This window comes from Phyllostomus hastatus, unplaced genomic scaffold, assembly GCF_019186645.2.
Source record: "Phyllostomus hastatus isolate PE091 unplaced genomic scaffold, TTU_PhHast_1.1 phas_contig_58, whole genome shotgun sequence".
Lineage (NCBI taxonomy): Eukaryota > Metazoa > Chordata > Mammalia > Chiroptera > Phyllostomidae > Phyllostomus > Phyllostomus hastatus.
Genome location: NW_025333916.1, coordinates 11,265,998 through 11,410,176, shown reverse-complemented (window position 1 = coordinate 11,410,176; position 144,179 = coordinate 11,265,998). Strand labels below are relative to the sequence as shown.

Genomic DNA, 144,179 nt, shown 5'->3' with positions numbered 1-144,179 from the left:
TGCACTAGGGTCCCCTTTTCTCCACAATCTCTCCAACACTTGTTTGTTGCTTTGTTTATGATGGCCATTCTGACTGGTGTGAAGTGGCATCTCATTGTGGTTTTAATTTGCATCTCTCTGATAGCTAGCGATATTGAACATCGTTTCATGTGTCTTTGGATTTTCTGTATGTCCTCCTTGGAGAAGTGTCTGTTCAAGTCCTTTGCCCATTTTTTAATTGGGTTGCTTGTCTTCTTAGAGTAGAGTCATGTAAGTTCTTTATATATTTTGGAGATTAAACCCTTGTCTGAGGTTTAATTGGCAAATATGTTTTCCCATACAGTTGGTTCTCTTTTTATTGGACACAGTTTTAAGTTAGAAAAGTAGCCAGTTTTAACCACAGACCTAGGATGAGAAACAGCACTCCTTTAAACACAGCACTGGTGTCACTCTTCATAGCTAGGAAAGGCCCTTTTCCCTACCCTAAACCACAGGCAGAAAGTAGTCGATCTATGAACACTTGCTTACTTCTCTCCTTCCCATCTTACATCTTAATGCTATAGTCCCCACTTAAAGTTGAGTGATAAGTTCCAAGACCCTCCAGTGGGTGACTGAAACCAATAGTAGCATTGAACCCTAAATATACTATGATTTTTCCTGTATACACTATGATAAAGTTTAATTTATAAATATGGCACAGTAAAAGATGAACAAAAACTAATAATAAAATAGAACAACTATGACATTATACTGTAATAAAAGTTTTGTGAGTATATTTGCTCTGTGTCAAAATACTGTGTGGTACTCACCTTTTCACCTGAAGGGAACACTTTAAGGCCTCTTTTCAGCAAATTCAAATTTCCAGCATCACTACTTTCGTGCTTTGGGCCATTATGAACTAAAATAAGAGTTCCTTTAACACAAGCACTTTGACACCTCCACCGTCCATCTGATAACCCAGATGGCTACTAAGTGACCAACGATGGGGTTGAAGCCTGGAGGTGCCCGGCATGGAGATGTTGCACAGACAGATGATGCACGTTCTGGGCAATGCAGAGCTGGATGCCCTGAGATTTCATTGCCCTACTCAGAATGGCATGCAATTTAAAACTTATAAATTGTTTATTTCTTGAATTTTCCATTTAATATTTTTGGACCACAGTTTAATATTTTTGCCACTGATATGGCAGAAAGCAAAATCACAGATAATGAGGGACTATTATACTGGACAGCTGCCCAAATAGCCATGAAAGGGCTAGAGATTTTTTAAATAAATAAATGAGGCTCTAAGAAATACGTAATTCACAAAGAATTGATATTTGTCTCTGGAACCTGGAGGCATAGTTTAAGAAATGCTTTTCTACCAAAAGGCTTATGCTGTTCCTGAATTCAACACCTACTCTGTACAGCTCAGCGGCCAGCTTCTTGGGGTCCCAGCTCCCAAACCAGAAGGAACTGGATCCTTAAGGGTTGACTCTATAGACCAGGATCTGTAATTACTCTGAAATCTTACAGGTGCTTAGAAATCCTAGCCTGGTGATGTAAGTTGTCAGCAGCTGTGAGGGAACTCAGCCTGACAGTAAAGGCTGGACTTCAAAGTGAAAAGGTAAATCTTTCAACAAGAACTCAGAAAATACGTAGAAACAAACCATGGTACACACTTGGATGTATACAGATGCTCAGTTAGAAATCTAGGTCATCAGCCCTGACCGGTGTGGCTCAGTGAGTTGGATGTTGTTCTGCAAACTGGTTGGGTTTCCATTCAGGGTACGCCTGGGTTGCAGGTCAGGTCCCCTGTAGGGGACATGCTAGAGGCAACTGGTTGATGTTTCTCTTCCATATCCATGTTTCTCTCCCTCCTTTTCTCCCTCCCTTCCCCTCTCTCTAAAAATAAGTAAATAAAATCTTTAAAGAAAAAAGAAATCTAGGTCATCAGGCACAAACATATAAATTCATACATGCTGATCATGAGCATCTCCAATTAGTCTCTCCTTATTATGCTCAGTACAAGTAGTTGAAGGGCAATTTCCAAATGACTGTGAACATGTGTGTAAAAGTTTCTTTACTTCTTTTTCTCATATATTTAGAAAGAGAATTTATTTTGAATATTTCTATTAAATTCTTACTTATTATTCAAGAACTTAGCATCAATGTCACTTCTTTTATAAAACCTTCCCATACTTCTCTGATCCTGCATCTTTCTAAAATATTTTAAAAGACATAAACATTGCACATAGAACTAAAACCCATGTGGTTAAGGAATCTTGCTGCCCTAGAGTTACCTCCATGGTGAAGTTGGCATGTACCCTTCCTAACATGTTTTTATACTTTTCCTACATAGTTATGTACCAACAACTTTTGTATTTTGGGAGCTTTTTAAAATTTTACATTAATAGATCATTAATATTACATTAATATTGCATGTATTTTTTGCAACTTGCTCTTTTCATCCAACATTACTTTTGAAACAGTCCTTTCATTTTTAACTGCTGCAGAGTATTTCACTGTAGGAATATGCTAATATATTCATTTACTGTACTCCTCACAGATATTTAGGCTGATTCCATGCTCCGTGTTACACTGTACCACATTTATGTTATGTCTCTTTTTCCTGCAAGATGATGAACAACTCCATGGCAAAAAACTGTCCAGAATTCCTGTTCCTCTCCCTAATTTCCAGTACACCTGACAATCATGGGACATATAATGTGCTTTGCATGGAAGATGATGCTATGTACCTTGCATGCATAAGCACTCCATAAAAATATGTTGAATGACTAAATGCTGACAAGGTATTATTTCAAATCTTGTGCTCTCTACTCACTTCTCCATGATTTAAGATTGTGGGGTGGGTGCTGACACAGTTCTCAGGAGAAAGTTCTTTAATATTCCTAGGTGGAAGTAGACATCTATGAAACAAAGTAATTTCACAATTTTCCTGCTTCCTCATTACAGGATCTCAAAGCACTATATAAACCTCGATTTTCTCCAGTGACATTTTTCACCTCAGTGTGCCTCAAGGTCAGTTCAGAGCAGTATTCAAAGCTCAAATACCCTTTACAGGTGACTGTAAAAAGCTGGGAAACCAGAGTCTGGATGTAAATAACAATAACAACCTACTATATCCCAGGTCTTGTTTTTTTTTCTTCAAGGATTTGGATTTTCTTTTCATGGGTCTCCATCTGTATTCCAAGTCTGCTAACCTGGTCGAAGCGCTGGCATTAAACTACACACCTTTAGCAGGTCTTGAGCCACCACTCGCCCTCTCCCTCCCCATCGCAACTTCTCTGTTTCCCTGATATTAAGTAGATCTAATGCTGTCTGATCTCATCTTCCATTCTTTGCAGTTTAAGGAGGTGTGTAGCCTTGATGTACAAGACAAATACACACTGTAGCTCTGGGCTTACAAAACCATCTATCATCATCCTGCCTTTGGACGTGACCAGTACAATGTATGTTTCAGAGAAATTAATCTGGTGTTTAGAAGGAGAAAGGCATTTCAAAATCTGCCTGCGTGCAGAACCTTCTTGCAGACCCTGCAGAGGCATTTTCGACGTCTTTTGCCCCTGCTCAGCAAGCCTCAAACTTGACCTTCGAGAAGATTTCAAGGGTAGTGCCTTTCCGTCTTTCCCTCGCCTGTTCCAAGAGCGCGCCTAGGCCTCCTTCTGGGAAACAGCTGCCCCCGGACCAAAGCTCGAAGAACTGCACCGCAGACGCGGCGGGGAAACGGGAGAAGAAGCTGGTGGTAGACGAGGGTGGAGAGGGGGCGGTGGTGGGGGGAAAGGGGGCGGGGAAGGGGAGAGGAGAGGACTCAGGGAGGAGGAAGTTTATCTGCATATGCATAAGGCACCCAGCACTGCCCTCATCCCCCCCGCAGCTGCTCAAGCGGGAGCTGAGGAGGCAGGGAATGGGGAGGGGAAGAATGCGCGAGGGCGGGGCAGCAAGAGCTGCCACTAAGGCAGAGAACCGAAGAGGTGATTTGCATGGCGCGTGGTGATTGGCTGGTGACCAGGGGTATGACACCCGGCACCTGAATGGTTAACCGGAGGCAATTACCGGACTTATTTGGCTAAAGAAAACCGTGGAGGGCCAGGTCTGCGCAATATGAATCCTGGCCGCGAGGGGGCGCAATGTCCCATCTTTGTTCTTCTCAATGGTTCCTTTTCCCTCCTCCCCTCCACCCCACCCCACCCCCCCCGTCTCTGCCCCCCCCACACACAGACACCCGCAGAAAGTGCCTAGAAACCCTGTGATCCAGTCAACTGGCTCTGCCCCGTCTATTAAGAAAGATGAACACTCCTTTCTTTTCCATCTCCTTCATGGGAGAACACTTTTCATTTCAGATTATCGCATCAATAAATATTCTTCGAGGAATAAAAAAGGCACTTTGCCAAAAGATAAGAGAATATATATGAAATGTGTGGATTATAGAGAAAGACAATACAGTAGGCAAGGGAATAGGCACACATATGTAAATACGCACATAATCACCCTGAGAACACAAAACATGGAGGGAGGGGGTGCACAGACAGGATACTCCGAGAGAACACACTCACACGGTGCTCACAGGCTGTACACACTCTCCCACATACAGAAGCACACGCCTACTGACCAGCACACCACCAGCAGCACCACTACACACACACACACACACACACACACACACACACCTCAGAAAGGGCATTCAAGTGAATTCACTCGATGTGGAAAGACTGCTGAGAAAATATGTGAGAATTTAAATGGTGTACCGCACTCCCTCCAAAAAATTCTCAAGCTTAATGATGGTATTTGCATAATACTAATATATGCAGGACGCCGACACGGACAAAAAAAATGGCTCCATTTGAGGCACACACCAGAGAATGCATGTATACACACGCACGCGCGACTGTGGGCGAGACACACCCACAGCCTGTGTCCTCCACCCACGGGCACAAGCAGAGAACAGATGCCATCAGCAGCGCTCAGTACAGTTTTCCAGAAAACACTGACGTGAAAAAAATGTGAAGAAACCAACCCAACTCAGCCACATAAGCATCGTTTTGAACCTGGATTTTCTAAACACACACACAAACATGCACGCGCACTCATGCACACATGCTTGTCAGAAAAGAGTTGGGTCCAAAGAGTAATAGATGCACAATAGATAACTGAGAGATAGAGCATGTCATCAGCTTAAACAGTACTTTGAAATTACTTCAGCCTGAAGGTTTCTAGGATGCTTCTGAAAAAATTATACCTAAAAAAATAAAATAAAACATTTTCTTCTATTCTACCTTCTCTTTATTTTCTTTTTCTTCTTTCACTAATATTATTGTTGTTGTTGTTGTTGTTGTTGTGAAAGGATAGAGGGAGAATCCCCCTTTCCCAAAGGACTGTAGCCCCTGTTTTTGTTTTGAGAGCTCATGAGATTTCCAGTTGATTTCCCATGAGGAAGGTGCTAGGGAGCGTCTCCCAGCCAGACGGCACCACAAAAGGCATTATTACACATTCCAAATAACAAGGGCTGTCTATATATTTACAAATCTGTTCAAATATTTAACCTCTTAACTTGCTAAATACCTCCCTTTCTTTTTCTCTTGCACTCTCCCCTCTCCACCCTTTTCCCCTTCTCTCTTCCTTTTCCTTTTTTTGAAAGGGGTGCGGTTGGAAAGTGCCCTTCTGGGGTCCAAAATGTGGCCAAGGTCTCTGGGCTTTACCTGACCCTATTTGAATGCCAATTTCGTTTCCAAGCAATTGCTTATTTGCCAGCCAAAAGATCAGGTTTGACTCACCAGGGCTACTTTTTCTAAAAGAGAAGTTTTGGTGTTGCCTCTCAGTTTCTAAACTGCCACCAAAAGGCATCTCCTAAACAGGAGGGTTTTCCTGGCCCTTTAGAGCTACCAGGGCCCCTGATCTGTGGTGTTTTCCTCCCTCTTGCACCTCCTGCCTGTCAAAGAACTAGCAGAGGGGCAACTTCGTAAGTGAGGACCTTCTAAAGACATCCAGGGAGTTTCTGCAGTTATTTGGAGACCCAGCCAAGGTCAGGGATGAGGCACACGCCTATTGCAGGAAATAATTTGGAATGCCACCTTTGAAAATTTCTTACCTCCCAAATCTTTCTTCTTGGGATTGAAGGTCAATGTAAGATGTAAAGATATATAGCAGTGGGCCTGTAGTACAGCAAAAGCATTAGATTAATTCAAAATTGAAGTGTTCTCACTTTAATGCATAAAGAGAAAAGTTGTTCACGGGCACAGCGGGAAAGATGAAGGCGACCGGCTACCGCTTGGACGCTGCCCACACCCTGCCCTCCAGGCAGCTGCTCTAGGTGGGTTTCCCTTCGAAGGACCTTACCCCAGGGAGTTCCAGCCTCGCCCAAAACTGCTGTGACTCAATTTAAAGTGCCCTGGAGGGGGATCCCCCACGCCATTCTGGGGGCTTCTTTTCATAAAGAATGGCAAGGAAAATCCGGTGCCCCTGGAGTTGCCACAGAAAAGGACATTTCCTCGTGGCACTTGTCTTCTGGCTTCAATAATAACTTTATTTATGTATTTGTTTGGTGTTAGCATAAAAAGTGAAGCTGCAGTTTGGCGAGATGAGGTGGGTGTCCCCGTGTCAGATTTGTTCAGTTGACCATAATATTTCAGCTTCTACATCTGTTCTCCTGAGCCGCCCTCTTCACCAGTGTCGGCAGAGCCTGTTAGAGAAACCAGCCCCCTCCTCGGACCCTAGCCTTCAGCACACCCAAGTTGGAGTTACTCCTCTCAGTGGCCCAAGAACTCCTCACCCCGGGTATCCCCCAGTCGCTGACTCTCCGGAGGTAATGAGATTCGCGAGTCTACGTGGTAATGACCTTTGCTCGCTGCTGTCTGGGCTGGCACGCAGCACCGGGAGCGCTCCCGGACGCCCAAGCCTTGGACAAGGCGATGAAGGGGGAAGAGAGTGGCTAACGTATATGTTTTAAAGAAGTTTGCTGAAAACTTTTTCAAGTGCCAAATAAGAGAAGAAAGGCTAAGTGATTTTTTTAAAAAAAAATGTTTACTCTTTGTCCCACGCCAGACCCAAGAGGAAAAACGTTGGCAGTGAGTTATTATGCAGTGTTTTCTGTAAAATGCCATCTATTTGCATGACTGTGCGGTGGTCAGGACATTTCTCCCTTATTGCACAAATCCCTTAGGAAAGCTGCGAGCAGTTAAAAAGTTTTTTAGTTTTTTCTGATCGGAAAGATATTCATCCAGAGACATTATCTAAATCTGCGGAAGAATGAAGGCTGCTTGTCATGCGTCCTTCGTCTCCAGTAATGTGTGCCGCCCAATTAGAAGCAATTTAAGCAATCAAAGCCGTTATGAGAGAAGGGGGTGTTAAAAATAGGTTTTCTATAGCCTCAGAACTCTAATATGAAAGAAAGTCTAAAATTACATATATACCATTTCCTTATGTAAAATAAATATATAATCTGAGTGTTTTCTGGTTGTTCTTATTTTCCTGGATAGTCCCTCCCCCATGGTCTGCCTGCCTTTTGAAAATTCGTAACAGAAGTGTAAAGCTCCAGTATAGAAAAGGGACCAGGTCCCTAAGAAGTTTTTCTGAGACCAAGTGAGGATTTGGGGTGGGGCTTGGCCAAGCCTTTCCAGGCTTCTCGCTGTTGTAGCGCCCTCGATAGTGGCTATTTGACTTCCATCCTCGGTGGCAGGAAAAACACCATTAAAGTTCCCAGGAATAAAGGGGCCCCATTCCTAGAATCAAGTCGTTTGACCCAGGGGCTCCCCGGGTCGGGGGTGAGCGGTGTCGAACTGAGGAAGTGGACCCTGGTCCCTGGAGGCTCGTCAGGATAGCTGCTAACCCATGCGTTCCTCTCGGGAATTAGGGATGCAGGAAAAGAGCAAAAGGGGATGCGCTGGGGGGAAAGGGAGCACATAAAATTGGGTACATTTTTCCAACAGAACGAGGAAAGTAAAAAATTTTAAAAGTAAAATAAAATAAAATTTAAAAAACCTCAAGCTGTGTTCTTTAGCAGAAACAAGAATGCTTAACTCAGGATGCCACTTCTCACCCATTTCCCTTGTTCCCACCCGACGAGACAAGCGCGCCGGGGAAGGCCTGGACCAGCGGCTCAGGGCAGGAGTGGCTGACTCACGCCTCTCTTCTCCTTCCCATCCAGCCTGCCCCTCCTAGCATTGCGACTTGGGAGGCAATTTTATCCTCCCTAGCTCTCAGGAGAGACCTTAATAGAGCCAGTCCGGAAACCTACAAAAGCAAAGTTGGCAGAACTTCCAGGAATTTCCCTCAGGCACTGAGCCCTGAGCCTTCGATCCCTACGGCCAAGCGGATCCAAGCTCTCTGCAAAGGAGTGGTGCTCCATGCCGAACTCCCAGAACTTGAACTCCGAAAGCCCTGCAGGGCATTAAGGACGGAGAGGAGTCTCACCCTGAGCGAGCTCTGGGCCCAGAGTGGCAGGGTGCACAGAGAGAGGCAGGAGGTCGCCCCCCGTGCTCCACTGAACCTACGCCAGGTGTCTCCCAGGACGCTATCTCCACTGGGGGAAGTAATCACCTGGCCATAACTCCCTTTAGAACCCAGTGTACTGGAAGGAGCTTAAGGTCATAACAACGTTCCCTGACCAGGCCTGGCTGGTGTAGCTCAGTGAATTGAACCCGGGCCTGCAAACCGATAGGTCACCAGATCGATTCCCAGTGGGCTGGGGGCCAGGTTCACCAGAGCTGCTAAAGGTAGGGGAGGAGGGCGGAAGTAGGGAGGGTTCTATCTCAGACTTGCCACTGGTGTTTCAAAACAATAGCACTTCCAGAGGCAATAACTCAACAGGACAAGCTGAGGATCAACGTCTGGGTTTCTCAGGGTGAGTCACAGACCAAGTGCCATGCAAGCCGAGGCAGATGCCAGGGCCCATCTCCATCCCCAGGCGATTCTTCACTGAAGGTTCTTGTATAGAGCTACGACTGCAGTGTTAAAATCTTTCCTAATAGCACCTAATTTATTTCCTATTTGTTCTGCTTGTTTGTATCTGACTCATGAACTGAAACCATTTGATTTTTAACAAATTGAGCAATTTAACAATTCAAAGTATTTCTATTTTCAAATAATCTTCCCTGAAAAGTAATGTTGAAATTTTTTCTTGAATTTAAACTTCATGAAAATTAATTGCCTCCAAAATCCTTTGAAAAAATACTATATATTTTTATACAATTGAGTTAGAAATAGGTGACATTTAAAAATGTATAGATATTAAAAATATTTACACTGAAGTTTCCTGATTTAATAAATATATAGATATAAGTACTTTAAATTCAACTGTTCCTTTTGCTTCATATTAATGATCTAATAATTTTGTTAGACATCAGAATAGATGTTATTGACAAGTAATATTACCCTTGTAAAGGTTAAATTTGTCCTTTAAACCTACACTTTTTGTACAGCAGTCTAAAGTTTAGTACATATATGTATATGCACAGAACATAACAGTCTTTTTCTGCTATAAACTGACTGGGTGAACTTAAGTTTTTTCTCCATCTGGGTGTCAGCTTTGTTAATTTTGAAAACTGGTCTAAATAATCTACAGTTGAAAATTAATAGTGTTATAAAATATTTTACTTCAATGTATTTTGCAGTTACATAAAATAGACAGTATTAATTTCAAAATTAACACCTCTCTCACTATTTTATACAATTAGTCCATACTGCATTTCAGCTGTCTATGTAAGACTCTGTTTTAACTGTCTAGGAGGACTTCCTAACCTGAACCATCACTCCTGACAACCTAAATAAGAGTCTGTGAATATACAGGAAAGACACAAAGAATTGTGTATCTCTATGCATATATCAACTTCTCTGTAAATGAGGTCTTATCTTTCACTAGATTCACAGTGAAATTCATAACTTTAAAAAGTTTAAGAACCATTGACCTATACTGGATGCATTATAAGCAAAAACACAATCACCCCAGCATTCCCTTTTTTACATTCCTTTGCATGGATAAAATAGTTGCTTCTTAAAGTAATTTAAGGGCATGGAATGCTATCTGAACTTCTTCAGTAAATCTCAGGAATGGTGTTGTTTATAATTTTATGCCCCTAAAAAGAGTTTAAAATTTTCCTTCAGCTGTTAATTTTATAACTTTCTCTGGAAGACAGTTTATTTCTGCTATTATAAGAATCAAGAACTATGCAGAGAATATGTTCTCTGAAAGTGTCCTTGAAGTTGTCTTTCTCTAGTAATAATCTTTTCTTAGTTTTCTCCCTACTTTACCCACAATTCCACCTCTAGTCTCAATCCCAGTCTCCACCTAGGCAGGTTCTTCCAGGCTGACACTGAGTTTATTTAGTCTGAGCGACATTTTCAACAATCAGCAGTGGATTACAACAATGAACTTTTTTCAGTTCAGCCCCAAGTCAGTGAAATTAATTTCCATTTTGACAATCACGAGACTTCCCTTGGAAATATCAGTGACTGCACAAGCCATACACAGATCAAGTGTAGGTGCTCCATCATCTGAATGGGGTTGGGTTACATTTTCAATTGGAACAAGGTATTAAGTGATTAAATTGTGCCAGCAGACATAGCACTTTTATCAAGCTTTTTCCTATACACACAGACACAAGGAGAGTCAATCCCTGGCCCTGAAAGTCTCCAAGGAAAGCTTGGAATGCTTCAGCAAATCATGTTTGCAATTAAAGAACTGGCACTTTTCTTCTCATCACTGAATGGAGGCTGAATACTATTTTTGAAACTTTACCTTTTTTGTTGTTATTTCAATAAGCTGCTTAAGATCCTCTTGCATTCATTGACAGAATTTTTGGCACCATTTTGCTGCACTGTCTACAACTGTTTAATTGTTCAATGTTAACAGATTGCAAGTGACTTAACAGAGGCACATGCAGAATTTCAGACGCCATTAATTCCTATCATAGCCAGCATTCACACAAGACAGAACATCAAATACCAATTTGATTATCATATTTGCCTCTTTTTTTTTGTACATAGAGTTAGAACCCTGGGATGTTTTCATCTTATCCCTATCAGCATACCTGCAGTATGGCTGAGAATGAGTGAATTAATAAATGAATGAATAAATATGCAGAGTACTCAATGTCTGTTTGACTACTTGGAACCATGGGGGAAGTGGCAGATTTTTAGTGACTCCTATCATGCTTCCCAAATTATAAGTGCTCTTTGATGAAAAATACAAAATTAACACAATAAAATATGAAGTACATATTGTAAATCTGAAATAAACTTGTTAAGCAGTCCATTTTCACAAAAATTATTTCCATTTTCACATCCAGTTGATGGAAATGGGAGAAATAAAAACCAAACTTTCTTGAAAACTCCAGAAGATTTCAGTGTCAGGCACTGTTCTTAGTACTTTGTGTGGATCAGCTCATCTAATATCCCAGGAAAATCCTGAGGCATGGACTATCAACACCATTTTACCAGGGTAGGACACCACGGCCCAGAGATGTTAACTCACTGCTCAGCATCATGCTGATGACTGGTACATGGCAGAGCCAGGATTCAAATGGAGGCAGTCTGATTCCAGAGAGAGAGTTCTTAGCCAGTTAGGCAGTGCTTCATGCAAAGTGTTAAATTGATGCTTATATAATTTACTCTTTCTTTTTCTGTTTATTATGTTTTTCTCATCTAATTTATTGAAATAAGTATAAGAACATGGGCATTAAAGAAATATTCAAAAAATGAAGGTGCTCCCAAGAATCCAAACACTACAAATATTGTTAATGGCGAATGAATGAATGAGTGAATGAATGAAACGATAGCACAGCATAGCACGGACCATAGAGTCAGTGAGGAGAGATCTCATCCTTAACTCTCCAGTTTTTGACTGTGAGACCTTGGGCAGGTTACTAATTCCTCTGAGCCTCAGTTCTTTAATTGTGAGTTGGCAATAAAAACTAACTAACCCCATGGGGTTGTGATAATTATACATAATGAATACAAAACACTTGGTATAAAATAAGTCTATAAAATATCAGTTATTTGGTGAGAGATATATTAGAGGGTTGAGTTGTATCCTAATTACAGCATTCACTCTATTTTGAAAATCGAAATGCCAACACTCAGTCAGGTTAGGCTCCCTTAGCTACTTCCACAACACCACCACTTCTGCTTTCACCATCCTAATATTTTCAGAGAATGTTTTGATTACACTTATTGTGAAACCAAACCGTTATGTTCTTTGTATTTCAGAGATAAACTTGCAAGCCATCTTCCTCCCCACACCACAAGTACTGTTTTAGACGTATTAAGAATACCTCAATTGGAAGAGGCCTGGGATGTTGAGAAGGACTTGTGCAGGGGAACAAGGGAGATTAAAATGAGACTAGACAGTCTTTTTAATCTGGTCATTAATTTTCCTGTAAATGACCTCTGTCAGCTATCTATCTATCTGTTGAATTTGTTATAGTCATTTTGTGACATATTTATGTAATATTTTAAATTTTTATCAAAGTAAAGCATATGCATGGTTTAAAAAGTAGGACAGAATGCCTTACAATGAAAAGCCGGTCTCCTGTCCTAACTTTCCCCACCTCCATTATAGCCTTTCCTTAAGAGTCACTTCAAATGCTCTGACCTGCTGCTGATTTTCCTTTGTGGGGAGATTACCACCACATTGTCAAATAATATATTTGTGCATTTAGTTTTTATTTATTGATTTTGGACAGTGTCAAAACTTCCCACCATGGGAAATGCAGATATAGTTTACCTGTATCATTTCCCACACCTTTACCCAATACAGGCTTACCATTACTTTCAGTTTTCATATTGCCTTTTTAATTTTAAATAATGCATTTTACATGTATTTATTGATGCTTCAGCCACAGATGATATCTTTTGATTTTACACTTTAACTCTCTTCATATCTTTTACCACCCAAATAGTACTCTTTGTCTTTCTCTTCCCAAAATTGGTAAATTGCTTTTTTTAATTCATAAAATTAAGTTTATATACTTTAAGTAAGCTGAATATAAAATTTAAGATCAACAAAGTTTTAAAATTGTTGTAACACTGCCTATATTATTTATTGCACACCTATAATTATATTTCATCTTGCACAGCTTTTAGTTTTTCCTCCAGTTTCCCGTGGTCTTTCTTTTCTTTGAATTACCTTTGTTGTCTCTAAGTTTTGCACATTCTCAAGGATGGTATCAAATATTTGAAAGCTACTATTTGTGTAAAACCTGCTTCCATGAACCTTCACATTTTTTTGCTCTAACATTAACAAATTTACCTCCAAGTTGTCTGTACAACACATAGGCTGAGACATCCCTTTGTTATTTTTTGAATTGCAGCCCATGTTTTCTGCATCAGAGCTCATGTCCTTCTTTCACGGGTCATTCCTCCCTCCTCACCCCATTTTGCCCAAATAATCTCCTCAGGCTGAGCATATGGAAGACAGTTTTTCTGAGTCCCTTCTTGTCTAAAAATGTTCTTTACTTAATTTTCACACTTTATTGATAATTTTGCTGGTTGTAAAATTCATAGTTTAAGACATTTTCCCTCAGAACTTTAAAGATAATTATTCTCTATCTCTCACTATGGCTGATTAGAAGACTAAAGAAATTGGATACTCATTCCTTTGTAAAAGTTCAGGGATTTTCCCCATTATGTAAAACTTCCTGTAGTTGAGAGGCCAGAGACCATAGACGGAGGCTGACAACTCCTTTATTACATTAAGAACTTATTCAGGGAACTTACATACTAGGCATGTCTCAGAGGGTGGTGAGATGACACAGACACACTGTGCGCAATGTGGCAGGTGCTCAGGCTCACCTAGGATGGGACAGGATGGATGGGGTACTAAGGAATGACTCACCCCAGGTAAGGGGAAGGATGCCTTGCATGCTTGTCCAGGGCAGGGCAATGGCCTATTCCAGGAGCCAGAACGAACCAGCTCCCTGTGGGGCACAGGGCAGGGGGCTGACCCATCAGACAGTCTCCTGAGGCATTTGGAGACACAGTCACTCTTCTGCCCCCATCTAACTGGATCCAGTGCAAGGGTTCGGCAACTGTTAGATCATGGAACAGTCACTCCTCCACACTTGCTCTGGAGGCTTGTAGAGTCTTCTCTTTATCCTCAGTGTTCTGTAATTTTAAATAAGATCTCTAATGTGGGTCTGCATTTATTCATTGTTCTGAACATTCACTGGATACTTCTAATCACTCATGTCCTTCTACTCTGGTTCCTCTCTTCACTTGCCTTTTTTTGTTTCTGAAATTCTTGTTAGTTGGGATTTGGCCTCCAAGATTAAACCTTTCTTCCTTGCATTTCTATTGTATTTCCATTTTTTCCTATTTGTTTTACTTTCTTTGAAATTCAGTTACTTTATTGTTCAACCACTCAATAGATTTTGTAGCCTGACAATCACATTTTTTAAATTCTAAGAATGCTTACTTATCTATAATTTTTTTCATAACATCACATTTGTTTTTAGAGCAGCTTGCTCTTATTTTACAGATACATAGCTTTCTAATCTTTCTGTGGTATGAATTAGAATTTTTAAGGATTTTGGTGGTGTTGTTCCCGAATTACGTTTCCTTCAGGGTGTTGATGTCTCTTCATCCATTGCTCTTTATGACAAGCTTTCTTGGCTTTTCTCACGCATGCTGTTGGCTTTTGTCAAATGATTTGAGATACTTGGCTTCTGCTTATAACTAGGAAACAGTAAAATGGCTGACTGATTGCTCTCTGAATATAGGTAAGGTCTTATTTATTGACAATTCAATTAATAAAATGTGCTTGGGAAGCTGGTCATTTTATTGAAAATTATACACTTCCCATAACTTAGAGATCTTTGTTCTGGGGTGCCAATGCCAGCACCAGTTTCCCTGATCCAATTTTGGCAATTTCTCTAGAGAAAGTCCTTCATTATATGGACCTCATTGTCTGGGAAATAGTAAAGTGTCTATACTCTATGCATTGGAGTGGGGGCATTGATCATTTCTTGCACAATTAAATACTTGTTTTTATCACACATCTCTCTTGCATCCTCTCTCACACCTGCTATTTCTGATTTCTGAGACTCACAGGGCTCCACAAGCTTGGCTGGCTCCCTTTGCCTGTAACCACCTCTGCACATCTTCTAGGAACTGGCCGCTTTCTCTTCATTCATCTGTCGCCAGTTCTCCATCCATTTTTCAACTTCCAGAACTGTTACAAAATCTCTTTTGTGGTTGAACTCTTTTTATGTTCTTTGTTCTATATTTATAAAGATGGTTTTTTAAAATTATTGTTTTAGGAAGATCAAACTGTCATATTGAACAGAAAGCTTTGTTTTAAAAAAATTTTAAACCTGTTTGTGTTGTTCATACTTTATTTCATACTACACCTGATTTATTCTCTTTATTGGTAATTTCTTCCTGATCATGAATCTGAGTTTAATTTACAGTACAAATTGAAAAGAAAGTTAGTCTGAAGACACAGTCTTTCATGATTTGAATAACCAAACATAATTCTTTCTTTTTCATGCTTATGCTTTGTAATGTGAAATGGATATAAAATGTTTATATTTAGGGGGTCTTATATTAGCGTTAAGAGTGCAGAAAGACAATGTTGGATTTACTGAAACTTATTTATACTATACATTTTTCAAAAGCTGTTTGAAGAAACTAGAAAATCTTACTTGTAGCAAAACCATACACGCCAATAGCTGGCATTCCATTACTAGCTTTAATTTGGTTACCAACAAACACAGAATCTGAGATTCTTCCTCGAAAGTATCTTCAGTACCATCACAATAGTCTCAGCATTATACTCCATACTGCAAATGATGTACAGCCTTTGACCCTAATTCATCTATTCACCTTACTGATCAGCTCTGTGGGGATTGTGGTCACGTCTATTTTTCACCACTGCATCTTCAGTGCCTAGCACAACTCCTGCACATTGTGGCCAATGGATACATATGTCAAGTAGATGCTGAATGTACTGTGTGTCCAAACAAGGTTCTGAAACTGACACTCGGGTTTGGGAAATTAGATGTATTAAGAATAAGACTCTGCAGCATGTGATAAATGTCATAGGAGGTCACCTGAGCAAGTGCAATAATAGGCATTCAAAGGAGGGAAAGATTGCTTTAAGCTAGGATGATTACAATATCCAGTAGAAAATGAGGAATAGGATCTTGGTGGATAGAAAGGAGAAGGGAAAAGCTTTACAAGGCATAAAGGTGTAATTCAAAATAATATCCACTTATAAAATGTTTGCATTCATTCAATATATTTAACTTTAAAACAAATGTCTAACTTACAGAATTCAAAAGTAATAATTTCATCAAAAGCACTGAAGGCAGATCAGATTTTCTTTCTTCAATCAAGTCTATAGTTCCTAAAGACATTTGGACATAATCATTTTCATCTAAAAAAACACATTCTTTTTTTAAAAAGAGATTTTATTTATTTATTTATTTATTTAGAGAAGGAAAGGGAAGGAGAAAAACAGGGAGAGAAATATCATTGTGTGGTTACTTCTCAAGTGTCCCCTACTGGGCACTTGGCCCACAACCCAGGCATGTGCCCTGATTGGGAATCAAACCAGCAACTCTATGGTTTGCAGGCCGGCACTCAGTCCACTGAGCCACACCAGTGGGGGTTAAAACCAAATTCTTGAGGCAAAGTTTAAGAGCTTCATATCATATTTGCTTGGCCTTGGAGCTGAATTAAAATAACAACTAATTCAATACATAAGTGCCCCTTACTTATATTGATTGTCTCCTTTGGAAATAAGGACAGACATCCTTCATTCCTGACTGTTTTGACAATATCAGCTTGTAGCTCTTAGATTTTCTTAATGAAAATAGAGTGCTTGGATATTTTAACATTCTGTTTACCAATATCCAGGTACTTGCTCTCTAATCAAATAAACCACAAAGTGGATCAGGCAGAACTAAATGAATCTGGCTGAAATTCCCAAATGGAGCACTGCTGGAGACAGACTGGGACACTCTGGGTGGGTGGGTCACACACCTGAAGCAGTATTATCTGGGGCACCCTTCAGAGTGAGTCTAATGTGCCTGATAAGAGAAAGCAGCTCTCCAAAAAGAAGGGGACACACATGACCATTTGGAGGAAGAGTGTAAGCAAGGAAAGAAGGGGAGAAAACAGATGATAAAATAATAAAACAGACAGGCACTCTAAGTCCTTTACTTGGATTAGTTCATTTAAGGAGAAAAGAGAAAGTGGGAGGGGGGCAGTTAGATATATTTTCCTAGATATTTCTGATGTTAAAATGACATATGATCTTTCCACTGTTGTGATGAACTGGACCCTGTCTTATCATACGGTGGCCTGACCTTTTGGATCTTGTCAGAAATGTCTTACTTCATATTTTATGATAAAAGAGGCACTTACAGGTGTTCCCTGGTAACTCCACCAAGACAGCCAGATGGGGAGAAATACTAAGTGCCTTTAAATTTGGGGGGCTACTCATAAGTTTCAATGCAAATTCCGTATTTCTTACAAATGAAAACTGGAAAAACATGTTGCTTTAAAATTATTTATGAGCTACACTTTAACACGCTAAGTCCTCTTCTAAAAGGGTGCATCGTGCTCTTAAATAGAATGAATGATTAACAGTCTTGTGGTAAAAAGTGCTCTGGTGAGGTAAGAGTCTCGGTAATGTAGACTCACCTCAGCTCTGGTGAGAATCGCCTGTGAAGTAACCACACAGATCCAAGCTTTGCAGCCTCTCTTAATGTTGCCAGATACTCACAAATCAGAGATCTGCTAAATGCCCTGCCCCCACCGAGGACTGGTTATGCCTTTGAACTGACTTATATGAATTTAACTTTATTTTGATTTAAGATTGCTTTCTCCTTAATAAACTAGCTGAGGTCAATGACTCTAGTTCTAAAGAAATAAGGTATTGTGCCATTTAGAGCATCACAGAAAGGAGTCATATGCAATTCAGAGTGCACCTTGGCTGTGTAAATTCATTTTAAAAGGCAAAAGTATACATGTGCTTTAGTGGAATCCCACATTAGAAGTCAATGTCTAAACCACCTGGTTAAACGTCAGAGTTCATGTCATATTTTTCCTATTTTACATAGCAAAGCTTACTGTTGCTCTAAAGTATGCAAATCAAAGTCCGGCAAATTAATTCAAGCTAATGGCAAAGCAGAAAGAAAACATTAAATCTGCTTTTACTAAGTTTCAGCCTCTCTCAAAAGCACCAACATTTTAAATGTTAGTGTCTTGTGTGTCTCAAAGGGACTTTAAGGTCGTTTTCTCCTTTAAAAGTGTCTAAGCCACCTTGAAAACCCTTCCCCCACTTAATTTCTACTTCCCATAAGCCTATGACCATCCATACAGAAATTAAGAAACCAATTGTCAGTAGTTATTTTAGACCAATAGTTTTTAATTCCAGCAAAGCTAAGTAACAATGGAAGTCTGCTTTGAAGTTTGCAGCATTGCTAAAATTACACCCATGTGTGAGTACTGTTTTGTGGCATATAGGTAGGTGCCACTGTTAGCGAAAGGGTGTCTCTGGGCGGGAACATGCCGAACCCCCACGTGTGAAGGAGCAATACCTGGGAAGATTATGAGCGCATTTGCAGGCTGTGCGTACTACTAAAAGCTCTGTTGAATCTTCCACTGCTGCTTTAGTCAGTAACAAATTGAAGCACTTTATAATATTTGTAGCTCTTCAATAATTTTGAATCACTTTTAAAGTGCTCATGCTCCAAAGCATAAAGTCTTTCTTAACCACCGCAAATGTATAAAAGGCACATCATCAAAATGACAGTAATCAACATCTTCAATTTTAGGTGTGAAATTGTTCCATTTTTTTCTCTTTGTTTTTGTTGTTCATCAAATGCAAAAAATAATAATAATGGTCATAAGGACACAATGTACAAAATCTTGTTTTCAACAGCACCAAGTAATTAAAATTATAAAAAAATTCTCAGGTAAAAAAATATTTCGTTTGGGATGATACCTTACAGGGTGTGTGTGTGTGTGTGTGTGTGTGTGTGTGTGTGAGAGAGACATCTGTCCAGGACCCCAAATGAACTGAAAGAAGCCATTCCATAGGTGCAGAGAAGACTCTGCTCTCTGCTGATGCAAGTCTTCCAGAACACCCTTGAAATAACATGAATCATATGGTCAGGGAAAGTAAGGGAAGGGATGGCAAAGGAAATTGATTATGTACTTTATAGCATTTGAGTTTCTCTGTGAGTTAAAATAACTTTTCTATGGTTTAAACCACTAAGTGACGAGAACTAAAACATTGTCATTTTGACACAACTTTCTAGCTTGTTTTTCTTTTTTGTTTTTTTAAAGATTTTATTTACTTATTTTTAGAGAGAGGGGAAGGAAGAGAGAGAAACATCAATGTGTGGTTGCCTCTCATGCAACCCTAGTGGGGAATCTGGCCCGCAACCCAAGCGTGTGACCTGACTGGGAATCAAACCTGCAGCCTTTTGGCTTGCAGGCCTGTGCTCAATCCACTGAGCTACACCAGCCAGGGCTGCTTTTCTTTAAATAATTCAACTGATCTCATTTAGATTAGGTTCTCCTAGTTAATGGATCATATCACCCCCCAGTTTAAACTTATTCACAACCAAACCAAATAAAGTCACACTTTAGTTTCTAAATGAAGGGGTCACACCAGACTAGTGCAACAATGTCTTCTATTTCCTGGGACAGTTGCTTAGTTTTATCACATTCTATGCCTAGTTTTATCACAACTCAAGTTTAGTACACTTGAACACCTGCATTAAAAATGAACATATCCACCTGGCTGGTGTGGCTCAGTTGGTTGGGGCATAGATCTGTAAACCAAAAGGTCACAGGTTCAATTCCCAGTGTGGGCACATCACTGGGTTGTGGGTTTGGTCCCAGCAGGGACATGCATGAGAGGCTACTGATCGATGGGTCTCTCTCACATCGATGTTTGCCTCTCTGTGTTCCACTCCCTCTCTGTCCATCCCTTCCCCACTCTCTAAAATCAATAAACATGTCCTCTGGTGAGGATAAAAAAAAGAACATATTCTTACAGGTTTGAGGCTACAGTGACACGCATCATTTCTGCTCAGCTCTAGTTCGAATTAGCTGATAAAACTAGTCACACAGCCCCACCTAACTCCAAGAGACCTGGGAAATGTGGGCAAGCACCTACATACATGGTAAGCAGTAAGTTATCCATGCCGCTGGTTCTACCCAAAACAGCAGGTGAGTCCCACTGTTCATGCAGGTTACCCTCAGGTGGTAATTCTTTATCAAACATAGAAATAAAGCTAAACTTTATTTCTCCCTCCTACATTTGTGTAGTTGATATATTTTTTCTCCTCTAAACAAGAACTTAAATCATAAGGACAAAACACAAGGAAGCTCTTATTGAGGGTAGTGTGCAACAGACTGAAGGTTTGCATCCCTCACACCCCCATCAATTCATATTGAAATCCTAACCCTCAAAGCAATGGTATTAGTGGGCAGGGCCTTTGGGAGGTGATTGGGTGACAAAAGGGGAGGCTTCGTGAATGGGATTAGTGCCCTTATAAAAGGGACTCAAGAGAGCTCTAATTCCCTCTCTCTGCCATGTAAAGATAGCAGAGGAGGGCCATCTGCAACCCAAGAAGGGCTTTGCTTTTGTTTTTAACTTATTCCAAGGTTTTTTGTTGGTTTGTTTGTTTTGTGGGTGGGGGGCTCTGATGACAGTAGGTAGAAAAACATCTTACATCATGTGTGACAATTGTACGATAAAGAACTTCCTGCCACACTGACCAGTGTGGCTCAGCTGGTTGGGTGTCATTCCAAAAAGCGGAGGGTTCACTGGTTGGGTTCGGTCAGGACCCATCCCTGGGTTGCTGGTTCTGTTCATGGGTTGGGATGCTTCTCTTTCACATCGATGTTTCCCTCCCATTCTTCCTCCCTGCCCTCCCCTCTCTCTAAAAATATTTAAAATTTTTAAAAATAATCTCCTGCAAGAAAATTGTCAACAGTGCTCCAGTTGAGAAATACTAAGCTAAACAAATACAAATCTTATGACAAAATTAAGAAAACTTTGACTTTTAAAATATTCTTTTTCTGATGAAGCAGAACTCTTCCTATCATATACCCAGAGAAATGCAGATTAGTCTATAAGAAGAGATGGAACACATCAAGAAATTGGAGGAACTTGAGACACGAGTTGATAACATCTGAAGTTAGTTTTTATTGAAACAATGAAAAAGTAATGTTTGATACCTTCCCCTTTCTGGGCCATGCAGTCCGTAAAAGCATTAGCTGGGCTGAGAAAAGAATCCATTTTTTTGGGGGGGGGCACCCCCATGGTTGGCAATATGGATTGCTGGACATAAAAACCAACATAATTGTACATGTATACAGATGTCTTTTATTTCATTTTTTATTTTTGTTTAAGGACAGTTGTCTCCATTCCCCCCCCCCCCCCACCACAGCTATCCCCACTTCCCACCCTTGATCCTACACCTCTTTGGTTTTATAAGTGTGTCCTCTATACATGTTCCTGAAAACCCTTCCCCCTCTCTCCCCCATTATCCCCTCTCACCTCCCCTCTGGTTACTGTCAATTTGTTCTTAATTTCAATGTCTCTGGTTATATTTTGCTTGCTTGTTTTGTTGATTAGGTTTCACTTATAGGTGGGATCATATGGTATTTGTTTCATGTAGTTGTGTGTGTGCACTTCTATATTTTATAGCCATGTCCACTGAGAGGATTGTCCAATGACAATCCAAATGCAATAAACATACTTAAATGCTCAGCTCGTGGTACTTTACTTTTTTTTTAATGTTCACCCAAGGAGATGTTTATTGATGTTTTAGAGAAAGAAGGGAGAGAGGGAGGGAGAGAAGGAGAGGGACATAGATGTAAGAAACATTGATTGGTTGCCTAGAGAGAGAGAGAGAGACAGCTATTGATGTGAGGAACATCCACTGGTTGTCTCCCATATCCGCCTTGACTGGGGATCGAACCTGAAACCTTTTGGTGTACAGGATGACACTCCAACCAACCAAGCCATCCAGCCAGAGTTCATGGTTCTTAAATAACATTGTCCACTAAAAAAATCCCAGAGTTTCCTAGATAAATGATTGATTCCAGATTAGGTGAAGTGCAAGATGAGTTTGGAATGTCTTACTGTGCCAGAAAATAAAGTGGTGCTCAAAGAATGATGGGGATGTGTCAAAAGTCATTGAAAGAACGCCCAATGACAAAATGTGGGACAATTTCTTTTTTTTCTTTCTTTTTTTTATTATTAATCATTGATCATATACAGTTTTCTCCTTTTTACTCCCAATCAAGTCCCCCCTCCCACCCTCCCCACTTCCCTCCCATTACCACCCTCCCCTTAGTCTATGACCATGTGTCCTTTAAGTTTGTTCCTGTGAACCCTTCCCACTGTCCCCTTAAATTCCCTCTTCTCTCCCCTCCGGTCACCATCAGCCTGTCCTCTATTTCAGTGTCTTTGGTTACATTTTGCTTGTTTCTTTGTTTTGTTATTTAGGTTCCTGTTAAAGGTGAGATCATATGGTATTTGTCTTTCACTGCCTGGCTTGTTTCGCTTAGCATAATGTTTTCCAGCTCCATCCACGCTGTTGCAAAGGGTAGGAGCTCCTTCTTTCTTTCTGCTGCATAGAATTCCATCGTGTAAATGTACCATAGTTTTTTGATCCATTCATTTACTGATGGGCATCTTGGATGCTTCCAGCATCTAGCTATTGTAAATTGTGCTGCTATGAACATTGGGATGCATAGGTTCTTTTGAATTGGTGTTTTAGTATTCTTAGGATAGAGTCCCAGCAGTGGAATTGCAGGGTCAAAAGGCAGATCCATTTTTAGTTTTCTGAGGAAGTTCCATACTGCTTTCCATAGTGGTTGTACCAGTCTGCAGTCCCACCAACAGTGCACTAGGGTCCCCTTTTCTCCACAACCTCTCCAACACTTGTTGTTTGTTGCTTTGTTTATGATGGCCATTCTGTCTGGTGTGAAGTGGTATCTCATTGTGGTTTTAATTTGCATCTCTCTGATAGCTAGCGATATTGAACATCGTTTCATGTGTCTTTGGATTTTCTGTATGTCCTCCTTGGAGAAGTGTCTGTTCAAGTCCTTTGCCCACTTTTTAATTGGATTCCTTGTCTTCTTAGAGTACAGTCGTGTAAGTTCTCTATATATTTTGGAGATTAGACCCTTGTCTGAGGTTTAATTGGCAAATATGTTTTCCCATACAGTTGGTTCTCTTTTAATTTTCATACTGTTTTCTTTAGCTGTGCAGAAGCTTTTAATTTTGATGAGGTCCCATTTGTTTATTCTTTCCTTTATGTCCCTTGCTCTAGGGGACACGTCATTAAAAAGTCTCTTCGTGAAATATCTGAGATTTTCCTACCTACGTTCTCCTCTAGGACTTTAGTGGTGTCATGTTTTATATTTAAGTCTTTTATCCACCTTGAATTTATTTTTTGTATATGGTGTAAGTTGGTGCTCAAGTTTCATTTTTTTTGCACGTGGCTGTCCAGTTCTCCCAACACCATTTGTTGAAGAGGCTATTTTTATTCCATTTTATGTTGCTGCCTCCTTTGTCAAATATTAATTGACCATAGAGACTTGGGCTTATTTCTGGGCTCTCTGTTCTGTTCCATGGGTCTATGTGCCTGTTTTTATGCCAGTACCAGGCTGTTTTGATTACAGTAGCCTTGTAATATAGTTTAGTGTCGGGTATTGTGATCCTTCCTACTTTACTCTTCTTTCTCAATATTGCAGCAGCTATTCGGGGGTCGTTTATAATTCCATATAAATTTTTTGAAGTGTTTGTTCTATGTCTGTGAAATATGCCATTGGTACTTTAATAGGAATTGCATTGAATGTGTAAATTGCTTTGGGTAGTATGGACATTTTGATGATATTAATTCTTCCAATCCATGAACACGGTATATGTTTCCATTTGTTTGTGTCTTCCTTGATTTCTTTCTTCAGTGTTGTGTAGTTTTCTGAATACAGGTCTTTTACCTCTTTGGTTAGGTTTATTCCTAGATATTTTATTTTTTCTTTTTGCTATTTCAAATGGGATTTTTTTCCTTGATCTCTGCTTCTGCTGTTTCATTGTTGGTGTACAGAAATGCCTTTGATTTCTGGATATTGACTTTGTATCCTGCTGTTTTGCCAAATTCATTTATTAGGTCAAGAAGTTTTTTGGTAGAGTCAATAGGATTTTCTATGTATACTATCATGTCGTCTGCAAACAGTGATAGTTTTGTTTCCTCCTTTCCAATTTGGATGCCTTTTATTTCTTTTTCTTGTCTGATTGCTGTGGCTAAAACTTCCAGTACTATATTGAATAGAAGTGGTGAAAGTGGACAGCCTTGTCTTGTTCCTGATCTTAATGGAAAAGGTTTTAATTTTTGCCCATTGAGAATGATGTTGGCTGAAGGTCTCTCATATATGGCCTTTATTATGTTGAGGAATGCTCCCTCTATTCCCACTTTGCCAAGTGTTTTTATCATGAAAATGTGGGACAATTTCAGCATCAAAGTAAATAACAGTAACTGACAGTGACCCCTTTAGTAAACATGATTCCATATGACTTAAATTAATAAATGGTAAGTTTGGTGAGAACCAAGATATTTACAATTTCAAGGCACCTCTCCACAAAATATTTACTACAAAAGGATAAAGAACACTTTCTTTTTTTTTTTTAAAGATTTTATTTATTTATTTTTAGAGAGGGAAGGGAGGGAGATAGAGAGAGAAACATCAATGTGCAGTTGCTGGGGGTTATGGCCTGCAACCCAAGCATGTACCCTGGCTGGGAATCGAACCTGCGACACTTTGGTTCGCAGCCCGTGCTCAATCCAATGAGCTATACCAGCCAGGGCTATATAAAGAACACTTTCATAGTGGCACACACCACCTTATTCAAGGGATTAAAGTGAACACCATCAGTAATTATGTGTCGGCTGATAGGATGTAATGAGAAAAGCAAAGTGTCACTTCTGTGGTAATCTTGCCAAAGCTAAATAACTTCAACTTACTCATAAGGAAACATCAGACAGATCCAAACTGAGGGCAGTTCTATAAAATAAAGAGCCTAAAGTCTTCAAAATGGTTAAGGCCATTAAAGCCAAGAACAAATTAAGGAGCTATTTCAGACTGAAGGGCTGAAACAGAGACAACTTAGTTCAATGAATGATTCTGCACTGGATTACAATAAAGGCCATTATTGGTACAACTGGCAAAACTTGCCTCTGGTTTAAGTTCAGATGGAAGTCATGTATCCGTATCAAATTCTGGAATTTGATGGTTATACTGTGATTACATAGGAGAATATCCTCGTTTGGTAAGAAAACACACTAAAGTATTAGGGATTTAAAGGGTACTTTGCAAGCAATTTACTATGCTCAGCTAGTTCAGCTAAGATTTTTTTTCAAAGTCCTTTGTTCTGCACTTGAAAATTGGCTGTAAATTTAAGATAGCTTCAAAATAACTAATGATATTATTTTTTAAGGGTTTCCTGTAAAACAGGCTACTTGTTAAGTTCAAGGGACATAGTAGGAAAAACTCAGTTCTTGCCACATGGTGCTTATAGTCTGACAGGGAAAACAAGAGTTGAACAAGTAAGTGCAACAGAGGAAGCTCTTCACCTGGAGAGTGAATGAAGGCCACCCCTGAGAAGGTGGTCTTTAAGCCAAGGGTGTGATGATGCATAGGATTAGCTGGATGATGGGTGAATGAGTGTGTGTGGCGGGGGAGTGGGGATTTTGAGCTTTGGCAATAGTATACTCTCAAGTATGATACAGCTGCCCAAAAACTATAGACGTGCAAAGAAACTGATTATTGATCATGCCCACCATTAATACCTAAGGACTTTACAATATATATACCAATAGTTTAAAATGTGTAAAGAGTAGATTATATTTTGGGGGGAAAATGCCGTAACATCTTGATTTTAAAGTCCTCTTCCTCAAATTCAACATATTTGCACTTAGTAAATTTTTGAAACATTGCTGTTAAGAAGTGGTTTAACATTATTTCACCCTTCAGGAAATGAAGGCAAATGACTTAACAAATTCACATAATTTCTAAGGTATAGGGCCAGGACTATGTTCTTATTTTGTTAATTGGTTTACTTTCAATATGATTTTGTATTGGTTTCAGCTGTATAGCATAGGTCTAAGACAACCCTATACTTTACAGTGTTCCCCTTGCTACTTTCAGTACCCACCTGGCACCAATATTACTGGCCATATTTCCTATGCTGTACTTTACATCCTTATGACCATTTTAACTGCCAATTTGTACCTAGTCCTTAATTTTTAAACTCCTACTCCAATGCTTTTTAAAGTTACTTGTATTAAAACTATCGGCCATATTCTTATGGCATGCAAAATAAAATATTCTATATTATTTTCACTGCAGAAACAAACATACTTACAACTCATGAATAATACTGAGCATTCGGTACAAGTACAGAATTACTTTGTCTCATCAGTGTCAACTTGATTACTTTTTCTCACCATAAACTTGCTGTCTTCCAACCCAGATCTTTGACTTTGTGACTACTCTGTTTCCAGAGGATTTCAGACCTTTCCCTTTGTAATTCTCTCTCAGAGGTAAATGAGCTCCAAATTCTATCTTTCTTAACCTAGTTCTAGCTACAGATGTCTGAGAATTATGAACCACTTCCTCAGAATATTCACACAAAAACATTTGCACGAAGTCTTGAGTTTGCTGAGCACTCTCCCTTCTCAAGGTCATTCATGTACCCCAGATTAAGAACCCGATCTTGTGTGTCAATCACTGATTATCACAATTTTATTTTCATGACAACCCATCATGGAAGGTTCTGTTATCCTCATCACACAGCAAAGAAAAATGGGCCATATGGAGTCGTACAGCTCAGATTTGAATCAATCCCTAGATCCTTTCACTTACATATTCTTACTTATGAAGAACCCTTAACCCCCTAGATCCAGCCTCATAATCCATCCAGTCAGGTTCCTCCATGTGTCAAATCTTTTAACCATTTTCCCACTCACCTAAGAAAAATCAAGTCTAGGCAAGCTGCAAACTCCTCAGGAGACTTACAGAATTATTTTTTAGTGATCTTCTTGCTATGTGTTTCTGGAGGCAGCTTCCTGAAAAACAATCTAGCTTCTAGGGTCACTGGAAGCTATATTTAAACATTGACTAGTAGGAACAGTTCCTTTATCCACAGCTTCTCTGTCAGGCTGATGGTAAATAGGAATGTGGTTGGACAAGGCTTTCTGTTTTCAGCCTCCTCTGTCCTACTTACCTCCTGGGTGACAATGAATTCTCATCTCTAGAACTATTCCTGGGCCTCTCTTCCTCTCTCAACACCAAACAAAAATTGAACTATATGGTAGTCAGACAGAATTTTGGAATAACTGGTTATACATAACTGAAACTCAGATGGGTGAAAACATCACTTCACCAGGCAGTTACTTTTTGAAGATATGCATGTCTAAACATGAAATAAAAACTTTACCTCCGTGTACTTCTCTGCACCAGCAGCCAGATGGATAAATTTATTATCTGTCTGTTTAACTAACTGATTATTGGAACAGACAGGAGAATGTGTTAAAGTCCCAACAGATGAATTAAACATGGACACATTCGGGTTTTGTGGATTGTGAAACAAACAACTGGATGACTCCTTTCAAGAAAAATATGCAATTATGTATATAAAATTGTTAAAAATAAATAGCAACTTAAGAGCTACATCAAATAACAATCACTACAACATTGAAAATATACAGACATCACAAAATAAAAAAAACATTTACTAGGTGATGTATCTCTGGCCTAGCATCTCATGACATGATGCTGGATGAGTCCACACTGTGGGAGTTAGGTATATCCTAGAAGTCGGTTCTATACATGAGTGACAGAAAAATACATAAACATACCTCACAAAACCTGAATAACATGTACCTGTAATTTGACTTCCCTTGGCTGGATTTCCCAGCCCCCCAATGCCATCCAACCTCAGGAGCAGTGCAACCAAGGGAAGTCTGAGTTTGAGTCAGCCATCTCAACTGCAAATTTTGCAGAGAATATTAAAATTGGAAGAGATCCAAGAAAACAGCTGCTACGCTTTCTTCATTTTGCCAAGTAGCAAATAATTATCTTCTGAAATCATCCCATAGCATTTGCCTGGGGGCTGACTGTGGTCTCTGCTGTTAAGATTGCCTGTCTCTGCAGGACAGAACTCATCCCTCCCTCCACTGCCTGTGATCTGAACCCCTCCTAGGCTCCTCCAGCTTTGTCTCTAGCTAGATGAATGCTCTATACTTTGCGTTTTCTGCTTTGTGTTTCATTAGCAACTACAGAGATAAAGAGTTTCAGGAGAGACTCTGAGACAGACCCTCTATTTTTTTCCCCTTTCATCTTATGAATTAGGAACCCTGTTTTAAGAAAGTTTATAATCAAGACCACCAGGCTTCTAAAATAGTGGTTCAAATAGTGTTTCATACTGCTATCCCCATATCTGACTCCAGAATATTGCAATTGCTAAGTTTGAAGTCTCTCCCTTATTACTCTTAATATTAAGAGTATTGGTAACCTCTAGCATCTTGATTTCTTAACATTGAGCCACTCAACTACACAAACTCCAACTTTCAAGGCAGCTTTTGTCCTTCATAAAGTTCTCTCTAGAAATAAAATGTGCATTAATCCTTAACAAAGCACACTGTATGGCAACCGTGTCTCTGAACTAGTTGAGCCACTTTAGGGCAAAGACTCTCTTGCTCACATTTAAATGCACAGCACACGTTAGAGTGGCAAATAGTAACCACTAAATGTTTTCTGGGAAAACTAATGCACATTTCAATGAAGGATACACATCACTGAAACATACACTTATTTTATAGAGCTATGACTATCAATGAGAACAGTTGGAACTTTACCTTGCTTTTTTAATGTAACTGTTACCACACAGGGAAATAGCTGCTATAGAAGCTGATGGAGGTTTAAATTACTTCCCATAACCTCAGATGTGGAACTCCCAACTCTTGTAATCTAGAAGAAAACAACCCAGCTCACTCTACCCTAAAACAAAAACCCAAGATGAACCTTTTTGGGTTCTGTTATGAACAGATTTTTACCACTCATCTTGTGAATCCATTTTTCTGACTTTTTTTTTTTACCTCAATGGAAGGAAAAAATTGATGAGTTCTTTTCTTGGATTCCAAACTTTGGAAAATCCTAGCATTTCCTTTTAACACTGGATGCCAGATGAGACTGGGAAACCTTAGCTTTTATTTTACCAGATTGTTCTTTCATTTCCTTTGCTCAAGGGTGCCAGAAAGTATCAGGAACCCATCTAGACTTTTAAAAATATGTAGAGGTATTTTAAGAGAAACACCATAAAGTGATACTATTTTGGCTCTACCCAGCAGGAGGAGCAAATTTCTGAGAGTTTTCGGGAACTGAATTGGTAAAGGCTGTGTTGGTTCTCTGACTTTTTGATTTCAAGGCTCAATAATCAACATTTTATTGTAATGCAGCAGTACCCCAAATCTATTAGTATAACTGCAAAGCAAAAGATATTTTAACATCACAAACTCCAGAAACTACTTTAGAATAAAGAAAAATCCTTTCAATTATACCAATTTAGCTTCAGGAAAACATAGCCTATTCTCCTTATCTTGCTACAGAAGAGCAAATACTCCATTACATTCAGAACCTGTGAGCTCTGTTCTAACTCCCTGAGTGTTCCTGGAGACTAACATTTACTTAATTTTAATAACCTGTAGATAAACTTCACATGTATTAAAAAAAACTTCTTTTAGAGTAGCTTCAGAGGTACAGAAAAACTGCATAGCCCAGAGAGCTTTCCCTACCCATACCCGTCTTACTTTAGTTTGGCACCTTTATCACAACTAATAAACCAATATTTTGCTCACATTTTCTTAGTTTTTATCTAATGCCCTTTTCTTCTTTCAGGATCCCATACAGGATAACACATTACATTTAGTCATTATGTCTCCTTAGTCTTCTCTAGGCTGTTTCTCAGAATTCCCTTAAAAATTTTTTTTTGATAAATTTTAAAAGTTTTAAGAAGTACTGGTCAGGTATTTTGTAAAATGTCTCTCAACTGCCATTTTTCTGACCTTTCCCTCATGATTAGACTGGTGTTCAGGGTTTGGGGAGGAAACCCACTGAAGTGGCACTCTCATCACATTGTATTAACATTACTTACTGCTGATGGTAATCCTGGTCACTTGCCAGGTTTCTCCACTGTAGGGTTATTTTTCCCTCCTTTCCATACTGTATTCTTTGTAAGGAAGTCACTATGCATGTATTACTGAGTGTGAATCCATTGTACACATACACTAGTGTGTTTGTCTATTATTTTTGGGTGCTTGGGCTATTTCCAGTCTGGGGCTATTATGCATAAAGTTTCTATAAATATTCTTAACAAGTCTTTTTGTGAATGTGTTTGTATTTCACTTGGGTAAACATGTATAGAATTGCTGGGGTTTCAGCTAATTGTATTTTTAGTTTTTTAAGAAACCACTAGAACTTTTTACAAAGCGATTTTATCATTTCCAATGTGGCTGTACCACAAAGTAGAACTCACCAAGTGTGAAAGTTCCAGTTGCCTCAGATTTTTGTCAACATCTTGGGGTCACAGTTTTTCATTTTAGCCATTCCAGTGGACATGCAGCGGTATCTCACTGTGATTTTAATTAGCATTTGCCTGATAAATGCTGTTCAGTGACAAATCCTTTCAAATAATAAGTGAATGGAAATCTGTCTCTGAAAAGACTTGCTGGGGAACAAAGTCTCTAGTAAGAAGTTAAAACCTGAAGCTGGGACCTTGCCCTTCTAGCCAAGGTGAAGTTATAGGGATTGGATGTTGTCTTCTGTCTTACAGAACTAAAAAACTGGACAAAATCCACAAATAAGTTTTCAGATATTGACCAGGCAGCGCAGAACAGTGACCCCTGAAAGAAGGAAAACTATGAGGTGAACACTTTATTGCTCCAGCTTTCTGACTGAAGTACTAAAGCCACAGCAGAAACTGAAACTGAGCCCAGTGGTCTTGGAGTTGAGAATCTGGTGGAAAGAAGAGTATGATAGAGGAAAGATGTAGACAACAAGCTCTGGAGATTAGCAGAATTCTCATCAGTAGATGCATCCTGAGGAGATTACCCAATGTTGGCGAAGGAACCACTAGAAAGAAACAGCCAGAACAATCCTCAGGACTCAAACAGTGGTGGGAAGAGACACCAGACAAAATGAGAAAACTTTCCAATAAGTGGGGCATTGCTCAAGTACACAGAAGGGTATTTCCTCAGTAGTGGGTAAAAACTAGCTCTCATCTTCAAGGCAAGCCTCAAAAGAATCAAAACTGTCTCCCTAGGTCTCCTATCCAAAATGAAACAGATAGGAGAAAAAAAAAAACTGGAAAGAAAATGAATTGACTGTCAATGAATTGGGGGACAAATTCAATTTAATGACAAAAATCTTTTTAAATTGCTTTACAAGTCAGCAACAAATACAGTTGAGTAACTATAAATATGGTACTTCTAAACTCTCAAGTGGAATGACAAGACCAGAAAGTGTTCTACTTAAAACGCTCAAACTGAAATCCACTACGATTCTGCCAAGAACTTTAATATTCTCAAGCATAATCAGTAGAGGCACCCCCCAAAAAAAACCTATTATATAATTTACTGCATATGTCTGATTCTGTAATTAGAAAGCTTTTTTGCTTAATACAGTTAGTACTATTACTTAATATTTTATTTTTAAAAAATATCTTATTTCTTTTTAGAGAAAGGGGATATGGGGGAGAATGAGAGGGGAAAAAAACATCAATGTGAGAGAGAAACATGGATCAGTTGCCTTTTGTACACGCCCTGATTAGGGACCCAACCTGAAACCCAGGCGTGGAACTGGGGACCCTTAGCTTTGTGGGATGACACCCAGCCAACAGCTGCACAGGTCAGGGCTATTACTTAATATTTTATGTAACCATTCTAACTTTGAAGAATCTACCACCCTTTTCTTTCAACACATTATTCTGCAGACAGAGCTGTCAAAAAATTATTGTAAAATCCAGGAATGTACTGCAACTGCATTTCTACTCCTTTCCTCAGGATGGAAAAATTAGTCAGTTTTAAAGTCAATCTGGGATAGAAACCCAAACCCAGTGATCTAAGGACCTCGATAAACTAGTATAAGAATAAAAGAAAACTGTAACAAGAAGCATCACCGTATCAAAATTGCTGGAGGTTGAGCACCTTTTATTGTGCCTTTTTTTGTCAGCTCTGAAGTATCTCTCATTCTTCAATCTTTTTGTTTTGGTAGTTTTTATATATCCAGAACAAGTCTTTTGTCTCATGTTTTACAAATATTCTATCTCAAGCTGTGACATTTTATTTTGTTAACAGATGTTTTAGATGAGCAGAAGCTATTAATTTCTATGAAATCTGTTATTAATAAAGTAAACTTTATTATTACTTGTACCATAAACCTTTACGGATTTAGCTTTTACAATGAGGCATATATTCACCTTTGAATTAATTTTTGTGTATAGTATGACGTAGGGACTGAGGCTTATTTTTAAACATGTGGATATCTAATTAATCTAGTGCAAAGTGTTGAAATGACTGTTTTCCCTAGTGTAAGCAATCTTGTTTTTAATATTTTACTACTAAATTTTAAAAAATTTAATGATTAAAAAATTTAAATAAAATTTTTTGGTTTGTTTCTATAACTTAGTTCTTTGTCTGATGTTGATATTTGGTTTCAACAGACTAATCAGTTGACTATCAACTTGAGACATTAGCCACTTATCCAAAATAGGTATGTGGATCACTTACGCTAATAGTAAAAATTTAAATATGTGGAAAAAATTACATTTTATGCTTTAAGAAACTGTTAAAAATAGAGATAAAAAAACAAGTAAATATACACATAAACACAACTATAGTAATTCCCATATCTTATCATTGCTATTTTTTTGGAGTAATTCTAAAATGGTTACATTTGTTTAAGTCTTCTAGAATTTTCTGTTCACATGTATAAATTGTTTTACTGTGGAATAACATTAAAAATGCATTCCAAATAAAATAATGCTAAAGCTAATTTTTGTAGAACACTACTTTAAAAAACACATTTCAGTCATTTGTAATACTTCAGCAATGGGTATTTAATATACTCAAATTGTATCATACATTTAAAATGCTAATGTTGTCATAATTTGTCCCCAGCCACATTACCCTGTGTAATTTCCTTGGTTTAACAGATTATCTGACAGATTAAGGAATGGTGGGTAAATTTTGTCTGCCAAATGGACACATTGTATTGCTCTAGGGTCTTACAACTCTTTTGAAATCCTTTGAGTCTTTAAAGGGTCTACTGAAATAAAACATGATATAAAAAAAGTCCAAATTAATTTAAAAAGTACTTGACAGAGAAAATATAAAACTGGACTTGTGAGATTATATTTGTGGCATGTATACTATTTATTAGCAAACAAAGCACTTAATTCAATGACTATAATCCTTCCTGTAGAATAAACCAACAAATATAGGAATATGTAATATTGAACACTTTTTAAAAAATTCCTTTAGTGACCTCAAAACTAGCAGATTCTCAGCAATCAGGGTACTCTGTTGACCAATGAACTACAGTAATATAAGAAAAAAAACAGTGTGATGATCCCCATTTCCTTTAAAAATCACCTTTTCAGTGAGGCTTTCTTGCAATTAAGTATTGAAAATTTTAACTTTATCCCTATCATCCAACTTCATATTCTGCCTTTGCTGGCTGCCCCCACCTTACATTCATGAGATCTTATCACTAGCTCATATGTCCTATATTTGACTCATATTTGTCTTTATTTAGTGTCTCCATTCCCCCACTAGATTTTAAGTTCCTGGAGGGCAGAGATTTCGATATTTTGTTCATTGTTGAACGTAGGGCAGTCTTTGGAACATTATAGGCAGGCAAATATTTTTTAAACAATAAAATGAGTACAAAATTGTTTCTAGAGAAAGCACTCTTTGTGACATAATTTTAACCCTAAAGCCAAAAATTAACTATTCCATTTTTCTCATGTTAACACCAACAGAAATTGATAGCTGATTTAGAAATACATAGAGCCCTACATGTAATATAACCTGTTTATTTAACATGATAAAACTGAGGTAACAGTGATAATTCAGTTCCATTATTAGTATGGGTTGAATCCTAATAAGTACAAAAAGTAGCTTATTATAGGCAGAAATGGGATGAGATGTTTCTTCAGTCTTAACATTCTATTAAATTATGCTGCTACTTCATTTTTGAAAATGAAATATTTTGCTAAATGAGAGACAGGAGGGGAATAGCCATGTGTAGTTAGAAAACAACAAAAGAATGGTATAGAAAAATAGAACTGTCTGACCTATTAGAGATAGGCCCATCCAACATAAACGGTTTATAGCTCAAAGGAGTCCCTTAGTAAGAGAAGACAAGCACATGGACAAGTGTATCTGGTTTTTCTTTTTTCTTACAAAGCAAACAAAAAATACGTGAAAACATTTACCATTTAAAAAAAGAGAAAGGTTAACATTAGCCTTTTGACCACCCTTAGTGTTCATGTCAGAGTATTCACGGCATAGAACCAGCTCAGCCATAAACCAAGGTACAAGATGAGTGGAAGTTAAAGGATGATGCTGTATGACTATTTGAGACACTGAGTTCAAGCTCTAGGATCACAAGTATGTTTAAGTCTGATTCTTTAAGCCATCTAAAGCTCTGTGAAGACACAAGATGATCCACATTAAAAAATCACTTAGTTTTATTTTGCTGAATAGAGGAGTCATATACCATGATAGAACATCTTCAATTATGAGATGGCTTAGAAAGTATATATGAATTCAGAGAACACTGAGACCTATACTTTACAGTACTGAGAATTTAATTTTTCATTTGAAAGAATAAAATCTATCCAGTGAAGTTCCAATTATAGATTTCATAATGAATTCTACTTATTGCTTCCTGGACCTATCAATTCCATTAATGGATGAATATCTTTTCTGAATCATAATTTAAGAAGAAATGCCAGTATTTTATCAATGATATTTAGATCAGAAACAATAAGACAATAAGCCCATTGTACTTTAATGCACTGGACATTTATATAGAACGACAGGAATTCTAGAGAAAATACCAAAAATAACTAATATGCATATGGCTGGTAGGATAAAATTTTATACTCTTCATTTCAGACAAACCAATGGGGGTAGGAGGGAGAATAGAACTCTGATTTTTATAGTGCAGTGGGCAAAGAGGGAGAGGGGAAATGAACAAATTATCAAATAAATTTCCACACATCATACAAAGTATGAGTATAAAGGTTTTTAGTTAATTTAGAAAAAAAATACATAAAAGTAACTCTCCATTGAAGCATTGAATACAACTAAATACAAAATTACAAATAAAATACAGAATGACTGTAACTTAGAACCAACAGAAACCAAATTGAATGTAAGTCTAACAACTACAAAATCGAGTTAAATGGAAGTCTGACAACTACAGAATTAAAGAGACCACATCCATTCAGAAGGTAGGAGGGGTGCAGATGTGTAATGGACTGGTCCCATGCCAGCATGTGGTGGATAAAAATTTGGGAGGGATGTCTCCAGAGCGAGGAGTCCCAGCCCCACACCAGGTACCTCCGCCTATGGTTCCAGTGCTTGGAATATAAGTCCCCACAACTTCTGGCTGTAAAAACCAGTGGAACTTCAGTCAGTGGAAGAAATTTCTGGATCCTCAAACAGTTCATTTCAAAGAACCCAGAGACACACCTCTTCAGACTCATTCCCTCTGAGCTCCAGCACTGGGGTAGCAGCTTCAAAGGCACCAGTGGCATACAGAAACAAGTACACAGCAACAAGGTGAGCAGAGGCCACTGTCCCTTTCCTAAACCTTCCCCTCAACAGAGCCACAGAGGTGGCAAGTGGTGCTATATCTGAGAGTCCATCAACCTGGATAACACTGTTTGACTTGCTTGGGAGATCCCCTGAGACTCCGTCCCACCCAGCTGGCCTCAGTGAGCCCCAAGGTCAGGCACTAGCAGCAGCCAGCTAGATTCAGAACTTGGCTTCAACTGGGAATCTCTAAGCTCAGCACAAGCAGCGGCCATCTCAGATTGCTTTACAGCTCAGGTAGGGTGGCCCTGCGCAGAACACAGGTGATGGCTGACCCAGGCCTCCACCACCTGGGAAACCCCAGGGCCTGTGCACCCAGTGGACAGCTACAGATCAGTACAGAGCACCACCACCCTACCCCTGCGCAGCTGATCCTCCATGGAGGAAGAAAGTTGACAGTCAGTGGTCACAGCCAGTCCTTGAGGCTGCCTGGCCTGGGTAAATCCCTCCCACTGATCTGCCAACAGCAATCAAGTCTCAACTACAAGAGGAGGGTGTACACAGCCCACACAAAGGGGGTACCTCTAGTACCCAGCTTGGGTGATAGGGGAGGCTGTGCCACTGGACCCTAGAGGACACCTACTACATTAGGCCACAGAACATAGACACAGAGTCAAAGCAGCTCTATCTAACAAAGAGAAACAAACATAGGGAGGCATCAAAAATGAGGAGACAAAGAAACACAGCTCAAAAGAAAGAGATGAAAACTCCAGAAAAAGAGCTAAATGGAATGGAGATAAGCAATCTATCAGATGCAGAGTTCAAAACACTGGTGATAAGAATGCTCAAGGAACTTAGTGAGGACCTCAACAGCATAAAAAGATGCAGTCAGAAACAAAGGATACACTAACTGAAATGAAGCAAAAAACAACTGATCAGAACAAGAATAAAAAAGAATCCAATAAAATGAAGACAATATAAGCAGCCTCTGGGACAAGTTCAAGAGGTCCAACATTTGCATCATAGGGTTGCCAGAAGGAGAAGAGGAAGAGCAAGAAATTGGAAATCTATTTGAAAGAATAGTGAAAGAAACTTCCCTGATTTGGTGAGGGAAACAGACATACAAGTCCAAAACATAGGGAGTTGCAAACAAGATGGATACAAAGAGGCCCACTCCAAGACATGTCATAATTAAAATGCCAAATGTTAAAGGTAAAGAGAGAATCTTAAAAGCAGCAAGAGTAAAGAAGTTAGTTACCTACAGGGGAGTTCCTGTAAGACTGTCAGATTGTTTCTCAAAATGAACTTTGCAGGTTAGAAGGGATTGACAAGGAATATTCAAAGTAATGAAGAGCACGGACCTACAACCAAGATTGCTCTATTCAGCAAAGCTATCATTTAGAATCGAAGGACAGATAAAGAGCTTCCCAGACAAGAAAAAAGTAAAGGAGTTTATCATCACCAAATCATTATTATATGAAATGTTAAAGGGACTTATTGAAGAAAAAGATCAAAATTATGAACAATTAAATGGCAAAAAATATGTACCTATCAACAACTGAATCTAAAAAACAATCTAAGCAAACAAGAACAGAGACAGAATAATGGATAAAGAGAGCATTTTGATATTCAGCCAGATGGGAGGAGGATGAGGGAGAATGGGCAAAAAGGTGAGGGGATCAAGAGGTACAAATAGGCAGTTACAGAATGGCCATGGTATGTAAAGTACAACATAGGAAATAGAGTAGCCGAAGAACTTATATGCATGACCCATGGACACGAACAATGGTGGGGGATTTGCCTGAGGGAGTGGAGTATGCTGGGTAGAGAGGCACAAAGGGGGAAAAATCAGGACAACTCTAATAGCATAATCAATATAATATAATTTTTTAAAAAAAGAATTCTACTAAATTCTAATTACTATTTGGAACCATTTTCTAATATATACATATATCAAATAACTATGCTGTACACCTTAAACTAACATAATGTTATGTCAATTGTATCTCAATTAAAAATATTATTTGGTTTACATGAAGTACAAACCCTTTTACACTTAAAGAACATAATTCTTGTTATAAAGACAAAATGCATAAATAAACTAGTTAGTAGTTATAATCACCTTTGTCTTCTAATTTGCTTTGAAAGATGGAAATAAAAAAAAAGAAACTAAACCAAACCCATTACTTAATGTTCAGCTTGTGTAAAACCAGTATACCAAGGGAGATTTCAAATTTAAAAAGCGTGAAACAATAGTATTTTAAAATTCTGTCTTTTCCCCCACAAAAATCCATTGTACAATCTTTGAAACTCAAAAACAATAACTTTAATAATAAGTTTTCAAATATATACTAGTTTTTTAATAAGAATGGTTATACCAGGTGAGAGTCTTTTCAAGTCCAACATGTGAGAACTTTCATATACAAAATAAATGTTATGCTTTGCTGTAATCTTATTATAAGCTATTTATTTTACTGATGCTAATATATTTCAAGATATATATGGAATGCTCTTTTGAAAATACACATGGAGTATCTTTAGGCTATATCTACAATTCATTTCAACCCAAGAGTTTTACCCAACTTAGGCACTTATTATTCAGTCTTTTAAAACATTAGCTATTTCTAAAATATTTAATCTACACCAAAATACAGAATTTGCTGTATTGAGATTATTAAAATAAAAGTGAACCACATGCCTTGAAAGTAATTCCAAAAGAAGTTTCACCATTGCTTTCAATAGTAATAATATCACTAAAACATAATATATAGCCTCTAAAGACAGTTATATGGAAGGATATTTATTTATAAATTCTAGTACTTGTTAGAAAAAACAAACCTGTTTATCTAAATTCATTCCTTTTATAACTGTAACCCTTCACCTTGGGTTTTAGATGTAAAAAGCATTACAAAGAATTTTACTATTTTTTAAATCAAGTTTTTATTAATTTTATTTTTATTTTACATTTTCCAATCAACTTACCTCAATTTCTGAACTATAAAATACAAATTTAACATTTCTAATTCTGGGCACTACAAATGTAAAACCAGTCCTATTTAGCACAAATTTAAATGATACCCGCAGATTAGTTCAGAGTGGAAAGATTCTGACTTTTGAAACCGACAGAAAAAAATTTTCATTTGGGAGAAATCACCTAAGTATTTATAAACTATAACCACTCTCACACAGGCAACACAAATAAGTTGCATGCTCAAATAAACTTTCAAAATGTATTTTAATTTCATTCCAAAAAGAAAACTTTCTAGATACAAATACATCCCATTCAATAATGTTTTAACATACATTCAGCAACTTAAAACATTACAAGGATCCAATATTTTCATCTTTTATAATCTCAATATATTATATATTTAATATATAATATATACAATACATACAGGTCATCAGCAGGATTACAAAGTAATTTTTAAAAAGTCTGATCAATATTGATAAATATTTTTAATTATTAAAAAGAATTATTTAGGATCATAAAATAAAATAAAATAAAATATGGGAGGCCCACACCTAACAGCAAGATTACAAATGTTCATATAGCCAGTCATTTTATGAGATCCCTCAAGTTGTACAGAGTCCACTGTTAAACAATATTCTCGCTACTCTCAAGCAGTAGTACTTATAGATATTAAGCATGTACATCTCCATTAAAATTTAAAATTACTATGCAGCTTTCTTTACTGTAATATACAGTAGCTATTTTCTTCCCTTCTGTTGGGTTTTCTGTTACTGTTGTTGGAAGATTGAGTAATGTATTACCAACAGAAGCAACTTTTAGCTCCTTTACCTCCTATGGAACATGGCTCAGTTTAAAGAGTGTTCTACAGGCAGCCACATGAGTATTAACAGTACCTTAATACCATTAAGAGCAATTAATAACTGGAGTCATATGAAAAGCTTCAAAGACTGTTTCAGAGGTTTCTGTAAACCAAGGTAATCAGATATATTACCCTTCTAGATAGCCCTCTTACATCAGTTAATACAAGGAGTTAAAATTTCCAATGCCACAGTATAACACTTAACAATCTATTCTGTAATTTTACATATCATCCCATTAATTCACCCTGAGAACACAGAGGAAGCATTTCAAACAAGTTATTCTGATATGTTTCTTTTTTCCTTTGTATTTGCTTTCTTCTGGTTTTTGTCAGCCCTTCAAGGGCACAAATATTTGAATCCAAAGTGTGACTTGGATATTCTTTTTTGTTAACTGAGATTCATGCCACGGTGAGATACTGGTGATAAAAAAGCCCAAAAAGGCTTGTAGAAAAGAGACAAGCAGCAATCCACCAGGTAAGGAAAGACAGAAGTCCTCGAAAGAGCAGAGGGGTGAAAATGTTTTTCAAGCTGCTCAGTGCCACTGTTATTTGTGTAACAGTTACCTTCATCTTCCCATCAGCGGGTGGTAATTCAGAATGAACAGAGCTGGAGGGTAGACTATTATCCACTCGCAAGGTAGAGACAGATTCTGGATAAATGCCCCAGGAATGATTACCTAGAAAATTCAAAACAAGTAAAACTTGAAAAGCAACTGATTCCAAAACCTATTTAAAATAAAAATTCTTTAACTTACATATGAAATTAAGAACAAGAATTTTAGTGGCACAACAAATTATTTTATGTTAAAAATAAAGTAAAATAATAATCTTTTGACATCTTGGAAAAAATTCATTTAACTTGACCAGACTACATCTGGCCTCATCAGTAAAAGTACAAGGAAGAGCTATAAGTCCAATTTACTTTTAATAACTGCACTAAAATCTTATAAAATAATAAAAACATTTTTCCTTATATAATACATGAATCAACTACCTCTACTGAAGTGAAAGGGACAGACTCAGTAACTTCTTAGAAATCTTTTCTTCCTCTAGAATATCAGAATAAATTTCTTTCTCAGAAACTATCTATGATTTCAACATGAGAGACTATTAATAGCTTCTAGAAATTTTTTCATCACATACTTTCCAATGCTGGATAGGATATGAATCACATAATTTACAATTGAGCTATTCTTTTGTTTGAGAGATTCCTAAAATTTCCATCTATCATCAGCTCTGTGGTCTACTAAGCCAACCCAAATAATACTTTTAGTTCACTTACCTTCTTAAACTTCCACATTGGGCACCAAGGAAAATGATCAATACAATAATGGATAGTTCTTGAATAACACTACACAGGGACTTGATACTTAGTAAACAGACTTATAGGAGAACTTTGTTCTTCCATGGAGAAATCTTTACTCTTCAAACATAAGTTATCTAAGAAGTAGAACTCTCCAAAAGATTCTGTAATTCATGTAAGTTTAAAAGTACCTTGTAATAATTTGAATGTTAAGCTCTTACAAAATCTTAAGTAGTCCTTTTATAATACAAAGTAAGATCAACAGTGCTCACTGAAGTTATTCAGTAAATCTGGGAATTAGCGTTTAGTACACGACTTTTACCAGTAAAGCATAACATAAAACCACACCTGAGTTTTCAGATGTAAAATGAAGCATCAACTTCTAAGGCTAAAAACTTCCTATGTTTCCTCTTCAAACATTTAAAGAAACAACTTTAACAGGCATATTTATTTGTAGGTAACAGGAAGCATCACTAATTACAGGCAGAGAGTAAAACAACACAATTCCCAGTAGCCAGGGCAGGCCTACCTAGTGTTTTCAACAGCAGGGTTGTGTGAAGCAGCATAATCAGAGGTGCCACATACTGCAGTGCAATGACACAAAGGTAGTAAAAGACTCGAGCCACCTGCAACCAACAACATTCTTAGTGTTTAGTATAGCTGACGTGTTACAAGTGAATTACACTTTCAAATAATTGTCAAACTGAATTGTTTAAAAGATAATCTTTTCTTGCAAAAGCTAAATGGTAATAAGTTTGTACTTCATTATAAATGCCCCCAAACTGACTTCAGAAAGGCTCAGTTTGAAGATAAGTCTTTTAAAATGTAAAAATATTAAAACAGTTTCCTTAAAAAAGTTCTTAAGTGATTAATATAAATTGGAACAAATACCAGTAAAATTCAACTGGTATATATTCACTTACATTTCAAATATAAAATGAAATGGTAAAATCTCTAAAGACAGACACCTAAAAAAATCAAACTAAGTAACAGGCAGAGTCAAATATGAGCATAAACCTCTACTAAATAGAAACACTAACTCCCCATCCTCGATGAGCATATTCGATTAAGGTTAAATTATGGAGTATGAAAATATATAAAAGAAAAAACACTCCTGATTTATAAATGAGAGTCAATAACAGGAACTCTAACACCAAATCTCTTAAAAAAAAAAAGACATGACAGATTACAGGTCCAGTTCATGGACCTGTAGATGGATTCCTGGCACTTTCCTTCTCTGGAGTCCCCATTAAGTTAAATATTTACGTTTCATGTTCAATTTTTTAGACTAATGTTAAACGGGATACATGTAGTTGCTAAAATTAATATTTACTATGCTTTAATTCATAAAGGCTGGACAACATATTATAATGTCTTTCACATCAATTAGGGGTTTCATTTTAGCAACAGTAGAAATACCACAGCTTTACACCATGAACCTGTGTGATACTTAAAGTACTTAAGGCAGGGAAAGGAATTAAGACCCTTTCTTCACTTAGTGGCAAAATCAGATCAAGGTCTCTTTGGAGTCTGTGTAAAATCATCCCATTGATTTGTAATAAAATATTATAAAACAAAACGACAATCTATTAAAGGAAATCAAATTTTTTTCTTATAACATAGTATTTGCTATTTTTCATTTTAACTATAGTATAAAACTTACCATTTTCTGTAGCTCAACTGTACTTATTCGCCCTGCTTCTTTCTTCATCTGATCCACACATTTCTGGGCTAAGTTTAAGTAAGCTTGCAGGTGACTACGCATCATGGCCAACCGCAAAGCACACAGCAGAATTATTAACCAGAGTCGCAGAGTATCGAATGTAGCTTCTGTCATTCTACAGATCAAAAAGTTGACATGGTGTTCTCAAAGATCACAGTATGCTAGTATGCTAGTTAATGTTCACCATATAACCTACACTTAGCTACAGTTGGAGGTATAAAGCAGAAGTAACCCACTCCCCCATAAACTTACCTATGTAATACTTTCACTTGCATAATAGAGCCAGATAGACAAATGTAGCATGACAGGAAAGTACTAACAGTTATCTAAAAGCAAAAAGTAGAGCAGTACTTGGGATCCTTTTCTCTGCCTACCCTCCCCCAAGAGGAAAAAAAAATTGGCTATGAAATGAAAAGAGCTGGGTGCTCTTAACCCGGAGGCTAGGAGAAAGAAAGAGGGAAACCACTGGCAACTGCCTGTGGAGCTGCCAAGTCAATGACTCATCTGCAGGCAAGAGTAGGTTTACAGTTGTTCGTATGGAAAATAATACAATTAATAAGCAATGTAAGAATAAACTCTGTGTTTCGTACACTCATAACTATAAACGTTCTTTTCCCCCCACCCTGTGTCATGGTTAGGGTTTTCTCTGATTATCTGTATATTTGGATAAGATCTTTCATCTGCTGAGTTCCTGTTTGGGATCACTGGAAAAAATCAAGTTTCTGATACATTATGAAGAAATAAGATGCTTCAGATTCCTCTCCAAGTGATTTAATCTGCTATGTGCTGAAGCTGGCTCAGTTTCTAAGCAATTTCTCAAGGCTAAGTTTAAGATTGTAGGTGAGATGTGCCCTAAGAACATTTTTTTCAGAAACTAGACTACTGGTGAGAGTTCCTTAAAGGACTTTAGAAAGAAGAGGTAATTTCTGATGTTCTTTTGAGGTTTACTGTTCATTAAATACCATGACTTCTGCTTTAATAAAGGATCATATTGTAATTTGAAAGTAATGACTGGGCCATGCTGGGCATCTATTCTAATCCTAGCACATATTGGATACTTAATATATGACTGTTGAAATGTGTAGTGATCTGCACTACAGATCTGCACTGCCAGGTAGGATCTGGAACATACAAAGGTCTCCCTCAAATTTTTAAGACCATGCGGGTAGAATGGTTGACTTTAAAAAAGCACATGGAAAAAGGTAAAACACCTCACAACACTTTTCCCCAAAACAGGTACTGTTATCACCCCTTCCTTCTGCCAGTTTAAGCACCTAGAAAAGGAACTAAAACTACAATTAATATAGGAGAAGCTGCCTAGGGATATGAAGTTGAAAGTACAGGAAACAGAAAAGGCAGGGAAGATGTGAAAGTGTACAGTTTTGTGTGAACCTCCAGTTATGAAATGGAGGTCAGAAGTGGGGATGGAACAGAGGCTTTATTATGTTTCCTCTCTTTTGGTTTCCTTTTTACAAGGTTGTAAGTGCACATAGATATAAAAGTCCCTGTGGAAAGCACTGTTGGTTAGAAAAGATAAAGGAGTAATTTTTTATCCATACATTTCCATTATACTGAATAGTAAGAGTGAGGAGACAGTCATCTGAGACTGTCAGAACACCAGATGCAAGGCCATCCACAGCCCTATAGGCCAGCAGTCTCCAACCTTTTTGGCACCAGGGACTGGTTTTGTGGAAGACAATTTTTCCATGGACAGGCGTTGGGGGCACGGTTTTGGGATGATTCAAACACATTACATTCAAGCTCACCTCCTGCTGTGTGGCCCAGTTCCTAACAGGTCCGGACCAGTATGGGTCTCGGCCCAGAGGTTGGAGACCCCTGCTCTAGACAACACTGTGTTCCCTGGAGTTGTGCAACAAGGAGGTTTGACTGGTAGCATCCTGAAGACAGCTATTACACAGACTTTGAGGGTGACAAAAAATGCGAATGAAGGGAATAGAATAAAGTAGTGAATCAAAAAAAAATATTTCTCAGTTTATGAGTCCAGGATTCAGGATGACAGTGATTAATTAGTACCTTATAATTCAGATTATTTAACTAACTTCAAAAAAATTTGGTAAGTTGATCTAATGGGCTATCCCAGGAAGGAGGCTGAGCCAGGATAAAATACATAGGTAAGGACCAGGCAGAAGATACCTCTCCAAATTCCTAAAGTCATTCTAGGTTTCTCTGTACATGTTCTCTCTTGGTTTTCTTCCTACAAGGTCACGAGCACATACAAACTGTTTGCCCACATTTTATTTTTTTGATGCTAGATCAGAACACATGGATGAATTTAAATACATTTTGGGTTTGAAATAGCATTATAACCATTTTTGCTTCTGACTACAAATGAAGACCTTTTCATAACCATTTAGTCCATGTAATAGGTGAAAAACCTGTCACTTGCTTTCTTCTTCATCTCATTTTCTTTGATTGATGGGCAGCCATTCTTTCTCAGTCTACCAAACGAACTTTGGATTTTAAACAAAAATTAAAAATCACCTGTCTAATCATTTAATGTAATGGTCTGACAAGTAGAGAACAGGATGGAGCACAGACAAGGCTATAATTTTGTTTAAATTGTGTATGCAAAGGGTCAGAAATGGGGATGGAACAAAGAAAACAAAATTATAGGAAAAGGATCCTCCGTCTTTATGTACAACAAATTCTTTTTACAATTTAATAATTACACAAGGGAAAAATTATCCCCATTTCAATTAAGCATTGCTTTTGCCATTAACCTGCACAAACTTTAGTTAGGCTAAAAGTGAGAAATGAATGTTGGTATAAACACTAAATGCTTTATATATACCAAACCTGACTGAATAACCTTAGCCAAATTATTTAACTTCTGAGGCCATTACTTTGTCTGTAAAATGAGATAAGAACAGCAATCACATACAGAATTACTATAGAATGAGGTAAAATATCTAAAGTATCAATACCTAGTATAATAACTGGTAATATGATAGATACATCATAAATGCTATTTTCCTAATTAAACTAAGGCAAATATAAAAATCAAAGAATAACAGGAGGGTAAAATCCAACTTCTATGATCAAATTTCAAAGAAAGATGGAATGCTTTCAGCATCAAAGACATGAGTTAGAAGTTTCTCTGAGATTTTGTCTAGAATCTTAGGATTCTTAGGATATACTTTTAAATTTTTTTCAAATACAAGCAAAAGTTTATTTAGAAAGTTACAGAAGCAGAAGCAAGCTGTGGAAGAAGTGAGCCAGCCGGCCTGTGTGGGCTCAGGAAACAAGTTACACAGGCAAAAGAATGGCCTTTGGAGTTTAAGAGAAAGACAAATGTAGTGCACCTGAGGGAAGAAGAAACTGGAAAGGCAAGGACATGCTCCAGAGGGAGATGGAGGGTTGGGAGGAGAGAGGGAGAGATTAAATACTTAGTGAATCTGTCAATTTAAAATTACCATTAAGGCTTACTTGTATGGGGAAATAACATCAAGACTTCTAAGGATACTTCCTTAGTTCAATTAAGATTAACTTTTAAAAAAGTTATGGTGATCATTGATTATATACTCTAAGACAAATCTGTACCAGGATCTAAAAGAAATACATAATATAAAATGTGTACTGTCAATGACTAGTAAAGGTTTTCTATTTTAATTTTGATGAGGCAAAGTAGAGAAAGGAAAATTTATTAAGCACTTACTTCCAGCTGGCTGCATTACATGTGTTCTTTCATTTAATTCCAATAACTTTGTGAGGTAGATACTATTATCTTCCTTTTCCAGAGGAGGAAACAGAGGCTCAGCAAAGTAAAATAATCCCCCCAAGTGACAGTTTTAGTGAAGATCAGAACTGGGATGTAAACCAGCTCTCTATGATTCTTTCTATTACCCTAATATCATTTTACAAGGTTAATAAGTTAACATATCAAGTACAGTTATTAATGCCTTTTAATAAATTGTTCCTATGTTTCCTTACCATCTTCTCATGTTAAAATATTGTTGTCTAATTGGGGAAATATGAGCTAATATTAGATAATAATGTTAAGGCATTATTTTTAAATTTTGATACATGTTATGAAAATATTGTTATATAGGAAATGGTCCTTATTTTTTAGAGGTACATACTAAAGTATTTAGCAGTAACAATATTATGTCTCTCATTTACTTGAAAAACTACATCAAAAACAAACAAAGGGTGAAGCAAATATGGAAATGTTAATAACTACTATGGGGTTTCATATATGAATTTCAATTTATATTATTTTTCCTCCATGATTTTCACAATTAAAAAAATAAAAGAACTGCACAAAGTATCTAAACAGATACAATTACAACAGGAAAATGTCAAATAACAACTGGACAGTAAGTGAAAAAGCAGAAAAACTTACGAATATATGAAATAATGTTAATGCAGGGTAATACTTATTCACATTCATTTATAAATATTCCAAAGAATTAAATGATGACCTGTAGTTTTAATTTTATAACACATCTTTTAGCATTTTTATTGTTTTAAAAGTGGTGTCCTAATATTCTCTTTAAAAAACTTAAATACAGTATAAAACATTTTAGATTATATAATGAAACAAAAATTAGCTTTCAAATACCCATACTTACAAAGGGATACTTTCTTTACCCAATGGTGGGTTCATAATGTAGTCTTTGGTGATTGGTTTTACCCAGAGCAGAACCATAAATAAAGGTGCCAAGAAGTTGATATGAAGTAATGTTCTGAAAGTATGTAAGAAATAAACATAAAAATCCAGAAACAAAATACACTAATAAACTGCAGAAACTTGAGACTTATAAAATGAAGGTAAAAATTTATTTCAGTATTCTACATATTTAAGGTATTACTGTCATGATTATTTTATATTTATCATTATCACTTAACAATGATTTGAGCCCTTATAAAACTACTTTATTGTCTTAATTTTTCAGAAAAGAACATTTATATCCAGGAAAGTTAAATGACTCACTCATGGCAATATTACAGGTCAGAGGCAGATGTAGCACTAAAATCTATATTGGTTCACTTCTATTCTAGTGTCAACGATCCCCTCCTACTCCCTGATTCAAGGTACAGATACTTAAATGATTCTCTAATTCTACATGGTCAAGGAATCCAAAGAGTTTTTGCTATACAGGAGTCTGCTTTCGATACTTTTCAGTGTTGCTGAAACAAAATGCCTCATTATTGACAAATAAGAGATGGAGATTAGCAAGGTCCATAATACTAGAGGCATAGAGCAGATATAACCTACTATGACAATCATAACTGAGGAACCTCTCAAAATGCAATCACCATGTATATTGTTTTGATTAAGTTGTTAAAATCATAAGGTATTCTCATATTTTTTCATTTCTTCTTGGAGTATTATAAACATACAAGGAATTAATTTCCCTATCCTTTACTAACTAAGGAAATTCACATTATTCCTAACAAGGCAATATACCATAGTACAGAAAAAGGTTTAAGGTATGAGCTATAACTTCACTGTTTCTGATAACTGTTATCCCAAATTTGTACCCTACAGAGATAAATGACTAGTAGGGAATTTTTCTTATTTTTTAAAAAAGACAAATCCTTCAGATTATTTTATTACCTTTTGCTTTCACTATCAACCATGCCGGAGGGCTAAATAGGAAAGTTTGAAACACACACACACACACACACACACACACACACACACACACACACCCCTACCTTAATGCAAATGACAGTAATCTATGTGCAGAAACAGGGCTGGGGCTGGGAACCATAAACACCTGACAGAGAAAGGTGAAACCCTGGTTCTAAGCTCTGGCATTAGAACAAGTGCTAATAGTACCTGGCCACAGGGGTGAGGAGAATGTGGCTGTTCGTTGCCAGTCATACTACTCTTACAAGAGAACTAGCTTGTCCACACCCTTGTATTAGGCAGAGTGCTACAACACAATGGGGGTGGAGTGGCAGGTGCAATAAACTGGAAATAAGACTCCAAATGATCAATGTGAAAAATCTTAAAAAGGAGCCATATTTACTGAAAAGAAAACTAAAGTGTGCCATCACCCCCATCCCAAACCACCACTAAATGTTTTAAAGGTTTTTATAAAGTGGTTCTTTCATCCCACAGGCTGGGTAAACCATCCCGTGTGGGGAAAGAAAACAGCAGTATTAGCTATGCAGTGTTGCTAGGGAACACTCTAGTATTAAGGAGCAGCCCACAGCGGTTTCAGTAGCTGGTGAAGGACTGCTCTACACCCACCCTTTCAGCTTATTTAAATCTCAATGCTGGAGTTAGTGGACTGAAGTGTGTGTGTAGGGAAGTGGGGAGAACCAGTTTTTGTTTTAAAAGAAGCCATTAGAGAGAAGGATGGTTAAGAGAAAGGCAGGACATAGCCAAGAACATGCCGAATAAAAGGAAGAAAAAGAGGGAGGGATAAAGGAGTGTGTACTAGGAGGTGAGAATAGGCAAACACACAAAACGCATATGTAAAAAAATGGAGGTAAGGAAAAAGCCAAAAACAATGTCAAAATTAAAATAGAGGACAATGACATAGGTAAGATATGACTGTAAAAAGACTAGATAGAGAACTGGCATCATTAAGTGTGGAGTTTTAAAGAGCAGCAACATTAGGAAATGATCACTTAGAAACTTATTGACTATACATATATCAAAAAGGACTATTCTCAACTTGGACTACTACTGCAGAACAAAAAGATGAGGTGAGAATGCGGATGTGCATATGATTGGAGCTATAAACCTGTCATTCTGCCAAGGTGGTGTCTACAGCAACAAAATCTATGACAACCACAAAGAATACAGTAAATGCGCTCTGAACTGTATATAGTTTTCAAATATGATTTCTCCATTTGAGAACCAAAATAGATTTTGATAGTTGAAAGTAGTCTATGATATTTGACACTGTACATTACTAACAATCTCAAAATAAAACAATGTATCATTTTAACAAGAGTTGTACAAACTCTTATGTATACAGATTTTACTTTGAAAAATTTAAATATTTAAATAAAAATATTAAATTATTTAAATAGAATCATACCAAATTTAAATAAAATATTCCATAGATCCTTGGTTCAGTTGTAGAGATTACAATATCATAAATTGACCTGAATTAAAAAGAATTAACATAAATAACGATACTTCCATTTTAACAGGCAAAACAATATGGCAATTGATGCTATTTTTTTTTGACACCGGACTTAAAATCTTGAAGTGAATACAGGAAACTTGCTTATAGTAGAAAGACGAAGTAGTGCGACATCAAATAGTTATTCATTAATTTCCAATACAATAATTTATTATTTCATCACAATAATATACCTTCATTAAGATGGAAAACATATATTTATCTGCATGTGCTTATGTACATTTTCCGCTTACTGTGTAATTTTTTCTGTTGTCAAATTCAGGGCATCCAGATGCATTTGAGCCAGGCGTAATCCAGGAAATGTCAAAAAAGCCCCAATGAGTGAACAGAAAATAGCGAGGAAAAATTTGAAAGTAAGTTTTGAAACAGGACCCCTAAAAATAAAAAATTTTTAAAAGCTGATTCATTTTTAAAATTAACTTTCTAGGAATTTTCTTTCTTTTAATCAATCATTTAAAAAATACAATAATAACAGTAATACACAAATAGTAAACATCTACAAAAAGACTATGCTTATTCAATTATCTATAATAGATTTTAGTGAACTATAAAAACTATAAACTAAATCAGGCATCTCTTTAGCCACATTTGTAACAATGCAGCCTACATCTTCAACATAGAATTTGATAAGTGATTCAGATATAAACTTAAGTTTAATCTCTGGTGGTAGAAGAATTAAATCAAATCCAAGTAAAAATCTATGAAAGATATTAACTTATACAAAAGTAAAAATTACAAGAAAGAATATTTCTAAAAGTGAGTCCTTCTTAAATAACTCTTCACTGATTAAAAACAAAGAACCACTTATAGTAAATCCACTTTACTAAAAATAGAAACATTTAAATTTAAATAATGCTTAATTTAAAAAAAAACTTACTGAGATTCTAAGCCTTGCTTTTCAAGAAACTGCATCGCACTGTCTGAAAAATTTGTAAACCCTGTAGAGAAAAAAATTACTCTTAGGTAAAATACAGAATCTTTCTGTGGAAATAAGATGATAGAAAATAGAGCATCTTAAATTTTGAAGTGACTAGTTTAGCTCTTTCATGTGCTAATTAGTATGCCATAATGCAATAAAATTTGGTTATTAGCAGAAACAGTCTTTGAAAACCATCCCTTTGATATTTCCACATTCCATGAGTATGCATAAAATTTGCATTAGGATTTGCATGTTTATATGAGTAAACTTTAGCATTACAGAAACACATTTAACTATAAGAAAGAAAAATGAGGGAATGTGCAGCATTTCTAAAGAAAGGTAACAAAAAACTTAGCTAAAACAAACAAAAAAGGAAAGATCTTACTTACGAATAATGAAGGTTATTTATAACATTAACAAATATGCACCTCTAACCTAATTTTAAAAACTTCTGATATAAAACTTACTTGAATGCTGAAGTCAAAAATATTAACACTAGATAAAGCAAAACTGACTTGTAAAGTTATATGAATTACCTGTTTCAAGTCCAAATTCCAGATAGTTTTCTGTTACAATCAAGACTGCCATTGCTTTCACGAAGAAAAAAAATCCAAAGGTAACACAAACTGATTTTTCACCACCATCTTTTACTTTAAAATAGTGTGTAGTTAATGAAAATAGAACTTTGCTGCAGAAGGAAAAGTTCAGGAAAAAACCACAAATAACTTTGTGGGAATTAAATACAACCATCTTTACAGGACTTGAATTCCAATCAAATTCGACTACAACACTTATTTTGATTCTACAACATGCTTATCTGAAAGGTGCTCTTTGGAAAGAAGTGGGAAAAAAAACAATGAAAATCTGAATAGTCTTCTAGAATACAGGACATAAAAATGAAACAAATCTAAATGAAGTCTATAACATTTATAAATAATAAGTGCACATATACAGATTAAGTTGTAATTAGGAAAAAAATGTATTTTTAGTTTTTCTGACTCAAATTTTACTAGAAGGCTATTAGAATAATTTTATGACAGGTTATCTGTGACATGAAAAGCCATGGTAGAGGTCATATTAGGGAATTATTTTTTATTGGGCAGGTTTATTAAGTAATTTATATTTTGATTAAACACACAAACACAAATCATCTAAATCATCTGTAAGTCGTTCAGTAACTCAAAATTTGAGAATTCCTAATAACCACTGGTAAGTTGTAATACAAAAACTAAGTACCCGATTCACCATTTGAAAGTATGATTAAACAAAACACAAGATCCAGATCAGTACTCAAAAATAGCCACAGGTTCAACATGAAGACCTATTAAAATTTTAAAATATTTTAATTTTATATGAAAATATTAAATAGATCATTTTATCTGACCACCCCCCCAACTGATAAAATCAAGATCAAATCAGTGGATGATCCAAAGTAGAACCCAGATGTCCATTATACTAAATAGTTCTCCTTAAAAGTATAAGCCTACCAAACAAAATAAGGTACTTGGCCAAAAACCAAAAATTAAAAAAAAAAAAAATATATATATGTGTGTGTGTGTGTGTGTGTGTGTATATATATATATATAAGCATCTTTTACATAAACTAAATGTCAAACATAAAAAATAATAACTGTCATATAGTACTTGCTAAGTGCTAGGCATTACTAACACTCATTTCATCCTCACATTAGTCAGCTATTATCACCACTTTATAGATTAAAAACTCCGGCACAGACAGGTTAAGTAACTTGCCCAAGATCACACGGCTAGATTACAGGCAGTGGGATTTTAAAATCTAGCCAGTCTGGATCCAGTCTCTTCACTTAACAATGTATTATATTGCTATACCAAACTGCATGCAGAATGTAAATAATGTGGTAGTTTAGCAGTCATACGTGAAAGTGTTTATAAATAGAGCTGCCATGACAGAGGTGAGCAGCTCCAACAGTCTCACAATCAGAAGGATCCTTATTCAGGAATGGCTGGGCAAGGACAAGGACTTGTTTTTACTTCTTAAAAGGAAGCTGCCCTTTGCTGACCTATTTAAAAATGATTAATATAGTTATTCCCATTCTCCATTGTTAGATATTACCTAGGATACTGGATATAATAAATCTAGAGTCTCAGCTGCTTCTAGCTATGGCACTTACCCTAAGTTAGGCAGCCTGATGGTATGAAAGGTAGATGACTTTTTGGTATCTTTCAAATGGAAATAAATCACGAATAGAATGTAAACTCCACAATTTCAAAGATTCTTGTCTCTTGTTCTCTGACATAGAGCACCAAGAAGAGTGGCTGGCACACAGTAGGTTTTCAACCGGTGAACAGATTTTGCCATGGAAATAATGTTTTACAGTAGTTTAGGTAAACTGAAATAGTATTAATTGTACGCTTTAATGGTAAGTAGGCCTTTTGAAGGACAGTATCAAAAACAACAGTGTTTCCCAGGGACAATATCCTCAAAGCAGAAACAATATAGGAAAGATTTTAGTCTAAGATCTATTTTTATCATTGGTAACAAAAAACTACAAATTCTTTTCCACTCATGGTTATAAATTTAAGGATTTCTGGGTTTTACAAAGGCTAAAGCTTTGGTAGATAGTTGCCCTTTAAACTGTAAACAACAAAAAAATACAAAGTACTTCCATGGCTGGTGTGGCTTTGTTGGCTGGAAGGTGGTCCCGTATGCCTAAAGGCCACCAGCTCAATTCTGGGTCAGGGCACATGCCTAGGTTGTGTGTTTGATCCCAGGTCCAGGCACTTATGAAAGGCAACCATTTACTGTTTCCCCCTGACATTGAGGTTTCTTTCCTCCCCCCATCAAAAAAAAAAAAAAAAATGAATGAACATGTCCTCAAATGAGAATTAAAAAAGAAAAAAAAAACCCTGCAAAAAAAGAACATACAAAGTACAAGAAGAGCTCATTTTTACCCACATATCCCTGGGGCAACCATGCTCTCAAAACAGTGTGTGACGGGAAGTATCTTCATTAACCTCCTTGAGTCAAGCACCTCATTTTTCGGTACCATTCCTTTACCTACCTTTCACTGTTTCCACCTCAGTAAATTCCACTATAGCTTAGCTCCCTGTCGCACACATCTCTTTGCTTTTTCTTAAATACCATGATATATGATAAATACTTTCTTAAATTGTTTTTATAATTACTTATTAGCAGTAATATTATGTTCCTTGGAAACAGTATGGTCTTGTAAGCTATACTATGGACCAAATGAATTTTCATGGGCTAATCTTGCCTCCTCCCCAGAGGGGGTCATTTATTTTCTCTCTAAAAAAAAATACACACACACACACACACACACACACACACACACACACACACACACATATTTAAGCATTTTAGAATACAATCTAAATGTAGGTTGTAGGTACTATCTAAAAATTGCGGCACTAAGAAATAGTTTCAACTTTTTGATATATTTATTAATAGATTATTAGAATAATATTACTTATAATGCTAGATTTTATAAAGTACCTCATTTGCCTCGAAGACAAGACAAACCAGATAATGAAAAACTAGATATAACCTCTGAACTTTTTGATTAAAAAGCCTTCTAAATATTTTCATATTTGTTTTAATGAATAGATGCTTTAGGATACATATAACCAAAAAACAATATAGCACTTTGGCATATACCTTCTGAAGATATTTATCTGGTATGATACTCTCATTCTAAATGTTTTATTGTATTTACCGTAACTCAGGTTACACACACACACATCCAATATTTGTACAAATTACTTTTTTAATGTAAGAAATAAAACTAATAAGCAAATGCCACTGGTTTATAATTACTACCCTCACCAAGTATTTAGCACCTTAACACAAGGTTCTCTTGCTCAGTTTAACTCTGCAGTACTCTGGCTATAGAACAGTACAGAAATCTGAAACTCTATTGAAGTAAAAAAGCTAATCCACATAGTATAGGTTTTCACTAAACATATTTGTGAATCTTCCTCCTATTTTGGCTAATAGCTACTAAATCATTTATAAGCAACAAGAGTATATTATATCACTGCAGAAGTTGGCATGATTTTGTAATATTGAGCTTAAGTAGGATTGTCAAATTAATAGCAGGATATCAATTTCAGTTAAAATGATTACTGGGAATTTAGCAAAGTACATTTACTTTCTATGTCATTCTAAGATGTAATAAGAGTTTTTAAAAACTTTCCAACTTAATCATTGCATATATCCTACTATTTTCCTCCTTTTCTATATGAATGTAATTCATTTCAGAGTTTTTGCATTTTTGCACTTACATCAAAAATAAATACTGGTAGTCTGTAGTTGCTTAAAAGTAAAAAGACTTTCTAAGGACAAAAAATTATAAAGACTATATATCTAAGAGTGGACTGTGACAGTACTCAAGAGTCTCCAGCCAGGGGAGATAAAAGCCAGGACCTGCATCCCCACCAGTGCAAAGCCATGCTATTATTAACCCAGGTGAAAACACAAGGATTGTAATGACAGGAGCTGGCTGTGCATGTGGGCAGAAGAAAAGGTTACGAAGCATTAATCTAAACTACCTTGTATAATCTAAGCTTTTGTAATAGTTTTCTAACTTACCAAGATAATAAACACACTGTATTTTAAATTTACATTATGATTTTATTTTTTAGCAATAAAGAAAAACTACAAAGTTAAGAGTTTTCTGCTAAAACTTTCTAACTTCTCCTCATAGAAGAAAATATATATAAATCTATTTACCCAATTATTATTTTTTTTGAAGATCTTATTTTTATTTTTTTATTTTATTTTTTAGAGAGGGAAGGGAGGGAGAAAGAGAGAGACAGAAACATCAATGTGGAGTTGCTGGGGGTCATGGCCTGCAACCCAGGCATGTACCCTGACTGGAAATCGAACCTGTGACACTTTGGTTCACAGCCCGTGCTCAATCCACTGAGCTATGCCAGCCAGGGCTTTATTTACCCAATTATTTTAAAAATGAAGCAATTTAAAAAGTATAACCTCATTTTATTTATGATTAATAAGTGATATTATCATTTCAGTGAAAGTTGAAGCCAGATGAAGTGTAAAAAATATAAAAGCTAGTAACAAATAAAATAATCTGATTTATATATAAATAGGACTACTGAAAGTTTTCCCTATGCAAATAGAAGTCTTTGTAATAATGATGTAGAGCATCTGTCTCTGAGCACCAAGTTTTCTAAGAAAGCAAGTTAAGAACAATTTTACATTCTTAAAAGAAACTTCATCTAACTTTCAATATTCAAGATGCAATTTATGAAACAAAACACTATTTAAGAAGAGTGGTGGCAAGAGTCTAGAATAGAGATGCTCAAAATTTTCCCTTCTGGATACTCTAAATCTGATATTTCTATTTCTTCTCCAAAATTTAAAAAATAAAGATATAAAGCTGGTGGTCCCTTCTACAAGTATCAAACACAACAGGCCCATCTCTTCCTTGACATTATAAGGAAGAGCTCACATATTGGGAGACAAAGGAAAAAAACCCTAAAAAGCAAAATATAAAAACCCCAGAACCACAACTGAACTGCTTTTGAGACCTACCTATGGTCACTTTCATTGCCTGAGGGCCCTAAGCCCAGACCGAAAAACACTGCTTCATTTTTAGTGGAAATGGATACAGGATCTATAAAGGCACATCATTTACTTACACTAAAAAGCAAAATAACACCCTAAGCCAAAACTGATATCAAATGACCAAAATGCAACTTCTCAAATATTACACCCACTACCAAACTTTGTTACCATATAAATAAATTATAAAATGTCAACACTAAAATTAAAAAATCTCATATTATTAGATACAAAATTATCCATGAAACAAAATCTTGCTTCTACCATTAACACTTTAATATAATCCTATACCACAAACATCTAAAGTGTTATAATCCCTGCATCCTCAATTCATATTTAATACTGGATAAATCTTAAAATCAAGTTTTTATTGAGTCCTACGAAAGAATAGAACCTTCCCATAATCCACAATGTAAAACACACATACAATATTCTGTTACGTAATACTGTCATCTGGTTATGACCATATATTTAAGTTTTCATTCAATAGTTCCAAAAACTCCACTTAAACCAGAATGGTGTATTTACCATCTCCTAAATGTTAACAGCTATACAGTCTTGGGTCATAACCTATTATCAGAACTACCCTCTTCCCTTCCACCTACCTAATCAGATTCAACTCAAGCTCTGTATCCTTCAGGAAATTTACCTTGACCTCTCCATCCCAGACCTATCTTCCTGTTCTAAACTCACAGCACTCACTACTATAATTTACTTGCCAAGCGCATCATGGTGTAGTGTGACAGAGTTGTAAAGACAGCATTCTCTCAATCTAGACAGCCTGGAGGAATCTTGGTTCTACTCTTACTGTGAGATCCTCCACGTAAAATTCATTAATCTTCCCTTGTTTTGTTTATTTGTAAAATGCAACTAATACGTCCACCACTTCAGATGGCTGTTATGAAAATTGGAGATCTTAGTAGTTCTCAGCAATAACTTGGTATTTTCTATATAACTGAATAAAATACCAAACTTCTAATATCAAAAAGTAATATGGAAATGTACACAAGGACAAAAGAGCTAAGTTAACTTCACTTTGGATACAATTCTTAATTGTGTTTGAATTTTTAACCTTTCCCAAGCAAATGTAATCTAAGAGGTACAAGACTACAAAACACAGCAGTGTAGTATAAACCAAAAACAGAGGTATGAGTTGTGCTCTATGCAAGTAGAAATTGGATTTCCAGCCTCCCTCTCCTACTACTTTCCGGTGCAGCCAGGTAACAGACTCCACTCTGACTCTAGCACAAGTCTAAGACTTAGCCTCTGAAGAAACTGAATCTCATAGAGCAGAGTTTAGATTAAGGCAGTGGCACTCAAAACAGAAAGATTAAGTGAAAGTCAACATGACCAGAGGGGAGAAGGGAGGGAATTTCAGGGGAAAAGGGGAAGAGTTTACAGGAACAAGTATAAAGGACACATGGACAAAAACTAGAGGTGGGGGGGGGGTTGGAAATGGGAGGGAGATCGGGAGGGCTGGGGGCATTGGCTGGGATGGGAGTAAAAGACAGAAAACTGCATTTCAACAACAATTAAATAAAAGAAAAAAAGTCAACATATTCAAAGGTATACTCACATATGAAACATGTGCAACAGGCTTATACACTCCAGGCAAGAGATTAGAAACTCTACGGAAACCAAAGGTCCAAAGAAGACCAACAGGTAAATGACATTACCAGCTACCTAAAACAAAAGCAGCTTCAGCATTACCAAGTCATTCTTCAGTGAAGCTAAACAAGCCCTACTTACATAGTTTTCAAATTTTCCGTTTTAGTGTCTGACTCTTAGATACGAAAGGAAAGACAAGAATCCCAAGACATACGGGTATAATCACCAAATACTAATTTCAGCAGAAATTGTGAAGTTTAAGAACATAAAGGAGAGCATAGTTTAATGAAAAAAAAAGTCCTCATCTATCATGACTGATGAAACAGTAGTATAAGCATTATATTTTAAAATATGAAGATTTTTAAAAGCCAGAATTAACAGCTAAAACAGGACCGGAAGAAGTGTTTTTTTTTTAAGGGGGGTGGGGGTTGAGGGAAGGGAGGGAGAAAGAGAGAGAGAGAGAGAATGTGCAGTTGCCGGGGGTCATGGCCTGAAACCCAGGCATGTACCCTGACTGGGAATCAAACCTGCGACACTTTGGTTCGCAGCCCCCACTCAATCCACTGAGCTACACCAGCCAGGGCAGAAGTGGTTTTTAATATAACCCTTTTAGTACTTTTTGTCTATATAAACTATATATATTATACTTGATAAAAAGTTAACGTTTTAGAATCAATCTGTATTTTAATAAAGTTTTGATCTACAATGTACTCCTCATTCTGTAAAAAGAACATTATATCCTAGAGTCTAATAGAACCTAAAGTACATACAAATTCACAATGTACCAAGTACATCAGTATGCTCTTACTAACCTTTTTAATCTCATGCACTGAGATTATATCCACAACCTATGAATCAAAATAAGAGCGAAATGTTAATGATGATCTCTTCTAACACTCATATTCTCCCTCTAAAAAGAAAAAACCTGAGTATTTTCCAGCAATAACCCTAGTATCTAACAGTTCATTCCTGGCCAAGAAATTAAGCAAAGGTTTGCTGAACCAACTGGAGTTTATTTTGGGATTCTATTTTGTGGAATCATCATCATGTTTCAACTCAAATCTCAACTGCTTGTTACACCGAACATTTAGAGGAAGATGTATTTTATTACATTTATATGTAAGCCCAAACAGTACATGGTAGTAGAACAAAAACCTCCTAAAAAGAAAACAGACTTTTATTAGCATTAGATATATATGTCAGAATATAATCTCTTTTTAAGAGACAGGAGAAATAACTACACTGTGGTATCACCCCATTTAGAGTTACTCACTGACAACTGTGGTTAAATATATTTCGAGATCACTTATAGAGACTTCCTGTACTAGTTAAGATAGTAACATTTCTTGTTGAGCTATTTATCAAATTTATTTAATATCTATATAACAAATTGTTTTGAAATAAGGAAACAAAATCTTTTTAATCTAATACCATAATATCTGATCTAATACCATAAATATACTTATTAACAGTAATTACTCACACACACACACACACACACACAAACTATACCTAAAGTATTGGGCTAGTCAAAATGTTAGTTTGATTTTAAAGTAAAAATAAAAGATACTTTTTATTTTCATCAATAACTTTAATGAACAGCATATTCACTGTTTTGTTCCATTACCTTCTGCCATCTTTCAGGCAACCACATAACTCCATCTTCCCAAAACTTAATTTTCTTTTTGAGAGAAGAACTGTTCCAGATGCCCTTTGCAGTATTTCAGCGAATTAAAAGTTTTTCCATTAAGAGAATTTTGTAAAGGCTGAAATAAACAGAAATCCAAAGGAGCACTGTATGGTGAATATGGCCAGAACTTCCCAGCCACACTGTAAGTTTTTGCCTGGTCATCAAAGAACCATTGATCTTGTATTATCCTGATGGAGGATTGTGTGTTTTCTGTTGACTAATTCTGGATGCTTTCCGTCGAGTGCTATTTTCAGTTGGCCTAACTGGGAGCAGTACTTGTTGAAAGTAATTGTTTGATTTTCCAAAAGGAGCTCTTAATATAGCACTCCCAATCAAACCATATATACAACATCACCTCCTTTGGATGAAAACCAGCCTTTGGTGTGGTTGGTATAGGTTAATTTCACTTGCTCCATGACCTCTTCCATTCCACAATAAAGTATCCACTTCTCATCACCCGTCATGATGTTTTAAAAATGGAACAGTTTTCATTATGTTCAAGTAGAGAATTGTGTGCAGAAATAGTCAAGGTTTTTTTTTAAAAAATTGTGTTTTACTGATTATGCTATTGCAGTTGTCCCAATTCTTCTTTATTTGTCCCCCTCCAACTAGTATCCCAAGTCCTTCGGACAATCTCCACACCATTGTTCATGTCGGTGGGTCATGCATATACATTCTTTGGCTGCTCTACTTCCTATATTTTACTTTACATCCCCATGGGTATTCTCTAACTACCGTATCTGTACTTCTGAATCCCCTCATCTCTTCACCCACGCTCCCACATCCCCTTCCTATCTGGCAACCGTCAAAACGTTCTCCAAATCCATGATTCTGTCTCTGTTCTTGTTTGCTTAGTTTGTTTTTAATTCAATTATTGACTGATATGTATTTTTTGCCATTTTATTATTCATAGTTTTGATCTTTTCCTTAAATAAGTCCCTTTAACATTTCTTATAATGATGACTTGATGCCCTGCCTGGTGTGGCTCAGTGGATTGAGCACTGGCCAGCAAACTGAAAGGCTGCATGTTCAATTCCCTGTCAGGGCACATGCCTGGGTTGTGGCCCAGGTCCCCAGTTGGAGGTGTGCGAGAGGCAACCAGCTGACCTGTCTCTCCCTCTCTCTGGAAAGAAATAAAAAAATATTTTTTAAAAAATGACTTGGTGATGATGAATTCCTTTAGGGTTTTTCTTGTCTGGGAAGCACTTTATCTGCCCTTCCATTGTAAATGATAGTTTTGCTGGGTAGAGCAATCTTGGTTGTAGGTCCCTGATCTTTGTGACTCTGAATGTTTGCCAATCCTTTCTAGCCTACAAAGTTTCTTTTGAGAAATCACCTGACAGACTTATGGGAAGTTCCCTGTAGATAACTGCTTTTCTCTTGCTACTTTTAAGAGTATCTTTAATGTTTGGCATTCTAATTATGACGTGTCCTGGAATGGGCTTCTTTGCATCTATCTTGTTTGGGACTGTCTGTGCTTCCTGAACTAGCACCTTTATTGCCTTCACCAAATTAGTGAAGTTTTCTTTCACTACTTTTCCAAATACTTTTCAATTTCTTGATCTTTCTCTTCTCCTTCGGGCAACTCTGAGGCAAATGTTGCAATGTTTGAAGTTGTCCCAGAGGCTACTTACACTATCCTCATTTTTTTATCCCGTTTTTATTCTTGTTGTTCTGAATGTTTTTTGCTTCATGTTCCAAATGATTGATGTGATTCTTGGATTCATCCACTCTACTGTTGTTCTCCTGTAAATTGTTCTTTATTTCAATCAGTGTATCCTTCATTTCGGAATGGATCTTTTTATGCTGTTCAAGTCCTCACTAAGTTCCTTGAGCACCATTATAACCATTTTTCTCAACTCTGCATTTGACAGATTGCTTATCTCCATTTCGTTTAGCTTTTTCTGGAGTTTTCATGTTCTTTTATTTGGGCCATGTTTGTCTCCTCATTTTGGCAGCCCCTCTATGTTTGTTTCTATTTATTAGGTAGGGCTGCAATGACTCCATGTATAGAGTGTGGCCCAATGTAATAGGTATCCTGAAGGGTCAAGTGGCACAGCCTCCCCTATCACCAAGCTGGGTACTAGAGGTGCACCCTTCGTGTGGGCTGTTTACACCCTCTTGTAGTTGAGCCCTTATTACTATTGGCAGGTCAACAGAGGGATTTACCCAGGCCAGTCAGCTGCAAGGACTGGCTGTGACCACTGTCCACCATCCTCTGACCGCCATGGAGCACCAGCTGGTCAGGGGTAGGGTGGTGGTGCTCCAAAGTGTAGCTATAGCTATCTGTAGCTATCCACTCAATGTGCAGGCTCTGTAGTTTCCCAAATGGTGGAAGCCAAGGTCAGCCCCAACCTGTGTTCTGCCTGGGGCCACCCTGCTTGAGCTATAAAGCAATCTGAGATGGCTGCTATGTATTCTGGGCTTGGAGATTCCCAGGCCAAGCCAAGCTCTGAATCTAGGCTAGTCCCAGGCCTGGTTCCATCTAGCCAAGAGGTAAGGAGGCTGGGGACTTACTGATGCCTGCTGTTGCTTTTTTAAGGTTTCAGGAATTTGTGAAGCATGACCCAAGACCAGTCATTCATATGGAAAAATCATGGTTAACAGTTTGCGTAGGCCCTTAAATAGATTGGGACAGAGTCTAAGGAGATCTCTAGGGTTGGGCAAATAATGTTAGCCAGGTTGATAGTCTCAAATATGGCACCTGCCTGCCAGCTCTGTGGAGAAGGGCTCAGAAAAGGGATAATAGCCCCCATCTACCTTTTGTCTGGGAAAAAGCTGTGCCCCAGCTCTTGCCTTGATTCCAGACACTTCAGTTCCTCTCTATATGCCACTGGTGCCTTTCAAGCTCCCACCCAGGTGCTAGAGCTTAGAGGGAGTTAGACTGAGTAAGTCCATATATGGGTTCTTTAAAGGGAATTGCTTAGGACTCCAGAAGTTTCTCCCACCAACTCAATCCCCACTTGTTTCTGCAGCTGAAAGTTATGGGGACTTATTTTCCTGGCACTGGAACCCTGGGCTGGGGGTCCTATATGGGGCTGGAATTCCTTGCTTCCAAGCTATCCCTCCTGAATTTCTATCCACCACACGTGGGTGTGGTACTAGTCTGTTCTGCATCTCCTTATCCCTGCCCCTCCAAACAGTCTGGATGGATGTGGTTTCTTTGATTCTGTAGTTGTCAGCCTTCCATTCAACTCAATTTCTGATGGCTCTGAGTGATGGCTGTTCTATAGTTTAGTTACAATTTTTGATACTGTTGTGCAAGAAGATGAAAGATGAGCTGTGTTTACCTATGCTGCCATCTTGACTGTAAGTCTTAAGAAGGGTTTTTTTTTTTTTTTGCTTAACTTAGGTGGAACACAAACATCAGTGCAATTAACATAACCAAAGTGGTAAAAATAATTTTGAACACTTGATTTGGATATTTTGAGAATGTCAGCTATCTTTCACATGGTATAATATTGATTGTTATCAATTACTGTCTCAATTTGATCACTATCAACTTCAACCAGTCTACCCAACTGTGGAGCATCATCCAGCAAGAAATCTCTAACTGGTAACTTCACACACCACCTCTGATACATTTAATCAGTCACAGCACCTTCTCCATACACTGCACAAATCATTTTTTGCATTTCAGTTGGGTTTTTACCTCTTGAAATAATAAAGCATAATCTGCTGAAAAAGATGCATATTTTCTTCCATCTTCAATATTAAAATGGCTATACAAAAACTCACCAATTTTGATATTTTCTTGAGCACATGCTGATATGACAGCTGTCATAATACAATCTAACAAAATGGTTTTAAATGAAGCTAAAGATGACACCACTAGAGCCATCTTACGGAAAAAAAGGGAACAAACTTTTTGGCCAACCCAATACTAGAGGAGTGGATTTAAAACAAAATTTCTCTAAGAGCTATTTTATTTGAATATGTTTGTTCATAAATTGTCCACAATTTCCAAGTAAATTAGACAGATTTATTTTTCCCTTTTATATATAAATACAACCTGATAATGTGAATAAAATTTGATAAAATAAGGCTTCTATATTTATAGATGTATAACAAAAAAACACTAGGTAAAACTACGGCATTCATTTATATTTATGCCTTTGTCGAAAAAATGGGCAAGTACCTTCACTATGGGTAAAGTTCCCCACTTAATCCCTCTGTTATTATTTTCATAGATCATTCTGTAGACTTTCACAAAGAATATTATTTAGTAAATATTCAAAGTTTCATATGCAAAGTCAGTTTCTTTTTATTTAATAATTCCTCCTCTATTACCTTGTCAGTCCTGGATGAACAGACAACCTACTTTAAGTGATAACTTATTTTGCTTTATGTTACAAAATCTCAATTCTTAAATAGAATGTTAGTGGTAAGATAAATTTTTTCCTGCTACATGGCTGATCAATTTACTTATTTGCTTATTTATTTCCTCACCCAGTAACATGGTTTTTGGTTTTAAAAAAGAGGGAAAAGGAGGGAGAAAGAGAGAGAGAAACATCTATGTGAGAAAGAAACACTGATTGGTTGCCTTTGGTATGTGCCCCGACCAGGGACCAAACCCGTAACTTAGGCATGTACCCTGACCAGGAATCGAACCTGTGACACCCACCTAACTGAGCCACACTGGCCATGGGCTACATGGTTGATTGTTTTAAAGTTCTAATTTAATATCAACATTTTCTGCAACTGGTATCTGGCCATAATTTATAGATGCAAATACAAAAAATACAGTAAGAAAGAAAAATCATGGACAGTTAGAAAGATTACTCAGTGCGAAGTATTTTAAATATATTTATCTTCGAGGTGAAAATAAGAGCTTTCAGATGATCAACACACTCAATATTTAGTTCTAAAATGGTAAATTCCTCTCAAATCTAAAATAATATAAATAAGAAATACTTATCAAGACACTAATCTGTTTTAACTTAGTATTTACATTGCTTTAAAGACCCTATTCTTGTATTGAGAAAAAGCCTTCTATAACATAACATTTTGAAATTCAAGATATTTTATCAATGTGTTTTTAAAAAGGGAAGAAACAAAACAGGATCATGTTCTGAGAAATATTTTGATGCTCACAGACAAATCTAATAGTCTCCTAAAGAATAAACATGGAAGTTTTCAAAATGTCACAAAATTTATCATTATCTATTAAAACAGATCACCTTTAAACTCAATTAAGTGATTTTCATGTGAACTGAAAGTTTTTCTACACTATTAAAGGTTATATTCTAGTTTTTGCTATCACTAAGAATTTAAAAAAAAAACAACAAAAACCTGTTCTGACGGTTAAACCTTCCATATCTATTTTCCCATAAGAAAAGGTAACTAAAATACCCAAAATACATTACACTATGCAGTCTCTCTGCAAACAAAGCTAGAAACTATACCAAGAATCTGCTACAGGGCATATATTGAAAACTAACAATAGGAATATCAATCCTTATGACCTATCAAAGTAAAATCCTTTTAAAAAACAATCTAATCGTCTTTGAATGTTAAATAACAACTGAAACCAACTGGGATCATTTCTAACTGAAATATTTTTCATATTTGGAGATAAAGGTTTAATTAGTGTATTTTAGTTAAAAAGAAAAGAAACAGAACCTAAGATTTTCTCAGCTATAATCTAAAAACTACTATGCACATGTAAAACCCATCCCACAAGAAGCTTATAGCCAGCAAGCCTAAACTTAGTCAGATGTGGAAGGGAATAACAGCCAAAGATTTTTGAAAGCGTAATAAATACATAGCCTTTATTTAAAAATAAAAGCAAGCAAACAACAACAATAAAAATCCTATTATCTAATTTCCTGGATTAAACTAAAACAAAACAATAAAGGTAATCCTTAAATTTTCAGATTCAGAAGGAAAATGATTACTACCAACCTAAAAAAAAATCACACTTCATTATAAATAAATAAACAGAATCCTAATCCTATCTTCCAAGTAAGTTCTCTATATAACGCTAGGTTTCTAACCTGAAAGATGAACCAATTGGGAGCATTAATGTCAAAGTGCCCACAAATTTTTATAAAAGAAACAAAGCTTTGACACATGTTACGCACAAATTTTAAAGACAAAACAAGTACCTTGGCTCAGGTTCAATAGCTTTGACTGTTTCTTTCTCACTGGGAGACTTGATTCCTTGTGCAGTTTACTTCAATATTCAGTGTTTTGTTTTTCTTATTATTCTAAAGCAAAATATTTTTCTAAAGTAAAGTATAGAATAATTTAGAATCTTTTAAGGAATTTAGAAAAGGTGACTTAAATTTGCTCTAGTTGTATATTTCCTTCAGCAAACCAGACAGCATTTAAATTATAGACTTTTAATTCACAAATCTGCATATAGAACTGAATATTTAACACAGAAAACCTTAGAATTTATTTCAGTTTAAATCATTCACAAACTTTTGCTTTGTATAAAATTTGCATGTAGGGAAACCAAAGCAAATTAAAAATTTAAAACACAGCCTTAAAAACTTACATAATAGGGTTTTGTACCTTAAACCATCCACATTGTAAAATACAAGCACTGTGGAAATGTGACTAACGATCCAGTCCTTTAACCAAATATAATAGGACTACTGAGAAGCTTTATCATTTTGTAGAATAGTTTTCTTCTCACTTAAGTTCACATAATTGATTCAATATTACTCTGTGATACAGCTTATTCTTAAGAAAAGGGTCTTTAAAAAACTGAATGTAGAGTATTTTAATTTTTTAAAGTTCTACTTCCAACAAAAAATGTTTTCTTCAAAATCCACATTAACCCGTTCGGTTTTCCTTTATCATAAATTAAAAAAATATGCTTCATCACTGTAATATAGGTAGCACTTCTTCATGCACCATCATACAAAAAAGCCAGTTACTACAACTGCTCCATCATCACTGTAAGGGTTTCTCTGTACCTTCCCAATACTATGAACTTGGCATAAATAGAATTGGAACATAAAGGCTTGGTCAAATAGACGGTTAGAATTACAAATGGGTAGGAGAGTATTAGCTTGGGTTTAGGAGTAAGATTGCAAGCAGGTGTCATAGCTGAGATGCCCGTATAACTCAGTTGAGGCAAAAAACAGGGCTGATGACAAGAGGTGCTGTTTTATGTTCCAGGATTCAAGATTTAAGTGCTACACATTTTTAAAAAGTCATTCTCATGATTTTAGAACTTTCAAGATTCTATAGAAATTGTAATTGTTGTCTCAAATAAGTATGTCAAATAAAATTAATGGGAGGATAACCATGGGAAAAAAACATTTTCTTCCTCACTTTTAAGTGGACCAAATTATATGTGTCTAATTTGGGGACCACTGTAACAAAGGACATTTCAACAGTAACAACTGCAGAGAACTTCTGATTCTCAAGAATTTTTCATATTCTTATTTGATGTCTGTGTGACTCTGCAATTAAGTGGAGTTATTGTCCTACATAATCAATGGAGACATGTGTTGGACTAGTAAGTAGGCACATAGAATAAGATAGTAAAGAGAAGCCAGACAGAGGTCAGTTGTAGTCTGACTGTTCGTAGGTATACCGGATATGTTATAATAAGATAAAAGGTAGGCTATAAACAGATGGTTCCTTGGAATTAATCTGGGTATCTAGCATTTACTACTTTCCTGCATGCTGTTGATTGAAGTAGGTCATTTTCTCACATGGTACAACCTCAAAGAAAAATCACGTACCCAAGCATAGACACAATTCTACTTTTCTTCTACACAAGCCCGTTTGTTAGAGGGTCAAAGTTGGCAGAAAATAGCTTGGATTCTAAAGCCCTTCAGCCCTTTCTGTCTTCCATGGGATAGACTGACAGCTACTAGATTCTTGCAGGGATGCTGTTTGGTGCCTTTCACAAGTACACTACTTAAGTAACTAAGCAGAGCCAGTTTAGTGCTGAAGATTGTGCGGGGCCTTTGCTCTCATGTTACCAGGCATTACTCAGTAAAATGAAAGATGAAATTTATTCACACAATGATTGGAGTAGCAATTAAGTACATTTTTCTAATTTCTCTGGTAAGTAGGTTAATTATTTAAGGTATGTTATATAAAAATGAATATCAAGAATATGCATTTCTATATAAATATCATATAGTATTTTAATATTTCTATAAACCATGAAGAAATGAAGCAAAGATAGGAATAAGCCATAATAAACAATATTTCAGAACATAAGAAGTCAAAGTATAAAAAATTAATATGACACAATACTAATTATGAAGTTAAAATATTTGTAGTGTGGTTCACATGACTTGATATCTAGAGATGGGTCTTTTATTCTGATTAAATGGTATTTTCACATATTTAATACTACAGAGTTAAATAGTAATATTTTAAATGCTTGAATTTAACTTGCTCTTGAAATCAGTACAACAATGGATGTTTCTCTACTGGCACACATGATCAGTATGTCTACCCAGTACAATATATACTCTATAAAAGATGTTGACTCTTAAGGCTTTGCTCCGGCTCTTCTGGTCTAAATTATACCTAAATCAATCCAAAAGAGTCAATAGAGAAATAGCACAGTTGTGTTGAATGTCAAATCATATCACATAATTTAAATAAAATCCTCTTATAGCTTTAAAGCTGGTTTAGCAGTCTCTGGTTGAATATAAAAGATGTAAGATGTGCATTTACACTGCTTCCTCATCACATTTGACTAAATAAACCACAAAGAAAGGGAAGTAAAAATCCCCAAAAACAAAGAATAGAAAAAGAAGTAATAGTAGAAAAGGTATTTCAACAAAATTTGGATGACACTAGATAGATGGACAAGCCGTAACTGATTGAGGTTTCAGCTTTCTTTGCGATGCGGGGTCTACAACAGGAGGAACCTAGCAGAAACACAATTCATTCATAACATACCCTGGAAGTCAGGAATTGGAGACAGTGGGTACCTCTGAAGGCAGGGTTGCAGAATAGATGAAAACAGAATGACTGGCTGAATATCTATATGAGTAGTAATCAGACTTCCCAGATCTTCTGTTTTGCCTCATCATATAGTTTAGGAGATGGTCCTTCTCCAACTCTGGCAGAAACCAGCAGAATTAATGTTACACCAGAGAAGACTGAGCTTGGCAGTACTAGATAAAACTCAGGGTGAAAATGAAGAGCTGAAAACAAGAGGGCAGAGGGACAGGATTATCGGTACACGAACTAACTCACATTTAAATTACTATGTGCACGCTGAATGCTGAGTCTCTTCTTCCCCAATCAACTCCTACAACACTGGCTGTCAGGCTCATACCCCACTGATGAGAAAATAAACAATTTTTCTGTGGAGAAGATGATAGGTTCAACAACCTGCAGAAAATGACATTTAGAGGTTCCTCCAAGAATGCTGCCAAGTCTATCTATACTCATCACCCAGTAAAAGACCTGCTAATCAATAAGCTCCAGTCACTTGCACAAAACTTCCAATTTTTTCATACCACATTCTTGAACATAAACAGATACTTAAAAATCATGAGAAACTTGAGTACAATCTTTAACATGACTGTGATTAAAACAAAAATGGGGGAAGGGGGATTCAGAATAAACAATGCAAGGTTTAAATTAAAACGTAAAAGATACTAATATCCTTAGAAATAAAAAGTGTATACATCCATGGCACATAAATACTATAAAAATGGAATATTCAGATAAAAAGTTTAAAAATTAAAAAACAGCAGTTGATACAAAAACTGCAACAGAAGGGGGTTAAAAGAGAAAATTAAGAGAAAAAACAATATAGATAAAATAAATGGGAAAGGGGAGATAAAAAATTTAAAAACTCATTCAAAGAAATCAAACATCTCACTAACACGAGTTTCTGAAAAAGAGAGACAACAGAACCTTACCAAAGAGACAATACAAACCTATGGATAAAAATAGCAGATTGAGCACATATGCTTACTTTGGTTCTCTCCCCAATCCACACCAAAACGACTGTAAAAGAATGATTCAAAGTAAATAAATACAGTGAATGAAAGAAAAAGAGCAATAAAATTGTGGAGGCTAGAAAGCAGGTAAATAAGTGGTAACTGACTAAACAGAATGAGGAAGCTTAATCAGAAAGCCAAGTGCAATCTGATTTTATTGAAGAATTCCAAAATGAATAAAAACTGGTCAGATTGGGGTGAAAGTGTGAGTATGTGTGTCAGTAGTGGTATTAAGAAAAAAGCACTACTAAAAATTTTTTAAAGTAACCACCTAAAACTTTCCCTGCATGAAAGGATTCATGCTTTGGAGGGAGTGAAAAGGAGCATCTCTGGCCTATCCAGATGATTCAAAAACTTGCCCCGTCACGTGCTCTGAGCTTCCAGTCTTTCAGTGCCTCACACTTACATATGAACAGGCAAATAACACTAGATCTCTCTAAGAGAAGTCTTTAACATGAGAGACAGCAACCAAACCAAACAACATAGAGGAAAAAGATACATGGCATAAAGAAAACCTTTACAAAATTTACCAGTATCTCAAATATACGCAAAACAAGGTAATCATAAAACAAGTAGGATTCCATAAAGGTAAGAGGAGAAAAGACAGAAATAAGAGCTCTTAAAAATTAAAAATTAGCAGAAGTCAAAAACTCAACTAAAGGACTGGGGAAGGTTGAGAAAATCTCTGAGAAAAATCTCTCAGATGCTTTTGAACATATTGAGCAATTTATACACCCAGAAGAGTTTGAGGCTGAACTAATGGTATGTACAAATGCAATAACAATGCAAATGAAAAATTAAGACAAGTATTTATCTGTGAATAGAGTCTGTAAGATCATAACATAAACACTAAATATTCTTATAAATGACATTACTGTACTTGGAAGAAGAGATGAATAAGAAATAATCAATGGTAAGTGACAACCCAGGGGCATGTGCAATGTTCTCATTTCCAGAAGAAATAACAATAGTTAAAGCCTAAAACTGAAATCAAGCAGTGGTTTTGCATACATATGGAAATACAGATGTGAACATCAAAAAGAAAGGGGAGAAGCTGCCTCTAGAGAGGTGGAAATACAGGAGAGAATGTTTAATTTTAATAAAAATAATAAAAAAGAAACTAAAGTTATTGCCCGGGAGAAAAGAAAATGAGTTTCCATATTTAAACACTAAACCTAAAACTGAGCACAATTAATGACGAAACTTCAGAGCACCAACAGGATAAAAAGAAAAAGCTTCTAGAGGGTATGAGAGTGACGGCAGCATATGACAATTGCAAGACAGCATCCAATCTATCATCTTCAATACTCTGAGGAAAAACTATTTCTTTGAAATCATGCTGAGCCAAACTATCAACTGACTATGGGGCGGGGAGGTGGGCAGGAAATAAGGTAATTTCAGGTGTGTAAAATGTTTTTTAAAAGTGCCCCCCTTTCTAAGGACACTATAGAAGAATACACTCTGCTAAAAGGGGAGTAGACCAAGACAAGATGATGTGATCCAAAAAAAGGCACAAGGAATTCTTAGGAAGACAGTGAAGAAAATCCCAGGATTAACATATGTAGGAAGTTTAGAGAACTGAGGGTTATATGTGTCAGAATATCCTCTCTAGGAGGTATTTCCATGGGGAAACAAAACAGAAACATTGTATATGAACTACTGAGGCATAGAAATCTAAGAATGAGAATAAAAAACTGAGGACGGAAATAACACACTACAGTGCTTAGCTATAAATATTTTCATAGATGTAACTAAAACCAATGACTGATTTAATTTTAAAAAGTCTCTTTACTGTCTTGAAATAGAAAAAGAAAAGAGAAGGAGCAATAATATCTAAAATTAAATACCATTATCACATAACATTTAAACACATAGAAGAAATTCTAATAAGGTAGAAGTGGCACAACATGAGACTCAGGAAAGGAAAGGCAGGCAGCTGGCTTCTTTCCTTGCATTTCAGTTTTTAAACTATCTCTACTTTGAAATTTTTTCAATTAAATCAAGTGGATTTCAACTAAGAAAAATTCTCTAATGATTTAAAATATTTTTCAAATCAGAAATGAGGTTTAATGGTGGTATCTGTGAAATGAAAAACAAATTCATAAATTAACATTAATAATGTTTTGAAGGATACATTGCAAAAGACAAAACAAGCAGGCACCAGACTAAGCTGATATTCATTTCCTGTGTGGGCTTCATAAAACTGTAGTAGACTTCAGTGACTAGATACACAACTGTAGCAGCCACTGTGAAATCCACCAGCCACTGGTATTCTGGAAAGTAATGCAATGCTGAAAAATAAAGGTTAAAAACAAAGTTTACTTAAACTTTCATGAACAGCCTAGAACACTTATCTATAATTAACTATAAACATGCTAGACATTATCCTATTTGGTGACTTGCAATGCAAGGATTACAAATACAAGAATCTAAAAATGCCAAAAACAAATCAAGAATGTTGGCACTTAAAACTAAATTCTAATATTACATAAATTAAGTAATTAAAATAACCTCAAAATGATCACCAATAATTAAATTGTTGTTAAAATACATGATTGCAAAATGAGCTGGTATTTTCTTTTTCTTTTTTTTTTAAAGATTTTATTTATTTATTTTTAGAGTGGGAAGGGAGGGAGATAGAGAGAGAGAGAGAAACATTAATGTGCGGTTGCTGGGGGTTATAGCCTGCAACCCAGGCATGTGCCCTAACTGGGAATCGAACCTGCGACACTTTGGTTCGCAGGCCGCGCTCAATCCACTGAGCTATGCCAGCCAGGGCTTGAGCTGGTATTTTCTTAGCGGATTAGCTATTTTTTACAGAAATTATATATCAAGGTTTTTTTTTTAAAGAATCTGAGCTATACTTTAGAACAGTGAGTTTCAATTTTTTTAATCTCATTTTACTTAAACTAATTAGTAAAATTCGGTGGCACACCAAATAATATATCTTTTGCCCATTTAACAAAACAAAACAAAACAAGGATGATTTTGATTCACCCACACTGGATGGCTACTGTTGTATAGGTGTTGTCATTTTTTAAAATTTGACAATCGAAGGGAAACGAAAGAGGTCAGTGCCCCTGACTAAGTAGTCAGATACTGCATGCTTTAAAAATTCTTGTGGCACTCTAGTTGAAAATTGCTGCTGTAGAATACACCCTCATGGAGAATACAACCAGCTTTACTTATAGTCATTTCTGTGAAGAAGGCTAAACTTTGTACAGTTGTTAACTGCTCTAATGGAAGGTTAGTAATTTTGAGTTACTGCAGATTAAAATAACAAATTAAATAAACCTATTCTTTAATAAATGATCTGCTCCTGTAAGAAAAGCTGATGAAATACCTGTCTACTTCCCAAAAAACGCATATTCTTTCAACAAACTATTTCATTCGTAAGGGTTCACATTAAATTAGCCTTCTCTGAAACTAAATATGGTTCCATCTCTCTTTCCATTTCAGATATTCTGGTTTACTTCTGCCAGAGTGCAGTTCAAAATATCAACATCATTTCTAGAAAGCTTCCTAAAAATGTGGAAATAAATCACATCATAAACATTAATTTGTATGTTCTCACTGGCACATGATAAAACAATCTACATTGCTTTGGAAAAAATTTTAGTTGTAAAATGTAATACTTGATGCTATACTAAAATCACACTAAAAAGTATTTTTAAAATACCACTCAAAGTAAGACTTACTTAAAATATCAAAACAAACTAACTGAACTTACATCATCTCTATGATGTGAACAGCAAAAATTACAAATTTTTTTATGACTGAGTACATTTTTTTATTTGCTTCAACTTATTTTAATTGCTTTAGGGTGTGTGTGTGTGAGAGAGAGAGAGAAAGAGAGAGAGAGATGTTCAGCTTCTGAACCATCAGTATGAAAAATTTTCCCTAAAGTGGTTGCAGGATTCCTGCCCTCTGTCCCCCTCTAAAATCACCCAGTTAAGCCTTTTGAATAACTTTCTGGAAGGAGGACAGGGAAATGGATGAAACAATAGATAGGTGTCTGTGTATCTAAAGGTTTTCAATTTTACTAATAACAATTGAAGTAGGTGTTCCAATTCTCCATGCCTGCTCTTAGTCACACAGATTAGCCCCGGGGAATTTAAGAGCAAACTGCCAAGCGACATTCAAATGTTCTCATGTTCTTTAAGAGGAACCTATAATAAATAGTTAATATAAATTGAGATATACTCTTAAGATAGTTATTCAGATATCAATAATATATATCTTCAGCAAAAGTACAAATTACACAAATCCTTTGCTATATATTTAATCCAAGAATTATATTATTCTTTTTGTATTCAATAATATAATTATACACATACCCTTTTCATAGGATTGAAAAAAACTTAAGAGCATATCAAGCCTAGTAATTTCCTTTAAGCAACTGAGAGTACCTAAAATTCAGGCAGAAATTCTCTATTTTTACTTAAACACACATTCATAAATAATAATTAATATAAATATAAACAAAACATCTTCCCATTATTCTGAAGAACTGAAATGCTTTTGATATTTTGTGGCCAATTACTAAACGAGTATAATTTGTAGTTAGCTCTCAAAATTTTACAAGTGAAGCAAAACACTGATTAAGTTGTATTCTGAAGCTATGTTACCCTACTTCATTTTTTAAGTTCATTAATAGCCTAGTTCTCACTATCTCTACCATGTTTGGTGTGTAATCCTGGCCAAGTTATTTAACCTCTATCTAATGAGTTGCATTTCTTTAAAGGTTGATAATACTTATATACCTCATAGAATTGTGAGGATGAGTTAATATAAGTAAAGCTCTTACAACAATAGCTAATATGGAATTTTAAGCTATTATTAAAGCAAATTAGCTGATAATTATTCAACAAACATTAGTTATTAAAGTGACAAAAATCTGTACTTAGAAATCAGGGGATATATATATATTCTTATATTTATACATGTCTGTGAACATTTCATGTAAGTAAGCAAACATATAGGATACTGAAACAAATGTGAGTACAATAAGTCAAAGTGCTTTTAAATATTTTAAATTTTGCATCAAAACTAGTTTAAAAGAAAAAAAAAAGGATGACATAACCAGTCTTAATGATAACAGACAACTGACTTAAACTGTTTCTCAATGACATTTCTGGGTTCTAGGACACCTTTTCCCCATATAAACATAATATCTTTGCAGATGTAGAATCAACTTTCAAATATATTGAAGCCACTGAATCAGAAAATAAAATTACTGAATCACAAAATAATTTTATATTATATAGATGCTAAATGAATCTGAAGGTTTTTCTGGTGTGGTATGATTTAACATAAGAAGGGCCAAATTACATAATGATGTTTTATACAACACTACCAAAATCTTTTAAGTATACTTTATTGATTATGCTATTACAGCTTTCCCAATTGTTCCCCTTTTATCCCCCTGTGCCCTGTACCCTCCAACTCCCCCCCTCCACACTTAGTTCACGTCCATGGGCTGTACATGTAAGTTCTTTGATTTCTGTTTCCTATACCCTTCTTAACCTCTCCCTGACTATTTTATGCCTACCAATTATGCTTGTTATTCCCTGTATCTTCCCCTCTTCCTCCCCACTGAAAACCCTCCATGTGATGTCCATTTATCTGATTCTGTTCCCATTCTTGCTGTTTGCTTAGTTGTTCTTTTTCTTTTTAGGTTCAGTTGTTGCTAATTGTGAGTTTGTTGTCATTTTACTGTTCATAGTTTTTTATCTTCTATTTCTTAGATAAGTCCCTTTAACATTTCATATAATAAGGGCTTGGTGATGATGAACTCCTTAAACTTGACTTTATCTGGGAAGCACTTTATCTGCCCTTTTATTCTGAATGATAGCTTTGCTGGATAGAGTAAGCTTGGATGTAGGTCCTTGCCTTTCACGACTTCAAATTTTCTTTCCAACCTGTTCTTGCCTGTAAGATTTCTTTTGAGAAATCAGCTGATAGTCTAATGGGAACTCCCTTGTAGGTAACTGTCTCCTTTTCTCTTACTTCTTTTAGGATTCTCTCTTTATATTTAATCTTGGGTAACTTAATGATGATGTGCCTTGGTGTGTTCCTCTTTTGGTCGAACTTCTTTGGGACTCTCTGGGATTCCTGGACTTCCCTACTTCCTTTGCCAGATTGGAAAAGTCGTCCTTCATTATTTGTTCAAATAAGTTTTCAGTTTCTTGGTCTTCCTCTTCTCCTTCTGGCACCCCTATAATTTGGATATAGGAATGTTTCAGGTTGTCCCAAAGGTTCCTAAGCCTCTCTTCATTTTTTTGAATTCTTGCTTCTTTATTCTGTTCTGGTTGGATATTTCTTCCTTTTATTCCAGATTGTTGATTTGAGTCCCAGTTTCCTTCCCTTCACTGTTGGTTCCCTGTATATTTTGCTTTATTTCACTTTGGGTAACCTTCATTTGTTCGTACATTTTGTGACCGAGCTTAATCAGTTCCAGGAGTATCTTGATTACCAGTGTTTTAAACTCTGCATCAGATAGGTTGGCTATCTCCTCATAGTAAACCTCTTTTTCTGGAGTTTTGGTCTGTTGTTTCATTCGGGCCATATTTCTTTGTCTCAGTGCACTTGTTATGTTGTAGGGGGGTGGGGCCTTAGGTATTCACTTGGGTGGGGAAACCCCTCTTTGCAGCATTGTGGCACTGTCTCTGGGGGAGGGGTCAGAGAGGGAACAATATGGTTCACTTCTTCACTCTAGCCCCACTTTCCAATGTACTCTGTTGTGTAAGACTGGGAGTTTCTCCCACTTAGTTTTCCGGTTCAGCCAGCCCTGCCTCCCTGGCACTGTCTGGTACTGCGGGTCCTCTAAGCCATTCCTGCTTCACTGGGCAGGTTGCTGCCTTACTCCCTCAGTCCTCCATCTTGCTGCAGGGTCCTTTCCACCCACCAGGTTACCTGTCTCCATCTCTCCTACTGGTCTGGTGAATGTTTCTTTCATTCCTTGTTTGTTGGAGTTCTATACAGTTTGATTTTCTGGCACCTCTGGTTGTTTATTGTTTTTAGATTGGTTGTTATCTTCCGTTTGGTTGGGTGGGAAAGCAAAGGGTTTCTACCTAAGCCTCCATCTTGGCTGGAACTCCAACTTTGTATATTCAAAATTATCTTTAAAAAACACAACACTTTATTTTAACTCTTCACATAATGTAAACCATTAGTTCTCAAACCTGCTAAAAAATCAGAACCACTTTCAACATTTTAAAAAATACAAAGTCCTAGAACCCACTTAATATTTATTGAATCTCCAATGTTAAGTATGAGAATTCTTTATTTTTATAGAGCCACTCAAGTGATTCTGTTTGAAAACCAGTGTTTTAAAAATATATTAGATGCCTTTCTCTTCTAGGATTAAAATAATTTCATTTTAAATTTAAAACCATTGTAGTTGTTATATAAATCAGTATATTATTCTACAACCACTTTTTCTACTAAATGTAAACATAAATTGAAATTATTGTAAATATAGGTAATTCAATACAAATATTCAAGTGCGTTTCTGCAAGCCACATTATAAAAGAAACAGACTGGGATAGATGGCAAAAAGTCTAGAATTCAAAATAATGAAAACTGATTCTGATCTCAGTCTAAACAGAAACCGTGTAACAAACTTGTGTAAATTAGCCTCTACTGAAAAATGAAAAAAAGTAATGCTGACTGTAAGTTATGTGAGTAGAAAGAGAAATGCAATTCAAGAAGTAATTTTGAGCTTTAAAGCTCTGACAAAGATTTCACATTCTATATAATGAACTTAATGATTAGAAAAACAATCAGAAAGTCTAGCCACAACAGATAAAATGAAAGTACTTTCACTACCATAATGTAAAGCTGAGATTTATAGAACACTTTACCAAGATGTTCCTTACCAAAAGTATCCACTTCTGTAACTGACTTTGTTTCTAGATGGAGATCAATGTCCTTTGGAATGGTTAGTGGCTTACTTTCAATGTGACCATTATATTTCCTATAAAAATGAGACAGGTGACACAAAAAACAAGTTATCTACACTGTTATCCAGGTGCTTGTATCGAACTAATTACAAATGAGATTTTTAAATTTCACAGTGAAAAAAAGAGCAGAATTTCTAAGATTTCATCAAATAGAAGATAAAGTACTCAAAAGTAGTTTTTAAAGGGGGGACTACAAAATGTGGATGTAAATCATTATGAAAATATACAGATTACCAGGAAAAGATCTATGTACATTAGTGACAGGAATAAAATCTTAATTGCTAGCTTAGCATTTCACTCATTTCTTCTACTGTCTCTTCTGTAGATTTAAAGAGAGCCTAACATCTCTTTCTTTAGGAATAAGAGTAAAAGCAAATGAAAAAAAAATGCACTTTTCTTTGAAATTACACATGCACACACATGCACACATAAACAAATGTGCAGCTATAAACAAGTCAGAGTTAAAGAAATACATTAAGATTTATGTGCAGGAGAAATGGAGAAACAAGCAAGCATGAATGAAGGAAAACAGAATTCTTTAAGTGCATGCATGTGTGTCACTCCCAAATTTACTAACTTTTAAAGACATACTTGGAAAGTAATGAACTAAGTTTCAATGACATTAATTATAATACCAAAAAACAGTTTTGCATTTATTCTTGAATAAATATAAACTGGGAAAGCCTCAGTAAAAAATACTAATTCATGTCAATAAATCAAATAATTACTGTTACCAGGAACAAAACTGTCAGAGAATCTTTTCATAAATACAAAGCATTTTCAACATGTAAAAATCACTGTAAAAGTAACAAAATTATTGACTACAAAGCATACAATAAGAACTAAATGTTTGTAGAATCAATACTATGTTACATAACTAAATTTTACAAATGTTGAACATGGTAGCTGTCACTAGGCAGAGGTAGAATAGCTAAACAGAAATGTAGAAACTAAAAACTAACCTGTATTAAAATCCTGACTCTTAATAGTTATGTCAACTTGCTCAACTCATTTAACATCACTGATGTTAACATCAACAACTTCCTCATTAGTAAAATATAAATTAAAATAATAGCCAATATTCAGAGACGTGTAGATTAAGTGAAACTGTTTAAAAGTACTCTGGGAATTATAATATTAAGCAGGGATATTTTTATAAAGAAGATAACTATTGGAATTCAGAAAAGAAGCGTTTATATTTAATCTTCCAAAGAGCTGCAAGATTTATTTGTAATTATAAGTGATAAAAAGAATGATAGTGAGATCAGAAGTCCTCCCCACCCCTAACTGAGGAATCTAAAACTAAGGCCCATTCAGAAAGGCTAATTAACAAGCACTTTCCTTGAGAATTCAACTTAAATATAGTTATAAAAATGTTAGGCTATAAGGATCTTTCAAAATTAGTTTGGTCCTTCCATTTCACAAATGAGACAGCTGTGGTCCACTTGGCGAGGTTCATTTAACAGTTTTCTTCATAAAAATTAAACATCAAAATAATATTCAGCAGCTCAAAGGGACCTAAGAAGTTATACTGTCTACCACTTTTACTTAAAAAGTGAGAAGACAGAGGTTAAAGGCAGATGAATTTTCCCAATATTACGATAATGAGTCATAGCAAAATGTGGGAAAGAACCTAAGCCAACTGGTATCTTTAAATGAATTGTAGGGTAAAAACATGGATTATTTAGTCTCCCCTAATCAACTCTCCCCTGCCCCCGTCCCCACCCCTGCCACCGAATTTTAATATGATGGCTCTTTGTTTTCATTATTGAAACACAAAGACAACTATGGTTGAATATTCTTAAGTAAATAATTACTTTTGTGCTTAATATATTAGATTACTACACATGGGGTTTTCCTAAAGGGTGATTCAATATTATTTTAGACCATGGGTTTTGATCTCAAATTTATCAAGTGTTTATGGTGTCACAGGTAAATGTTCCTTTAACCAAAGTATAAAACTGTACTTACATAAGTTGTGTCAAATATTTAATACTACAAAGTCAATAATATAACTTACCTATCTTTTTTGCTTTTCCCTTTTTGCTGCTTCCCTGCAAGAATTCTTAATTCTTCTTCTGTGGGATGTTGATACCATCTTAAACTAAGAAAAGAGAAATCCTTTTAAATAAAGCAAAATCATCAGAATTATTCATTTATTCTACAACTATTTATTGAGTTTTCTATTTGTGGAGACACTGCTGGGAAAAATCAGGTGAAAATGCTAATCTGAAACAGATACTACTGCATAAGCCTTAAAAGGATTTATTTAGATTCAAATCCAACAAACACCAAGAACTTAGTAAATAGATGCCAGACGCTGAAATGCTGTTCGTAGGTACATTTCTTCCAACTAACAATGTATTAATATATATTAAGATGATACAAGCTTACTATTAAAAGTGGAGTAAACAATAGGAAAGCCAACAGTTGCACATCAAAATTCTTCACCTATCCCTTCATTTCTATAAATGGTATGTCTTAAAAAAAAAGTCCTTTCAACACCCCCCAAAATACAAGTACCCTTCATTTTGCTTTCCTTACTTTATTTCCTTTAATTTAGTTAGGAGAATTCTCAAATTTTAAGTGTATAAAAATTAGAGTCTATCATTGTGGATTAAAAACCCCTTTACTCTTACCTATATGCACCCACTTCAGTTATGGCTTCAACACAACTGGGTATATTCACCTCCACCACCCAGTGAAAACATCCAAACACACCATTTATTCCCTCTCAAGCACCCTTTGCTCAGTCACAATCTCCTATCTCACCTAAATCTATCAGGCAGCCACCTAAGTCTGAGATTCAGGTTTTACCTTTAATGTGCCCTTCCCACAGGTTATCATTAATCCTGTTCTTTAACTCTTAAAATTCTAAACTTGCCAGCTCCCCTACAAGAACCTTAGTTCAGACCTTCACCTAACCTATCTCCCCTTCTAGCTCTCGCTATGGCAAAACTCTCTAAACGTTCTCCTTGCCTTCCCTCTGTACCATCTCCTAAGTACATTCTGATCCCACCTTTAGTTATTTTTCCGTAACGCAAATCTGATTAAGATATATGCCTGTTTAAATGCTTTCCAATACTCCTCACAAGAGAAAGCAGTGAGTACGGAAGCTAGGCAAGGACTTTGATCAAGGCTCTATTGTCATAAAGGAGAACCATATAGTTAGTATTGCTAGACTTTACAATTTTTTAATTACAAAAATCTAGATTCTTAAAGTGAAATATGCCAATTAAAAAATATTAGCAACTGATTTGCTATTTTTAAAAACACTAGAGAACTGACCATATGAGTAATGACTGGAAATTTCATGTTAACATTGTTTTAGCTGTAATAATGGGATAATTGTAATTTTTTAAAAGCTCATATATTTTAGAGATATACACTGAAATATCTCTGAATGAAATAATATTTGGTACCAATATGTTGGAGGGTGGAGGAAAGATGAAGGAGAATACAGTTGCGACAAATCAGCTTTAGCTGGTGTGGCTCAGTGGACTGAGTGCCAGCCTGTGAGACAAAGGGTCGGTGGTTTGATTTCCAATCAGGGCACATGTCTGGATTGCAGGCCAGGTCCCCATTGGGGGACTTGAAAGAGGCAATCATACACTGATGCTTCTCTCCCTCCCTTCCCCTCTCTCTAAAAATAAGTAATTTTTTAAAAACTCAAATCAACAACCAGCTATTAATTATTATAAGTGCATAGGAGCTCACAATATTCATTATATATGCACTATATTATTTTGTCTACTCTTTATATATGCTTGAAAGTTTCCATTATAATTAAAATACATAAGGCCCAAATGAATATATGGTTTGTGGCCTCCTGTTTCCACAGCATTTCACAACTGCACTACTGTCTACTTTCACCGGACTCACCTTCAATAATTCCCCTTTTGAACATGACACTTTGCTTAAACTAAATAACATTTTCACAACTGTTTCATTACTCGATGTTTTGGCATATATTCTCCTCTCTGCTTGTAAAAGCTTACGTCCCTGTGTGGCAAATTTCACATTTACCTTTTACTTATAAGGCAGTTTCCCTGTGCTATAATAAAGAATTTATCTGGCCACTGTTTCCAGTTCTTGGCACACAACTTCCAAGACCTGGGAATGCCCTGAGTAATAGGGGATGTCTTTGTTATGCTAACAAGGGGATTCACAGTAAGTATGCAGACATCTTCAGGTTGGAGGCTGGTTGCCAGAACCCTGTGAGCAACCATGTGAAGGAGAGCAAAAGATTAGGTTCAATCATGTGGTCAATGATACCTATACAACCAATCATACCTCTGTAACGAAATGCCACAAAATCTCTGGACACTTAAGCTCCTGAGCTTCCTGGTGGGTCAACATGCGATGTGCCTGGAGGGTGAGATACCCTGACTTCACAGGGGGAGACCACGAAAACTCTGCTCCTTCTGAAACCTCATCCTATGTGCCATCTTACAATAAAACTATAATCATAACACTTTACTAAACTCTAGTCATTTTAGCAAACCACTGAATCTGAGGGGCTGTGAAAATGCACTAATGTGTGACTAGTAGCTAGTTATCCAAGTATGGGTAGCCTGTGTATCTCAAGAACTTGTAGCTGGCATCTGAAGCCTGGGCATTCTTATGGAGGACTTTATCCCTAATCTGTGAGGTCTGTGCTAACTGCAGGCAATTAGTGTCAAAATTTAATTGTAGTTGGTATCAGACTAGTTGGGTTAAAATGGAATATTCCACTAACTGAAAAATCCCTGGCGTGAAGATTTTATACGTACTTGTTTGTTTTTGTATATTTCCAAACTAGCATAGTTATTGGCAGATAGTAAGTCATCAAAGTGAATCACTGAACCAAAATGAATTCAGCTCTCCTCTAAATTTAAAGATTTTAAAATAAAATATGTACCCTAACCAAAAAGTCTCTAAACTAGAATTAACATGGGTAAGAGGAATAGCCTGAAATTTCTACTTACGTCTGGAATTTAATTTAGTCAATTCTTGTTATCTGCAGTAGTTACATTCCGTAAAGTAGCTGCAAACACTGATCCACTGCTTTTAGGAGAAATATAAGGTTAGGTTCCTGAGAGTGTCTGGTTGTAGCATTTCACCAACCAATCAATACGCAGTCTTGTTTTATGTGTGTTTATGTTTAAAGATACCTTATTTAAAATAGAGTTGATTCATTAACATTAAATTTGGTGCTAATAGTGCTGTAATTCATGCCTGAACAAAGCTTATCTAATAATTATAATCATAAACATTGCATTTTACTGAGGTCTATGAATATTTGTAGCAAATTTTCTCCATGAGGCACATATATGATAGCCTTCTTGCGCTTAGGAACACTAGAGGCATTTCAATACTATGCTTGGGGGTCATTTTAAATAGTGGAGTTGTCAATGAAAAGCAAAAATGTGAAAATGGTGGCACTAATCAGACCATGAAAAGGACACCTGTTTAGAATATGAGAGGTGACACAAATAAGGACTCACTTGCTGGGAAAATGGGCACAGGGCCATTCAAATTTTCCCCCATTCTGCATGTTTATGTACTACCTAGAAAGTATCACAACTATTGATTTTGTGGTGTTTTAATGAATACACTTTACATACAGATTTTAACAAGTAGGCAAATCACAAACACAGATTTCACAACTGATGAGAATTGAGTGCATAACACTTAGAAAAACATTTAAATAAGCAATAATTAATTTTATAGACTAAAATTAGTTGTTGAGCTTTGAGAAATAACAATCAGTGGAAAAAACTTTTATTATAGGAAAATTTGGGTTACATTTAGAGTCCTATAATAATAAAATATTTTAAGACCTTTATATTTTCTAGAATCCATTTTCTTTAAAGTATAATCAAGCTTGCTTACTCTTATTTTGTGAAACCATTTTTTAAAATGCATTGCACTTACTACACTTCTTACTAGACAAGTCAGGTCATCTTCATTAGGAATAACTATTATTCAAAACTGGAATTTAAGGATGCCAGGTGCTCTTAGGGTCACTTCTAGACATTCATTCATTCATTCATTCATTCATTCATTCATCAGACATTTACAGAGCCCACTGTGGTCAAGTACTCTATATAGATAGGCAAAGGAGATATAATCACACACAATAAAGCCTAAGCCCTGCTTCCCTGGTGATTATATTCCAGCTGGGGCAGAATTTAACCAATAAAAAAAATGACAAAAAATCGTAAATTGGATACCATGCAAAAGAATCAAACAGGTGGTGCCAATGAGACATAAGCCTTAAATATTTGGTTAGAAAAACCTCTCTGAAATGACATTTACCCAGCAAGCTAAAGGATGAAAAGAATGGAGGGGAAGAGCATTCCAGGAAGACAATAGCATGTCCAAAATCAGAGGCATGAAAACACAATGCAGTAACCAAAGGGCCAATGAGGCAGTAGCACCATGTACAAAGAGAAACACGTGAGGGAGGCTGAAGAGAGAAGGGCACAAATCATGCAAAACCTTCTGGCCCTAGTATGGAGTTTAGATTTTATGCTAAAGTAATGGTCTCAAGACAGGAGGAAAGCCCTGATTTGCATTTTAAGATCTCTTCTGTTGCTCTGTGGCTTAGAGGGAGGCAAGAATGGCACAGAGATTTTGGACATGGAATCAACAGGTCCTGCTAATGGGCTAAAGGCAGGAAGTAAAAGAATGGTAAGGAATGAAAGGCGACGTCTACTTCTCCAATTTGAGGAAGATGGCAGTACATTTTCTGAAATGGAGTAGGGGAAGAAATCAAGACTTTAAACACAGTGAATTTTTAAGTACCTATGAGACATCAACTGAAAATTTTGAAAGGGTAACTGTGTATTAGAGTACAAGTCAGAGAGAACCTGAGGTCATTACATAATTGTGGTTTTTAAATTTTGGAAATAATATCACCTAAGGAGAAAACAAAACATGGTAGAAAGCTGAACAGTTATTAACAAGGAAGTGAGAGAGTAGAGTTTATGAAGACAATACATGGAACAAATTTAGCTATAAAGGAAATCGAAGAAGCAGGTCAAAAACTAAGGAATAGATATGAGAGGGGCTTTTTTTAAGGAGGAAGGGAGGGGGTTGTGGCTCTTCTTTATTTGTTGTTACTTTTTATGGGAGATGTTTTTGCTTTTTAAGTGTGTGTGCTAACAGAAATAATCGCAAAGAGATGAAGCAATTCACACAGAAGAGAGAAATGGCCAAAGAAGCAGTCTCGGTGAAGGTTAGAAGGAATGGGGTACACAGCACAAGAGAAGGAATTAAGCCCTGACAGACAAGATACTTCCTTCACAGAGAAAAATTAAATTACATAAACATTAAAAAAGAGAGAGAGAGAAGGGTTGCATATGTAACTAAACTTGTGGGTTTGGTCATGTGAAGATAAGAGTAATTGGCTCGGATTTCAAGAGCTTACAGGGAGGCTGAGGCAGACAGGAATAATGTTTCAAGAGAAAGTATTTGGCTTGAAAAAGTTGTCTATGAAGTGGAGCATACAAAGACTGCCAGGCAGTATGGAGTAGCCATCTAAGGTCTGAGATCATGAATTCAAACTAAAACTTAGAAGTAAGAGCTGCATAATTTTTTTTTAAGCTTGTACTTCCTCCAGTTTAATTCCATACTGAATGGTTCCCATGTGCTATACTTCAAGTTCTGGTCTCAATTATTTCTTCTCCTTTCCTATTAGTTGGTATGTCTATCTCAGCATAATGATTTGCAATATGCTTGTAAGTGCTACACTATGCCCTTCTAATAGGTAGTTCGCAGACAGATATAAAAGTTACTACATTAGATTCTATGTAGCAGTTAATAATGATTACAAAAATACAATTAAGAGGAAAATGCTTTATGTTAATATGTTATGCAAAAGAAACATAATGTAAAATTGTGCATACAATAAAATCACAACCATGAAGGTAAAATATTAAAAGATTAGAAGGAAATATAACAAAATTTACACAGTAATTATCTTTAGCTGATGGGAATATAGTCCATTAACTCTTCTTTTACCTTTTTATCAATTTAACACATATTCTACATCCGACACGTATTGTTTTGTGGATAAAAAATGTTTTTAAAAAATAAAAATTAAGTGCATGCTTCAGCAGCACATATACTAAAATTGGAAGGATACAGAGATTATCATGGGTCCTGCATAGGATAACACACAAATTCATGAAGTGTTTCATATTAAAAAAAAAATGTATTAATAGGATCTCATTAAAAAAATGAACCTCTAGCATTCTAGTTCAGAATGCATTTTATGACAGTTCAGTGGCTTTTCTCTTACAAACTGTCAGCAGGGTCTCAGATAATATTATATACAAAATTATTAAAATAACTTTTCAATGATTTTTTGTGTAAACCTCTTATATAAAATATGACTATAACCTTTCTTACTAAAGCAGTTCAATAGCACTATAAAAAAATATGTAACAGAAAATATAGAATGTATTGGCCCAAACTCTAAAAACTTTAAGCAATAATGTCATTTAAAGCAAACCACTTAAAATTTTTCAGAAGATTCCAGAAATTTAAAATGGAAAGCTGAATATGAACAAATATAGAAAAACAGTACTCAGAACAAGCTAAAAAGCTTTAATACATAAATAATCACATAAAACTCTATTTCAGGGTATACAACATAAGTCACTACAGACAGCTTTAGTCCCCATTCTAAATCTCCATAATTTTAACAAGTGGAAAAAAAAACTTAGAAAACAAGTACCACTTAGAAAGCATTTCAGTATAAGCAGCTAAAATATTGTTTGTAATACAAATACGATCTCCTGTGAGTAAGTGGAAATTTCAATAAAACATCATGACATTCTGGAACTGGAAATTAAGATAGCTAATGCAAAGAGAGCAAGGACTCAGGCATTCCATAGGTAGGGTAGCAGCTGAAGGTTTAAACCTTTCCCTTAGGTCACAGGTCCCACCTACTGTGCATTTGAATAGTACGTTTCTCTCACCAAAGGGAACTTGCAGATTCATGAATCAGGCAACATGCAAAATAAAACAGGAAAAAAAGAGAGCAATTGAATATGAAGGTGTTGTCACACCCTCTTTACCCGATACTGGATGAGACAAAAACCAGAATAAATCAGACCATGACATTTTCGATAAGGGAATATGAAGGGAAGGAGTGGACCAAAGTGGGAGCCTAGGGAGGCAAAAGGGTAGAGAAAAATACATAAGGTTTGAGCTAAACAATCAGGAAAATGGAGAGCAGGTTCATCAAAGAAGCTACTAAGGAGAAAAAGCAAAACCCTACTCCTCATGCAAAACCCACTATTCAAATGTACAAAGAATGTAACCTATCACTTACCTCTTCATGAAAAGAGGGGCCAAGCAAACTTCAAAACAAAAAGGAACTTTAATTACAATAGAAAGTAGAATACTTTGGCTACAAATCAGTGGTATGCTGAACACATAAACAGCTAACATCATTAGGCGACCTGAACAACTGTTAAAACAAGTGTTCCTTATGTTAGTGAAAGCAGTTCACACTGAAAGTACATAAACACTAACTTCACAGGAGTTTTCTTCCTTTAGGGAGGGAGGGATAAATAGGGCAATCTGAGAGAACCAGGCTCCTTCACAGTTGAGTTTTTCAAAGTCACAGCTGAGATTTTCACATTCACACATTATGGGCAAAAGAAATCTTAAGTTCTTGTTAAAGTAGGAATCCCTTCAACAATATCTAATAGTCATATAAAATGGCATAAAAAAGAACCAATAATATTTTCTAGAAGAAAAGTATTTTCCTATTTAAAAAACTGTTAGAGTGGAATAGAAAATAGTTATAATTTAGTAATATAGCATAAAGTTAATCTCAAATGGTGAGAGGTGTAATTTGAATACATGATGCTTCTTAAACTCTACTTCAAACTTAGCATGCTTTTGGTAATCAAAATCAATGCTGATAGGCCTGTTAATTTAGTTTAGGACTAAAGGTGGCTATGTAGCCATAGAGAAACCATAAAAATACAGTAAGTGAAGAGATACCATACAGTACTTATAACATGAAGGATATCTTCTTTTATAAAAGGCCAAGTACAGCTAGAAAAATAGGTAGAAAAAAGAAAATCTTAATTACTGTGGAAACTGCCAATATCAGTCACAGAGGTTGTAGAAAAGTCCAACTTCACCAAATTCAAATTCCTTTTCAAGCATGTCAGTTCCTGGACAAGGTCTCCAGTGGATGAGCCCAAAAATAAAATAAATAGTAGACTGTCTCAGGCTTCTAGGATAAGAGGCCTGGATATGTTCAATTTTTTTACTATGTGAATGTGATTAAAGTTAAAACTTTGTTTTCTCATTTGTAAAACAATATTACTTACAACAGAGAAGGCCTAGACACTATCAATCCTGCTTTCTAGGTAAAAATGAAAACTGTATTTCCCAGCCTCCCTTGAACTTTGGCCTAAACTAGTAACAGGGCCCTATAAACCTATGTAATGTGGGCAGAAATAATACATCTTCTTCTAAGCTTGGCTCCTAGAATCTCCAGAAAGATCCACAGCCCCCTACCTCTCTTTATGTGCCAACTGGCTCAGCATCTAACAGAGGACTTGAAGATAGCAAAAGAAAGGGTGGTCCATAAGACAGTTTATAATCCCTAGGTCACCACTTGAAGTATAGCTGAATCCTTAAAATGCCATTTTGTGAAGGGTCTACCTGGAGAGCTGTCCAACCACTCTCTGATTCCCCCATTTGACCCTTACTCCTATCTGAGAAAAGTGAATGAGAAACTTTTATTCAATCCACACACTGAGATTTCTGAGGTCATAACATACTCCAAATACATCTCCATTCCTACTTAACTCAGAGTGTACAGATCCAAATGAAACAGTAGGAATAAATATTTTATCAGGATAAAGTTTTATAACATTGTATAGGTAATATCAATGGAATTAAACCAGACTGAAGACTACGCAGTCTTTTTTAAAAACTACAGATCTACAACAGTAACAGTAATATGTTATTTATCAAGAACCAGAAAACTAATTAATTTTTTCATACTAAAAATCACCAGGCTGCTAATTTATAAACAAAATTTGCTTATTCCTTCAAGGGATTTACTTTGTTAGGAAAAGGGCAGGTACTCATTAAATCAATAAAATAAAGAACCAGATGCCACTTCAAACCCTCCATTCCAAAAGAAAAAGAGGTCGATGAGATATGGACAAAAATTAAATTACAGAATACAAAAAGAAAAGCCATGTTAAAGAAAAATACAAATATTTATTTACAATTTGAAGATATTATACTATTAGAATAAATATTAAAATAATACAGAAGCCAAAATAGAAGTTTCTTCTGTTGTATGATTAATCTATGTGGTTAATACACACACAGAGTAATGCACATGTATTCACTTAAACAGTTCTACTAAATAGTTCTGTTCAATATAGTCACTCCCAAGCCATCCTACACTATTCATAATTTAAAAATTCCTCATAACCCCCTCATCTTAAATTCCTTCAAGCATTTTATAGATGATAAAGAATGAGATCTTCCTTTCTTCAACTCAGTAGCATGATATGGTTTAAAATGCAAACTGTTATTTCTAATCAGTAAGTGTATACATAAGCAATTAATAAGGGATTTTAGATTTTCTCAATATTAAAAGTTTCATATATCACAAAAGGTTTGTAAAACAATAATTATCCCAAAAGGGTAAAATCAATTATCTTATTCCATGGAGTTAGGAAACAACATTTAGCAATTTGGCTTCTTGACCTAAAAATTTTAGGATTAACAGCAAAGAAAGGTGGATGATATTAAAAACACAAAACAAATCAGGGGGAAATGTAACTACAGCAGAAAAGTAACTACTACTAGAAAATTCTGATGGGTACACTTAGAATCTGATTTGGAATTCAACAGAGCATTAATTAAACACTAAGTTTGATCTGTTTGCAAAAGCAAATCAAGAATATCTTCAAAAAATCAAGTTCATGATCATTTTTAAAGGTCGAACTCCCTCTCAAATTAGGGGTATATGTGTAGTTATGACACATACTTGTCAAAATGTGAAAATTTTGAAAATAACATAATTCTAATATTAACAAAGAGAAAAGAATCAGATTTATAATATTTTAGTTTTTACCTGTGAATGTTTTATAGAAGTAAGTGAAAAAATCAAGTTGTGTAAAAACATGGAAATTACCTAAAGACTTAAATGGGACAGCACTGCAAAAACTTTTGCAGCCAAAAGAGATCTAGAAGTCTCACTAGAGACTCCTCATCAACAGAACCTAGAATCGTGCAATTCTCAGTAGAAAATAAGCTACCTTAATGTATTTTATCTAGTTTATTAATTCAGATTCCATCTACTTAGAAGTAATAATAATTTGCTGAGCTGATGATGTTTACTCTTTCATGATCTGTATAGAAAAGGGTTTTCCTAAACAAAATCAGTAAACAAGATTATACAGGGTATAACCCTACACAGTTAAAAACTAGTTATAGATGATTGTATTTTTTTACTTATAAATAGCTGATAGGTGCTTGCAGCTTAGTCATTTATTTTGCTAATAAAATATATATTTTCAAATACCTGTTCTCTCACACTTTCCACACATATATCAGTGTTCAAAAAATTTTAAGCAGTCTGAATAGTTTTCTGTAGTTAAACAATGACATGGAAAAAGTATAAGAATATAGACAAAGAATATAAATAATTAAAACTACAAATAAATTCTATGGAGGAAATTTAAGCTTTGTGGCCAGCAGGGCCCTAAAATAAAGGCTATTATTTATCTTGCAGTATATGAAATCATTAGAAATGTAAGAGCTATCCCTTGATTTTTAATTTCAAAAGGTCTAAACAAAAGACATAGAAATCAGTAACAGAATTTGGTTATTTATTGGAGATGAGTAACTGGAATAAAACCATAGTCAGGGTATCAAGTCTATAACTTACCTTTCACAATTACACAGGGTTTTGGCATGTATTCCTGTGTGCAGTTTTCCTGCTTTTGCCTTGCGTTATCTCCTATATTTAACTTCTTTACTTTTTTTCCACTTTATTGTGTTACTGTACACACTTCAGCAAGGAAACTTAGCTGCTTTGTGAAGGAGTGGGGTAGTAGTAAACTTATAGTACAGTAGGCAAAAATTAAAATCCTTAGAGGTAACGTCACCCCCTCCTTGATAAAGTTTAAAATTATTTGCAGTAAAGTAAAAGAACCCTTTATTCATAGTTTAATAATAACTAGGTCATGTGAGTCATTTTTTCCAACAATTATGAAGATAGCTAAGCACTGCAATTCACAGTCTCATCCTTTTGTTGACCAACTTTTTAAAAAAGTAACCAGAAAAGTTATGCATTATTTTCAGTGGCCATGGACAAAAGAAGACAAGGAAGGGGAGGGGGGACTGAACTTTTAACCACGACTCGATTATCTTTGTGTTAAACAGATAAACCACAACACTGCAATAAGAAAGTTAAATTTTCCCCTGTCATATTTTTTGAAAATATTCATTAGCACTTAACTATCTAGGAAGTTGATCAGCCTGGTAAACAAAGTAGTGATTTGTAAATGCCAGTCACAATCACCCTATACTTGACTTACCTGCCATTACAGAGTAGCCATCGAGCAAGAGAATAGTGAGGTATAATCTTCTGCATGACACTGGCCATCACCATGGTAACGACCAGCTGTATACCTATTACACCCTGCATAAAAAAACAAGTTTAACAATAAATGAATTTAGATTTGAGGACACTGTTAGAAGCTTTCCATATATTTTGAAAATGAAATTTTACAAAAAAGGAGTTATTATTAAACTATTATTGCCATTTAGGCATTCAGGACCACTTATGTTTAAACTTAAAATATGCAATCTCATCTTATAATCCTCTACAAGTTACCCAAGAGTCACATCCATGTGAATAAAAGTTAAATGAACTAGCACACACATTCAAAAATCTATTCCTAAGAAATGTTATCCATTAGATAAGAGTATCAAAATGAAGTGAAAATTAGTGACTTTTTATCCTTCTCCAAATTTACTCTGTTCAACACACATAAAATACTAGCTTGGCAAGCGTTAAAAGCAATATGAGGTGGTAGTGAATGATTAAGGAGAGTATTAATTAGGGTGTGATATGGCAGAACTGGCCTGAAAAATCACTTTCTAAAAAATTTAATTCACGTTGCCATCACCAACCTTCCAGTGGGTGGACTTTCAACAATGTCCAAAATACACTTAGTAATGTCCTCATCAATCCATCTTCTGTTCCCCATGATAGCTAAAATTCAAACAGTCTCCTTTCTTCACACCTCCAACCTCCCTCAAACTTGTAATCCTCCCCTCAGCAGAGGACAGCCATTTCACAGAGAAAAGACACACCATCAAAATATGAACTCTTAGCTTCCACCAAGCTCACAATCACTTGTATGTATATACAACACTAGTCTCTTCCCACACCCTCTAGAAATAGAGCAGTTTTACACAAAGCAAATCCCTACTTCTGTGCTTCAGAGCCCGTTCTAACTAACCACTGAAGAGTTTCCTTCCTACATCATACTTAATCTCTTATGCATTTAAATCCTTCCTATCAGCACTGCAACACCTCTAAATCTATTTTTCTAAAAACAAAACAAAACACACACACACACACACACACACACTAATTTTCCCTTACTCTACAGCCCTCCTCATATTGAGTCACTTTTCAACACTTATTCTTATTTCTATTTTCTCATACCCCCACACAGTTCTGATTTGACTTCTGCTTCAGCCTATTCTACTGAAACAACTACCATCAAAATCACTTCTTCTTGCCAAATTATATTTCCTTATTTTACATCTCAGCAGTTTTCCACAAGGTCTACCACAACCACTGCTTTACTCCCCGCCATTGATCAATTCTTTATACTCCTCTGGTGGCTCCTCTATCCCAGCAGTCCAAAAATAAGGCTGAATTCCAACCTCAAACCTAATTTACAAAACAAGTACATAAAAAATATAAAATGTTTGAAAGGAAGTAGTATAGCATATTGATTTAAGAGCATAAATTCTGAACCCAAACTACCTGGTATAGAATCCACCATCCACTAGTTGTGACTTTGAACAGGTAATTTAAACATTTTGATTCTTGTAAGTGCCCTGGATGGGGATTGAACCCACAACCCTGGCCTGTAGGGATGACTCTCCAACCAACTGAATTACCTAGTCTGGGTAGTTCAAATGGAAGTTCAAAAATTTAAACATTTTGTACTTCCATTTCCTCTTCTACAAAATGAAGCTTAAAATTCAACTACCTTATCAAGTATGGTTAGGAACTGTGCCTGGCACAGAGTAAGAAGTCAATGGGTTAGTATTATTTGTTGTTATTGCTATGGTTATCACTATTTTTATAGAAAAACATTTGTTTTTAATATAAAGAATAAAAGTCTTTTTTTTCTAAAGATGTTATTTGTTTTTAGAGAGAGGGTAAGGGAAAGAGAACAAGAGAGACAGAAACATCAATGTGTGGTTGTTTCTTGCATGTCCTCCACTGGGGACCAAGCCTACAACCCAGGCATGTGCACTGACTGGGAAGTGGACCAGCCACTCTTTGGTTCTCAGGCCTGCGCTCAATCCACTGAGCTACACTAGACAGGAAGAATAAAAGTCTTTAAAAAATATCAGTCTATGAGACAAATAAGTTGAAAAAAATCAAACTGCATTGATTGTAACAAACTGTTTGACCAGTTATCATTATAACAAATGTACTACTACTGTGGTGGAGGATATCCACCCTGGGGAAGGCTTTGCACATGTAAGGACAGGGATACACATATAAGAACTCCCTCTATTTTCCTATTCATTTTGCTGTAAACCTAAAACTGCTCTAAAAAATAAACTCTATTAATTAAAAAAAATTTTTTTCTACAGAGAAACAATATAAACAATGTCAAAGACCAACTGGGAAAAAGCATTTGTAACTCACATCACAAATGGATATTTTACTTATTAGATATTACAGAGTTCTCATAAACTAATTAGCAAAAGACCAAATGCCTAATTAAAAAGGAACAAATATGTACAGAGAGTTGTCAAAAGCAAAAACAAAAACTAACGAGAAAAATTATAAATGGCTCTGAAACAGGCTGTTTATAAAATGTCTTTGAAACCTAACTCAACTATGGTTTTACTGTAAATACTTTAATGCCTTAAGTTTTACCAATTGGGTTACAGCTTAGACCACTTTTATATTCACCTAACATCAAAGGTTACATTTTCATACTTTCTTCTTTCACATTTTCTATCATTCGAATTTACTATCCCACTATTTTATGCTGAGAAGATAACATTCATTTACATATTTTTAATACTATAGTGAGCTATTCATTTTTATTGAACTTACTGGGATGGTATTGGCTAATAAAATTATACAGGTTTCAGGTGTACAATTCCATAATACATCAACTATATATTGTATTATGTTCATCACCCCAGGTCAAGTCTCCTTCCACACCATATATCCCCTCTAAACCTTCTTCTACAACCACCTTCTCCCCTTCTCCTCTGGTAATCACCATGCTGTTGTCCATGTCTGTGAGTTCTTTTGTTTTGTTTTGTTTTGTTTTGCTTTTTGCTTCACCTCTTCACCTTTTTCACCCTGCACCACTATCGCCCCCCGGGGATAGCTGTCAGTCTGTTCTATATCAATGAGTCTGTTTCCATTTTGTTAGTTACTTTATTAGATTCCACAAAAGTGAAATCATATGGTCCTTGTCTTTCTCTGTCTTATTTCACTTAGCATAATGCTCTCCAGGTCCATCCAAGCTGTTGTTGCAAAGGGTAAGATTTCCATCTTTTTTATGGCAGGATAGTATTTCACTGAGTGAATGTACCACTGTGTTTTTAACCATTCATTTTCTGATGGACACTTGTGCTGCTTCCAAATCTTGGCTATTGTTAACACTGCAATGTACGTAGGGGTGCATATATTATATTCTTTTGAATTAGTGTTTCAGATTTCTTCAGATATATTCCCAGAAGTGGAACTGCTAGCTCATAATGTAGATCCATTGTTAATTTTCTGAGGTAACTCCATACTGCTTTCCCCAGTGGCTGTACCAATGTTCATTCCCACCAATAGTGCACAAGGGTTCCATTTTCTTTCATTGTTCCTTGATATATTGATGATAGCCATTCTGACTGGTGGGAAGTAATATCCCATTGTGGTTTTAATTTGCGTTTCTCTGATGACTAGTGATGTTGAGTGTCTTTTCACATGTGTATTGGCCATCTGTATGTCCTGTTTGGAGATGTCTGTTCAGGTCCTTTGGACATTTTTTTATAATTGGATTGTCTCTTTGGTGTTGAGTTTTATAAGTTCTTTATAAATTTTAGATATTAACCCCTTATCAAATATATCATTGGTAGATATGTTCTCCCATTCAGTGGGTTCCCTTTTCATTTTGTTAGTGGTTTCTTTTGCTGTGCAAAAACTTTTTAGTTTGATATAATTCCATTTATTTATTTTTTCTTTTGTTTCCCTATCTGAAGTGATAGATCAGAAAAAAATATTGCTACAAAAAATGTTTGAGATTTTACTGCCTATGTTTTCTTCTAGAATTTTTATGGTTTTGAGTCTAAAATTTAAGTCTTTAGTCCATTTTGAGATTATTCTTGTGGATGGTGTAAGAAGGTGGTCTATTTCATTTTTCTGCACATCTGTCCAATTTTCCCAACATCATTTACTGAACAGATTGTCTTTATCCCAGTATATGTTTTTCTATGTAGTTTGTGATAGAAGTTCTGCAATCTCCATACAATGAATGCCATTACAGAGAACTCTTTCAGGCAAAACAAGGTAAAGAAATACATTGGCAAGTATGTCAGAAGGTTGGTGTATTTTAGATTATGGACTTAAAAGTGAAAGATATTTTTTAGTTAGAAAAAGTTCTGTGGACAAAGTGAACCTCAGTCTAGGCCTTGAAAGAAGTGACAGTATCACAGCATCTTTAAGGTCATCTAGTACAGTATCTCACAACATATATAAAAGTTTATTAGTGTGTAAACTCCTTCACAGCAAAAACCATATCATAGTCTCATCTAATAAATGTTACAGGTATTAAATGGCAGTTTAGAAAGACTAATCTGGAAGACTGATATGACAGAATATGATGAACTAACGAAGAGGCATCTTGCTGAACTTCCCCTCTCCTTAACCCAAATCACAAACATAATGAGATGGTGCTGATAGACCCACTATTGAACATTTAAACTATAGGAAGGCAAAACAAATAAAAACTTACAAACTGGATTGACTAGAATTAGGAATATCAACTATGTTTATGCAATAATCCAGACCAGAAATGATAAAGCTTTAAATTACAGCGGTATCTCTGGTACCCAAAAGAGAAGAGTTATAAAGATATTGTTGCAAAATTCAAAGGGTGATCAAATATGGGGGCAAAGAAAGAATTAAAGAGACCAATGCTGAGAAAGGCTAACACCATAATATGACTGGCATATTATCAGTGTTGTAGTTGATGTTTGACTAAAAACGTTCAATCGAAAAGTATAACTTCACTCCATTCCTTTCCTATGCCATGTCCATGGTTTTAAATAAAGTTGTAATACTTTCTCAATACTTCATCCATGAACTGTGCTACATATACAATAGAAATCTTCCCCAAATTTCTAACAGAAGCTAATAAATTTTTCCTAGAATGTATCTTCTGTTGGAAGACTACCTATATAGGTGCTACTCAAAGAAAATATGTCACCTTTATCCTAATACAGGAATCTACCTAACTTTTGAGAGGTAGTATTTAAATTATGTGTAAAATATTTCACCAAGGTTATTCTTTTTCATACAGATTTAGGAAAGAATCTTTGAAATATATTTTTAAAGTGGCAATCATTTTACAGAAATATGTATTATCAATTTAATACATTAATATGAAATTTAAATCAACTTTTGAGACATTATTATGCAATTGATGATTACAGTGTACATGCCAGAGATTAACATTGTATAAAATGTAACAATAAAATATAAAGTATAAAATTCATTAACTAAGAGACACAACTATTGGAAATTTAAAAACAAACCATTTTAATGACTTCACTGCCCAATTTAGCATCTACATATAAATTTATACAAAAGTGGAATTTTTAAAATGTTTAAGTTAAAAGTCAAGTTTTGTAAATATTTTTCATCATTTTTAATTAAAACCAAATTGCTTAAATAAATTTAACCATAAGCAAACATAAATCTCACAACAGACAACTGTTAAACTAGACAGAGATACAGTGAAGCTACGAAGTCTATCATGGTTGAAGTGTTAAATACACAACCAAATGGGTCAGTGATTTGAGTAGCCTTAACAGTTTATTAGTGCTTTAAAAAAATAACTTGACCAAAGAAGATACCTTCTGTTTGGATTAACTGCCCCCAGGTTCTGACTCCTTCATAACTGGAATTGGGGAAAGTCATTTATGAAACAGCTCGTAAGTACCCAAGAAGTGTGAAATACTGGGGGAACTTAGATTTCAACCTCTCCCATATCTGTTAACCTGCGGCCATGAAGAGCAAAAAAAATGTCATTTGTCCTTAGTCTCTAGAATGATCATTTCCATTTTTGTCAGTAATCATTTCTAGGTAGTTTAAAAAATTATTACCAAGGAAAATTAAACAATTCTCCAAGAAATAAAATATATCAAATGGCAATATTTTATCTTGCTTGTCAATATTAAAAACAAAATTCCCAAACTTAAATACAAATGGGCTGCAATTTTAAAATTCAAAGTTTGAATATTGTGTCTTCAGTGGACTTGACATTTTGCTTTGTTTTAGTGATAGCCAGACATGTTGAGACAGACTTCTCAGAACTGCTCAAATAACTTAAAGGTCTAAATTTTGTTATTTCAACCTAGACTCACATTAAATATAGAATTCAGACTTTGATATTTAAGGAAACTATCTCTAAACTATATACAAAAAAAAAAAAATCAGAATCCAAACAACCAAGATCTCAGAACTACCCAGTTCAGACTTATCCAGAACCCAGACCTCTAATTTCCAACCTAGTGCTTTTCCCACTAAATTGATTCAGTGCATTTGATGAACATTTACTAAGCAACATACTATATGTGCTGAGCATTAGACCACTTGCATGCAATAGAGAGAAACAGCAGTCTCTACCATCAATGAGCATCCAGTCCACTAAAAGAGTAAATGGACCATTACAATACAAAGTGATGAGAGGATAGGCAGAGAATTCTATGAGAAAATAGCAAAAAGAACAAAGAGAAATTATTAAAGGCAAAAAATTGTGAAAGGTCATTTTGGAAGGTAAAGCATGAATCTAGACCCAGTGGACTAAGTCTGGGGAACCCTCAATGACACCTGCTTCAAATGAGATGATAGTAGGTTTGGATGAGATATTGAATGGCAAAACCAATGAGTTTATAATTTAACCTGAAGGCAACAGGAAACCCATAAAATGTAATATGACCATCTCAGTATTCAAGAAAAATCTCCCTGTATACTGTGTAAAGAATGGATGAGGAACAGCCCACCAGAACTAAGGCAATTACCCAGATATGAGAGGAAGACCTGTACTAAAGGTAGGAACAGTACTCCAGGAAGCAGGGTGCAGACTCTCTTGCTCTGGTGATAAGAACTATAAATCGCTATATATTACGTGACAAATGAATCAGGGCCTCGGTCAAGCAACGTTAAAAATCATTATAAATTCAAATTATGTCACTATAGAAATTATATCTATAAATGGTGAAAGCAAAATATTATTTAACAAATACATGCTGTCTGATTAACATGCATTCAGTATCTTGCTAGCTGTTATCAGGAACTTGGCAAAGAATTTTCGAGTTTCAATGACTGTTATATCCATGGATTGAGCGCGGGCTGGGAACCAAAGTATCCCAGGTTCGATTCCCAGCCAGGGTACATTCCTGGGTTGCAGGCCACAGTCCCCAGCAACCGCACATTGATGTTTCTCTCTCTCTCTCTCTCCCCCTCCCTTCCCTCTCTAAAAATAAATAAATAAAATCTTTAAAAAAAAAATTACTGTTATATCCCAAATACTTAGCACAATGGATTTAAAAGGTCAAGGCACATAGTAGGGCACTTTCTATTCGCTAAGAATGAATGAATGGCATTACTACAAAAGAATCTGTTTTAACACATGGTCATAGACTAAGGGGAGGGTGGTAATGGGAGGGAAGGGGGGCGGGTGGGAGGGGGAACTGGATTGGGAGTAAAAAGGAGAAAACTGTATATGAACAATGATTAATAAAAAAAAAAAGAATCTGTTTTAACAAAACTAATATGATCATCTAAGATGATCTAAGATGATCATATTAGGTAATAACAAATACATATATTAAGACAATACTGCAACCCAATTTCACATTAACAATGAGTTACAGAAATTCAAAAATTTGGGTATGAAACTTTCATAGAGTAGATGAGACATAAGGTGGAAAATGAAATCACACAGATGGAAGAGTAAAAGGAAAGGAATTCCAGGCTAAATGACAAATATGAATATATAGTAACCATGGGACAGCAAAAAGCCTAGCTCAACCAAAACACACTTTAGTATAGGACAGAGTTACAAGAAATAAGATGAGAATTTTAGGTTGCTGAGTCTTTGAAACCAAGAGGATGCATTTAGCTGATGTGTTTAAAAAGATCACCTTGAAGACTTTTAAACAGGTAAGGGTAGGAGGATGAAATAATGCCAAGTAGCACATAAGAAAACTTAGAGCAACCTGGCTGGCATAGCTCAGTGGATTGAGCGCGGGCTGGGAACTAAAGTGTCCCAGGTTCGATTCCCAGCCAGGGTACATTCCTAGGTTGCAGGCCATAACCCCCAGCAACCGCACATTGATGTCTCTCTCTCTCTCTCTCTCTCTCTCTCTCTCTCTCTCTCTCTCTCTCTCTCTCTCTCTCTCTCTCCCCCCCTTCCCTCTCTAAAAATAAATAAATAAAATCTTTAAAAAAAAAAAAAAGAAAACTTAGAGCAATATATTGATCAACTAAAGAGAAAACCTATGACTAAGATAGAAGTGGTTGAAACTAGGAAGGAAAGACCAAAGATAAAAGTACACCAAAAAAAAACCACACACAAAAAACCAACAAAAAAAAAAAAACCCCAACAATCAAATTTTTGAGTGTGACTGAACATGAAGGAAAATAACTGTAGAATGAAACTGAGAAATGCCTCCAAATTTATTTCAGGATGTTTTAGTTTGGGTGATTGGTAGAAGAATCCTAGAGCGACTGAGAACAGTGGTAGACTGAGGGAAACTCAAGGAAATGAACTAGCAGGCCTCAGATGGGCCTCCCAAAGACAGGACCAGGGCTGCATCCTCAACTTTCCCGAACACACAGAAAACATGCTTTGCTGGTGGTATAATCAATCTACATGAGTCAGAATGGCAATAATCAGGTAAGAGTTTTATTAAGGTACAGTAAAACATAAACTACCAAGTGGATCAACGTTCAAATTTGCTAAGTGTTCCATTCAATTATTGTCTTAATGATACATCGGAAGTCAAATTAGTAGTAGGCTATGGGGTGAGTAGGGATTTAAAGCAAAAGGCAGCATGGACAGGCATTTCATTCAGGCAATGCTTAAGTCTGAAGAAATATACAGAATATCCCTCTAGCACAGCAATTTTCAACCTTTTTCATCTCATGGCACACATAAAGTAATTACTAAAATTTTGTGGCATGCCCCAAAATATATTTTTTGCCTACCTGCCAAAAAAATAAGTATAATTTTGATTCATTCACACCAGATGGTTTTTGCTGTAGAAGCTATTGTCATCTTTTCTACTTGACCATCTAGGGGAAAAAAGGTCAGTGCCCCTGACTAAATAAGTCAGATATCACATTTTTATTGCTGCTCTAGAGTGTAAAATATTCCCACCCCTAAAGAGTTCCAGATAAATATGTTCAATTCTTGCTATTTAAACTTTTTGTAGACTTTTAACTGGCAAAACTACTTTCCAAATGATATACTTTCTTTAGATAAAAACCTATCTAAAAACTATACTAAGTAAATACCACTGCTAGGGCTACAATTTGTTTACCTTAGGCATGAGAACCAATCCATATCTAAGTTAAAAATGAGAGGACAATTTATTTCTTCCATCATGCAATGATTTTATCAGATTTTTAAAGTGTTAACCACTGACACCTACAAATACTATATGATAAGTGATATGGGAGAGGTCAGTGCCACTATTAGAGGGGCACTCCAAGAAAGGGAGTAATTAAATCTACATAGACGAGCTGGGAAATACTGGTTCACAGAGGTGACATCTGAACTAGGCTTACAAGGTTGAAGAAGCATCCCTCTGTCAGAAAGAAAAGGAAGATAAGTTTAAACAGATACACTTATCTGTACAAAGAGAGTAAATGGCATGATCCAAAATAACGAGCGGTTCTACGTGGCTAGACTTTGGTTGGATTCCACACAATGGACCTTTCTGCAGGTGCTTAAAAATAAGTCCACCATCTTAAGCCTGGAAATAACCAAATCAAGTTATATTTTGGAAGGATAACTCTGCCACCATGATAGAAAAATTAAGTGGAGGGGTAAAAGTAACTGGAGGCAAAAAAATAACTTAGAAATCAACTGAAATATGTAGCCTGCACTAAAACAGATTCAAAAACAAAATCAAAATAAAAAGAATAAAAAATTTTAGACAGAAAAAATAAACTATGCAGAAGATTAGTAATCAGTAACTATCTCTACAAGGAAAGTATCAGAGGAAAGGATAAAACTTAGGTGATTATGTAAAGATATGATGGAAATAATGGGTATAATTCCTTGAAGAAACTAAGCAATAAGAGGAAAATCTGATGTTGCTAGAATGGTTTACACTAAAAACATATTTTTTTTGGTAGAGGGGGGAAATGTTTAAGGCAATGAAAGTAACATGCTTAAGACAAAATGGAAGTAACCATTTGGGGGTGCTGAATATTCTAGACAGAAGTTTACTGCGGGAATTTAATCACTTAAGAATCAGAAATAGGTGAAACCAAAGGTATAAGTTGAAAGCACAACTTTATGAGACCCTGTCCTACTAAACAGAAGCACAAATAGATATAGAGATGTCTGAAATTTTAGAACTTTAGCAGTCAAAGTGTGAGACACCTCGAATATTAACCACACCAAAGTCAGAATCTTGACAATGTGACTCAGAGGAGGTCTAGAAACTGGAAAAGATAGGTCTAATGAACTTATACATGTGGATGACTGACAGACCTAAGCTGGGTATCTAAAAATGATTACACCCAACAGGTTCTTTAATATGATTGAGAGCTGTCTAGATTCAATCCAGGAGAGATTCTTCCATACAATACAAAACAGCATAAAGCAATCATAAACAGGCAAGAAAACTCCTGCCCACTGACCACCTCTAAAATCCCAGGGTTGATTATAGGGGCTATCCTGGTCTTTATCTGGTTTTATAACATAAAACATAACTCCAGCTCTTACAGACACCATAAGCAGGCCTGAAAATAAGCAAAGGAGGCCTTTGCTAAATAAACAAAAGATTTCGGTAAGAAAACAGCTAAAGCATATAAATAAGGTCACCTATTGATATTTCATATGCATTTACTGATTTAATTATATGAAGTCACAGATATTTAACTGTTCTGATCCACAAAATGGCAACTTCCTATAGTTCAAATTTAAACTGTAGAGCACAGGTGGCAAACACAAGGCTCACAGGGGTGCATCCGGTCCTCCACCTTGTTTCATCCTGCCCGGCACCTTGTTTCTAACTGGTGGCAGCACTCAGCTCTTGCTTAACTGTTAAGGAGTAGTTACATTTATACAGTCCTAAAATTACTTTCAGCTCTTTGAAAGCAACAGCAAGGCTGATGTGGCTCTGGGTGAAAATGAGTTTGATACCCTGCAATAGAATTTTATATATAAGAAGGTAAATGTGTGAAAGGGAACTGTAAAACACAATTATCAAGAACTATGATTTTGAACTCAAGTACATGCAAAGGTTTTCAAATTTAATTGTTTATACAATTAGGTTGGTTTGCCAGCATCAATGTTTCATAGCATAAAATACATTTTTAATTTCTTTAAAGTAATAAATATAAGCAGATATTTTGCTACTTTCCAACTCAATAGTAAGAAATGTAATGTACTTTAAGGTAAAAAATAATAAACCCTCAATAAAATGCCTAGGTACATTCTAAGTATCTTTGTAACTGTAATTAGACCTACAGTACAGTGGAATGCATGTATTTGACATAACTATTCAAAAAGAGCAGCTCCAAGCTTCTGCTGAATATGATGAGATAAAGCTGTTTTTCAGAGTTTGATTAAATTTAGAAATAAACTTCAGACATTTTCATCAATATAAATTGATAAGACAAAGCAGACCTGTTAAAAAATAGAGGGCAAAGATACACACTTTTTCATAAGAAAAAAAAAAAAGACATTCTAGTTAAATATAATCCATAAACCACTTTAACATAGGTGTTAAAATTAATAGCTGTTTATTTTAAAAGACAACTTTCCAAATAAAGTAGGTTGAATGAATTATGCAATATCTCATATCAAGTAATACTATACAGTCATTAAAATGTTGATGAATACAGTATTTTTAAAGATGTTAACAAACAACTTCATCTCTAGCCAAAACATAAATAAATGTTTCATTACAGTGCTAATAGTAACAACGAAAGTTCAATGGAAGAAGGGATCCCTAAATTCTGCCATTCTTCCTTACCTGTATTTGCTGACATTATAGAAAATCTCCCTACAGATCTATATTCAAGATATTAGTCAAAACTAATGAATTTATACTTGACATTTATAAATCACCTTGTTCAGATCAATTCTTACTCATTCCTCAACCTTCACCTCCTTTATAAAACCTTCCTTGCTAAAAAACATATTCATAACTCCAAAACAGCCTTTATCATACTCAACTGTGACCACTAATTTCAGGGTCTTGCTCCACTAAAACTGTATTCATTTAATTTCTCCAGCCGCATGCTCACTACCAGGAAAGTGTCTAGCACAGCAGTTTTCAATACAAGGTGAACATTTACCTTTTACATGAAATTAAAGGATAAAGCATAAATTGACCACTGTTCTTCACTACATTCAGGTTCCTACTATGTACCAAGCAATAAACTTTAGCATAAAAAAGAAAATTATTCACTTCAAGACCAAAAGACAATCTATTGTGCTTTCTATATTATCTCAGAAGTGGTATACCTATTTTTACAAGAGAATCCTCTCAATTTAATGCAATAGGTATTTGCATTAAAACACTTTCTTTTAAACAAGCTGAAATTTATAACTTTGTTAAGTGCACTAATAAAGCTTCATTAAACAAATTTTAACTAAAAATTTTAGCTTAACTCTAAATTTTAAGCCTTTATACAAAAGCCAAAAAATGTAATGTGCACCTCTAATGTTAACTACTAGAAAGATGCATTCATTATGATATGTGAATATGTTGAATAATTAAACACACTAGGGTCATAGTGGTTCTGTTACTAGCTACACAGCAATTAGACAAGTCCTTTCTGGGAGTCATTCCTTATCTATAAAATGACAAGAGTCGGCAAATGATTGCCAGATCTTAAAAGATCTTAATATTAATGATTGCAATATTTTAATTAAATACACAGTAGATTGTTAGTTTTCACATATTTACTATTTCTAAACTACCATCAAAGCCTATAATATGTAGTTATTCCTGATAGGAATGAATAGTTAATTATCCCTTCCTCATAATGATTAAATGAGCCTACATTTATAGGAGACCTGAAAGGGAATCAGAGCTCAAAGTTAAAGGAGTATACCTAGCCTACTGACCAGCACTCTCAACTTAGTGGTTTGTGGGACTTTCCCTCAGATTTGTCAATGGCAGTAGTTCTACAGTTTTTGTTTTATTTTAATTTATCTCAGATACACTGTAAATTCTCTCCTATTAAATGGTTCATTATCTTTATGATCTGAAAAATTTTCGTGACTATCAAGAGAAACAACTATGGCCCTGGCCAGGTAGTTCAGTTGGTAAGAGCATCGTCTTGATATGCCAAGGTTGTGGGTTCAATCCCTAGTCAGGGCACATAAAAGAATCAACCAATGAAAACAGAAGTGGAACAACAACTAGATGTGTCTCTCTCTTCTTCTCTCTCTAAAACCAATACATTAAAAACAAAGAGAAAGAACTATGATGACCATAAATACTTTTGATATGAATGACTGAGAAGTTCTCTAGTAAAAATCTAGAAAAATGATAGTTGAAATCAAATTGGAAAAGTTTGTCTTAAAGGACTACTTCTCAGTTGAAGTTATGACTTACAATGAATGTTACCAAAGCTTTTCTTAGCTGTCCCTCCAGATCAGACAACATATTTTGTTGGCAATTAATTCTAATTCCAGTTATCCAGATTCTTGTTTAGCTTCTTTTTTGTTTTAAACATTGGATTAGGAAAGGATTGGTATATTAAATTTGAACATCTGCTCTACCCAAAGAACTAAGCTGTCTAGTGATAAATGATAATAGTGAGGCTTCATTGTCCTAATGTTAATTAATCTCACAAGCAAAGGAAGGGGGAGGTAGAAGCATAAATTTAAAAAGAAGTAAAATTCTACAAATGAATTTAACCAGTAATAAATGCAAAAACTTTTAAGGAAAAAACATTATGGCTTCTCTTTTGAGTAGGACTGTATCCAGAAACTAACAATTCTAGTCATGAAACTTGTACTTGAATATGTATCTTCATGAATCATAAAACACTGGAACCATTTTTAATCAATCATTTATACTCATCATAAAAATGGCCAAAGTCATCTTAAATGATAAAAATACTCAATAAACATTCAAGTACATGAAGTTTTCGTGAGCAGAATCCTCCCGTACAACTTCTTTAAGGAAAAGAAAGAAGGAAACCATGGCACTGATTTTCCTATGTGGATCATTACATTTGGACAAACACTGGCAATCAACAGGTTAAAGATAACAAAATTCAGCTAAGCAATGTGTAAAGGGCAGACATAGATAATGACATAAAAAATAAGCAATTCAGATTGCTTCAAAAGGCTTCTACTACTTATCACAAAGTTAAAAATAGGAAACTATTAAAAAAAAGAGGAACAGCCATAGCTTTTATGACATTAACTGATGACAGTCTATATAATCATATATTTGTAACATGAAATTGAACAACTTGTTGAAGTTCCTTTTTCAACAAGTCATTTTACACTGGTGGAGAAGTCTCCCTTTCTCTCTTCAATGACCCTTAGCATTTCCATCTCATCCCTTCTTCACAATCCAAACTTCTCTACTTCCAAGACCTACTGCAAGGACCAATCATTATCACCTACAGCATCTATTTTTTCCATTAAGGAGCTTTATGATAAATAAAATAAGGTAAAAGAAATCTGAAGGAATCCTTATTGTGACTTACAGAATGTTTAGCATGTGAGATAGAAAGTTCAATAAATAGTATTATGTATGATAGTAGTAATTTCTCTAACACTATCTGAGATGTAATATTAGGTATTAACTGGATTGGGAAAGATTTTCTAGAAATATAATAACCACTAACTATATTATTTCTACAGGAAAATATTTTTTAATTCAATCTTTTCATAAGTTGAAACTTAGCAAAGATAAACAATAAGACTGGCACAACAGTAGTGTCCAAATGACATGGGTTAAAGCCAAATTCTGAGCTGTATGGCTTGGATCAAGTTACTCTAATCTTAGATGTGCCTCCATTTTTACAATACATCTGTAAAATAGAAATGCGACTTGTGGGTATTGATCCAAAGAAACCCAAAACACTAATTTGAAAAGACACAGGTACCCCTATTTTCATTACAGAATTATTTACAATAGCCAAGACACGGAGGCAACCTAAGTGTCCATCAGTAGATGATTGGACAGCGGTATATAGTACACATGTAAAATGAAATATTACTCAGCCATAAAAAAGAGAATGAAATCTTGCCATTTGCACCAACATGAACAGATTTAGAGAGTATTACGCTAAGTGAAATAAGTCAAAGGAAAGAGACATACTATATATAGTTTCACTTATATGTAGAATCTAAAACAAAACAAAACAAAAATGAACAAACAAACAGAAACAAATTCACAGACACAGAGAACATTTTGATAGCTGTCAGATTTTGTGTGTGTGTGGGGGGGGGTAAGTTTAGGGGAATGGGTGAAAGAAGGGAAGGAATTAAGATGTACAAATTGCCAGTTACAAAAACAGTCACAGGGATATAAAATAAAGCCTAGGGAATATAGCCAACACTGTAATAACTACGTATGGTGTCAAATGGGCACTAGACCTAACAAGGTGATCATTTTGTAAGTTATATAAATGGCTAATCACTATGTTGTATATCTTGAGACTAATTAATATTATCAGTCAACTATAATATTTTTCTACTATATATAATTTTCATTATATATATAATTTTCCAATTGGAAAATAAAAAAAATTTTTTTAAAAGAATAAAAGGTTAAGAGAATCCCTGAGATATAACTACTTCATAAAGATTTAAATGAGTTAATGTAAGTAGAGTAGATAACTATTAACCACTAAGTAAATGTAGCTACTATTGTTATTGAGAAAAAAAGTAAAATTCTACTTCTTAACCACCATCTGACATACTTCTCTACTTACCATTAAAGGCATAGTTCAATCAATCCTTTATGAAACTCTTCTTAAATTTTATACAAATCAAATATTCCTTCCTTTGTCCCCTCAATGTATATTCAACTAAATGTACATCAGTAACATTCACAAATTCACATATTAAAAACCTCGGAGCTTTGGGTCAAACTACCAAGGTCATCTAGTTCTAGGTCAAGCAGACTATTTATTCAAGCCTTGTATTTATTGTACTATCTAGCTCAAGCCACATATTTGTTGTACTTTTCCTTGTCACTTTTAAAGATAATGCTCATATAAGCAGATTAGATTTCATAAGATCTAAAGATTTTTTCATTATTTAATTGTTGACACTATTACAGGTGACCCTATTTTCCTGCACTGTGCCCACCTTCTCCACTCCATTCCCTGCCTCTCTTCCCTCTAGCCATCACCACACTGTTGACTCTGTCTATAGGTCTCAAGATTTTTAAAAAACAAAACATTATAATCAGACATTAAGATCCTGAGTCTCAATATCAAAGTATCAGAAGCTGAAATTGTTTCAGGTTTTTCTAAAGCTTTAGTTTACAGCCAAAACATGAAATATATTGAATCTATTTTAACAACAGAATTACTAAGTCTGTTTTATGTAAGTAAAAGAGATGAACGTAACATCAGGATATTAGCTGTATTCTCTCATGAACTGCAATAATTTAAAAAACTAAGATTATGTTGCACAAAAATGCAATTATTTCAATAAAATATAATATCACCTACTACTATAGACTTTATTTTTTAAAAAGTTTAAAAACCCTGTTCACGGTTTAGAAAAAAACAATATATAACTTTAGCAAAAGAATTACTACAATAAATTTTTAGTATGCAGCTCATAAATATAGTCAGATACCAGGCATATAAACTGACTGTCCCAATAAAACATAAGTCCCATAAAAGAACTGTTTGTTTTAGAAAGTTATATCCCTGTTGTCAAAAATAATACTTGACATAGATAGCACTTATATAATGAATGACTGACAAATACTTTTGAGATAAAACCATGATTTTTAAATGTTTGGTGAAATAAAAGGTACAGTCATTTCAATCAAAACTAAGAGAATGTTCATTTCACCAGGACTGGGTATTTACAGACAAGTTTAATTTTTCAAAGTTCCTTTGGCCAAGTTGTGTTCATTCTTAATTTTGTAACATGGCAAAACCATGGCACGACAGTAAAAAATAAATAAATTCTCTCTTTGAAAAGGAACACTTTAGAATATGTTCTGATTTTTCTAAAATCAATTTGCTTTAAGCTTTATCCCAAAGCAAATTAAAACATACACACAAATTATTTAATATGTGGACTAAAACTGGTCTTACAAATTGACCTCAATCAACCAAAAACTAATCAAGAGAATAGCCTCTACCATTACTTGAACTAAGCCTCTTTCAGAAAGAAGTAGTAAATGAGAGAAGTCAGTGGAAAAGTTAGAGAACTGAAAAGAAACCTGAATCTCAGCCACTATGTGATTAACTAATGAAATGTGACTAGGATCCACCCTTCCAGACAGACCACATTTTGGGCCATAAAACACATCTTAGTTGTTGGGAACTGCCCTGCCTGGTATCAGAAGATGTAACCCCCTGCCAAGGCTAAGGCTGAGGGAGTGGCCTTGGACCAGAAACCAGCAAGGAGACAAAAGCTTATCTCCCTGGCAGGAGTGCTGCTTCTGCTGCTTCAATCACAACTGAACCCCAAAGCTTGGTCGGTTAGCCAATGACAGATAAGATTCCCCAAGGGGGGAACGATCTAAGACAGGCATGATCACATGGGAGGCCCCCAAGAAAGGACTTTGGGGGCTACAGCAAAAGGGGGTGATGGACCCTAGCTCCTCAGCTTTGACATAGCCTGAGTCCTCATCGTCTGGGAGAAAATCTCCTTATCCCTTGGCTGCCTTACTTCCCTTAAGCCTGAACCAATGACAGGGTGGTACGGCTCTGTGCTGAAAAGGGTGGGTTCCCTGGGTGATCAGGCCTAAGAAAGAATATATTAAGATCCTGTGAAACCTGCTTTGTTTAGAATGCTCTCAGTTGAATGATAAGGGTCCAAGGAAGAAGTAATTTTGTTCTTTAAAGTTTTATAGCTCTTTGACTCTGACTCAAAATAGGCCCTCAGACTTCCTTGTTACCTATTGTTTGATCCTTACTTCCTAGCAATGAGTAATGAGCTTTTACCTGAATTCTTATTCAAGCGAAAGCAATAAAAGTCTCTCTATTGGAGGGGGAACGGGGTGCTCTCCCCACCAGGGAGGGTGGCCAAGCAGCGCTCTCTTCATCAGAGAGAGTGGCCATTCTGTTCCTACTCCCCCACAGGACCTGATAGTCTCTGTGTATGTTTTTTAGCATGTTTTGACAAACATCCACAGCCGAGATGGATACTGCTGGCCCGTATCCTCGTCACTTAGTAAATTTCAAAAAGCTGAAATCATACAATGTCTGTTCTCAGAATAACAGAAAGATAATTGAAAAGTCTCAAAATATGTGGAGATTAAACACTTTTAAGTAACACATGGTTCAAAGAGGAAATCTCAAAAGAAATTAAAAATATTTTGAACTAAATGAAAATAAAGACAAAATTTATCAAAATTTATGGGGTGCAGCAAAAGCAGTGCTTAGAGGAAAATTTATAACAGTGAATGAATACAAGTATATCAGAAAATATTCAGAATCAATCACCTAAGGTTTCACCTTAGGGAGCTAGAAAGGGCAAATTAAATCAAAAGCAAGCAAAAGAAAAATATATTAAGAATTAGAGCAGAATTCAATGAAATTGGAAATAGGAACTCAATTGAAAATAATTAATGAAACCAAAAGCTGGTTATTTGAAAGGATCAGTAAAATCAGTAAGTCTCTAGCCAGAATTAAGATAAAAAGGAATAACAGAAATTAGTATATTAGAAATGAAAGAGCAGCCGTCACAGTTCCCATGGCCATTAAAAGGCTCATAAAGGAACACTATGAACAACTCTATGTCCACAAATAACTTAGGTAAAACAGACCACATCTTTGAAAGACACAATTTGTCAATGGTGACACAAGAAATAGACAATCTGAATAGGTCTATATCTATTAAAGAAATTGAATCAATAATTAATAACCTTCCCAACAGAATGCACCAAGCCCAGAGGGGTTCACTGGTAAATTTTACCAAACATTTAAGGAAGAAATGATACAAACTCTCTACAATTTCTTGCAGAGGATAGAGGCAGAGGGAATACTTACTAACCAATTCTATGAGGCAAAGACATAATAATAAGAAAAATAAAACTACAGAATATCATCTTTCAATAAATGCAGAATATCCTAAACAAAATACTAGGAAATCAAATCCAAAAACATACAAAAATAATTATATACCACAACTAAATGGGATTTATTCTAGGTATAAGAGGCTAATTCAACATTTGAAAATCAATTAAACCAATCCACCACATCAACAAACTGAACATCTCTGAGCATCACTAAGCACAAAAACCTCCAATATCTTCATCGAAGTCTCTAATGTCTGCATTACAGTTCCCTCGAAGTGTGGTTTAAGCACCACTAGTTTCAGACTTACTGGTATCTGTAAAACTCATTAAAAATAAGATTCTGAAACTTCACCCTCCAATAATGGGTCCCAGATAAGCCTTTTTAATCAAGGATTATTGGTGAATCCTAAGCAAATTCACATTTGAGAACTAGTGTCCTAACCCACTTTTCAAAACTCAGCTGAACTCACCTACCACCATGACCCCCCTCTCCACAGTTAGAATTTCTTTCTTCTGTACTCTTGAGCACATTACACTTATTTCCCTTATAACATTTACCACATTCTCTTCCCAACACCCTTTCTCATGTCCCAAAAGGACAACTTTCTAATAAATTTTAAAGCAGAAGTTTACAACCTTTTTTCCCAATAGACCATAGCTCAGTCCCAGCAGAAGTTACCACAGGGTGCCATATAGGTAAAATAAGCTGTGAGATACCTTCAATTCCAGGAGCTCGCTCTAAATCTACTTTTGTTCCCCAAACCAGCCTAAATGGTGAAAAGACCTATTTGATTAAAGTTGGACTGAAAGTTTCAAAAAGAAAAATAATAAAACATACAGTTTTATTCCCCTAGTGAATACATAGTATTTTTAGTCTGGATCATAATCCCATTGTCATTTGCTCAAAGGAGAACCTTATTACATACACAGGCATTTGCTTCATTTTGATCTACATACTGTACCAGAGAATAAGAGAACAGAATGAGTTTATACCTATTAAAACAAAAATAAAATCAAGGTGTCCCAAGGCTTTGTTTTCCATTTCATAGTATTTAAGACAGTAATGAAATACTTGGCCAAACACAGACAGATTCCAAGTATTACCTATGTGACATATAAAAAATGAAAAGATGATAAATGAAACCAAACTTGAGAAATTAACAGAAAAATACGTGGAAATCAGATTAAATCTTATTTAATAAAAAAGATGTACTTATTCTGAAAAAAGTCCTGAGTGAAGTCATAGAATCACAAATACAAGTCAGGTGTTTTAATTCCCATTAAGTCCCACTTCTCTTATCTAAGGGGAAAATGAACTTTTATATAGCTGGGTAATTTTGCCAAATTCACATAATAATGGGCAGAACCTGGGGCTTCTGAATTTAAGTCCTGCATCATTTTCATTATATCATTAGGCAAAGGAGTGCAAAAGTTTTCAATTTAACCAAGCTGAGTCCTAAATAACTTCAACCCTTGTTAACTTCATTTAATGGCTAAACCCTTTCTTTCGAAGGATTCCAAGCACTGACTACATTTACATATACAGACTTTATCAATTCAGATGGAAAAGCTAAACTGGAGTTAAGTAAATTAATTTAGAAATGTAAGCAATACCAGAATGGAGAAAACCAACTACCTGCCTGCTGGTGACATTCTCCAAGTAACATTCTCTTAAGTGGTATGTTGAGAAAAAGCATGAGTTTGTTTACCTTAGCTTAAAACAAAACTACTTTTTTTAAAAAAGAGGGATTCTACTTCTAGTATTTCAGAAGACTGGGAATAAGTTCATAGTCAGCTTCTCTGTGATTATTATGAATTCAAGGATTTTAATTACACTGTATCTTAACCTTTTAAGACCAAGGATTCAAAAACAGCTTAAATTTAAGAAGTGAAGATCTGAGTTTTTAATCCAGACTATGCCAACTGTTGTTACTTTAGGTAAGTCAATGCCTATTTCTAAACCTCAGATTCTTTACTTCTGTATAACTGGTAGTAGGGATGGGGTGTTGGACTGCTATCTTTGGTTCCCTCTGGTTTTACAGTTCCCTATCTGTCTAATTTCATTGATACTAAAGGAAAAAAAATAACACTATTATTCACTGAGGTTAATACACACGCAAACACAGTGCCCAAGAGTCAGAGGTTAGTAGTCATAGCTCAGTAGAGTTCACCAAGAACCACATTATTTGAAGGTTCTTTTGTTTCACATTCAGTTAAGTTTCTAAAGGTCATTCAAAAGTCAATCATTACACACAATAGCTGAACAATGTCAATATTTGGTTCTGGAAAAAGCATGGCAAACTAAAGCTAAATTCCAAGAAAGCAAGCCCTCTACATAAGGATATGAAATCTTTTCATATACTCAAGTAACTGATCATATTAAATTTTACCAGACCCCTGTGATCTTGGAAAACAACATAAGTACGAAATTCCCCTATTCCCACCCCACCCTTTTGTGTTCTGAAAAAGGTTTACTGCAAAAAAACACTGGTCCCCATAGGACTTCGATAGAGCTCACGGATGACCCTCTTGTTTATTTGACACGGCCAGACACAAACCTGCAGATTCATTCTTCACTTCATACATGCCTAGATGAACTGCTTGTTCCTGTACTTCAATCGGAATAAAATGTTTTTTTACCCAAATTCTGGTTAAGATCCTCTTTACTCAAGTCCCTAAACTTGGCCCACCCTCAATCTGAAACAGCATACAATTCCTTAACAGATCCTTTACAGAATAGGCTGATTCTAGAGTAAAACAATCTTTGATCTACAGACCACACTACCCTTTCATTTAACTTATCTTTAGATGAAGAAAAGAACTTCATCTTAGTTCTTTTTAGCCTTGAAAAATCCCCTTTGCCTAACCTTTCGGACTCTTTAAGAACTTTTATTGTCAGGGCATTCTCCCTATTGTAATAGTCCTTACCCCCATGCGCTTGCAATATTCCTTCCAAATGAAGTATGTCCTTACTAAGTCCAGATTTTTTACCTGACTCCCTTTCCAACGCCAAAAGGGCTGAGTTTGAAAGATAAACTGACCTTGCAGTTTCTTTAAGTGACAGGTGTTTATTATCCTGGAAAGGCTAAAGGCATTTCTAAGATCTGAAGTTTTGGGCCACGACCCTACAGCTAAGGGGGAAGGGAAGATGATCAACCAGACAAGCTCAATTCTGGGACCAAAGAAACGACCAACGGAGCAAGGTCAACTCTGGGACCACGCGCCGTACACTGTGCATGGGACACGAACATTTTGGCTACCTACACCGTACTCCTGGAGGTAACTCACGGTTGGGCAGGACAGATTCAGATGTTGCCTCCCCAGGGGCCCGGGAGCTTCCGGAGCTCCAGGGCAGGTGGTGGGTCCTGCCCTGAGGCTCATCCCACTGCTCCTGCCCCCCTCCATCCTCAGCTCGGAACTCAACCGACTCCCTTCACTGGACTGACCTCCCGGCCCTTCCTCCCCAGTTGTTACTCCAGCCCCCACAGAAAGACTCACCATGGCGCCAAGCACAGATAGTGGACCAGATGCCCTGGAGTCACCGTAACCGTCCCAGACCTCCCCACCCCACAGGGAAGCCCGGAATTTCTTGACAGTGAAAAGGACAGGGTCTTCCTGCTCTTCCGGAAGTCCTGCCCGCGCGGGACAGGAAGTCCCGCCCCTCTTCAGAACGGCGGCGACCCCACGCCACGCAGAGGTGAGGTACGCAAGACGTCCTCTACCGTCTCTTTACTGGGTGTTAGGTTAGAGGCAGGGGGCGGTGCTGACCTTGAGAGCGCGCGGGAAGGCGCAGGCGCAGCACAGGTAGCTGGGCGGGCGGCCCCCCATTGTGGCGCCTGCGAGATCCTGAGGTAGGTTGGGTGGTTTGGACGTCAGCGCATCCTCACTTTGGTAGGTGATGGAGGTTCAGGTTGGTGAATGGGATAAAAGTCGACCCCAGACCCAGCGGATTTGGGGAGGGATGAAACCTCAGGCCGTGCTCGGGCTGAGACAATACAGTAATTGCCTCAGTTCAGTCACGCCCTTTTTCTTTTTACCTTCTCGTGGGTTGTTTGTTTGTTTGTTTTCGGCTGACCCATTCTGGAGACTACGGATCGTAAGAGACCTGTGTTTCCGTCATCTTCGCTCCCTGCTTTAGTGAGTCCCCATCTCTACCCTTCTTCAGGGCAGTGGAATTTGATCAAGAGAAGTTGCTTCACTACTCGCAGATACCAGCCGAAGCCAGAAGAACATACCAACGGCAGAGAAACCAGGAAGATAATTATGCCTATTTAATACTTTACAATACGGACTGCTTCCTTTTAGTTTAAATATATATATCATCAGCTTGAAGAAAGTGAAATTCCCATATACCTCTTAATTTTGTGTTTCCTACCCCAGAATCTCTACCTATCAACTCTACTTTTTACAACATTTGGCTCTAATAGGACAGTACTGGAGGCAGCTTTGGAATGTAGATACAAAGTGCCTTTATCCCAAAAGATAATTTCACAACGTGGAGATCCTTGCTTAAGTCGAGACTGTATCTTCAGTTACATTTATAGGATGTATTGCCGTAGTGCCTAGTTTTGTCATTAATCCGGAATTGAGGGAAACTAGGACGCTTCAGAAGTTAAGAAGGTTGGGCAGAGGTGGCTATAGATGTAACATTCCACCCTCCTTATCAAACTATCCAGAAAGCATGGTGTCCAGACTATAAATAAATCGTCAAAAGATCCTGAGTATCAGAGTTCTGAGCTATCCAAAATAGGCATGCACAGGGAAGTTGCTTTATACTAGAAAGGGGGCTAGAGACTATGCATTAGTTTAGGGTTGTGTTTTTGTGGGCAGATGGATAGCATAAGAAACAGAAGATACAGGAATCACAAGCACTAACACTGGAAACAGCTAGATGTGGGTGGGGCTGCGAAATTGTTCGTGAAACCCATCCTGCTGTGGATGAATCCAGAACCTTCCTGAGGGTTCCACCTCTGCTGTAGTGGGACAAGATTGTAAATAGACAAGGCCCAGGGCATCTGCAGATGGTAAGTGTGGTAGAGAGGGATTGGAGTGGTTTTCTGGTGTGTCTGTGGGAAGCAGCTGCTATCCTTAAGGAAGAAAAGATGCAGAAGGAAAATGGCTATCTGTCAGTGACAACACATCTTGTGAAGTCTTACTCTTTCATTTCTGACACTGTGGTTCTTACATCTGTCCTAAACCCGGCAGCCTCATTGAAATTCACGAAGCATGTCCTATGTGACAGTAAGACTGGAATTATTATCAAGGTGGGATCCATCCCTGCTACAGTACAGCCATGAAAGGGAATCACAGTCAGTATTCGTTATTTGCATATTATTTTTTATAGATCAGAGGGTTTATGTTCCTTATTTAGTGTATGGTAAGTTGATAACTCTTGGTTAATGTTCTTATTTCTGTTTTTTAAAGATTAAAATGCATACTATATATGTTTTAAGACAGCATTTCCCAGGGGTTATATATACATCCTACAGAATAATTAGAATGGTTTGTATTGGTTACATGCCTTGAAGTGGAGGGATTTACCTATTTCCATTACTTAAAATAGATGAGAGTCAGACAAAGACATAAAGAAAGGAGAGAATTATGAAAGGGAAAAAAGGTGTGGATGATGGAGACTAAAAAGAAATTTGGGCCCTGGCTGGTGTGGATCTGTGGTTTGAGCCTCTGCTTTCGAACCGAAAGGTCACTGGTTCGATTCCTGGTCAGGGCAGAGGCCTGAGTTGTAGGCCAGGTCCCTAGTTGGGGATGTGTGAGAGGCAGCCATTTGTTGTTTCTCTCCATCTCTTTCTCCCTCCCCCTCTCTCTAAAAATAAAATAAAATCTTTAAAAAAATGTGGTAGATTTGGGCAGGGGACTTAAGGAGTCCAATCTTTGATATAGGTCTTGGTGGCTTACTATTACTATGATTAGGACTTCCTGAGTGAGAAAACCCCAGCAAAAAGTTAACTCCTTCAACACCCACACTGATCTGGAACATTTTTCCACCATTAAGACCTATCACTTAGCTCTAAGTCCACCTCCATAGTCTTTGTAAAATGTTTTTCTGATGAGCCCCTCCTACAAAGAAATTTCCACTACTCTTACATTTAGTAAAGATGATTATTACATGCTTTCTTATGTAGTGCCTTTGTAATTCCCCATTTATATTTTTCTAATTAGACACAAACCCCTGGGAAGCTGGGGCCTTTTTATTTTGTCTGCCTCCTTCCCTTAAGAAATAACAAATAAATACTATGGATAAATGTTAGTTGTAGCAATAATTAGGTAAAAAATCAGGAACAATCTTTAACACTTAGAGATTGGTCAAATTCCACCATGTACACTTAGTGAAATATACTATAGCTATTTTTAAAAAGCCATTAGACTAGTCTTTCAAATGGAAAATGTTTATTTTCTAAATTAAAAGAGTAAGATGCAGAATTGTGACCAGTATGATTGCTTTGATGTGAAAATAATCCTAATCATGGAACAAAGTAAAAAAAGGAAGATACCAAAATATATCGATCGCCACTCCTGGAATTACCACTCTAAACCTTTCTGTAAGGGGGTAATTTTTTAAAAACGTATTTTCTTTTCCCTAAGAACGGGTGAAGGCTTTTCTCATGCTTTATAGCATACACCTGTACTGCTCTCATCGTCCTAATTTGGGACAAAAATGTTCTTCAGAAGCATATTGCAACCCTTTAATAATTCAGTAGTGTGGCCTTCCTATGAACCTTTCCTTTTTTACATGTTACCATAGTTATATGTAGGATAACACCACAAATTTGATTAATTGATGGAATAGCTCCTGCAATTTTTATACAAATTAAACAATGCACATTTTCAAGGGTCACTAGCATACATAAATGGAACCTTGATATCATTTTGATACCAAGAAAGTATTTGAACAACCACCACCAAGGCAGTAAACATACAAAACCATAAGAAAGTCTGTTTAAAAGGTAAACTAACTTTATTCATTCATTAGATATTTATTGAGTACTTTCCCAGTCACTGTACTAGACTTGGGGAAACAGTGGTAAATAGACATGATTCCTACTATTGGGATTTACATTTTAGTGGTAATAGGCCATAAAGTATAAGACAGTAATTGTGCTAAGCAGAAAATTAAAATACATCATTATTTTCTGTAATCTATTTTAGATTAGATGATGAAGGAGAGCTTCTGAGAAAGGGCCACTTAAGCTGCTATTTGACAGGAGAATCCAGCTTTGCAAAAATTGGGTAAACCATTACTTGCAAACGGGGCAATAATACAAAACCTAAGGCATGAACTAGCTTGATTATTTCAGTAACCAAAAGAAGACCTACCTGGTTGGAGCATAATGACTAAGAATAAGTTTGGGGGTCAGAAAGAACTAAATTATGTTGACATTGAAAGCCAGAAAAGTGTTTGGATTTTATCCTAAATGCAATGGAAAAAGCATATTAACTTGAGGACTGATATGAAATATTTTTAAATCTATTCTGATATATTTTCATTGGAATGTTTAGTCTGTTTACATGAAATACAATTACTAATATATTTGGATTAAAATCTGCTATCATATTTTTTTCTTTGTCCCATCTCTCCTATGTTGATTTTCTTCTATTATGCCTTCTTTTAGATTGCTTATGTTTACTTTTTCCATTTTTCCCATGGGGTGGGAGAAATGAAATAAGTAAAAATAATTTGTATTGTACCTCTTCCTGGGCAATGTAAGGACCTGTAAACACATCAACTTAATTTACCACTTCACCCCATGTTATGCTCGTATATATTGTGTATACTATATATATATACACACATATATATATGTGTGTGTATATATATTCTAAATTCTTTAAAAGCATTTTTATACAATTAATATGCTCTTATATTTACTCAGACATTTACTTTCTATATTGTACTTCATGATGCTCTGAGTCTGAGCTTCCATCTGGGATCATATTTCTTCCTAAAGAACAAGCTTTAGTACTCCCTTTTGTAAATGTCTGCTGGTGACAAATTCAGTTTTTTCTCTCCTGAATCTATTTCACCTTTATTTTCAAAGAACATTTTTACTGAATTAACAACTATTTTCTCATTTTGAAGATATATTCTATTGCTTCTGGTTTCCATAATTTTTTTGAGAAATAATGTCTTTTATTTTTGCCCCTTTAAAGGTAGTCTCTTTTTCCTTCTGATTGCTTTTAAGATGTTCTCTTAAATTTGAAGCAGTTTTATTCTAGGACTAAAAGCTATTTTATTTGTGTTTGTTTTCTTTTTGAGATTTGTAATGCTTGAATCTGGGATCTGATGTCATTATGCTTTGGAAAATTCTCAGCTCCTGCCTCATCAGATATTGCTTCTGCCCCTCTTCCCTCCTGGTATTCCACTTGAATGAATGTATATTACATCATTTCACTTTATTCCTTCGGTTTCCATTCATATGTCTCACTGTGGTTAAGTCTGGATAATTCTTACATTTTTTTCAGTTCACTGTTTTCTTTTTATTTTTAAAATTATTTTTTAAACTTATTTATAGAGACAGTGGAACAGAGAACGAAAGAGAGGGAGAAACATTAGTGTGAGAGAGAAGTATCGATTGGTTGCCTCTTGTATGCCCTTGCAACCCAGGCATGTGCACTGACGGGGAACTGAACCAGTTATCTGTTTCAATCTGATCTTTCATTTTCTCAAATATATTGAACATAATTATATTACAGCCTGTGTCTAGTGTTGGGTTGGCCAAAAAGCCCGTTTAGTTTTTCTTTAAAATAAAAGACACATTTTTCATTTTCACCGATAACTTTATTGATTTGGATATTTTGAGTGTGCGTGTCAGGTATCTCCCACTATTGGCTCTAGTGGGTAGAGGCCAGGGATGCTACTAAACATCTTCCAATGCATAAGACAGCCCTAGAGCAAAGAATTATTTTTCCACAATGTCAGTAGTTCCAAGAGACTTCACAAACCATTCTTGACACGTTTGATCAGTCATAACATCTCTTAGTATACTGCACAAATTTTTTGTGTGTTTCAGTTGTATTTTACATTCCTTGAAATGGTAAAACACATACACCAAAAATGTTGCTTATTTTCTTCCATCTTCAACATTAGAATGGCTTCACAAAAATTCACCAGTTCTGAATAAAGTTCAAGACAGCTAAGCACTACTAGAGCCGTAATATGAAAAATACTGAACAAACTTTTCGGTTACCCCAATAATTATGAAGTCTGCTGTTGTCTAAAGCATTTTTGTTTCTTTGTCATGGTGGTTGTTTATGTCGTATTGTCTTAGTTTGTTTATGTGTCATAATATTTTATGTTTTATTTTTATTTATAAAAGTTTGTTAATGTGTATTGTTTTATGTTATGTTATTTTTTATTGAATTCCAGAAATTATACCTTGGGATCTAAATATTTTCTGTATAAAGGATTTATATCTCACAGAGACTTTGGGCATTGGTAATTTAAAATTATCTTATTCTACTTAGTGACAGAGGTGATTGGAACATAAGCAAGTCTGCTTCTCGTTCATACCTTTTCCCAGAGTATAGATCTTTAAGATCTCAACTTGAAGCATATAGAGTTTACCAGAGCAGGCCTGTACTCCAGTTTTTGTCTTTTTAACTCCAAGAGTTAGTCAGAAACTCTGTACAGCTTCTCAGCCATCTTCCCAGGAATCAACAGATATACCACATGAAAAGCTGTTATAAATGCTGGGTTCAACAACTCTTTTTCTCCTGGATTTTCCATCACGTCATTAATTTGTTAATGCCTTCAGATGTTTGTATTATATTCTGTCTATCCTTTTGAGTTCTCAGAAGAAGGACTAGTCTCAGTGACCAAGCCTATCATTACTAAATAATATAAAAATAAGTACACATGAATGATTTGTAAAATTTAACCATTTAGATCACACTTTATAATTGTAGTATTAATTTAAAAATCAGTAACAATAGAAATCCAGAAAACCTCATAATTGTAAAATAAATTCATTTCTATGTAAGATGGATCTAATTCAAATAAGGATTCTTAAAGAAAAATAGAAAATACATACTTAGAACTGAACAATGACAAAAATATTACATATCAACACCTATAGAATACAGCTATGAAAGTACTTCCAAGGAAATTGAAAACTTTAAATATTTAAATAAAGAACACTGAAAAGTAAAGAACTAATCTGTTCTAAACCTAAGGGATTAGGAAAAGAATAGTGGGAAAAAAATCAGGTAATGAATGAAGCAGAGAACAAATATTCAATACAAAGGGGTACAAAATCTAAAATTGTATCTTGTACAGATTGCCAGATAAAGGTCTGAGGGGATGTACAGTACAGCAAAGAGAATATAGTCAGTAATACTCTAATAACTATCTATGGTATCAAATGGGTACTAGACTTATCACGGTGATTATTTTGTAAGTTATAATAATGTCTAATCACTAAGTTACACACCTGAAACATATTGTATGTCATATGCAACTGAAAATAAAAAGTTGTATCTTTCAATAATAGCTAACAAATCTTGGACAAGTTTACCCAAGAAAGAAAACAGAATATTAGAAATGAAAATGGGAACATTACTACAAATTCTGTAGAGACTGAGGAGATACCATTAACAATTTTGTTAGAAGAAATAGAAAAGTAAAAGTGAAAGTTTCCAGAAAGTGTAACCTTTCAAAAGTCATGTAAGAAGAAACAGGAAATATAAATGATCTGATTGCTATGTAAGAGATTGAATCATTAGAAATTTCCCCAAAATGAAAACGTTGCCCAGAGAGTTTTGCCAAACATCCATCAGAGAAAAAATGTCAATCTTAACATAAACCATTTTTGAGTATATAAAAGAGGAAGTGTCCTTGTGTTCATTTATTAGGCTTCTGTAATCTTGACACTAAAACTGATAAGAACGGTGAAAGAGAGTCCAATCATATTCATGAAGATAGAGGCGAAAATCCTAAATAACATAGTATCAAGCAAAACCCAGTAAATGTGTAAAAAAAGAACATCATCCAGTTGAATTTAATCCAGGAATGTACTTTAGCATGTTAAAAGATTAAAAGAGAAAAATCATAAGCTTTAGGAAAAGTTAACACAGATACGGATAAAACCTTTTGCCAAAGTACAATTGTGCAGAACTTCCTTAAGTCAATCAAACTTAAAATGAACATTTTAATGAAATTTTTGAAGCAGTCCCTTAGAATCAGGAATGAGAACCACATTGGAGATAACCCAGCCAGCATTGAAGGCAATAAAAACAAAGTATATAAAGACTAGAAATGAAGAAACATAATTCACAGATTACTAAAATGAGAGCTGTGCAAGGATTCTGTATATATCAATATAAAAAAGCAGACTGTTTCTCTAGCAAAAAGGAACTATTAGAAAGTGATTTTTAATGATACCATTTGCTATACCATTTTAAAATATGAATTACATATGAGTAAATTTAAAAATACAAAAGACATTTAAGGGGAAACAATCACAATGTTATTGAAAGGCATTGAAGAATATCTAATAAAAAGAAAAATATACCATGGTCAAGTATTAAGAGACTCTAGAGTTAAGGTGGCAGTTCTTTCCTACACAATGAAAGCAGTTGCAATAAAAATTCCAAACGAATTTTCCAGAAACTTAGCAAGCTGATTCTGCAAAGGTCAAAAATTTACTCCAGCGGCAGAAGATTTACAATGAAGTGAATAGACTTGTCAAATAGTCTAAAGGTGAAAACACAAATGTCTTATCAGCTAGTCAAAGGATAAATAAAATGTATATCCATGGAGTGGAATATTTAGCTGGCTGAATGAAGTACTGATAACTTGCTATAATGTGGATGAATCTTGAAAATATGCTAAGTGAAAGAAGCCACGATAGAATACTACACAGCAGAAAGACCTCCTACCCTTTGTGACAGCATGGATGGAACTGGAGAGTATTATGCTAAATGAAATAAGCCAGGTGGTGAAAGACAAATACCATATGATCTCACCTATAAGTGGAACCTAATCAACAAAACAACCAAGCAAGCAAAATACAACCAGAGACACTGAAATTAACAAAATGACAGTAACCGGAGGGGAGGTAGGAGGGGATAATGGGGGCTAACGGAGGAAGGGTTTTTCAGGAACATCTATAAAGGACACATGGACAAAATAAAAAGGAGTAGGATCAAGGGTGGGGAGTGGGGATGGCTGGGGTTGGGGGGGAGTGGTGCGGGGGAATGGAGACAACTGTCTGAACAAAAAATATTTTTTAAAAAAGCCATTCACAAAAAAACGACACAATTCTATTCATGTGAAATGCTCACTAAAGGAAATTTATAGAGATAGATTAGTGGTTGGTTAGGAATGGTGAGATTTACAAAGATAGGAATAGAGCAGTGATAGCTAAAGGATATGGGTTTCCTTTTTGAGGTAATGAGAATGTTTTAAAATTGTGGTGATGGTTACATATAAGTGAAAAGACTATCAATCATACACTTTAAGTGAATTGTATAGTATGTGAATTATACCACAATAAATCTGTTAAAGCTATATAATAATTAGCCAAGTGTAGTATTAGGGATGGAAGAATTGATTTATATTGGAATACAAGCCTAGAAATAAATGTGCTCTTATAAGGAATCTTAATTTAAGACAGATGGCATTACAAGCCAGTAGGAAAAATAAGAGCATTTCAAATTGTGCTGGATATCCATATGGAAGAAAATGAAATTGTGTCTCCTTAATACCATACAGAAAAATCAGTTTCAGGTGAATTAACTGTGAAACAAAAACCTATTAAACCTCTAGAAGGCAAGATAGAAAGACATCTTTCTGACCTTATGGTAGGTAAATGCAAACAATATAAAATATATATTCAAAATACACTAAAAGCCTGTGTTCCTTAAGCTCTTGGAGAAGTAGTTGATTTCAGTTAGGCACAGGAACTGTACTGAGCTTACAACATTTTGTTGTGCAACATAGCAAAGAAGCTATTGGGATCATGTCAGATGGACTTGAGAGAACTGAAAAGCATCCCACCGGCCAAAGTTAGGACATTTTGAGTATAAATAAGGATTACAGGTTCACTGAAATTTACCTGAGCACAGGTTGGAACATATAAAATGCAATGGATTGGAACATACCAAACTTAATAATTTCATAATTCCTTTAAGTCCGTGAGTTCATAATGATAGTAAAACTAACAACAAGTATCTAGTGGTCAACAAAGGAAGCCATGGAATCAATTCATTATTTTGAAAACCAGTTAAATTAATTAAGCATTTGTCCTGCAATTCCTATAAGAACTGTACTGAAGTTAAATAGTAAATGAGGAGACATTCTCTATACATATGTATTTAATAAATGAAGGAATGATAGAAAATTGCCATTTTGAGATTCATAATGAATACATTAATTTATTCACTTTAACATGACAAACAAGGAAACTATGCCTCTTAATGTAAAAATACACCATCATCTATTTAAAAATCTTGCCCCAAAAATTGAACCTGACTAGAAAATACAGAGATGTGTTAAACAGCATGGTTACACAATCAGGAAAACTCAAATCTATGGGAAAAATCATGGGACAAATTAACTTCAACCAATAGGTTGGAGGAGAGGGAGAAAAAAAAGGGAAAAGTGTGGATTGAAAGAGGCTTACTTAAAAGATATATGAAGCAATATATGAACTTACTAGCAGTTTTCTATTGCTGTATAACAAGTTAATGTAACACTAAAAATATTTATCTCAGTGTCTGAGAGTTAGGAATCCAGAAGTGGCTTATTTAGGTATTCTGGCCCAGGGTCTTAGGAGTTTGCAGTCAAGCCATTGGCTGGGTTGCTGTCCTCTGAAGGTGACAGAAGATAGGTGATAGAAGATCCAGTTCCAAGATAGCTCACTCAGGGGTTCTTGAGGGTGTCTACAACATGGCTCTTGGCTCTCCCCAAAGCAAGAGATCCAAGAGAAGTCAAAATCACTCAAACTGGTATACCATTACTTCTATAGTCCATTAGTTCCACAGATGATCCCTGACACAGTGTGGCAAAGAACTACACAAAAGCACAAATACCAGGAGGGTGGCTACCACATTTTTGCTTTTAAACATTCACATCCTTCCCATAGGCAGAACACTCACCCTCTCCCAAAATTCTCAAATAGCATTAGCTAAAAGTCTAGAAATTGAAAACAAAGACCAGCTATAGGTGTGGCTTTTCAGGTGTACTTCCCTAAGCACAGCTCCTTAAATAGAGTTACTCTTAATAAGAGGACCTGTAAACAAAAATATGCAGTGTTTGCTTCCACACACCTAATACAAAATGGGATAACAATGTGTATTTAACAGGTGGGAGGTGGGGGGTGGGGGTGAGGCACACAAGTTTACAGAAATTGATATCCACCTAAACAACTTGATTGGTAGTTCTTTGATTAAAATTCAAAACGAGAGTAATTCTCCATGGCTCTTAACTCTGCCTTATAGTCTCTTGGATCCCACTCACTGAATCGCCCTTCCTTTCCCATGTTTACAACTGTATAGTTCTCTGCCTGTAGCAGCTTGGATGTCCAAGGCCTGTTTTTATTTGGTTCTCTGTCCCAGTCCAGGCTGGCAAACAACCTGCTAATATAATTCTTTTAAAAAGTCTCTTAATAATTATATGCTGCTAATATAATTAATTATCTTATAAATTTTGTGAGTCTCCTGTGAATTTTGAGTTAACACCAATAAACAAAGCAATACTCATAAATCTCTTCCATATAAACCCCTGCACCACACCCTTAACCTTCTCAGAAGCTCTGTAATTTAATGAAGAGGTCATGAGGCACACTCTCATGTCTAAATGAAAAGACTGAGTTACCACGTTAGATCTTTCTGAGACCTTAAAGGGCTTTACAACTACACCCTCAACCTCATACCTTTCTGTTAGTGCTCTGGATTTGTTCTTTGTTCTGAGCCATTTCCTAATTTTATATCTGTCACCTGGAGAAGCTGGGGATCTTCAAATCTCAAGTTCTGGCTCCTCTGGAACAGTCCTTTAACTTATCTCTCTCTTTATACTTGACTACAAGCAACAAGAAGAAACCAGGTGACATCTTGAACATTCTGGTTGGAAATCTTAGCTAGATCACCCAGTTAGGCATATCTTCTATTGTACTGTGCACATAACTGCAGGTGACAAAGTTGCTAAACTTTCTATCACTTTTCTCCAATCTCCAGTAAGACTATTCTAATCTGTTAAGACCTCATCTGCAGCCTTCTCAAGATTATCATGCATCTACAATTTCTTTAAGGCTCTTCAAACTCCCTGCCACTCCCCAAGTCCTTCCACCTTCTGTCCTCTGCCACTTCCAAAGCCACTCTTACATTTAAAGTTTTTTATGTCACCATGCCACTTTCAAGTACCAAAACTCTATTAATTTCCTATTGCTTCATAACAAATACAAAAGTGGGGGGAAATGTATTGTAAATCCACGGACATGGATGGATCTAACAACGATAAGCAACAACCAATTCACAAAAGAATACAGCAGGATTCCACTTTTATAAAGCATCAAAAAAGTAAAATACATGTCTTGTTTAAAGGTGCAAACATAAGTAAATCTATAAATTCAAGCAAACATGATAATCACAAAATCAAGGGACTGAATTTACCTACTGAAGGTAGGGAATAGGTTAAGGAAGTAGCATACAAGGAACATAAAAGTGGTATAACTTGACATGTTTATGTAGCTGGGACAATCCCAGTTTGCCTATTTTCCTGGTGTAGTACTATCACTCTTTCACACTCAAAGGTGTCCTGGTTTAGATAATAAATTATATGTTATCCTTTTTAAAGTAGCTTTTTCCCTTTAATCTGGATAGAGGCATATGGACCTTCATTGTACAATTTGTCCTAATAGAATGCAGGTGTTTTACAATATTCATTTAAAACTAGAAAATATTTAATAATATAATTTAAATTTTTAGTCAGCAACAACAGAGTAAAAGTAAATCTGTATGTAGGATAAATGTAAATAGGATTTGCATTAAATCCTCATCTGGGTGGACATGGAGATAGATAATATAGTACATGTCTGGCATTGTGTTAGCCCTTTACAGATATTACTTCATCTTCATAGCAAGATTTTTAGATGGGTATTATCTCCATTTTACACATGAAGAATCTGAGGCATAAAAAAAGTATATGTAATTTAGCCAAAGCCATACACTGACAGAGCAAAATCTGAACCCAAGCAATGTGACACCAGACTACATGCTTTTAACCAGAATTCCAGAGTCCATAATAGACATTCTTAATCTTTTTTGTGTCATGGATCCTTTTGGAAGTCTGATTAGGCCTAGAAAGCCCTTTTTTAGAATCATGTTTTAAATGTATAAAACATGCATAATATTATAAATGAAACTAATTACAGTAAAATACAGTAATGAAAATATTCTACAAAAGTGTGCTATACATATGCTTCTTTGTTATGCATCAAATAAAATATAGCTGAGGATCTAATAACATGTATAGCATTTTAAGTAGTGCTACTTATTGTATCTTGAGATACAACACCAATTGTATCTTGAGATTTCTACAAGTATAGCAAAGTGGCAGGAGAACATCTCTGATTTTTATTGTGAAAAAGTCACCAGTACTTATAATAACACTGATTTATTACCTATGTTCAAAATTGAAAGAAATTCTCAATTTCATTTTGAGGTTAGCAAAAACTAAGGTGTAATATTTTTCACATTGAAATTCATAACCCTTTGTTTTATTACCTTAATTCATAGACTTTTTAAAAACATTTTCCATCGACTTTATTTTCAAATACACTTTCTTAAGAAAAGAAAAGCCAGTATACTTTCCGTGGGCATAGCAAGTATCCGTATTAGGAAATCCAATTATACAAAAAATACCACATCTAGTCAGAGGTAGATATATTTATTTTTTGGTAACATACATTAAGTGGCACTAATTACACAGTCACTACAAAGTAAGTAACATGAAACCACAGGACTTAACTTTGCCACAGCTGCATGGACTTCGGCATTTCTAGCTGAGCACATTTTGAAAAAACAGGATGCCCACTGCAGAGCTCTGCCAATGAAATCTGTTCGGGAGGAAAGTTATGAGGTGGTGACTCACCAGCCTTCCTTGCAACTGACAGATGACTGGCAAGCCATGTTAGTTATGAAGTAGTTACAGCCTTATTCACAAACGTTACCGTTTCTCTTTCCAGAAGAAAAAAAATTAAGAAATTCTTCGAATTAGCCCCCAGTGTGTTAGGTGCGTGTGCAGAGGAGGGCTGTTAGAGCTGTGTCAGGAGGACCCGATGGGTCAGGTGGGTAGGACATCAGTAATAATCATGGTTGTCTTCTAAATACTGATAGCAAAATGACTTCTGAGTTGTAATCTTAGGTAAATTTCGGATAAATGAAGAAGACCAGTAGTCATACACTAAGATATAAACAGCCCTTCTCAGCTGCATGAATGTTGTGCTTGCATCTGGGTCTCACAGGACAAGGCACCCAGACTTTCGCCTCCCACGACTGGCCTGTAGAGCAGCTCTCGTGGCCATTTCAAAAACTTCCCTCACTCCATCTTTGGTCTTCGCCGAACACTCTGCGTAGCCGAAAGCGCCGATCCTTCTGGCCATAGCTCTGCCTTGCTCCGGCTTCACCGGCTCCTGCCGCGACCGGCCCAGCTTCCGCCGGTTCCGCAGATCCTTCTTGTTCCCGACCAGGACGATGGGCACGTCGGGACAGAAGTGCTTGACTTCCGGAGTCCAAATTTCTGGGATGTTTTCAAAACTGTCGGGGCTAGCAATGGAGAAGCACATCAGCACAACGTCTGTGTTGGGGTAGGCCAGGGCCCGCAAGCGGTTGTAGTCTTCCTGCCCGGCGGTGTCCCACAGGGCCAGCTCCACCCGCTGCCCGTCCACGTCAATGCCCACCACGAAGGCCTCGAACACGGTGGGCACGTACGCCTCTGGGAACCGATTCCTGTTGAAAACGATGAGCAAACACGTCTTGCCACAGGCCCCGTCGCCAACCACCACCAGCTTCTTCCGGATGGGCGCCATTGCTCACGACGAGCTGCGAGGCCCACGCCGCTGTGGCTGAGGCTCTCCGAAGGGCCTTCCACCGCTCAGATGAAAGGCGCTCGGCCAGGGCTCCGACTGGGCCTCGCTACGCTGAGGACGCCTGTGCCGGGGGGATCGCAAACTCGATGGCCAGGGCGGGTGTCCGAGGCCGCAGGGCCCAACGAAAGAACCGGTAGGAGGGCCGAGGGCAGTGGGTACTGAGCGCGGGCGGGCGGGCGAGCGAGGTCTGCGTGCGGGCGGGGGAGCAACGCCTGAACTTGCAGACTTGCTGACGTATGTTTTATTTCAGAAGAGGGCATATTCTTGACCCCCAACCCACTTTCTGGCTTGGAATTATACTCAAAATGAGATACATAAGTAGCTTACAAATAAATATTTCTGTATGTGGTGTAATTAGGTGGGGAGTGAGAAACAAGGAGGTGTGAGGATGCAGAGGTGTGTATACAGATAATGGGAAGCTTGGAACTGCTTTAGATGTTTAATTTGGTTCTGAACATTTAAATTGCACACGAAATTATTCATAAAAGAATTCATTATTGATCCCACCGCACGCTGCAGTATTTTGTCAATACCTGTAGCAATGTTATAATCATAAAAGAAAAAATAGCTTGACACTTTTTAAAAGTTTCATTGGGCTAAAAGAAAAACATAGGACAAATTTTTTATTTGCCTTTCTCATGATTTGATGTCCCAGCAGAGCAACTGGAGAACCTAATTCTGACCAACAAGGAGGAATTGCTTGGCTAATTGGAAGTGACAGAAACCTTGGGAGAAAACAACTGCATACAAAGGATAATTATAAAAAGGTAAAATGGGCCCTAAAGGATAGCATCAGGAAATCTGAAGCCCCCAAATGAGGTGAGACTTGCAAAAAATGCTAAGACAGGACAAAGAGTGGGCTTTTTAAAATTCTGTACAGAGCCAGAGGATGATCAAGGAAAGGGAAAACCTACTTGCAGTTTCTGGTGTAAGGTTAGAGCTGACAGAGAAAGCAAAGCTCCCTAAATATTGTTTTGTTTCATTCTCTACACAGGAAACTTAAGTGGGTTGACATAGTAGAAAGACTATGTGTATTTGTGGGGTAAGGCAGACCTGGGTTTAATTCTTTTTCAACAGTTAGTTATATTACCTGGATCTCCTTTTCTCATCTGTAAAATGGAAATAACTATCTTTCTCATAGGATTGTTCTGAGTGATGGAAACAATACATCCAAAATACTAAGCCATGCTCACAATAGTGACTCGGTAAATAGCAATTTATTAATATTACTGAAAAGAGTAGTATAAATATTGACAAGAAGCAGTACTCATCCAAATAGGAAAAAACATTTTAAGAAACCTACAATTCCAATTTAGATTATATGAGTGGCTTATATTGAAGGCTTTGGAGGTAGGAGGTGGGGAGTATGAATAGGATCTGAGAAAAATTGTCATCTTTGAGGAATTATGGGAGACAGAGTAGGTGCTCAAACACCAAATGTGGGCAAATGTCTGCCTTCAGGGTGAAAAGTGGAAATCTAAAACCTGGAATTATTTGCTTTTTGACTCAGTGATATTTTCTCCCATTGGTGTAGTGTTCATTTGCCCATGGAAGGGGAAATGCAAAAAAAAAAATGCAACTAAAACAAAGGAATACTTTTGATTTTCCAAAGAAATGCATAAAGTGAAGGTAGAAGTCCTGGAAGCTAAGGTGGTTAAAAAAAAAAAAAAAGAACAGGATTCTTGAATTTCTTCAAAGCTTTGAGAGGTAAAGCTTGAAAGAAGAAGGAAAAAATTGCATCCTAAAGCAAGATGTAGTGGGTTGAATGGTGGCACCCAAAAAATTATGTTCATGTCCTAATTCCTGGAACCTGTGAATGTTACCTTATTTGGAAAAATGGGTCTTTGCAGATATAAATAAGTTAAGGAACTTGTGATGAAATCAGCCACCCTGGATTGTCTTCTGGGCCATAAATCTAATGACCAGTATCCTTATGTGACAGAAGAGGAGACATAGAGAAGACAATGTGACTGTGGAGGCTAAGATTGGAGTGATGTGGCAGTAAATCAAGGAATGCTGACAGCTACCAAAAGCTGGAAGAGGCAAATAATGGATTCTCCCCTACATCCTTCAGAGGAAGTACAGTCCTCATAACACCTTATTTTGGACTTCTGGCCTCCAAACTAATATAAAAGAATAAATTTCTGTTGTTTTAAGCCACCATTTTATGGTGTTTTGTTACAACAGCCCTTCGAATTTACTGCACAGAACTCAAAGGGGATCAACTGATATCTCTAGTAGACTGTTTTCTTGGGCTGGAAGGAATGAGGGGTTATGAAATGGGTGATGGAGGGTGCAGAAGGTCTGAGGGACTCTTGGAAGGAACATATGAATGAGAGTGGAGTTAGCAATGTGCAGAGTGCACAGTCTGGCCATTTATAGAAATTGTCAGCTTGAGAGAGACCTGACAATGCATTGCCAGAACCAGGAAGTCACATGGCAGGCAGGTAATCAATATAGGAAGTTCTCCCTAAAAGAAACCTATGTCATCAGATGGAGTTTCTGTTTCATTGATGAATACTTTCCACTCCCTACCCCCTTTATCTGTAGCAGAAGTAACAGCTGTCTCTCCATATTCTCATACTTTGTACTCAATCCTATCCAAACTTCTCATAGGAAAAAAAAAGTATCTTTTCGATATTTTCTGGCAGTCTCAAACACTCAGAATAAAGAAAGGATCATGGACAGTGGCCAGGGTTTCAGTGATACAGAATGGAAGACATATCACTTGGAAAACCTTCTTTCAATCTTTATTTTACTGGGACTCTATTGAGAGCCCCACCTCTAATCCCCAACCAGGACTATGTTGATCCCAGGCAAGACTCTAAAGAGAATTATTAAAAGGGTGCTCTGGGAGCACCTATGAGAGAAAACAGTGCCCTAGACAAATACCTCAGTTGGTTAGGGCATCATCCCAATATGCCAAGATTTTGGTTTGATCTCCAGTCAGGGCACATATAGGAATTAACTAATGAATTCATAAATAAGTGGAGCAATAAGTCAATGTCTCTATCTCTCAAAATCAATAAATATATAAAATTATTTTTAAGAGAAAGCAGTTTGGGTTTACCAACCAGAATTAATTTGTTCTATTTAATTTTCTTCCTCACAGGATTACTAGACTAGTACACCAATGAAATGTAGTAGACAATATTTATTGTATCTGTGCCCAACAGGCATTGACATTTATTACCATATACTTCCAAGTTAGTTGGGGAAGAAAGACTGACTAGGTGATAGACTGACTCCTGGGTGGCAATGAGCCTCTGCAGAGGTTTTTAGTAGAGAGCCACAGTCCTTCACTAAGTCAACACTGTATTTCATTGGCTTGAGAGAATATGCTCATATAAAATTTATATTTATCAAAACTCTACCTGATTCAAAGATGGAAGGGACAGGATGTTTTACAAACCTTGGGACAGCTTGATGTTGACCTGTTGAACAGCTTGATGCTAAAGTCTAGATATCCACAAAGTTTAGAATGATAAAATCAGGGATTCTAAGAGTCTAACAAACTATGATTTTTAAGTTTCTTCACTCACTTAGGTGTCACAAATGAATGGAATACCTACTCTGTAAGTGTCTATGTGGGGCTTTAGCAAAATGATTAAGGTATGGTTCTTGGAATGCAGTAGTTTAAAATCTGGTGAGTGAAACAGACTTGTAAAGAAATAAAATATAAATAAAATAAATGTTCATTGTAAGGGCTTATATTTAGTAAAAATTAAAAATAAACTACATTTGGCCCTGGCCAATGTGGCTCAGTTAGTTGGGCATTGTCCCACAGACCAAAAGGTCACCAATCAGGATGCATGCCTGGGTTGTAGGTTCAGTTCCCAGTCAGGGCTTGTACAGAAGGTAACTAATCAATATTTCTCTCTCACATCAATGTTTTTCTCCTCCTTCTTCCTACCTTCCCTTCTCTCTAAAATCAAAAATAAAAATAAAATTTATTAAAAAAAAATAGAAACAGCTACATTCAATTATTTGGGATGGACTGGCACTAGCATACAAACACCTTTAAGATTGGAGAACAATATTTGTGAAGAATATGACAGTGGAATAATTTTCTAAAATTAAGAGTTTAAAGGAGAAAACAAATATTCAATAAAGATATAAAAATATTTTAAAAATTTATCCTTATTTTTAAGCAAGTCAATACAACAAATTTGAAAAAAAAAATAGTATTCCAAGCTTGAAAAGTTGTGGTGAGATGGACACGTTTTTTAAAAAAATGACTTTTTATTTTTCAATCACAGCTGACATTCAATATTATATTAGTTTCAGGTGTACACCCCAGTGATTACACATTATATAACTTACTAAGTGACCATCCCTAAATCTTATATCCATCTGACACCATGCATAGTTACTAGAATATCATTGACAATATTCATTCCCTCTGCTCTACTTTACATTCCCATGACTATTCTATAACAACCAATTTATACTTCTTAATCCCTTCACTTTTTTTCACTCATCCCTCAACCTCCCTCCCATCTGTCAACTGTCAAAATGTTCTCTGTATTTATGAGTGTATTTCTGTTCCACTTGTTCATTTATTTTGTTTTTTTAGATTCAGTTGTTGCTAGGTATGTATTTATTGCCATTTTATTGTTCATTTTTTATCTTTTTTTTTCTTTCTTCTTCTTAAATAAGATTCTTTAACGTTTCTTGTAATACTGGTTTGGTGGTGATAAATTCCATTAGCTTTTTCTTGTCTGGGAAGCTCTTTATATATCCTTCAAGTCTAAAAGATAGCTTTGCTGGATAGACTATTCTTGGTTTTAGGCCCTTGCTTTTCATCACTATGAATATTTCTTGCCACTCCCTTCTGGCTTGCAAAGTTTCTGTTGAGAAATCAGCTGACAGTCTTCTGGGAGCTCCCTTGTAGGTAACTAACTGCTTTTCTCTTGCTGCTTTTAAAATTCTCTGTCTTTAACCTCTTGCATTTTAATTATGATGTGTCTTGTTGCAGGTCTCCTTGGGTTTATATTGTTTGATACTCACTGTACTTCTTGAACTTGTAGGTCTATTTTCTTCACCAGGTTAGGAAAGTTTTCTGTCATTATGTTTTCAAACAAGTTTTTAATTCCTTGCTCTCTCTCTTCTCCTTCCCCACCCCAACACCCGTGATGCAAACTTGGTACATTTGAAGTGCTCCTTACACTATCCTCATTTTTCTGGATCCTTTTTTCTTTTTTGCTGTTCTGATTGGGTGTTTTTTGCTTCCTTATACTAAATAGCACTGATTTGGTTCTTGGCTTCATCTACTTTATTGTTGATTTCCTGTAAATTATTCTTCATTTTATTTAGTGTATCCTTCATCACTGACTGGTTCTTATTTATGGTTTCCATGTCATTTTTTATACTGTTGAAGTTCCCACTGAGTTCATTGAGCATCCTTATAACCAGTGTTTTGAACTCTTCATCTAGTATAATGTGTGTCTCCATTTTGTTCAGTTCTTTTTCTGGAGTTTTGTTCTGTTCTTTCATTTGAGCCATGTTTCTTCATCTCCTCACTTTGACAGCCTCCCTGTGTTTACTTCTACGTGTTAGGTAAAGTGGGGTGGGGTCTCAGGGAGTCACCAGAGTGGGACTAACAGTGTGAGCCACGTTGATGGAGACTCGGATGTGGCTCCAACCTGCCAGGTTTGTCACAGGGGTATCAGTAAAAGAACAAAGGCCTCTGCTAGCACTTTTGTCTTACAGAAAGCTGCCCCTCTGGTTCTCTTCCTGAAGACAGTTCAGTTCCCATATTTCTCTGGTGACTTTTGAGTTGCTGACCCAGTGCTGGTGCTCAATGCCAGTGAGTTCAAGTAAGTTTGCTCATGGGCCCTTTAGAAGGAGCTGCCTGGGACTCTCTAGTAGCCCTCTGTCTCACTCAGCCACAATTCTAGCTGGTTTTTACAGCCACACATTATGAGCATGTTTTTATGTTTTTCTTGGAACAGGGGCTGGATGTCCGGTGTGACTGGGATTCCTAGTTCCTCGGGGGGACATCTGCAGGAAGATATTCCTCCCAATTTTAATCTGCTACACCTGGGTGTTGGACTCTCCCATCTGTGTCTTTGTCCCTCCTACTGGTCTCAATGTGGATGCTTCTTTAAATCTCTTACTGTAGGACTTCCATTCAACTGGATTTCAGAGGGTTCTGAATGTTGGTTCCTCTGTAGTTTAGTTGTAATTCTAATGTGGTTATGGGAGGATGCAAATACTGTGTTTACCTACACTGCCATCCTGACTGGAAGCCCCAAAGCAGATACTTAAATGCTGCTGGTGCAAACATGAAATGGTAATTTTGTGGAAAGTTATTATATACAATTCATACTATGCAATGCAGCTTTTTTGATAGGAATCTACTATAAATAATAATCTAAAATATATGTGTAGAGAAGTCTATAGCAACATCATGAGAACAAAAAATTTTAAGATGATTAAAAAGATATAAAGTCAAATAATAGAATGTCATATTTATAATCAGAATTGTATCTTTAAAAGAAGTTGCCTGCAAAATTATATATTATATCATATTAATTATATCATATTCAACTATAAGTCTAGGGATAATGACTCTTTACTGTAAACCCTCTTGGATGTTTTGAATTTTGGGCCATGTAAATGTAACACATCCAAAAAATAAACACAATATAAAAACAAAGTATTCAGCTTAAAAATTTAAAAATACATTTACAAATATTTTTTCATGATGTTAGGAAATATACTACACAAGGAAATTTTATTGATTTCTGCTATGAACATATACAGTTAGAAAATGTATATACTGTGACTGTGTTACTAGAGTTATTTTGTTAAGTATTTTGCACCATGAGAAATCTGGGATTAGTTTACATAGAAGGAAAAAGGATGTTAAAGAAGCTCCACTAAGAAAGTGTTGGAGGAAAATGTGATTTCAGCCTGGTGTATATTTTGAGAGCATGATGGCTGTCCTCAAGTATCTAAAGTAGTGTCACGTAGAAAAAGGACCACACTTCCTCAGGGAAGTCTCAGAGGATGGAATTAGACCCATTTGTAGGACTTATTGTAAGCCATTGCAGTTCAATGTCAAAACACTTACAGACTTGTTTACTTGTTTGTAGGTCATTTCAGTTCGATGTCAAGAAACACTTACAAATAGAAGTGTGGACAAGAGGTGAGTGAATTCCCAGTCACCTGAAGGATTCAAGCATAAATTGTCATCTGCTCCATTAGACATTGTAGAAGAAGTCCAAGCATCGGAAGTGTGGTTTTGGTGTGATTCCAGCTGTGTGAGAAGTTATTTTGCTTCTTTGGGATTCAGTTCTCTGTAAAACAGGGAAGTTTGACTAAATTGCTGCCCCATTCCTTTTGAGCTTTAAATTGTTTTGGTTCTGTAGTAGTGTAATTACATTATGCTGTCTTTTTTCAGATTTACATAATATTGGCCTTTTGTCATTTGAAATACATTTCACTATACTTGTGAGCATTACCTGAGATATATTTTTAAAAGTATTTGTAAAAATGCAAAATACTATGTAACTGTAAGGCATCATTATAGTTCAACATCATTGGCAATTAGTAAAATGCAAATAACCACCACAATGAAATACCACTATACACCTATTAGAATGGCTAAAGTAAAATAAAATACTGATGATACCAAGTGCTGACCAGATGCAGAATAACTCTGTCTCTCATACTTTGCTGATGGGAATAAAACTTGGTACAAACACTCCAGCAAACACTTTGGCAGTTTTTTTTTTTAAATAAAGATGCCCTTAACATAAGACTCTGTAATCCAACTATTGCATATTTACTCTAGAGAAATAAAAGCATATGTTCATAGAAAAATCTCTACATAAATGATCATACCAACTTTATTTGTGGTAAATTTTATGCACTCCAGATATCCTCCAATCGGTGAGTGAATGACCTGTGGTACATCCATATCAGAGGATACTTCTCAGCAATAAAAAGGAACAAACTTGATACACACAGCAGCTTACATGGATCTCAAGACTATTATGCTGATTGGAAAGCCAATCTTAAAAGATTACATATAGTCTGATTTCACATATATAATATTAAAATGGCAAAATTATAGTGACGTAGAACACATCGGTGGTGCTAGGTGTTAGAGTTGGGGAGGGTGTGACTATAAAGGGGTTACTTTGGTGTGATAGAATAACTCTATATTCTAATTGTGATCACTACATGAATTTATTACATATGATAAAATTGAATAGACAAATGCACCAAAAAATTATGTTTACCTTCAAGGTTCTGGAAAGTAGGGAAATTTATATCTCTATTCACTTTTTGTTTTTGTGTTTAGCTATGAACTGTCTTATAGTCAATAAGATGAAATGTTTTTTATATGAAACATTTTCCTTCCTGAAGAATACCATAGAAATAATGGTGTGAGGTATAATTATTTGATGGTAATTTACTTCTTTTCTACTTCTTTTCTGTAAAGGAGTAAATGACTAAATGTTAAAGTAAATTCAGGCAAACCTCACTTTTATTTATATCTTATTCTTGGTTTTAAATTTTACAATCATATTTTCAAGGAAGCCTCTGGAAAAACATTTTTACATGAATTTTCACAGCTCACTCAAATGTGGTCTCTTCTTTACTATTTATGAAGAAACTCTCAGCCTTGCCAGGTTCTACTGTAGCTACTGATTCTGTTTATACTTAACTAAATTTACTTCCATTCATGTTGTAGAATAAACACAGGAGCTTGAAGTTAATTCTCATCATAGGATAAGATCTATTTTTTAAAGATTTTTTAAAATTTATTTCCTAAGAGAGGAGAGCAGGGAATGGAAGGAGAAAGAAGGGGAGAGAAACATCAATGCATGGTTACTTCTCACACCCACAACCCAGACATGTGCCCTGACTGGGAATCGAACTGGGGACCCTTTGGTTTGCAGGCCGGCGCTCAATCCACTGAACCACAGCAGTAAGGGTGCTGAGATAAGATCTATATTGAGTTTGTCTGAAGAGTGAAATTCTCTTAGAAAATGATCATTCTGGATACTAAAATATTAGCCTCTCACAGATAGTGTAAGAGTGCCCTTGTGGCTGACACTCTTCAATCACTAATAATTTCAAATTTCCCCATTTCTGGATATTTACCACTCTTGTACTTTTCTCATCTGCAGTTAGACCTCTCTTATCTGCAGTTTCTCTAGCCATTGTTTCAGTTACCCATGGTCAACCGAGGCCCAAAACAGTGAGTGAAAAATCCCATAGATAAACAATTCATAAGTTTTAAGTTGTGTGCTGTTTTAAGTAGCACCTTTCCACCCTGGACATTAATCATTCTTTTGTCCAGCATCTCCACACTGTATATACTACCTGCCTATCAGTCACTTAGTAGCCACCTGGGCTATCAGATTGATTGACTGCTGAAGTATTACAGTGCTCATGTTCAAGTAACCCTTATTTTACTTAATAATTGCCCCCAAAGCATAAGGGTAGTGATGCCAGCATTTGGGTTATGTCAAAGAGAATCCATAAAGTGAAGTGCTTCCTTTAAGTGAAAAGGTAAAAACAGTACAATTAGATACTTTGAAAGAGACAGAGAAACCACATTCACATAACTTATCTAGTGTAATGTTATAAGTGTTCTATTTTATTATTGCTTTTAATTGCTTACTGTGCCTAATTTATAAATTAAACTTTATCATGGGTATTTATGTACAGTATAAAAAACAGTATATATAGGGTTTGGTACTATGTATGATTCTAAGCCCTCTCTGAGGGTCTTGGAACATATCCCCTACAGATAAGTGGGGACCTCTATAAAAGGTTACATTTCTTCTTTTTAATCATATTCTATTAATTATGCTATTACAGTTGTCCCAGTTTTTCTCCCTTTGCCCCACTCCACCCAGCATCCTCACTACATCAGGCAATCCCCACACCTTTATTCATGTCCATGGGTCAGGTGTATAAGTTCTGTGGCTACTCTACTCCTTATACTGTACTTTATATCCTAATGGCTATTCTCTAACTACCTATTTATACTTCTTGATTCCCTCACCTTTTCACCCAAAAAGTTACATTTCTTAGTTCTGTAGTTAGATAGGGCTATGTGACTAGTTCAACCTACAGACAGTGACCAGGGGTCATGTGTTATTTTCAGGCCAAAGATTTAAGAGTCAGTACATGAATCACCATAGTCTGTCCTAGCACAGAGAACCCTCGGGCATCACCTTGAGATGGAGATACCAGAAGAAGGAAACAGTTTGAAATGTTGACCTGCTACATGAAGGGCTGTCCTGGAGAAACTCTTGGACTCTTCTTCAATTTGCTTGAATAAGAAAGTTTTATGTGATAAACTTCTGAAATTTTGGTGTAGTTTATTACTGCACTATCATCTAGCCTATCCTGACAAATAGAATCTGTATACTAATTTTGCCTATATTAAAAGTTTTCATGGCCTTTTGTGCTTTCTATACTGAGGTAAATATTTATATGTAAGTTGTCAGTTTTTCCAAAAAGAAAATATTTAATATGATAAATATTTAAATTAACTTATTTTATTAGTCTCCCACCACCAAGCTTAAGATCTTAAATTTTTAATCTAAATGAACAATAATACTTTGAACTATATATAGGTTTATCTCAAACATTTATATTTTATGTTAGTCATAACCAACCAATAAAAAGGATACATTTTTTTATGCAGTCTTTTAATTCACTAAATAACCATTGATGGTTCTGGTCATGTTCCCTGGGAAGCAGACCCTTAAATAGAGATTTGCATACAGGTAAATTTATTAGGGAATTCTTGTAGATTAATACTTGTAGTGAAATAGAAGATTGAAGAAAAGAGGAAGTTGAACTGTGATATAGTCATAATGAAACCTAACTCAACTTTATGGGTGGCTCTTAAGCTAAAATGGCCATTCACAAGTGTATTAAGTTGGGGCAAGGGAGCTGGGCCTTTTATGCCCACCAATATGCAGCCATTAGATAAAGACTGCTCCCAATAAGTGGATATGGCAACAGGTAAGGCAGTTCCTGGATGGAGCTGACATCTTGAAAGCTGTGAGTCAACAGCATTCCCAGCAGCTGGATAAACAAGTTCTTCAGTCCTGAAGGGAAGTCTGGTGTCAGTGGAATCTACTTCAGTGTCCAGAACAACTGATAACACAAAGAGGCAGGTATCTATCTGAAGTTGTGATAGTGGTGATCACCACCACCATTATTACTGTCATTAGTACCATTAGCGCCACCATCACCATGATCACATTTGCTTGAAGCTTTATTATGTGCCCAGCATTTGTCCTAAGTGCTTTGAAATTGTTAACTTGTGTAATTCTCAAAATGAAATAGTCCTATGATATAATCTTACATGCTTTGCCTTCAAAAAAAAAATCAGTATAGCAGCTTTGTGCTGCATATCCCAATGCCAGAAATGCTTTGCTAATGGTGATTCAGTAATTTTTATTGTAAGTTATTCTAGCCAGTCTGAGCAGCTTCCTTTGGTAATTGTCATTAGCCAGGATAGTCACTTTTTTCATGGGTTGCATCTTTTAAATCATGGATGGTATTATGATGTCTGTAATTTATTTTAAAATAATTGGGTATAGATAATATACTAGTGTATGTGAATGTATGTATGTATTAATTTAGGTGACATTCTAAGTGTTGTTGCTTGATATAATTAGAAATTCACACTCTCAGGAATGGTCTGCTAATATTTAACCTGAAGGCCACGCTCCAGAGGAAGCTACAAGTAATTTAGTCATATTTATCTTGAACAACACCAGAAAGTTGCTTATTAACATATTGGATATTAGCAATGAGTTTTCACTGGTGAAATTAGTGTTGTTCAAGTTATGTGGATTGGCTAATATATTTAGACATTCCACTTTTGCAGAACAGGGTGTACAAATCTAGCAAGCATCATCATCTGTATCCTTAGGAAAGGCACCAAGTTTGATTCTTAAAATGTTCTGTATCCAGCTATTGATTTACTGGGTTCTGGTTGCCTGAATCCTGCCTCAAATATTGCTGCATCTGCCTTAAGTGAACTTTTCATGCACATTGTCGTCATGTGGTAACCAGTCTTCGCATTGGCCCTCAAAAACCTTAATATCAATGATCCTTACTATTCATCCCTCTGTGTAGTTCCCTCCCACATTAGATAGAAATCACCTATGGAAGCAATAAGATATTCTAGAAGTGGAGATACATGATTTCCAAGGCTAAGTCTTCAAAGACATAGCAGACTCTGCCTTGTTCTCTCTTGGATTATGTATTCTGGGGGAAGATAGCCACCATGTTGTGAAGCTGTTCAGGCAACCTTATGGAGAGATCAATATGCGGAGAAACTCAGGTCTCTTGTCAGTAGTCAACCCTAACTCACCAGCCATGTGAGTGAGCCATTAGAAGCAGATCCTCCAGCCTCACTCAAGCCTTCAGGTATTAATAGCACCAGCCAACATCTTGACTCATCAGAGGCCATGAACCAAAACTACCCAGACAGCTTGATCTATCTCTCATCTATAGAAACTATGAAATAATATCTGTTGTTTTAAGCCAGTGAGTTTTGAGGTAATTGGTTATGCAGCACTAGATAACTATAATAGTACATCATGGTACCTAAAAGGACAGAAAGCTGAAATTTAACTGGGCCTATTAGAAGAGATTGTATGAACTATTGTATGTAAGCCTCCTTGCTAATAACTGTTTACATTCAAAATATTTGTTTATCACTGGCTGGTGTGGCTCAGTGGATTGAGTGCTGCCTGCAAACCAAAGGGTCACTAGTTCGATTCCCATTGTGGGCCAGGTCTCCAGCAGGGGACGAGCAAGCGGCAACCACAGACTGATGTTTCTCTCCCTCTTTCTCCTTCTCTCCCCCTCTCTCTAAAAATAAATAAATAAAATCTTTAAAAATTAAAAAAAAATGTTTGTTTATATGACAGCATTTGTCTGAGACTTGATTTCATTGTAACTTAGTAACAAGGCTGTGTCAGTGACTACCTCTTTCACAAATTGGTGGCTATTTTTATCTTTCAAAAGGAACAAAATAGTTGTGCATAATCAAATTGGTTGACATCATTTTGTAAGGGATTCCTCTTGGTTTTTCTGCCTACTATAGCTGATTCTATCCACTTCTCTTTACCACCATCATTATCACAGTCCAGGCTACCTTCATCTCTCACCTGGACCATCATAACAATCTTCTCACTTGTTTATTCATATTTGTTGGCCTTGTTCTATCCCATTGTCAATATTAAAGTTATTATTTATTTATTTATTTATTTATCCTCACCTGAGTACATTTTTTTTCATTGCATTTTGAGAGAGAGGAAAGGAGTGAGGAAAAGAGAGAGATGTGAGAAACTTCAATCTTTCTCATATGTGCCTTGACTGGGGCCCAAACCCACAACCTGGGTGTGTGCCCTGATCAGGAATCAAACCTTCAGTCTTTTGGTCTATGGGACAGTGGTGTAACCAACTGAAACACACCAGCCCGGGCAATATTAAGGTTAGAGTCATCCTTTTAAACCATATCTATTTATTTAATTTCACCACCATTCCTGCCCCCAGAAGATGGAAATTGTGGGCAGAGTTTAAAAGTTTTGAGGGCTATCTATTTTTGACTAAGGTACAAGATGCTAATGTTAACCCCCATATCACTGGTGTTTCTTTGCTATTGATAGAAAACACCAAGAAAGATGGATTTGAATTAAACTAGGCGATCAAAGAATTCTATACCTACCTTTTACTAGGACACAATTTATGAACCAAAAAGACTGAACCCACCATCTCTCTGAATTTTTTGCATTGGTTACTTGTAATTTCAAAGAATAGCAACATAGTAACAATATGTACTGTAATATTACTGATCTCTTTGGATTATGGGCCTTCCATATTCTGAGGCACTGACTTGAAACTAACTTTAACTGCACTTAAAGCTGTAGAGATTTGTAACTTTTGGACACCATATGTTATAAACCATTGAAATGGTATCACCTTTTATTTGATAGTGGAAATATTCTTCATGCTCAGTGCAAAGGCAACAATGGTTGAACCTTGTTTAGCTGCCCATTCTTTTTACAGAAATTGTGAATGTTGGCATTTTACTATATTTCAGGTCCCCCCACAGACAGGTCCATAAAATGATGTTAATTTGGGCAATGGGTCATAAACTGAAAGGATTGCTATCGATAAGTGTAGTTAATGATGCATTCTGTTCTTTGTTTACTTCCAACAACAAAAAACAACACTTTGTATTTTCCAGAGAAACTGAGATCTCCCAGTCCTTGCAACTTAGGTCATTTCAGTCCGGCAGGAAAAAAAAAAAAAAAACTCTTTTCAACTCTTTGCCAGTTCCTTCTGGCTTTTTGAGAAGGAGAACCCTCTAAAAGAAAATAGATCAAAGTTACGTAGGACTAAGGGCAGCTCAGATAGCTACACTTTGTAGTCTGTTGAAAACAGAACTAGCTTTACTGGGAAAGAGACCATGTGTTATAGTTACAGGGAGCAGAGAAAAGGATAAAGAGAAGGTTACTAGCCTAAAAACAATCTCAGTTCCTTTACCTGTTTGTCAGACCTTAAAACTCCATTAGAAATTCGTTTGTTTGCATTTAAAAATATTATTTTTTAAAGCAGTTACCTGTGTGTGGAGGTGTGTGTGTGTAAATTCTTTATCAATTTCTTTTTATGAACATGAATTTTGAAAGGAGTAAGACCAAGAGGTAACACTAACTCCTGAAAGCCCTAATTTGATGGTAGGAGTGCTGTCAAGGGATAAGGTTGGAAGACCACAGACTATATTTGAAGAGAGGCTAGAGGGAAACCTCTCTGGCCATAGAAAACAGTGATATAAGTGTGTGCTGATTATGAGGAGAAAGAGAAAAAAGAAGTGGAATTTTTTTCATTTGCTGCTCTGGGTATCTACAATAAAAGGAAGAAAATACATTATGATATGATGAAATAGAAGAAACTGACAGACAAAATAGGGAATTCATTCCCCTGTCATGCTTAGTATGTGAGAGCAACTTCATTTAAATATCCTGGTCATTAGTTTTTTTCTAACCATAATCACACTAACCTTACAGAGTAAATACCAAGCACCTTGGGGTAATACAAATTTTGTTTTTGGTCTTTGAGGCAATCTCCACCTGCCCTTTCTCCTGGTAAATCATTCATCAATGTACAAGTTGTTTACTTGTTAAGCTAAATATTATAGATTGAGGTTCCTGCCATTAATAAGTAAGGAAACACAGCTCCCTTTGTCTTATATTGGATTGGCCAAGAAGTCTGTTTGCTTTTTCTGTAAGATGGCTCTAGTACCACTTAACTGCCTTTAACTTCATTTGAAATAATTTTGTTAGATTGTATTGTGACAGCTATCATATCAGTGTGCATTAAAAAAATTTATCAGAACTGGTGAATTTTTGTGTAGCCATTTTAATATTGAAGATGGAAGAAAATATACAATATTTTGGCATATTATGCTTTATTATTTCAAGAAAGGTAAAAACGCAACAAAACACAAAAAAAGATTTGTGCAGTGTGTGGAGAAGGTGCTGTGACTCATTGAACATGCCAAAAGTGGTTTGCAAACTTTTGTGTTGAAGATTTCTC

At 36.0% G+C, this 144,179-nt stretch overlaps 2 protein-coding genes, 1 long non-coding RNA gene and 1 other non-coding gene across 6 annotated transcripts; 2 read left to right on the top strand and 2 right to left on the bottom strand.

The window, feature by feature from the left end:
- Positions 1-38,861: 38,861 nt before the first annotated feature.
- Positions 38,862-114,116, bottom strand: TMEM161B (transmembrane protein 161B). Its single transcript, XM_045847900.1, has 12 exons — positions 113,980-114,116; positions 91,101-91,204; positions 79,541-79,624; positions 77,437-77,534; positions 71,691-71,847; positions 51,273-51,424; positions 50,695-50,755; positions 50,051-50,191; positions 47,280-47,393; positions 42,628-42,802; positions 41,494-41,590; positions 38,862-40,338 (listed from the first exon to the last, which is right to left on the bottom strand). The coding sequence occupies exons 1-12, from the start codon at positions 113,980-113,982 to the stop codon at positions 40,061-40,063; spliced, it is 1,464 nt and encodes a 487-aa protein (XP_045703856.1). The 5' UTR covers positions 113,983-114,116; the 3' UTR covers positions 38,862-40,060.
- On the top strand, positions 85,610-85,712 carry LOC123825001. The gene has a single exon (XR_006786791.1). It is a non-coding gene; the product is annotated as a U6 spliceosomal RNA (small nuclear RNA).
- A 125-nt stretch (positions 114,117-114,241) lies between the features above and the next one.
- LOC123824521 lies at positions 114,242-115,202 on the top strand. The gene is made up of 2 exons (XR_006786716.1): positions 114,242-114,332; positions 114,647-115,202. It is a non-coding gene; the product is annotated as an uncharacterized LOC123824521 (long non-coding RNA).
- A 12,750-nt stretch (positions 115,203-127,952) lies between these two features.
- Positions 127,953-128,522, bottom strand: LOC123824520 (transforming protein RhoA-like). 3 transcript variants are annotated; one of them, XM_045847702.1, is made up of 2 exons: positions 128,367-128,522; positions 127,953-128,126 (listed from the first exon to the last, which is right to left on the bottom strand). In XM_045847702.1, exons 1-2 carry the CDS (start codon positions 128,520-128,522, stop codon positions 127,953-127,955), a joined length of 330 nt encoding a protein of 109 aa, XP_045703658.1. The 3 variants fall into 3 exon arrangements, with proteins under 3 accessions (XP_045703658.1, XP_045703657.1, XP_045703656.1); XM_045847701.1 differs by having other exon boundaries at positions 127,953-128,333; positions 128,394-128,522; XM_045847700.1 differs by having other exon boundaries at positions 127,953-128,522.
- Between the last annotated feature and the right edge of the window lie 15,657 nt (positions 128,523-144,179).

What these genes read in the sequence shown, in the direction of transcription:
- LOC123824520 (XM_045847700.1), bottom strand. Translation starts at nt 128,522, where the DNA reads ATGGCGCCCATCCGGAAGAAGCTGGTGGTGGTTGGCGACGGGGCCTGT.
- TMEM161B (XM_045847900.1), bottom strand. An exon ending in CTTGTTTTGTCTTTTGCAAT is followed by an intron (nt 51,425 to 71,690) that starts GTATCCTTCAAA and finishes TTCCTTCTGCAG; the next exon opens with CAAAGTTCTATTTTCATTAA. An exon ending in GGTAAAGAAAGTATCCCTTT is followed by an intron (nt 42,803 to 47,279) that starts GTAAGTATGGGT and finishes TTTGATCTGTAG; the next exon opens with AATGACAGAAGCTACATTCG.